Source organism: Neovison vison, chromosome 9, assembly GCF_020171115.1.
Source record: "Neovison vison isolate M4711 chromosome 9, ASM_NN_V1, whole genome shotgun sequence".
Lineage (NCBI taxonomy): Eukaryota > Metazoa > Chordata > Mammalia > Carnivora > Mustelidae > Neogale > Neogale vison.
Window position 1 is genome coordinate 12,231,509 of NC_058099.1, and position 128,314 is coordinate 12,359,822.

The 128,314-nt window shown below is 46.5% G+C and overlaps 3 protein-coding genes and 1 pseudogene across 4 annotated transcripts in view; 2 read left to right on the forward strand and 2 right to left on the reverse strand.

Moving 5' to 3' along the window:
- The window catches only part of PTGS1 (prostaglandin-endoperoxide synthase 1), a 20,689-nt gene extending 9,118 nt beyond the window's left edge, over positions 1–11,571 (reverse strand). Inside the window, exons 1-7 of the mRNA XM_044264971.1 lie at positions 11,429–11,571; positions 11,244–11,336; positions 4,779–4,895; positions 4,264–4,404; positions 3,922–4,065; positions 934–1,115; positions 739–822 (exon numbers count right to left, since the gene is read on the reverse strand). Coding sequence (XP_044120906.1) covers positions 739–822; positions 934–1,115; positions 3,922–4,065; positions 4,264–4,404; positions 4,779–4,895; positions 11,244–11,336; positions 11,429–11,435 — 768 coding nt within the window. The 5' untranslated portion in view covers positions 11,436–11,571. The remainder of the gene's footprint in view (positions 1–738; positions 823–933; positions 1,116–3,921; positions 4,066–4,263; positions 4,405–4,778; positions 4,896–11,243; positions 11,337–11,428) is intronic.
- A 35,163-nt stretch (positions 11,572–46,734) lies between these two features.
- MRRF (mitochondrial ribosome recycling factor) lies at positions 46,735–101,366 on the reverse strand. Its single transcript, XM_044264972.1, has 7 exons — positions 101,143–101,366; positions 95,903–96,114; positions 87,726–87,881; positions 84,550–84,668; positions 78,666–78,757; positions 58,124–58,283; positions 46,735–49,105 (listed from the first exon to the last, which is right to left on the reverse strand). Exons 1-7 carry the CDS (start codon positions 101,334–101,336, stop codon positions 49,028–49,030), a joined length of 1,011 nt encoding a protein of 336 aa, XP_044120907.1. The 5' UTR covers positions 101,337–101,366; the 3' UTR covers positions 46,735–49,027.
- On the forward strand, positions 97,690–97,881 carry LOC122917839 (annotated as a pseudogene).
- RBM18 (RNA binding motif protein 18) lies at positions 101,278–121,664 on the forward strand. 2 transcript variants are annotated; one of them, XM_044264973.1, is made up of 6 exons: positions 101,278–101,366; positions 104,282–104,410; positions 111,237–111,363; positions 114,496–114,582; positions 116,219–116,304; positions 119,621–121,664. In XM_044264973.1, exons 2-6 carry the CDS (start codon positions 104,298–104,300, stop codon positions 119,778–119,780), a joined length of 573 nt encoding a protein of 190 aa, XP_044120908.1. In that variant the 5' UTR covers positions 101,278–101,366; positions 104,282–104,297; the 3' UTR covers positions 119,781–121,664. The 2 variants fall into 2 exon arrangements, with proteins under 2 accessions (XP_044120908.1, XP_044120909.1); XM_044264974.1 differs by having other exon boundaries at positions 101,286–101,366; positions 104,292–104,410.
- The last annotated feature ends 6,650 nt before the right edge of the window (positions 121,665–128,314 follow it).

Here is a 128,314-nt window from a genome sequence, read left to right on the forward strand (position 1 = left end):
GGAAAATTGTCAAGTGTGCTCAGAACAACCTGGGCACGTGAATCTAGTTTTCAGCTGTAACTTTATGAAATCCAGACACAAATCGGGTATCTCCGATGAAGAGTCGGAAACTTTTTCAACTGAAATGTGCTGTGACTATAAAATATAGGTCAGATTTTGAAGATCTAGCATGGAAAAAAAAGTGAGATTATTGTATTAATGATTCCTGTATTGATTCCACATTGAAATGATCATCTTCTGGCTACACATGGGGTTAAATAAAATATATTACTGAAATCAATTTCACCTGTTTCTTTTCACCTTTTTTAATGTGGTCACCAGAGAAATTTTAATGACCTATGTTGTTCCCGTTGTGTTTCTAGTGCTAGCGCAGACAGAAGCTGGCACCCTGGTGTTTGGGTGAGGCTCCTGATGGGCCTGAAGGTCAGGGCCCATTAACTGTCATAGTCACTGCTCAGACACCTGCGCCAGGCGCATCATAGCATCCAAATGATATGGTGGGAAAATTCAGTGCATATCTGCAGAGCGCAAATGTCCCTCTCCTACCAAGGCCCAAATCCACCTCCCAGGATAACATGAGAGGTCGTGTCTTCTCCTGTCTGGCACCTTCTCCCAGGGTTCACACCTCCAGCTCCTGCAACTGGCCCCCCTAGGCCACCACTCAGGGCCCCCAACAGCCCCTGCCAGGGAAGACCACAGGAGGCCTCCCCCACCACCCGTCCACAAGCCCAGTGCTACCTGGTACTTGAGTTTTCCATCCTTAAAGAGCCGCAGCTGATACTGACGTTCAAGGTTGTCCCCATAAATGTGGCCAAGATCTACCTGAGGAGAGAAAGAGAGTCCGCTCAGATCACCAGGTGCTCCCTCAGCGGCAATGACCTGCACATGCTAAGTTAGGTCCAGAGAGGTCCTGAGCCCCTCCTAGGTACTCACCCCATGGCCCAAGGCCTTGGTGAAGCCAGGACCCATCTTGCCAGAAGTTTTGAAGAACTGATGGGTGAAGTGTTGTGCAAAGAAGGCGAACATGAGGTTGGTGCCTTGGGGGTCAGGTATGAACTTCCTCCTGAGCAGGAAGCGACGGCCCAGGAGCTGGGCATCTGGCAACTCCTTCTTCCCTGGTTGGGGAGGTGGGAAGGGGCAGTAGCTGCCTCCTGCCTCAATCTCCCCACCCCAGGGCCTTCTGGGCTTTCCGGATCAAACCGGTCTACACAGGAATCCCAGAACAGCCTTCCCTCCTACCGGATGGCCCCTTGCACCTTCTCTACCAAAAGACCCTAGAAGTATTTACAGGTGGAACAGCATGATATTAGGAATTGGCTTCAAAATACTCCATAAAAAGTAAGAGGGGTAGATGAAATAAGATAGGCAAATTATGGGTATCTGTTGAAGAGAGGGAAACATCTCAACTTCCGTGCATGTTTGCAACTTTGAAAAAGTTAACCAAAAAGAAAGGAGAAAGAAAAGTAAGTAAACCAAGAAGGAAGGAATGAACGGAGGAAGGGAGGGAGGGAGGAAGGAACAAACTTGGACTCCCTGGCCCTTGAGCAAGGTAGCCTATGTTTGAAACCGGGTAGCCACCTGCTGACTGTGTGAACATGGAGAATTCATTTCATGTCTCTGAGCTTCGAAGTCTTCATCTGTAAAATAGGGCAAATGATACCTATTTTATGTAGTATTTTGAGGAGTGCATGAGATAGTGTGAACATGACTGAGAACTGATGAGATCGGGTCTTATAAATCAAAGATCAGCGAACTTCCAAACTTTTTCTGTAAAAAGCCAGAGAGTCAATATTTTAGGCTTTGCCAGCATATGATCTCTGTCCCCTTCTACCCTGCTTTGCTGTTTTAGCAGGAAAACAGTCCTAGATGAGACCTAAACAAATGAGTGTACTAAGTTCTAATAAAACTTTATTCATGAAACGGAGTGGACTGGACTTGGGCTGCAGGCTGGAGTTTGCCAGCCTATTTTAAAAGATGCCAGTCTTTCTGTCTGGGGTAGAAACAACAGGTCATCTTGAAGGAGGTGTTTGTCATCATGAGGATAAGTATTAAGAGCCTTCCTTGAGGGGCGCCTGGGTGGTTCAGTGGGTTAAAGCCTCTGCCTTTGGCTCAGGTCATGATCTCATGGTCCTGGAATCAAGTCCTGCATCCGGCTCTCTGCTCAGCAGGGAGCCTGCTTCCTCCTCTCTCTCTCTCTCTCTCTCTCTCTCTGCCTGCCTCTGCCTATTTGTGATCTCTGTCTGTCAAATAAATAAATAATATCTTTAAAAAAAAAAAAAAAGAGCCTTCCTTGGGGCGTCTGGCTGGCTCATTCAGTTAAGCATCTGCCTTTGGCTCAGGTCATGATCTTGAGGTCCTGGGATCGAGCCCCATGTCGGGCTCCCTGCTCAGTAGGGAGTCTGCTTCTCCCTCTCTCTCTACCCTTCCCCCACCACTTATGCTCACTGTCATTCACACTTTCTCTCTCAAATAAGTAAATAAAATTCTCTTTTTTTTAGATTTTATTTATTTATTATTTTTATTTATTATTATTATATTATATATTATATAGATAATATTATTTATTTATTTTTAGATTTTATTTATTTATTTATTTATTTATTGACAGAGAGGCACAGTAAGAGAGGGAACACAATCAGAGGAAGTGGGAGAGGGAGAAGCAGGCTTCCCGCTGAATAGGGAGCCCAGTGCAGGGTTCACTTCCAGGAGGCTGGGATCATGACCTGAGCCAAAGGCAGTCGTTTAATGACTGAGCCACTTAGGCACCACAATAAATAAAATCTTTTTAAAAAACAACAAATAAAGGCTTCCTTCCTTAATTATGGCAATGTCAGATGAGTCAGTACCCAATGGTCACAAGGAAAGGAATAATTGAATTTATGTGTTTTGGTAAAGACATCCTTTCATAATACCTCAAGTGAGGCCCAATGTTGAAGGTTCAAGATCAAAAGAACCTGTCTGGATTGAGATGGCTGACTGCTTTCCTCTGGCAGGCAAGGAGATCAAGCATCCAGAGGAAACTCACCAGAGGGTAAGTTGGAGGGAGTGGTCTGCATCATATAATCTGGAATCATCACTCAGATTGACAGTGAGCAAGGACTGGTTCCTGCAAAGTACGGCAGAGTCCAGAAACTCTGCAAGACCCAGCTATCTGGTAGGTATAGCCGGTAAACATACGAGTGCAAACCACCAGAAGAGTGCCTCGGAGACCCGAGGAAGGACTTCAGTACATATGCCAGGTTCTGCACCAGCAAAAATGCGCAACCACAGGGCTGCAGGGGACAGGTGTTCAACAGCAACACCATGTGGCAGGAAGCGATGGCAGTGGCGGACCAATGCCTCTCTTGTCCCCTCTATACTTGAAGCAGATTTCATGCCTCTGAACTGAGTTAAACCCCTAGGTTTTGGGGCGATCAAGATGGTGTAGGAAGAAGGACTTAATAGGAAGGAGTCCTGATAATGAGACCAAGTGGGCTCTTAGGCAACTAAAGGAAAAACCTCTGACTTTGTGTAAGCTACACTGGTGAAGCAGGGCAAGATATTTACATCAGTAAAGAACCACACAGGGCGTTAGCACCCAACAATTGGCACATTATTCCTTCCTTCCTCACCCCCATTCTGGCAGGATCCCACTGATTCAGGAGACAAGTTTCAAGCAAAGAAGCACCCTGGAAATACAGAAGCAGTAGTCTGACTGTGCTCTGACTTTCTAGATGACATCAGCAAGAGTCTCCACCACCCTTTCCTGTCCTCATTCCCCAGCCCTGTCCTTGTCTGTGGTTCTGGATAAGTCATATGTCTTGCCTTGGTCCACCCATCTGGGAAATGGGTCAATAATTGGTCTTCCACCCGTCTTTTTCCCAAAAAGAACAGAGCTCTCCCGTGACCCCTAGACCCAGCCTCTAACCCCATCTCCATTACCTTTGGTCCCCATGGGCGTGGGGCAGTCTTGGGGCACAGAGGGCAGTACACGCGTGTAATAGCTCACATTGGAGAAGGACTCCCAGCTGATGTAGTCATGCGCTATGTTGTAGGTGGGGGGGCTGGGGATAAGGTTGGAACGCGCTGCAGAGGGCGAAAACAGTGGTGACAAGGGGATTCCTATCTCCACTTCTCCCCTCCCTCCCTGCCTCGTCTTGAGTTAGGCTTGTTGAATTTGGCATCATAGTCTCCCCACCCACTGTCCTTACTGAACGCTAAGAATTCCAAGTGCTGGCAGGACTTCCTGCTCCCCAGATCAGGGGGGCTCTGCTCTCCACCCACCTGTGAGTACCAGGCGCATGAGTGTATCACGGATGAAGGTGGCATTGATGAACTCCCAGAACCAGCGCCCATGTGTCAGCAGGAAGTGGAGGAAAGAGGGGCTGGGTCGCAGCAAATTCCGGAGCCAGGTCCACAGCTCGGCTGCAGGGGCAGTGGGAACCACTCAGGCGGGGCCTCCTGGCAGGACCAGCAGGAGCCGGGGTGGAAGACAAGAACTGGAGACGAGGCCAGGATGGAAGCGGGCAGAACATACAGGGCAGGGCAAAGATGGAAGCTCGGGGGAAATGACACAGCAGAGCCAGAAGCAGATGTGAGGGCAGAGCCAGGACACGAGGTGGGCCGGGAAGGAGAGCTCTGCTGTGGCTGGGTCAGGGGGAGGGTCAGAAGTCAAAGTCAGGCAAGTAAGGAGGACCGAGCGTAGGACGGAGGTGAGGGCAGAAATAGGGGGGTCTCCAGATAAGCCCAGGGGAGCAAGGGGGGCCAGGACAAGAGTGGAGGCAGAAGGCCCGGCTCACGGATGGTGCAGTTGGGGCCAGAATAGCCCGTGCGGGTGCAGTCACACTGGTAGCGGTCAAGGCCGAAGCGGACGCAGATCCCCTGGTGCTGGCATGGGTAGTAACAACAGGGGTTCACTGCAGGGGAGAAGCAGAGATCAGAAACCACGCTAGAGCTACCCCCAAGCCCCGTCCTGCCCCTGATGGGGAAGAGTGGGGCCACAAGTCACAGCTCTGTCCTAACTCACTCAGGGGCCCTCTCTGGACTTCAGGGTTCACCTCTCTGTTCCAGTTATGCACAGGAGGCTCCGGCCCTACCCTGTTTGGGCCCTGCTCTAGTCTCCAGAGGGAAGTTTGGGCCCCCAGGGGAGGTCTCCCCTCCTCCTTGCCACCATCAGAGTTGGGCAGGGGAAGAGTCCATACCCCAACCGTGACACCAGAGGTTAGCAAACAGCTAACAAGATGCTGCAGCCACAGGCTTCTAGAGCGCTCACTTCCGGTCATGTCAGAGCCCAGCACCAAGGGCAGGGTTTGTGGAGTTCAGAAAAGAGATAAGGAAGGCTGAGTTCTCTCACACCAGCCCCTAAGCTCAAGGTACCTGGACACTAGGAGGACGGAATCGCCCACCTTTCCTCTATTTTTGCAGAAGTGAGGGAAGAGCAGGAATCTTTATGCCCACTTCTAGATACGGAAACTGAGGCCAGACAAGCAGAACCCCACACAGGTCACCCAGCAAGTCACACTAGACCAATTGCCCTTCACTTCCTTTCCACCGCCCCCTGACTGGACACTCCAGAGCAAGGAAAGACGTTTCCCAGATCCCCACAGACAGAGTATGGGTTTGAGGGGAGTCCCAGATGCCTCAGCCCCTGTTCCTGATAAGCCCAGCCTTGGCCCATGTCAGAGTGGATTCTGGGCTCTAGGATCTGGAGGAAGGTCAGGGACCAAGGAAACAGGAGAGCTAGGGTTGGAAAAATCTCCTGAGGAGGTGTGTGGAGTTCTGGCATCAGCCCTCCTGCCTCCTGGAGAAATCCAGGAGGATTTCTCCAGGAGCCCCGCTGGAATCAGGAAGGGGGAAACACCCAAGAGAAGGGCTGGGCTTTTAGGGCCCTCTTGGTGTCTAAACAGGTCCTGCTGACCACAGTCCCTTTGCTCAAACCTTCCCTGCTTGAGTGATTCTTCAACAGCGGAGTTAGAGACTTCTCAGAGCTCATTTGGTGTTCATTACAGCTCAGTGAGGGAAACTGAGGCATGGGGAGAGGTGAAGGCTTGACCAAGGACACAGAGCAGAGAAGGTTCTCCTGCAGACCCAGGTCCCCTGGATCCTGGCAGGACCTCATTCCCTGGCCTCACACAGAAAACACCAGACTCCCTTGAGCAAACACATTCCCTCATCTAAACTCAGAACCAATATTACAGGGAACTCCTAGTCTTTGTACAACTGATTACCGGGGACCAAAGGGTAGCAACAGGCAGCAGAAGGGTGCTGTGATAGAGGGCATGACCCCAGGCAGAGACTGAGAGCCACACCCCACGCCCCCCACCCCATACACCCAGGAGTGCCAGAGAGTAAGAAGAGAATCACACAAATCATGCAAATAGTTTTGCTTAAGCCCCGGCCACTCCCCAGGGCCCCACAATGGCATCTCTGTGGAGCCGTGTAGGGTTGCAGGAGGAAAGGGCCGACGGGAAGAGGGCTGGACAGAAGGGCCTTATCAAGCTGACACAGGCAGACCCAGCAGACAGGACTCGGCCTCCCCTCCCACAGCCACAGGTCCAGAAACGCCAAGGGAAGGGGAGTGGATAATCGCCCCAGCTGGCTCGGGGCTCTGGAACTCTCCTCACTGACTCCTCCTGCCCTGGACGCTCTGCCCACCTGCTTACTTCACCTGCCCAGGAGGCCCTAGAGTCCCCTGCTGCCTGGCTCCCAACCCTGGCACAGGAAGCACTCTGTCACAGACGGATCCGTCCTACCACTAAGCAGGCACGAGGCTAAAAGCCCAGCCCTTCTCTTGGGTGTTTCCCCCTTCCTGATTCCAGCGGGGCTCTGCAAAGGTCCTCAAGAGGTGTGGCCCATTCCCGAGCTTCAAAGCCATAAGATCTTCCATCCGTCGCCCAGACCACTGCTCTTCCCTAACAAACCCCTCCTGGGCCATCTGACCCTCCCAGTGAGCTCGCACCTTGCTCAGGCCTTGGCTCCTCCAGAAAACCTCCCCTGAATGTCCTTTGCCCCGTTCCATGCTCCCAATCACCACCAGGAGGCCCCGGGAGAGGGGGCCATACCTCCCCCAGTTCCTCCTCCCTCACCTTCCCGGCCCTGGTGGCTGGCTCTGAGGGCCTAGCCTGGAGCCTTCCCGCTTCCTGCCCTAGAACTCTGCCCGGGGCTCCTGCCCACAGGCCTCTCTGGCCATGAGAGGCTGTGTCAGACGGAGGCTCCTCCCTCCCTGACCTGCTGTCCGGCTTTCCCTCCCTCCTCCTCCATGATCTTTCCATAAACACCAGCTGCCCGGAGCTGGAAATACTCTCCCCAGTGAGGACAACGGCTGCCACCGGGGTCCAGGGTGTCCAGGTGGGCAGAGAGGAACCCGAGCGCCTCTCGCCCGGGGTGAGCCTGACCACCCTGGACCCTCACAGTTGCCCAGGAAATCCGGGGCTCTAGCAAGCCCTCCACAGCCGTTCATCCGCACTGCCTCCCCCCGCCCCCCCCACCCCCCACTCTTCATCTGCCCAGTGCTCCCAGGAGGATGGAGGAGACTCCCTGTGGCACGGAGGAGGAATGTGAGGTTCACTCACAAGAGACCAGCCCCAAGCCCCACAGCTTTGACGTTGCAGAACCAAGGCCTGGACTCCCTTCTCGTTCCCTCTCTTCTTGGCCCGGAGGTTCTCAGGCCCGGATCTGGGGAAAGGATGAGGTTTGCCATCCCCCGCCGCAATGAGAGCTCTGGAACTCCTCACACAGAAAAGCGTCCCTTCGTGTGTGCTTTTCATGTGTGCTTTCATGCCAGCTCCGCGGTGGGCTCCGCGGGCGCCCTGTGTAATAAACGATCCAGAAAGAGAACGGGGGAGACACAGGCTCCAAATCCACCGAGGTCCCAGCACAGGGCCAGGGGCCAAGCGGATGCTGGGGAAATGGATCAAGAGAGCGGCTGCCCTTTACTGGTTGTATGTCTTTGGGCAAGTCCCTTCCATTCCCTGGGCCCCATTTTGCCTAAGTATCCCAGAAAGGAGAGGGAGCAGGCAGGCTCTAAGATGCCTCCTTTCCTGCCTCCCCTTCTTCTCTACTCTGGGTCAAGCATACCAGTCTCCAGATATCTCCATTATTGGCATCACCATGCGTCCCCCACCCTGCTCTCACTGAATCCTCAAGGCACCCCACAGGCAGAGTTAGCTGACCACTCATCCTGCCCATATTCCCACAGATGAGGACAATCTAGTACTGCCTGGTTCCAGAACTTTCTGAGGATTCAAGCAAGGAAACGCCCCCCCCCCCGCCCGCCGCCCAGGAGTTAGGGCTCTGGGCACTGTGGGGGAACACTATGTCCTTCAGGATGCAGAGGCCCTGGGTAGCAAGAGGCTCAGCTAAAATTCCCTAAGAATAATATTTAGAGAAGCTCAGGCACTTGGCAGCCAAAGAGAGGGGAAAAAAAAAAAAAAAAGAAGACCCTGACTAGTCAGGCCTGCGCCCCAGCCCCTACACCCAACTGGGTCGGCAGGGAGAGGCCAGCCGCCCCCACACCAGGCCCCAAGAGCTGGGCTCACAGCTGGAAGAGGCGGCGGGAGAGGAAGCCCTGTCCGGGCCCTCAGACCCAGCTGGGGCTGCAGATACGAGGGCAGCGGGCTGCCGGGAGGCCTGGAACAGCCCAGGGTCCGCCACCGTGTGCCGGGGCTAACTCCCTCATGTCCCTCTTGCTGGCACAGAGCTCTGATTGCCAGGTCGTGCCATCTCCTTAGCCCAGGAGAGAACACTAAGCCAAGTCCAGGTGCTGGGTGAACTTGAGCATTGAGACGTCCCTGGCACGGCCCTGCCCTCCCAGCCAGACTCAATCTCCTCCCCCCATGAGAAGCAGAAGCGATGTCTTCCCCTGCCTCCTGCCCCCAGGGGAGTCTGCAGCCCTCATCCCCCGGGGGGTCAGCCTCGGCTGTACCTCTGAGGGCATGCACAGGCTCTGGCTTTCCGGGCAGAGGCCCAGGCCTCACGGACCTCAGTTCCCTCATGGACTGGCAGGACAAGTAGAGGCCCTGCACCCAGTTCACCACCGCTCTTCCCCTGGCCCTTGCAGCAGCCCTCCCCAAAGGCTGCCTGGCCTCTGGTCTCAGCCCCAAGTCACCTGTCCGACCCACTTACCCTTGGGCCCGAGTCCTGACTCCTCACCCACATTCAAAGGCCCTCACCAGCCAGCACCTGCCTCTTGTCCTACTGCTCACTATGCTCCCGTCTGCCTCCCCAGGTCCCAGCTTTATCTAGGCTTTAGCTCTGCCATTGCTTCCATCGGAAAGCCCTTACGGAGTCTCAGAGTAAAGCCTCATGGTAAAGTCCCTCTTGCCGCCACTCACCACCTCCTTCAGGGTCCAGGGTAGATATCAGCACATCCAGGAAGCCCCCCTGGGTTCCTCACATGGGATAGGGACCTGCTCTCTCCGCCGAGCCTCACACACCCCTGTGTGTCCCTCAGTCATGGCCCTGACCCCCTCGGAGGACAGTCTGTTGGCGTTTCAGACTCCCCAGGAGATGGTGGGCCCCTCCCAGCTCCCTGCCTCCAGCTCCAGCCAAAATCTTAAATCAAGCCCTTGGGAATGTTGTGGAGTGAAAAGAATAATTCCATTTAAACATTTATGATATAAAGATAAGTCAAAAAGACAAAAACAAAACGGCACAGACCTTGCTGGGCTTGCTGGGCATTTGACGACACAGAGGAAGACAGGTGGGCCAGGCCTTTGTACCCTAGGGGGTGGGGGGAGTGGGCGAGGTTGGGGGGCTGGATGGGGCCCCCGAGGAAGTGGTACGCCAATCTAGGGGCTGACAAGTCCAGCCACTGGGGCAACCTGATCAGCCCCTGGCTCTGCTGCTGGGGGTCTCAAATACCTGGGCTCTCTCCCCTCTGGGCCTCAGCTCTCCCTTCTGTAGAATGGGTCGGACACATCTCCCTGGCAGGACTGCTTGAACCACCACAAAGTGGAGGTCCATAACTGGGCTTTGTAAACTGAAAAGTGCGGCCACAGGAGCCCTCTTTGTCTTCTTCCCACTTACTGGGCCTTTGCTCCTACCCAAACTCTGGAGCACCCTCCACCCTCTTCCCCAAATGCTACCCACTCCGACGCTTTCCTCTAGGAAACCTGGTCTGATCCACCGTCCACGCAGACCTCTTTCTCCTCTCCTCTCCTCTGAGCCCCAAATCCCTACCGCATCAGGAGAGAAAGCTCAGACCCCTCTTTCCACCCCCACCCCTGTCCTCTCTTGCCCCCATTTCACAGATAGGAATGGAGACGCAGAGGGGGACGGCTCATACAGCTAGGTGGTGGAGGAAGCTGCGTCCAGGCCTTACACACCTGCATGCGTGCACACACACACATACACACACCAGCCGTAAGCTGGGGTAGGGAGGCTGGCTGAGATGGAGCTGAATTCCCTCACCAGGAACCTGGTACATGCATGGTGGGGGGCAGGAGAGGTGGACTTTTACAGAATCTGACTTTCCCCATCATCTTCTGGGTGATGAAACCAGGGTCCACCCAGGGAAGTGGCACAGGGGAGTTGGGGGGGGGGCACTCTGTGGAAAGACCTTGCAAAGTGCCTAGAGTAAGACAGATTCAAGTTCAAACCCTTAGCCCACCATCTGCTGTAGGAGCTAGAGAAAATAATGGCGCCTCCCTGAGCCTAAATGACCTGTCCTAGGGGGACCTCATAGCAGAGGATTTAAACCTCAGGGAAGCAACCAGATCTGTAAATGTATTTCCACCTCCATTCTTTGCCAGAAGGGCTGGTGTACCCAGGACCCTCACCAAGAGAGGTCTTCTCCTTTGGGGCTGAGAATCTCCATGGAGCCCCAGAAAGTTAGAGGCTGGAGAGAAAGAACTTGCCAGCGGGCTTTCCCCCTGGTACCTGCTGCTTCCTGGGAAAGAGGCCCTCCGACCCCGCAGAAAACAGCCAGGTAGTTGGGGCGGGGGTTGGACAGCTAGGGGCCCAGAACAGGTGAGGGGGCTGAAGAGGGGCTGTCCCTTCTCAGCCGGGCAAGAGATCCCAGTCTGCCCTTTCCCCTCAAAAAACTCCTGTAGCGCCCTAGCCAAAGCCACACACCAGGGCGGCGGGGTGGGGGGTCGTATTCGGAGAGCCCCTCTCCTACCGGCAGCCTCAGCGCCCTCCCCCATCCCAGGCACCGAGAGCAGAAAAGGGAAGCTGCGCCGGCCCCAGGGGAGAACAGGGGGAGGGGCCAGGCAAAGGCGCAGGACAGGGGGCTTCCCCCGGGGGGCCAGGAGAGATCCGCCTACCCGGCGTCTGGGGGTCCACGGGCAGGACCTGGGGCGGCGGCAGCAGCAGGAGCAGCAGCAGGAGCAGCGGGAACCGGAGCAGGCGACTCCTCCCTGCAGAGTGAGAGAGGTTAGGGCTGAGCCTTGCATTCGAAGCTCCACCAGGAAGCAAAGAGGATTCCCGGGGGCCTCAGGGTCCGACTCACCGCTCATAGTTTGAGGAGGCTGATGCGTGTGGGATGCGGACGGCCGGCTCCTGGGGTGCGTCTCTGCCCGGGAGCTCTGGCCCGTCCCGCCCCCCTCCCCATTCCCTGGCTCCACCTCTCCAGCCAGCTGTCACCTCCGCGCCCGACGCCGCCCACTTCCTCCGCTCCCGCCCTAGCCACAATATTTTATTAATTATTCTGATTGCAACTAAAGCGGTTTTTCACCCGAGATCCTTGAGGCACTTGAGCCTTTGAAGCCCCGTGATGCCAGAATTGTGTCCATTTCGGTAGATAGGAAACTGAGGCCCAGAGATTACGTGCAAGGCTGAGGTCACCCAAGGCTTCAAGGCAGAACCCAGAGTATCTCAGGCTGGAAGCGCTGAAAAGAACCACACGCCTTGGCCCCCAGAGAGGAAAGGGGGCTCGACAAGGAGCAGTCCAGGCTGGCCTGATAATTGTTTCTGGATGGGAAACCTGCTACCCCAGGACAGATCTAGGGGCTCTGCCCTCGGAGGCCACATGTCTGCCTGAACCTCTGCTACCAGAAATGAAGAGCCCAAGCTCCAAGTCCAGGAGACCTGAGCTCAAATCCAGACTCACAGCGTACCAGCTGTGTCACCTGGGACCTGGTGTTTACCCTTTCTGGTCTTCAGTATTCTCATCTGAGAAATGGGGATAATCATAAGGAGCATCCCGGAGGACTGACGTCAGAAGCAGTGAGATCATGCATACAAGTCTACTGATGCGATGGTGGCTTGCTGGGAGGCACTGTTTCCATAGATCTCCCAACTCTGATTTCACGGCTGCCACTCTAGCTGGACTCCCATCTACCTGCTGAGTTTCCGGAACACCAGCATCCGGTTCCTCAATTTTATAGCTGGGGCAACAGATCTAGCAGGGGGGAGGAATGGGCTCCAGGTCACCCAGAGTCTCCTGGCCCACGAATTTTCTCCCTTGGTCTCCCCAGCATACTGAACGGTCCTGTGGTCTCCACTTCTGAGTCCTTGTGCCAGTTCCCAGGGTGGGAGGGTGAGAACCACAGGTGCAAGGTGGGAACCATGCCAGGTGGGAAAGGTGAGATGTGCTGGAAAGCCCCTCCTATGTCCCCACCCGAGGTGTTCCCATGCTCCACTGGGACAAAAGCCAGCTGCCCCAGGGAGACAGAGCAAGCCAGGGCAGACCTGGGGAGGGAGTGGGGCAGAGAGAGGGCCTAGGGCCCTGGGGTGCTGGTACAGGCTTAAGCTCCCCCCCCCACACACACACACACCATCCCCACTCACAGATTCAGGGCCCCCTGGTGAGGAGCCGTAAGTCATGGAGATGATCAGCACAAGGGATGGGGTCTGGGTAGAGATTCAGCGGTCCAGGTACCAAAGAAAAGAGGGCTTTCTGGTGCTGAAGGAGAGAAGAGCTTGAATGAGACCCATTTCTGCTACCAGGTCCTCCCTCCCTTAAGGCTCTGGGCCCAGCAAGTTCCCTGCCTGGTCCTTCTGCTGACTCCTTATTCCCAAGCCAACCTCTAGACTCAAAGGGGAAAGCGCCTGGGTGGCTCTGGCCTTGGGAGAAAGAGGCTGGGAGTGTGGAGACCCAAATTCAAGGCTCCGTTCTTCCAGGGACCAACCTGAGACAAGTCTCTGCCCCTCTCTGGGTGTCCGTTTCCCCGTGTGAACAACACACAGGTCAAATCAGATGGCCTCTGAGAACAGGTCTGGCGTGGAGTGACTGGGCCCTCACTGTGGTCAGACTCTGTGTCTGGGGCTGGAGGTATCGAGATGGATGCAATGAAGGGGAGGACAGAGGTGAGACGGTGGGCAGTCCCCCAGGGACAGGGTCCCGCTGACACGTGGGGGAGGGGGAAGTGAGAGCTATGGTGGCTGAAGAGGAGTCAGGGCTTGATGACTGAATGGCACCTGAAGGAAAGAGAGGTCCTGGGTGGGGGCACCTAGCTTTCTGACTTGGTGCTGGCAGTCACCCCCAGGGAAGGAATCAGGGAGGGGGGCAGGTTGGGGGTGATGGTGTTCAAATTTGGACTTGTTCTGTTCAGCCCAGCTGGGCGATGAGCTCCAGCATACAACTGGATACAGAAGAGAGAGGTCCAGGCTGCCCCAAGCCCGGGAAGGCCAACACACAGTGTCCCCTCTCTTTGCCCCTCTAGTCCAAAGCCTGTGGCCTCAACATCAGGGGAGTTTTCCTAATACTCAGGATGGTGCTCTTGCCCTGCTTGGGTAAGGCCCAACTCCAGTGTCCCCCCTGGCACGCCACCTCCTCTTTCTGTCCTTCCAGGAAACTCCTGTGCCTTCTCTGCCCACAGCAAGCTTTGCACGCAGCATGCTGGACCATTTGAGCCGCAGAAGGCCTGGTCACTGTCATGTCTCCGGGACCACGCACAGGCTCTGGCCTACCGAAGGTGTCCGCAAATGTTGTTTGATTGAATAAAATATTCAAGTGACCAACTGAATGAAAAAATAAAGACCTTCTAGAAGTGGGGGAGGGTCCAAGGCCAGGTGACCGCCAACCCATCCATTGGCGGTGACCGCCACCAGAAGAGGAAGGGCCCTGCCTCAAGGTTCCCTGTCTTCCCCAGCGGGGCCCATTTGGCCAGCACCCCCAACACTCACCGGGCCGGCTCCACCCACGAGCCTCTCCCAGCTGCAGCAGCACCCTCTTCCCTGTCCCCCACTGGCAATATGGGTCGGGGTTTCTCCCTCTCTGCCTACCCCTACCTCTGGCTCCTGGCAACCATCCCATAGGCCCTAGAAAGGACTTAGATTTTTCAACGCCCCTGGAGAAGTCTCTCCCCTGCAGGATCCCACCCACTATTTGGAAATCCAGAGCTGACTCTTACCTGAATCACCCAGGGACCCAGCCCCGCCCCGCCCCGCCCCACCTCTGGAGGCAGCTTTCCAGACCCGCAGGAGAAGTTCTAGAATCAAGCCAACAGCTTTCCAAATCCCACCTCCCCCACACCCATCGAAACTCCTGACCAGCTCTAAGCTCTCAACCTGGAGCAGCTGATGACCCCTCTTGGGTCTCAGTGTCCCCATCTATAAAATGGGGTTAATAATTCTCTTCTTGCAAGAGTTCCTGCGAGAAGGAAGTAAGGCAGTCTGTGCGAGGGTGCCCCACCTCCTGTAGGAGCTCAATGGAAGTGATTTACCCACTCCCCCTCCCTTTCCCCACCGGAGCTGGAGGGTTTCATTCAAACTCCTTCTCTTCCTTTGTACCTAATTTACCAGTGCCAAGCCAGGGCTGGGCACTGGCAGTAGTAATAAAAACAGCTGGTATTTCTCGAGTACCTACGGCGCGGCAGGCGGCGAGCTGTGTACCTTGGCTGCACTGTCACATGTCATTTCCTCGACAGCCTTATAGAGGATTATCACCTCCCTTTTACAGACAAGAAACGGAGGCCCAGAAAGCCAAAATGACTTGCCTGAGGTTGCCTAACTAGTAAAGGTTCGGTGTCAAGGGTCCTGTCCCTGTGTTCCAGGAGAGCAGGTACACCGAAGCCGCCCAGAGTCAGCTGGTGTGTGGAGTTAGCGAAGGGGAAGCAGAAATGCACTGCCGGTGGGGGGTCTGTTTACCTCCCTCCCTCACGGAAGCCTTCACAACAGCTCCAAGAGAAAGGTATCATTATCTCCATTGCAAAAGAGGAAACTGAGGCTCAGGGACTTCCCTAGATCTTATGGTGAGGGGGAGGAGGAGACAGAGGAGGAGGGGGAGGAAGGAATTGTAACTGTGTAGCAGACATTATGCTGGGGGGTTTGGGCACACGGTCTCCTTTCAAACTTGTAACAGCTCCATGAGATAAGTGTTCTCCTTGTCCCCACTTTTGTAAACGGGGACAGATAATTTGCAAAAGGCCGCAGGCTAGGAAGTGGTTGAGTTGGGCTTGGACCTCTGGTCTGCTCGATGTTGACATCCGCAAGCTTCACTCCCCGCTACACTCCATCCTGGCTTCTCTGGGATCCTAAGCCCTGAATCTCTAAAACAAACACCCAAATCCTGGCGGAGGCAGGCCAAGAAGACAGATAAACAAGCAGGAGGTGGGTGAGTGGAGAGTCCCCGAGCTCATCTGGGGAGTTTCCACTGCAAGGTCCCCTGTCCTACTGGCCTCAACAGTAAGCAGCTGACGCCATCTGACCTCCGATCGGCACAGGATGGCTGAGCGGTCACACCACTGGCATCCAACCCAGCCCACCCCCTCCAACAACGTAATCTGCAGAGCATCAGACACCAGCTCCTGGGATGGGGGCCCACTGCCTGGGACTAAGGAGGAGCGGGAGGAACCAAGGTGGGGAAAGAATCACTGTCTTGCTAAGAGTCATCAGTGCCTCTGGAAGTTGCTGGGGCTGTGAAATGTCAGCCTCCCCGTCCTTCTCCTCCTCCACCACAGCCGAAGGAAGAGGAGCCGTTTGCATAGGCCTCCTTGGGTGTGTGAAATACTGTCCTAACTCTGCCCAGAAAATTCAGTAGCTCCCATGGCCCCCAGACCTTAGCCCAGCCTTCAAATCTCATCGTTCCCTGAGCAGCAGGTGCCATAGGGAGAGACCTGATAGGGAGATCCAGAAGATTCGGTTTCTAGTAACACAACCCCCTGAACTCACTGTGTGACCTTTGGCAAGTCACTCACCCTCTTGGGCCTCAGTTTCCTTCCTAGTTAAATAAGTCTGTTGAATTAGATGTGCTGGGGATCGGGGGCAAAACTTTTGGAGTCAGACAGAAATAGATTTGGAGCCCAGCTTCATTATTCTTGCTGTGTGATGGGGAGCCCGGCCTGGGTTTTCTCTGAGACTCTTTCCTCAACTGAAAATAAGAACTAAAATAGCATCAATTTCCTGGGGCCACTGTGAGGATAAGACCACTTAGCAAAATTCCAGGCACTCATGACCAGGCACTTGGTCAATGATCACTCTTGGTGGAATTCTTATAATTAGTCATTGCATAACTAATCCTGTTTTATCAGCCTGGTCCCAGATGCAAAAAACAAACAAACAAAAAACCCGAAACCAAAACCAAAACAAAACAAAACAAAAAGCCCTATTCTGGATTGTTCTGGACACAAAAAAGGACATAATGGGGAATGGTGGCAGTCAAGTGCTCTCCTCGTGCACCAGCAATGCATGTGGCCACATATGACAACATCCCAAACATGGAAGCTGGAGAGGAAAAGGAGAAGGTTCTTCCCGCAGGTTCTTCCCACAGGCTCTTCTGATCATTCTGCTCTGCTCCATCAACCCTCAGAATGGGTTGTGTCCTCAGGCCAGGTTCCAGGCAGGAATGTGGTAGAAAGGAGAGACGCACTCCCCCAACCCTCCCCCAGAACCTTCCACCCCTCTCACCAGAACTCTATCACATGACCTCACTTGGCTGCGAAGGAGAATGAGAAATGGGAGTTCTTGGATTAGGCAGGAACGACAGGGTATTGGAAATGGAGATTGGTCCAGTGAACCTCCAGCACCTGCCAGATGTGGAGGGGTCTCTTTCCAGCGTGGGCTGTGGTTTCTGAAGTATGGCTTCTTCGGGAGAATCCCAGAAGAAGTATATGCTGCTGAATCCAAAGATGAGCAGACTCTTTTGTCCCCAGGATAGGGTCTGAGAATTACAGGTCTACAGCAGGTCAGAGCCAGGAGCTGCCCCCTAAGACAAGGTTCAACGCACCCACCCCCCTCCGGTGACAGACTCGGAGACTCAGAGCAAAGCAGGGACTTGCCCAAACAGGTTAGGTATCTGTCCTCTTGTAAAACGACCAGCCTTGGAACGAGTCACACACAACAGTTGCGCCCAGTTGCAAGGACATCTCATCCTTTGAAAACTGGTACTCAGTAGACTGAAGATTTTAGTGGGTGAGAATATGCACTTCCAAACAAGCCTTCAGTTCTCAGGCAAGAGCCTTAAAAGTGCATTTTCTTGAGCCTTTCAGCTAGAACTGGACTGACTCATCGCTGGCATGGAATGTGTGCTCCTGCTTTTGCACCTCGTTAATAACTTACCGTCACTGAGCTGTGCATGGTTTAGGAAAATATTTTCACTTGCATCATCATCTCTTTTGATTCACACAGCAGTCTTTTGATGTCGGTGTTTTTTAGCCCTGAATAAGTCAGGGTTATTTCCATTACAAATGACAGAAATCCGATTGCAACTAATTTTGGCAAAAGAAGGGGGAGAGTTGGCTCCCAAACTAAAAATCTGGGGACAGGTATGGCTACATCCAGGTGTCGGGTTCTCTCTGCCTCTCTCGGTTCTGTCTGTCTGTCTGTCTCTCTCTCTGTCTCCCTGTTTCTCATCATGTTTTCCCCCCTTGTGGGCTTCAGCCTCAGGCAGATGCTCCCCAAGCCCTCAGGCTGCTCCAGACTTACACAATCCTAGTTCTCCAATCTCACATGAGAAGACAATGAGCTTTTGGGACTTCATCAAGATCCAAAGCTTCTGAACAGCAAAGGAAACAGTCAACAAAATGAAGAGGCAACCCACAGAATGGGAGAAGATATTCACAAATGACACTACAGACGAAGGGCTAATATCCAAGATCTATAAAGAACTCCTCAAACTCAACACACACAAAACAGATAATCATGTCAAAAAATGGGCAGAAGACATGAACAGACACTTCTCCAAAGAAGACACACAAATGGCTATCAGACACATGAAAAAATGTTCATCATCACTAGCCATCAGGGAGATTCAAATCAAAACCACCAGGCAGAATGTCCAACATCAACAAGATAGGAAACAACAACTGTTGGAGAGGATATGGAGAAAGGGGAATCCTCTAACACTGTTGGTGGGAATGCAAGTTGGTAAAACCACTTTGGAAAACAGTGTGGAGATTCCTTTAGAAATTAAAAATAGAGCTTCCCTATGACCCTGCAATTGCACTATTGGGTATTTGCCCCAAAGATACAGATGTAGTGAAAAGAAGGGCCATCTGTACCTACCCCAATGTTCATAACAGCAATGGCCACAGTCACCAAACTGTGGAAAGAATCGAGATGTCCTTCAATGGATGGATGGATAAAGAAGATATGGTCCATACATACAACAGAGTATTATGCCTCCATCAGAAAGGATGAATACCCAACTTTTGTATCAACATGGACAGGACTGGAAGAGATTATGCTAAGTCAAATAAATCAAGCAGAGAGATTCAATTATCATATGGTTTCACTTACTTGTGGAGCATAAGGAATAATACGGAGGATATTGGGAGATGGAGAAGATAAGGGAGCTGGGGGAAATTGGAGGGGGAGATGAACCATGAGAGACTGTGGACTCTGAGAAAGAAACTGAGGGTTTTGGAGGGGAAGGGGGTGTGGGGTTGGGTGAGCCTGGTGGTGGGTATTATGGAGGGCATGTACTGCATGGAGCACTGGATGTGATGCATAAACAATGAATTCTGTAACACTGGAAAGGAAAAAGAAAAAAAGACACTGCCTCCTTCTCAGACACTTCTGATTGTTCTGGCTCAGCTCAGATGCCCATCCCTAAGCCACATGGTGTGACCAGGAAGATGGAATATCCTGATTCAGACTGGCCGGTCCTAGACCGTGTACCCACGTGAACTGAGAATGGGAGAGAGGTGGTTCCCAAAAGAAAACCAGGGGCTGCTATCAAAAGAAGAGGGAAGGAAGGCAGGGTAGGCAGAAACAACAGCTCTCTGCTTCTCCATTTGACAGCCAAGGAAGCCAAGGCTCAGAGAGGTGAGTGGCTTCTGCCTGAAGCCTCAGGACGGTAGGGAGTAAAGGTAGGAAGTCAGACTTCCTTACCTTTGGCTTGAGTCTGGATGGAGAAAAGAGGAAAGAGCTACGTAGGGGAGGGTACTCCTGCCTGTTGGAGCCCAGCAGATATCAAAGCCTCCCCAAGAGGGAGGAAGAAGGGTTCTGAGGAATGCTGGTATCGAAAGCTGTTTCTCCTCTATCCTTCCTGGTATTTGCTTGAGCAGGAAAGAATGTTCACTTAACAATTTCAAGGCGTGCCAGACACCGCTGGGCACTTGACATCATTTCTCCGACCATATTTTTTTGGAAGTAGAACCCGAGGCTCAGAGAGGTAAAGCAACTTAAACAAGTCACACCATGTTGCAATGGCAGAGCTGGGAGTCAGTCCAGGTCTGGAATGACTCCAAAGCCTGGGCTCTTTTCCTTAATGCTTTCTCAAGGTGGGGGGACTGTTAATTTTTTGTGTAGGATTGCCCCTCACAGGGCAAGATGTTTAGCTGGCTAATATTAAGCTCGGTAAGGGCAACAACCTAAAATTACCCGTTGCATTTCAACTCTCTCCCCTCCCGGAGGCTACCTCTGGCTCTGGGGAGGAATCACCAAACCATGAGGACCAAGTCTGATTCCTTTTTGTGGACCCCGGGGGGCCGACACAGAGGAAATATTTAATAAATGTTTGATGGATGAATGAATGAATGAATGAATCACTCTGTAGTCAAACAGGACTACGTATGAATCCCAGCTCTACCACTTACTAGCTATATGGCACTGAGCAAGTTACTTAACCCCTCTGTGCCTCAGTTTCCCCCTCTGCAAAATGGAGACAATATTAGTACCCTCCTCACAGCATTGTTGTGAAGATTAAATGAGTCAATGCTTATAAAATGCGTGGCACATTGCCTGATGCTTAATAAGAACTGTATTGGTTTTTTTTAAACCAATGAGCCAAAAAATAATAATAAATGAATGACTATATTTAATATATACACACGCACACAATCAGGAGTTTACAGTTTACAAACACTGTGAGTTTTTCTCCTCAGACTGCCTCCATTACCCTGCAAGGGAACGTTACCCACACTTTACAGGAAACCCAGGCTCAGAGAGATGAGGTGACCTGGCTATGGTCTTCTGGTTGTCCAACTGCAGCTCCAGAATTTCAGGCTCTGGCTTCTTTGGATCTTGGGTCCCCTACAAATGCCCATTTGTAAGCCAAGAATGAAGGAGCCAAGGAGGGAGCTGCAGGGACCCCAACTTCTCAGAACACCTTGAAAGAGAAGGGTTGTCCTGACCCCACAGCCACCAAGGACCACTCTCCCCTCCAGCCAACCCAAGGCTCTCTCACCATGCTGCCCAGTGCTGTGTGTGTGTGTGTGTGTGTGTGTGTGTGTGTGAGACCCACAGGTTTGGGAGGAAAGAGGCTCAGCCATGCGGCCAGAACCACAGGACCACGTGAAAGAACTGGGTGGTGAGTGAGAACTGGTCAGCTGCCTACCCCACAGCGGGAGAGAAAGAGCAGCTCTGCAGGAGCCCGGAGTCCCCAGGCCTGCTCCCCTCCCCCGCCCCCCCTCAGGACAGCAACCGGCTCTCTCTCCTCCGGGCATCTCGCAGCCAGAGCACAGAGGGGTCCCCGCTGCTCTGTGATTTTTCAGCTCCACACCACCCATCCTACAAATAATCACGAGACGGCATCTGGGCCAACTTCCAGGCTTGGCTCTCACAGAACTCTCAGCCAGGGAGGTGAGCCTTGGAAGAAGAGAAGAGAAAGGGTGAGGAAGGAGTCTCCTTGCAAGGCCACCCCCCACCCAGATCCTTCAGAGGATCCCAATTCCTAAATTCTGAAGGTCCACAGACCAGCGCCTGATCCTGCTTCCTAGCCGAGGCTACAGATGCCATGACCAGCCTTTGACAAACATGGCGTCCCTGGGAGCCCACTCCTTCGGCGTCTCCCCTCCTCACCCTCCCAGTACACCCCCATCCCGCTCTAGCTCCTCAGGCTTTCTTGCCTCTTTTGCTGCACATCCATGCATTCTAGATGGTCTCTTGCTCCCTTGGCATAAAGGAAAAAATGCAGACTTTAGAGACATACCCACTAGGTCTCCATCACATTAGCTGTGTGACCCTGGCCATGTTGCTTAATTCTGTGGGTCACAATTTCTACACTACAAAAAGAGGGATCATGTGATGATTTAAAAGTCTGATGGATATGAAAATACTCAGCACATGGCGGGTGTTCAATAAATGCTATATTTCCTTTTCTTGAGGGCTGCCACCGAAGAGTGGGGTTAAGAGACTAACAGGATAAACCTTCTGGCCTCTGCTTTCCCCCTTCATTCTCCTTTTTAAAAATCTTGCCAGGGGTTCACACACAGAGAACCACTTCTCTTTCTACAGGGCATACACGCGCATGTACACACACACACACACACAGGAATATTATTCAGCCATAAAAAAGAAAGAATTCCTACCGTTTGCGACAACAAACTTGATGACTTATGCTACCTGAAGTAAGTCAGACAGAGAAAGACAAATACTGTCTAATCTCACTTACATGTAGAATCGAAAAAAGCCAAACTCACTGGGGCACCTGGGTGGCTCAGGTCATACTCTCAGGGTCATGAGATCAATCCCTGTGTCAGGGTCTGTGCTGAGCAGGGAGCCTGTTTCTACCCTTCTCCCCTCTAAAAAAAAAAAAAGGAAAAAAAAACCTCAAACCAAAAAACCAAACTCACAGGGACAGAAAGCAGACTAGTAGTTGTCAGAGGCTGGCAAGTGGGGAAAACGGATGACAAAGTGTACAAACTTCCATTTAAAGATAAGTTAGTTCTGAGGATCTGATGTACACTGTGGTAACAACGGTTAGTAACGCTGTGTTGTACACTTGAAAGTTGTTAAGAGAGTAGATCTTACATGTTCTCAACACACAGATATAGGAAGTAGGTGAGGTAATGGATGTGTTAACTAACATTCTTGTGGTAAACATTTCACAATGCACAATCTATCAAATCATCATGTTGTACACCTTAAACTTACCAATGTTATATGTCAAATACATTTCAATCAAGCTGGAAAAAAATTCCATGGGATATTGATTCTCAACAGGAGATGCCCTCACTAGGGAGGCAATTAAGAATCACCTCTAGGTGTTTTTTCAAATCACACACACACACACACACACACACACACACACACACACAAATGCACACACACATATGTACACATTCTGAGATTTTGGTATTCCATTCTCCTGATGGCAAGCTGTAAATCGAAGCCTTAGTGAACCTCCACACCAGAGGAAGTGCAGAGAGGAAAGAGTCTGGGAAACACTGAAATAGAACATTTATATGCCAAACCATCTCAGGCTCACAGATCTGCTTAGATCTCAGCCTGGCATATCTCCCCTCACCAGGTCTCTCCTTGGTATCTCACTTCATTTCCTTCCCTGGCAATATAATTTAGATTATGCTGGATCTGGGTTCCTCTTCACTCCTGTTTGCTTGGTCTTTTAACTTTCTTATCCACACCAATCCAACCTAACTGAACTCAACTCAACCCACCACAACTCTCCTAAATTCAACTCAAGTCAACCCAACTCAACTTACTTCCACTTACCCCACCAAATCCAGTTCAATAAAACTCAACTCCACTCAACACAACCCAACTCAGCTTAAGTCTAAGTTCGATTCAAGGCAAACTAGTTCAGCTCTGCTCCACTCAACCAAACCCAAACCCAACCTCCATTCAATCCAATCAAACTGCATTTTATTCACCCCACCCACTCCTACATGATACAACACAACTCTACTCCACCCGAACCAAACCAACCACGCTCAACCCAACCAAACATAATTCAACTCAACCAAACCCATGCCGCCCAGCTCAGTTTTTCTCCCTTTGTATCTCCTTCTTTCCAACACTTAATATCTGCATTCCAACCCTGACTCACTACCAGATTTCCTATCTGTCCCTAAATAGTCAGACCCAGAGTTAATGCCGCCTTAAAAGAAAGATGGGGACATTTTGCTTTGGACTTTCCACCTTCTTGCTCTTCTCCCAACCCTAACTGCATCCTCTTGCCTGTAATAACCTTCAGTCATCTCTGATTCCCCACCATTTATCCCTACCCTTTAGTGAAGCCCTGGGGCCATGAAGCCTCAGACGCCCCTAGCCTGAGCCACTAGCATCTCTGCACACATTACCCCCAAGGACATGTTGTCTGGAGAACATTTAGATCGGGGGTGGGGGGCCAGAGGGTTCCAGTCCTGGAGGAAATCTGAAGGTCAGAAGAGTGACCACCAGACCGGGGCACAGTGTAGGCAACAGCAGGATCTTGCTTGACCCCCAGGAAGCAGAACGCTCTGTTGCTGTCTTTCCTGCTCACCCTCCTGAACCTCTTTCTAATCCTTTATGGCGGCCCTGTTCCTGTCTTTATCTCTCAGTCTTGGTCTCTGTATCTCTGTATCTCTGTTTCTCTCTCTCTCTCTCTCTCTCTGTGTCCTCCCCGTTATCTCTGCCTCTGTCCGCGGATGGCCTTATCTCTCCATCTCTGTCTGGAACATGCTCTTCCTCTTTCAATATCTCTCTTACCGCTAACTCCCTCTTCTTGACTCTGTCCCGCTCCATCTCTGTCTCTATTTCTGGGGCAATCAACTTCAGGTTCCGTGCCTCGGCTGGGGAGCTCTTTCTCCTGAACACAGCTGCCTCCATCCCTTCATCCCCTCCACCTGTTCTCTATCAAGGGAGAAGCCGTCATCCCAGGCCATCTGCGGGCCACTCAAGCTGCTTCCCCACCCAGGAAATCACAATTGTGCCCGTAGAGCGGGAAAGGAGTTCAGGCCAGTCATCTTGTCTTATGGATGAGGAAACTGAGCCCCAGACACCACAAGGGGCTTGCCAAAGCTCATTTAGAGTTAATGGATCAAGAACAAGACACTGTCGACTACAGACCTAAGACTCTGAAGCCAGAGGAGAAAGGTCTGGGTACCAGCCTGGCTGGGAGGTAGATGGAAGGAAGTGACACCTGTCCCCAGAAGCCACCTGCATGAACAAGGAAATTAACTGCCTTCCAAACCATCTCAGAGCAGCACTTCCCTGTCTGTCTGTCTGTATGTCTTTCTGTCTGTCTCATAGCAACACGTATTCTTCGGGGGAGGAGGAGGGCTGGGCAGGGATGGTGGGTAGGGAAGAAAGGAGACAAGAAGCATTCTGGGTGCCCTTCTGGTAAAGTTCGTTCACATTGACCCTGATCCTTCCTGACAATTCTGAAAGCATTAGCAGGAGGCCCTCAAAGGCCAAGGGAAGAGGAGGGAGCCAGGGTTTGACCTCCTGCAACAGAACGTTCTACAGTGAGGAACAGGGTTTTAGTCAGACTACAGCCCCAGTCCAGCCTCTGAGCCCTTGACTGCAGGCTCCCTGCCCAGCCAGGCACACCCCCAAGACTGTCTGGGTCTTCATGAAGGTGAACCTTCAGGCCCAGCCACACGCCAGGACTGCATTCCTCCCCAGCCCCACCCGGCCCTGGCCTCCTGGCCGCTTGGGGCTTCAGCAGAAACCAGACCTCCCTGGTGGGTCTGGGCCAGGCCTGAAAAAGGGCCCTTATCCAAAAGGAGGCCCCCACAAGCTCCTCCAAAGCCCGTGACTCTGCACATCTCACTGCCCTGGGCCTGCCTCAGCAGCACCGAGTTCCTGGGCTGGCGCCGGCCCGGGCTTCCTCAGAACCCCAGAAGAGCTGAAAATAGAAAAGGAGAAGAGAAGGGCTGTGGTCAGTGTGGTGGGCAGAAGAGAACTTGGGGAGGGGAGGGGAACTGGTTCCGAGGCTGCGGATAGACGCCACCAAGACCAGCCCTGGCCTGACCTCCGGCACCCTCCCATCCCTTCTCTAAGCCCTGGCCTGCCTGCCTCTCTGTCGAAGGGGCCTCTGATCTTGGGCCCAAACCTCCGTTGAACAGATCAGAGGACTGTGGCCCAGAGAGGGAAGGAGGTTGCCCAAGGACAGGTAGCAGGAGAGGGAGCCAGGATCCCGGGCTCCTGGGATCCTGTGATGATTTAAAGGCCCGGCTCCTTCTCCAGCAGGTGTTCGGGGCGCGGTTCTTTCTGGGCCCCGAGCCTGCCCCATCCACCCACAAGGCCAAATTCAAGTAGTTTCCTCACCGCATGAACTGTCCCAAACCCGGGAGCGCCCTGTTCCTCAGAACACATAATGAGGCTTGATTCCCAGCTCCCTGCAGAGGCTTTGGGAAGGCCAGGCCCTCCCCGTTCTTCCTGCCGCTTTTCTGCTGACCTCCGCCTTGGCTGGCTTTTCCTTCCCCTTTCCCCAGCCCCTCTCTCCCCACTGATACCATGGGCCCAGTAGAGCCTGGGGTAAGGGGGGAGCCCTAATTCCACCCTCTCTCAGCCCTGCTGGGACCTCCAGACAGGTCCCTGTCCCTGCAGCAGACCCGGCAGAGCTGGAGCCCTCTCCCTGCCCCTTCCCCCCACCACCTCCAGGCAGCCTTCATTCTTAGAAGGTCCTTGGACACACGAAACCGGAATCTGCTTCCCTGACTTCTCTGCTGCTGCTTCTAAGACCTTCCTCTGCCCGATGTTCCCCCAGAGGCCGGCAAGCTACACGCCTTTCCTGACCCCGCGGTCCCTTCGGTGAGTTTCTCTGACTCCGCCCCACATATCCCCTCCCCTGGCTGACCCTATCTGTATCCTTTCCCAGGAGTAAATAATAACTATGAGCGAAAGAGTTTCGAGTGAGTTTTGTGAGTCTTTTAGCAGATGATTGAACCTGAGGGGAGTCTGAAGCTCCCACCCACTCTCAGTGAGTGTCCAAGGTGAGGGCGTCTCAGGCACAGACTGGGCTCCCCGGCCTTGCACTTGGCCCCGTGTCATTGAAATGCCTCCCACAGTCGTGCATCTAAACCCCATGACAACTGTCCAAAGCAGGTGTTCTTGCTGTCAGTCTTGGTTCACAGATAGGGAAACTGTTAACTCACCTGACTTAAGGGGCACGGAGGGTACATGAAGAAGGTGATTTTGAAAGCAGGCAGCCAGGCCCACTGAGGTCTATGCCTGACACCACTGTGCTGTCCCATCCAACTCAGGGAGGCCGAGGGGGACACATGAGAGTTTGTAGGAGAGAGTTCCCAGAGGGATTCCTTGGTAAAAAAGCTAAACTTTGACCTGGGGCCAGTGGGAAACCATTGGTGGTTTCAAGCAGAGGGTGACAGGAGTAGCTGCGGGTTTTGCCGAGATCCCTCGGGCGGGGGGGGGGCAGCATGAGAACAAGTGGGGAGAAGACCAAATCTGGCTACTGCAGCAGGTCAAGCACAGGGAGTGCGTTGGGGGACAAGGGTGGTGAGACCCAAGCCTTGGTCTTGGTGATGGAGAGCAATGGACACCTGAAAGGCAGACTTGACAGTATTTGGGACAGACTGGATTTGGGGAATAAGGGAGCGGGAGGAGCCAGGGGTAACACCAAGCACTAGACAATTAGGGTGCTAAGTCCTTGAGATGGGGTAAGACAGAGGAAGAATGGATTTGGGGTGGGCTGTACCACCATTAGTAGTCCTAGAGTCCTGAAGGACAGGGCTGCCCCCACCCCAGGGCACAGGGCCCTTTGTCTGGACCAGGACAGTCGCAGAGCTTCAGAGTAGGGAAGCGGTACATCACCTACCTCAGCATTGCCACCAGGTGGCAGCATAGGCCACCTTTTCCCAGGAAGGACCCTGAAGGAGGAAGAATGGAGCATCTTCAGGCAGCAGATGCAGACACATGGGGAGACCTGCACATGGGCAAAGGGCCTCCTCAGGGGCCTGTAAATGTGAGTTCTTGCAAGTGCAGCATGCAGAGACCGCTCCCCACCCCCACCAGACCCCTCACCTCGGCATTCAAGGCCCTCCTCTCCCTGCCTCTTCACTCCTCCACCCTTCCACTCTTCCAGCCCAGGCTGGACTTGACCTTGGGAATGCACCTCTCCTCCCCTCCTGATTCAAACCTTCCTCATCCCTAATGTCAGGCTCCTTGTCACCTCCTCTGAGAGGGCTCCTCCAAAGCCCCTGGGGCACTGCCCTGCATTTCAGCCAGCACGCACCTGCTGTGGCTGGGTCCTTCCAACAGGTTAGCAGCATTTCCTCTTGCTCTGAAGGTCTCATGTTCTACGTATGCTCATGCCCATCTCTCTCCCTGCTCCTGAGCACCCCCGGGTGGGGACCACGCCTATTCCCCCGTAGTAGAGTATGTCCAGCCTCATGCAGCTGGGAGCTGGCAGACTAGTCTCTGCCCCACCAGACGTCCCCAAGCCACATTAGCAAATAGTTTATCTTTCTTGGGTCTTTGCTTGCCTCCCCCAGGACCCCCATATACGGGGGGGCTGCTGTTATCTGACCAGAACTCGGTATAGAATCAGGACTAACTACATCATTTGTGGGGTCCAATGCAAAATGAAAGTGTGTAGCCTCTTTTCAAAAATTACTTAAAATTGAAAGACAGTGATAGTAGACCAATCACACACCCATGGAGGCACTCCTGACATTTATGGCCTACACAAGGGGTCTGAAACCTGACCAGCCCACAGCCAAATGTGGGGTTTTGTCTGCCAAGAACATAGTCACTTTTTTCTTCATTCAAGGGCACTGTCTTCTGGTCAAGCTGGGTCCGGCAAGGCTGCATCTGCACAAAAGGGAGTGATTTTTCCTTAAGTCACACAAAGTTAAGGTCTTGGCCAGTGGCAGCCCTGCCCATATTCGCTGAGACCTCTTGATCCTGGCACATGAGCTACCTTCCTGGACTTTTGGTTGAATGAAGAAAGGGGACCACAAGTTGTAGACCCTGGGATACAGCAGTGAACAAGACCAAGACCAAGACATTGAAGAGCAGGGTTTAGGGCAAGCTAGTACACAACTGTGGCCCATTACTGTTCCATAGACAAGTAAATGAATGACCAAGTGAGCGCTTAAGACTAGACATCTAAGTCATGGAGTTGTGGAATTACAAAGCTAAGAGAGATTGAGAAATCCTCAAGTCTGGGGTATTCAAACCATGTTCTCCAAAGCTATAGGAATCTGCAAAGGTGTGTTGGAGACATGGAAAGACTAGGCACTCAGGGATCCCGTCCCCTTCCTGCCCTTTGACCTTTTTATCTGTCTCAAATTCTGGGCTTCCCATATAAACTTTTTCTTTCTTTCTTTCTTTTGCTTTCTTATTTTATTTTATTATTCTTTTTTTATTTTTCATTATGTTTAGTTAGCTAACCTATAGTACAGGGTAGGTTTTTGTTGTATAACCTTTTGTTTAAAGAAGTTTGCTGGCTCAGGAAGGACAAGAGACTTGCCCAAAGTTCTGAGGCAGAGCCTGGGGAGAGGATCAAAGAGGCGAGGTCAGAGGTCAGCATGAGCGCCCAGATGAGAGCCTGACGCTATAAAATCCAGAGATGTGGAATCAGTGTGGAGGATCCCAGACAAACCAGAGGGAGGAGATCAGGGATGGTAAATCTCAGCTCTGAGATGAGAATCAAGGTCAAGTTCTAAGTTCAAAGGCCAAAGGTGGGGGCTCGTTCTTGCTTTATTCATTCAGTCAGTATTTACTGAGCACCTACTATGTGCCAGCACAGTTCTAGACCCTGGGATACAGCAGTGAACAAGACCAAGTCCCTGCCTTCACACGGCTCTCATTCTGGGAGGCAGGGGTCTATGTGCAGGAAATAAACATTATTACAAGAAAACAAATGAGGCCACCAGCTAGAGATAAGTGATACAAAGAAAACTGAACAGAGTAGGAGGGAGACACTGCCAGTAGGTGGGCTAGCTCCTATAGAGTGGGTCAGGGAGGGCCTCCCTGAGGAGGTAACATTTGAGCTGCACTCTGAATGAGTTGGGGCTGCCAGTGTCCCAGCTTGTGGGGGGGGGTGCGGAGCTGCCTGCCCCCGAGAGCCTGCAGATCCACACGGTGAAGTTGGGCAGGCTGGGCAGGAAGTCTGGCCCCCTGTAACCGTATCCCCAGGAAGGAGGAAGCCAGGAAGGCGCTTTCAGCAGTTGCATTCATCAGGGCCAGCGGCAGTAACCCCCGGGCAGCACCAGAGCCTCCTCAGGGCCCCTAACCACCTTTAGCCGCCTGGGGAGGAGACAGCCAGGGAGGGAGGGCAGCCTAGAGTGGGCCCTGGATTCTCTTCCAGACAATAAATGCTTCCAGGTTCCTGGGGAGCATTCCTTGGGTCACAGCCGCATCTGATGTCAATTACCCCCGGTGTAGGGTTCCAGGGCTGAGCGGGGGCAGGGGTAGAGGGAAGGCCGCTTCTCCGTAATCAGAATCTCCTGGCCCAGCGGTGAAGGCACCCTGGGACAGGTCCCCCCAGATTTAAGGATTCAGGGAGGGGGTTCTCCCTGGAAAGAGAGGTCAAGCTGTGGTGGAGAGCCTCTGCTTCATAGCCATTTTGCTGTGTGACCTGGTGCAAGTCACTTAACCTCTCTGGGCTCCCGTGGAAATTCCACCTTTTCCTTCCCAGCGAGGCAAGAGTACTGTCCAAGTCTGGAGGGCAAAGCTCAGTGCTGTGGGCTGGGCTGGGGTGGGCTGGAATGGGGTGGGGTTGCTAAACCCTTACTTTTTCCTGCGTTGATTAGATCTTAACCCTCCAGCAAATACGTCCCCACCCAAGATTATGGTGCCAGAGTTGCTGGGATTAACAGATAAAACAGACCAAGGGCATGCTACCCCCACCTCCAACCTTCCCCAACTTGCTTGGGCAAAGCACTGTACCTCTGGGCCTCGGTTAACTCATGCCCCCTTCCAGAGGGGATGTGAGGGTCAGATGAGTAAGGAGCCTAAAGCCGGTTTGGAAAAGATACACACCAGTCCACGGTGTTCACTGGGTCACATTTGCGATCAATAACAACCACAAAAATGGCCATACTTCTACGCACCCGGAGAAAGACTCTGGATTTGTAACATCTACTTGATGCGGGTTTTTGTGATTGATGACCTTGAGCAAGACGTGCCCTTCCAGCCCTCAGTTTCCCCACCCACACTGGCGCCTGCAAAGCTCCACCCTGAAAAAGGTTTCCCTCTGGCTCCCGGCCCAAGCAGCCCCATTTGCACAAGGGGGTGTCACCCAAGCTACAGGGGTGAGTTTTCCCCTATTGGGTAAAGCATTCCCCCTGCAGTCTGAGTTCCACTAATGTACCTTTTCTTCTCCGGGGACTGCAGCACAAGGCTGGGTTTTTCGCGTGACCAGCGAGCGGGAGGGGGCGGGGCCGGAGGTAGGCTTCCAGCGGCGGGTGTTCATTTACCAGGAGGGAAAGCAGGCTCGGGAGGCGGCGAGCCGGGATTCGAACCCGGGCCCGCGGGCCGCAGGGGCGGGGCGCGTACCTCCTTCCCGGGCTGCGGGCCCGGAGCGGATGCCGGGGTCAGCGGAGCGCGGGGCCGCCGGCCGGCCGGCCGCTCCGCGGGCGCTGCTTTCTCCTTTTATGTCCGTGCGGGGGCCGGGAACTCCCTGCCCGGGGCCGCGGGCCGCGAACAATGCGCCGCTTCCTGCCGCCCGGCCCGGCCGCGGCCCCGCTCCCGCCCCCGCCCTGCGGCCGCCGGGAAATGGGCCGGAGCCCGGGCCGACTGCACTGGGACACGGGGTCGCGCCCCGGGAGACTGCAGGGCCCGGCGAGGGCCGCGGGCGGGGGCGGAGGGGAGCCGCGCTGGCCCCGGGCCGCAGCCGGGCGCGTCCGTCAACGACACGTGCGCCCAGCGCGCGCTCGCCGGGGGTGGCCGGCCCATCACTCCGTCTCGGCCACCCGGCTGCGCTCCGCGCCCAGGTCGCGGCTCCATCCTGCACACGCCCGGCACCGGGCTGCGCTCCGGGCGCACCGGGGTCCCCTTGTCGATTCAACTGAACATCTCCAGCGCGCCCGGCTCTGGGCGAGGCCCTGGGGACTCTGTGGTGGACAAGGGTCAGCAAAGCCCCGGGCCTCGTGAAGCTAACGTTCTAGTGAGAGGGGAAAACACCCCAAATTCCTGAATCACACAGTATATTTAAAAGTGATCCTTTTTTCAACAAAAATGAAGGGAAATGAGGTCTGTTTTAAGTAGGGTGGTTATGGATATTTTAACTGAGGTGACATTTGAACAAAGACCCACAGGACACGTATCCCAAATATATACCTCTCAGAGAGGATATGCAACACCCCCCCCCAAGCAGATGCACTGCACAAACGTATACACTGTGTACATCAGCGTGCCCACACATGTGTGAGTACCCACCAGTCCACAGGCAGTGCATTGTACATGTACGGTACACATAGCCACTACCTGCCTGTCACCCCTGTGCATGCCCAGATGTGCACGTTGATGACCATGCCTGCATCTCCCATACCCACCATCACCCCCATTTCCATATAGTCTTCAAGTACAGAGCTCTGTGTCAGGCTCACAGATGCCATACCTCAAGTATAGGGTTTTTCTAATTTCATAAAACACTCGCCCATATGGTAACACCATAATACATGTATTTTCATGTCTTGTGTCCATTATGTAACGTAAGTCACATATGCATATACCCAAGAACATGTATCAGAAAAATGGGTGCCTACACTCTACACACACAAGCATACCTACACGGGCCTCTCTTGCTCATACAAACATACCGTATATACATTTCCCACGTATTCCCTGTACCTATTTTATACATCCTGTTTACACGGCCACATGCCAGTAATCGTAATAATGTTTACAGAGCACTCACTATGCGCAGCACGGTCATAGGTGCTGAAGTTGGAGTATTTCATTCAATCCTTAAGGCAACTCTATGTGACAGGTACTACCTGTTTAGCCTAGCCATTCAAAACTCACACAGGATCAGGATGCCCTGGGTTTGAGTCCTGGCTACCCCACTATGTCACCTCCGAGTGCCTCGGTTTCCCCATCTGTAAGGTGGAGGCAACAGTCATCCTTCAAAGGTTATTGCGAAAAGCCAGTAAGAAAATAACGCAGGAGAACCGTATAGCACAATACCAGGCACACAGCAAGTGTTCAATAAAAGTTACCCAGCACTGTCTGTAACCATTTTGGAGAGGAGAAAAATGAGGCTCAGAGAAGTTAAATGACTTGCCTGGGGTCACACAGTGTGTAATTGGAGGAGACAAACATCAAGCACAGGTCTATGGGACCACACAGTTCAGGCCCATGAAATATTCTCCTGCTGGTGCTTCCATATTACACGGCAGAGACACCACACACACATGCACACACACACACACACACACGCACATGCACACACACAGAGCCCATGCCATGCAGACTCCATATGCTTGTATCACATAGATCCCATGGTATAGATATGAATTCATTCAACATTTATATGATCAATTTCCATCCACAAAGCCAGGCACCCATCTAGGTATCTAGGTGCTGGGGACAGAGCAGGCGGCAAGGCAGGCTTGATCCCTGCTCTCATGGCCCTCATAGACCGGCACACATGACTGTGAACACACACACCTACCATCTGCATCCGTACAATGTGTCCACAAGCAGATACCCTGCACCCAGAGCCGAAGGTATGACTTACTCGCACACCTAATTGCTGAACCAGCTGCCCATAATCCACGGAACACAGGTCTTACACCATTTACACATGTTCAGTATATCTATACCACGTGTACACATAGACCTCCTATGTATGTGTCATTCACAAGTGGCCAGGGTATACACTGCCCATAACCTATGTCTACATATTACACATAATCAGCCTGTGTCACTCGTGTACCTGTTTCCCTTTCTGCCCCACGTGGGCAGCTTGGGAGGCCCAGGTCAGCCCCTCTGGGCCGGTCTGGGTGGGGGGCACAGTGGAGGTCGGAAAGACAGGGCCTGGACCCCCATCGCAGGGGAGAGAAGGTGGCCCATGGCTTCATGGCTGGCGGCCAGGAAATTATAGTCGACACCAAACCAAAGCGGCCCCTTGGCGGACCAGGTAATCAGGCCTCTCCCGGATTCAGCCTGACAGCTTAAATGTTCTAATTCCGCTGCCAGGGGCCCAGCTCCCAAACTCCGGCCATGGCCCAAGCCTCGGCCCTCCATCGTAATTGGACCCACGTTTTCATTACTTTGAGATTAGACAGGTCCCCTCCGGCCGGGCTGGCCGCAGCTGCACGGGATCCATCCCCCAGCACGACTGCATTTACCTGATTATGGAGTTTATTTTATAGCAATTGCTCTGGAGTGCTGGAGGCCCCCCTTCGCTCCGCCCCCTGCTCCCCAGACCCCAGAGGCCTCTACCAACCCAGGACAAGGAGTGTCTGCCTAATGTCCTGAAGCCACCTCCTTTCGGCCCTGCAATCCTGGAAGTACCCTCCTCTGGGCTCCCCTGCAAGGACTAGTTCCCTTTTCCAAAAAATCACTTAAGGAATTTGAAGAAAGAGGGAGGGAAGAGTGTTCTAAGACTTTTCTCCCAGGGTGCAAAATGGAAGCGTGATCTTCCTTGTTTCATGTATTCATTCAACAAACATGGGTCCAGGGGAGCCTGGGTGGCTTAGTCATTAAGGGTCTGCCTTTGGCTCAGGTCATGATCCCAGGGTGCTGGGATGAAGCCCAGCATCTGGCTCCCTGTCCAGCCGGGAGCCTGCTTCTCCCTCACCCACTCCCCCTGCTTGTGTTCTCTCTTGCTGTCAAATTAATTAATTAATTAATTAAATCTTTTTAAAAAGGAAAGAAAAACAAAACATGTGTCCAATTCCTGAGCTAGTGGCCAAGGCTAAAGGCCAAGGTGAAGACGTTACTTCATTCGACACTGACTGTGTGCCGGAAAGGAATGTGGCTGTGACCGCTGCTTTCCCAGGCATCACAGTCTAGCCGGGAAGCCCGGCAGCTTTCCTAGTGTTCGGCTGATGCTCAGGGGAGGCCAGGAGACCTATAGGAGGACACAGAGTTAAGAAACGGGGCTGGGTTAGGGCGCCTGGCATGCCTCTCTTGATCTCAGGGTCATGAGTTCGAGCCCCAGGCTGGGTGAAGAGATTTACTAAAAAATAAATAAACTTTAAAAGGTGGGAGTTGGGGTGGGGATGGTTGCGGTGTGCGCCGGGCTGGCTCAGTCAGGAGAGCGTGTGACTCTTGATCTCGGGGCGTGAGTTCATGCCACATGTCGGGTGTAAAGATTACTTAAATAAATAAACTTTAAAAAAGGCGAGGTGGGGGTTGGGGATGGAGGCATTTGAAGCAGAAAACAGTGCAAGTGCAACGCTCTGGAGAGAGTGTGAGCCTGGTGTGTGTGAGGAACTGGAAAAAAAGATAATGAAGTTCAAGTTTCGGGGGTGCAGGGCAGAGGGAAGACGGGGGTGGGGGAACAGAGGTCGCCAGGGCCCCAATCATAAAGGGCCCTCCTTAAAATTGCTGGCACTTCTCCCCGAGGCTCCAGGAGCCGTGGGGTGGGGGGGGACCACGCTGGAGGGACCCCCTGCATAGCACATGGGAATATTTTAAGTAGTTGCACAGTTCTGAATGCCTCATGCATAGTAACTCAGCTTACCCACATCAGCCCCACGAGGGAGGCAAACACCCCAGGCCCGCGATCCCTTCCTCACAATGCTGAAATCCCCAAAGCTTCAATGACCAAAAGGTTTTTACACGGATTTGGGGCCAAACTGGGTGGTGCCCAAGTGACTTGAACCAAGCAGAAGTTATTTTTGTTCATTTCCAGGCCTGGTTTGGGAAATGGGAAATTGGAAAATATTCATGTTTTGTTGGGAAAAAAATATGAATTTGATTATAAGAAATGCCCCAGACCCCACCGGGTGGTGGTACAGTGTATAGGTTATGTTCTCTACTAGACTATTCTCGGGGAAGTTCAGAAACCCTCTGACTTCACACCTGAATAAGGGACTCCGGGCTTATACTAGAACCCCCATTTCACAGAGGAGAAAACCATACAGAGTGGAAGTGATTTGCTGAAGATCACACAGCAAGGTGGGGTCAGTCTGATTTCAGTCTGACATCCCATCTTTTGGTTCTTTATGCTCTGAAATGGGGGTCTGAGCCTGACCCCGGGGACAAAGTGTCCTGCGCGACAGAGGGAGAGCAGACATTGATGAAAATGTGAACGAGTCGTTGCGGTGGGGGGCGGGGCGGTCTATGGCCTCTGACCTCCCTCTGTGCCTGTGAGCAATGTTAGTTCCCTTCCACAGGTGGTGGTGCCAGCATCAGAAAAGGGAGCCATCTTGGCCAAAGTCCTGTGGCAAGAGAGTCACAGAGGAGGGAACGGGGCTTGGGGCTACAGTCCCCAGAAACCTGGCCTTCCCACTGTCCTGAGGACAGTCAAGAAGGAAGCTCGAGCTGCACCTGGTGCTGCTGAAGAATGGGATCCCAGCAAAACATAGGTCCAGATCAAGAGCAGTAGCCCCAGGCTGCCCGGCAGTAGAGACCTGGTACCCTGGTATTACCCTGTCTGACAGCCCCCATCCCATCTCCAACTCCAGCAGGACTGCCTCAGCCACACCTCTGTCCCCTCTGCCTATTCTCGGAGTCTGTGCCCAGCCCCCTCTAGGAAGCCTTCCCTGATCACTCTGAGCCAAGCTTCATGATATTTGAACCCTCTGACCATGCCTTCTTCACTCTCCTTCACTAACCAAGTATTTTAGCCTCACTTGCCCAGAGATGAATAAGGAACCACCTGAAGGAGATGAGGTTTGGGACGCACAGACCCCTGTCCTGGCAGATCCTCAGGTGTAACGTCCCCATCCTGGGCCTCTCCTCCCACCCCACCTGGACGTGCACAGCCGTCAGCCCTGGCCTCCTGACCACACACAGCTTACTCCCCACATCACACTCCAGCCTCGTGCCTGGTATTGAGCCCAGGTCTGGACTCTAAATGTCCCCGAGAACATCTGGAGGACAGACCCAGATGGCAGGCTGGAGGCCACCTCCGGGGAGAAGCTGCAGGAATCAAAAAGACCAGCCGTAGAAAAGGTGACTCGGCAGAGCACAGTCCCCAGTGCCCCCTCAGGGGGTGTCCCAAGGGAGCACAGGGTCAAGGTTGGGAGAGTTCATGTTCATGGATGGCACCTGGGCAGCAGGGAGCCAAGGAAGCTGGAAGAGGCTCGTTGCGGGGGTGGGGAGGGGGGGTGTGTGTGGCGGGGGAGTTGCTCCTCATCCCTGGGGAGAACTAGTGAGAACTGCTATCCCTCTCCTCTCCGCAGGAATGTGGTGGAAAGGATTTCATCACCAGACACATAAGGGATTAGGAGCTTTCCGAGACCCAATTTTCAGAACACCCCGCCTCTCCACCCAAAAAAAAACAGCGTAAGAAATCAAGAAAGTAGTGAAGGACCGCTGCCTGGCCTCCAAACTTGCCCACCTGCCTTTTGAGTTTTGCGGGCTGTAGCCAAGCCTACAACGAGGACTATGAAGGCAATAATAATAAGAACCATTGCATCCGTTGGGGCAGAGCTACCGTTCAGCCGGAATGCTCTGCTGAGGCCCTACGGTCATTAAACCCCGTGAACTGTGTCCCCACCAGTTGCTAAGGAGCCTTTCTGTCCCCAAGCATCCTGAGCACACCCCTAGGGGCCCACCTGCCTGGGTTATAACGCCACATCCCATTCTCTGCCCAGAAGGCCTGCCTGACTCTGAGCATCCCTGCGTCTAGTTCACCTGCAGGAACATCATCCTGAGGGGAGATGCCCTGCCCCCTGGGGCGGCACCCCCTCTGCCAGGGCCCTGTTCCCAAAGCCTGAGCAATCAAGGCCTGCTCCCTCCCTGGGCTGGTGCAAGTGCCCGCCTCCTCCGGGCGCCTCTCCGGCTGCAAACCCAGCTCATTTGCATGTGGATCGTGCCTGCCACCATGGGTGCTGGGGTCAATTGAAACTCAAGAAAAGAGAAGAAATTTATGCAAAACTGTTGATTGCATTTGTATGTAATGAAATCATCCAATATTCATCTGACTATAGAATCTAATCTGAGAAGAGAACTGAAGGACATGAGTGTCACTGCAAAACCGTAATGAGCCACTGTAGTGATTAAAAAAGCTCTTGAGCCTTCTGAAAATCCAGGCAGAAATAGCGTCTAATCAACTCTGAATATAGGAGGCGAGATTGGGCTGGCGCGCTGCGCACGGCCCGCCGCGGCGCTGGGGGTGCGAGGTAAAGCCTGGCGGCCACGGTCTGTGGGTGCCAATCGCCAGGCCACAATCAGCCGAGTCCTCCGTGCACAAAGCAGTCGCCGCCTCTTGCCACGCAGAAGGAGCCCAATCACGGCGCTTGTGAAGAGCGGCTTCGGGCTTTCACCCACCGCTGAAGCCTGGCCAGAGGCCCCGTATGGGTTCCTCGCTCCTGCCCTGGAAGGCAGGGAGGGTTTGGGTCTCTGGGATTGTCACACCTGGACACCCCTAGCGCCCCACCGGCCCGAGTCGGGGAGAGGGTCTGTGTTTCTTGGGAGCCCTGGCTCATTACCAAAATGTCACCTCCTCCATGCAGCATTCCCTGACTGCTCCCAAGACACTGGCAACTCCCACCAAACTGCTTAACACACGATGCTCCACCCCTCACCCCTGCTTTGTTTTCCTTCATAGCACTTAGCTCTGCCTGGCATTGTTATTCCTCCATCTGTTTAAAACCATCTGCCTCTTCTAGTAGACTGTGAGCTCTGTGAGGGCAAGGACTTTACTGGAGTTTGTTCGCCACTGTGGAATGTGGAGAACTGGGCTTGACACTCAGTAGATGCTCCTGAATGGTGAACGAGTAAGTCAGTTCAGTGGGCAGCCAAACATGTGTACTCAGTCTCTCCACAAATACTTGTTGCCTACACAGTGCGTGACGAGTAAGGCAGTCCCTGCCCTCTGGTGCTCCCAGTCGGGGCAGAAGGCACACACTGAAGACGTTTACCTATAACCAAATGGGACCCCGGGGGTGCTGGTTCCGTCCAGTGGCTGGAGGAACAGCAGATGGAGGGTATGAACCCAAGCTGGGGGAGGGCAGGGAAGGTTTCCAGGAAGCAGGGAAATGAGGTGGCAATCTTAAGGATGGACAGGGATCTTAAGGATGGACAGGAGCGATCCAGGCAGGGCTGGGTCTGGAGTGCCCCCCGCAGAGGGAATGGCATGTGCAGTCCTCGGAGTGGCCAGCATCTGCGGGGACCCGAAGGAGGTCAGAGCCAGAGCCGGCTGGAGCCAGAGCAAGGGAGAGCCTGGTGGGAGATGGGGCTGGAAATACGGTCCAAGTCACACCTCGCAATTAAGAGCCTGCTGGGGTTTTTCCTGGAGATGACCCGGAGCCTGTGGCAGGGAGCAGCATGACTTGCATTTTGTCACCGTATGGAGAACCGGTCAGGGGGCAGCTCTGAGGGAACACACCTGGGCGAGGGACTGTTCACATACCCTGGCGATGCAGGATCCCGGGGGGCCTCTGAGCAAGGCCAGGTCATGCCAAAAGCTGTTTTAAGATGACGAATCTGACAAAACATGGAGCTGAGGAAGGGACCCCCGGTGGGAGGAAAATTCATTATCATTCATTCATTCATTCATGCAAGCATTCATTCATTCAGCCTTCCAGCCCTTCCCCATGTGCTAATCTACAGTTTCCAAACTGCTCTGGGTTTGCCTACCAGGTGACAGATTATTAAAACGGTTCTAAAGCTGGAGTCAGTAGCTTCTGAGAATCAGAGGGCTTCTGTGCCTCATAAGGCTGCTTTTTTTGGCCTGGACTTCCTGACATCAAAAAGGCCTTGTGAGTCATTGGCCTTCTTTAGGTCTTAACTCCTCATCAGTACAAAGAGAGAGCCTCTAGAGATGATCTCTTGGTTCCCTCCCTGTTCCCCAAAGTCTGCAACTCTAGGTCCCCTGAAGGCACTCCAAGAGGACAAAGTCCAGTGGAATGAAAGTCCCGAGGTGAGGTCCGCCCTGCTATATGGGAGCCAGGGGAGCTCCAGGCCCAGCCCTGCCACTCACTTGTTCTGCTGTGAATGAATGTGCTCGTCCCTCTCTGCGCCTTTGTCTCTGCCCAGCTGCTGCCTCCTTCCTGGGGGTGGAGGGAGGCAGGGTTTAGACTGGCACACAAGGCTCCTTCTGGGCTGCTGCCCACACTAGACCCCCCCTGTACAATGGAATTCCAGGAAACTACTTTTCAAAAACAAACAAACGGGGGGGGGGAGGGAGGAAGTTGCATAGGGAGAGCTATGCATCCCCACTGCCCACACCAGAGACACACACCCCCACCTCACAGGTCAAGCTGGAGTCCCAGTTCCAACACTCAGGGCCATCCTGTGACCTCCAGCAAGTCATTTAGACTCTCTGAGTCCTCATCAGTAACACAGGGGGTCTGAGAATCAAGTTAGACACTGTAGCTCGGGGCAGAGCACGGACTAAATGCTCAGGAGGTGGGGCTGGGGTTAGGGTTGGGCCACGCCTGCCTGGATGGCAGGGCAAGACTCATCCATCTTCCTCCTTTGGCCTCTGCTACAGCTGGGATTCACTGGGGGTCAGCGGAATTCAGGGATTCTTTTAACAGGTGGATTTGGTGGGAGGAGCCAAACACCTCGGCCTCACTAGAGAGGGGAGAGATGGGACACCCCCCCCACCCCAGCTTTAGGCTTTGTAGCAATGGTGCCCCCCAACACTAGCTGGGATAGGGGATTTCCTGGTCATAGCAAATAAGACCTCCCAAACATTTTTGAGTAGAAGCTACCACCCCCTAATCCCCATTCTAGAAGGAATGCTTTGACTTTCAGGAACCCACTCCTCTCTCCCCAAAATTGATTATGGATATTGGATCTAAGAAGTCATCAGAGCATTTGTGGTTTGCCTCCTCAGGTGGTAGATGGGAGAGCTAAGTCCAGTCTCACAGACATCCCTGGGCACTGCCTCTGTGCTGGTCCTATACTGGAAGTCCCTGTCCCCCAGGGCTCCTATTCAATGGGGAAGACAGTCCATGAACATCACCAAAGGCAACACAAGAGGGAAAGCGCTTTGAGCCCTGAGAGATTGAGACCAGGGAAAAGGGAGACCACCTCTGACTGATAAGTAGATTCCTGGAAGGCTTCCTGTAGGAAGTGGCATTGAGCTGGGTCTGAAGGATAGCTGAGATGTGTCTCTTTCTTTCTCTGGAGGAAAAAAAAATTGAAACAAAAATGAGAAAACAAAGGAATAACCACTTCTATTTCCACAACCCCAAGTTAACACTTGGCCAAGTTTTCATTTTGATCCACATACATGAAATGACTTTCCGGTAACTTTAAGTTCTTTCCCTTGTCCCCAGTGGCAATTTCCATTATGAATTTGGTAAATATCCCTTCACAACTCTGCCTCTAAAAAAATTAATTTATAGTGCAAAATAGGGTCAGGAATAATTTTTTTTTAATTACTTTGTGTCATTCCAGTTTACGTACGGGGTGTCACACTGTCTCTGCGACTCTGCTTGCTTTTTCCACTGCCCGTGATGTTTCGGGGGCTCTCTGGTTCAAACACATGGCTGGGGCTCACCACGGCATCCCACGGATGCACCGTGCTTATGTACTCCTGGACTCGGTCGGGTTTCCACGGATCGAGGTCATCCAGGGAGGCATTTCAGGTAGAGGAAGCAGCGGCAGCAAAGGCTCAGGGATGGGAAAAGTGGGGGGCGCATCTGGGGGGTTGGCAGGAATCCAGGGTGGAGGGAGCAGCAGACGTGTGTGGGGGTGCTGAGGGAGGCCTCAAGCCCCAGGCCAGGAATCCACTGCTGGCATGCTGGCCATCTGGGAGTGTGGGGACAGACCCCCCCCTTAGAACCGCCCTCCACAATAATTCCACTTATCCACCCTCCAAGTCCTCCCTAGGGAGGCCTCTGTTACTCTTTCCATTAATTGTCTCATTAATGACCCACTGAAGTCAAGTACCCATTGTTCTCTGGGCCTGGGGCAGCCTCCCCGGCTTTCTACCCTGGGGGATTTGTAAACGTCTTTCCTTCCCCGCTTTCCTTTGGCAGGCGTCCTTATCTGGTCCCTGCAGCCCTGGGCCAGGCTGCTGCTGCCCCTTCCTCCACCCACACCCTGCCCACGGGGCCCCGCCGCGGCCCCCCTCGCCTCCCTCCGTCTCCGTTCTAGGTACGGCTCTTCCCGGTTTTCTGTTCTCTTTCTTTTCTCTTTTCTTCCTTTCTTCTTCTCTCTCCCTTAACTGTGTTTCTCTCCCTGGATTTCTGCTGCTTTCTCTCTTTGCGTGTATTTATCTCCCTCTGTGTCTCTATCTCAGTGTCTCTCTCTGGGGGTCTTGGAAAATCTCTTCAGGATGATCGCCTCATTCTTAACCCTCTGTTTCTTTCCATCTTTGTCTCCGTCTCCATCTGTCACTACCTGCTGACTGTGTTGTGTGTCTCTCTTTGTCTCTCTGATTCTGCCTCTTTCTCCCTCCCTCTGGCCTTTGTGCATCTCTCTGTCTCTGTCTGTCTGTCTGTCTCCTGTCTGTCTCTCTCCTCTCTCCAACTCCTCTCTCCCTAGCCGTCCGTCCTCCCGTGGGTCTCTGAACCTTCCTGATTGACTATTGTCCTGTTTCCAACCCCACTGCCTGCTCACCCACTGGGTCCCTGACACCCACACTGGTTGGAGTTTCCCTCTGCTGCCTTGTTCCCTGGTTACAGCTCCGGCTTCCCTTGGGTGATGGTGTCAGGACAGCGGCGCTAGGAGTAGGCGTGACATCCCGTAGCTAGCAGACTTCGGGATTCATGCATCTGCTCGGTTAAAAACAAAACAAAGCCAAAAGAAAAGAAAAACCCCAAAAAACAAAAACCCCCACAAAACCCGAGGTGACCAATAGAGCGTGTTTATCTTTCTAAATGGGAATTTTTTTTTTCTAGAATCACCAACTTCTTCTCATTCTGTAATATAAAGAACACTTGAACACCAGCAGTGAAAGTACCAAGAGCAAGATCTAACAGTAACAGAATAGTCCGTTAAGTGAAATCAATATAAGTTTATGAAAACATTTGCAACACTATGTGTATTTCACTTATGCTGCCCCAAATGCGTGACTATGTTGTCAGGGACCCGTCCAGTCAGAAACCACTGCTCTCGTGCAAGCCCCTCACTGGACCCATGGGGAAAGGGAGTGACTTTTGCTTTGGGTAGAAAAGGCAAAGCTGGGACAGGACCCTTAGCTCTTGGCCAGTTGGCCACTCCCTCATCCCATGGGGCCCCTCTGGTCTCTTCAATGACAGAACTTCCGGAGGCTGCCTGGCTGGGGGTGGGGGGGGGCAGACACCAGACCCCTGCATTCTGTGCCTTCCTCGGGTCCTATGTGTCTCTGAACAATTTAACCCCTTGCTGTGCTTCACTTTCCTCATTTGTAAAATGAGCAAAAATAATAACTAGCTTCCTAGTTATTATAGAACAACTAGCCTCACGCACAGGAAAGGTCCAGGACTGTTCGCCACGATTAGTATTATTATCACAAAGTGGAGGGGGGTAATTTGGGCCAAGGCTAGAGCCTGGGAGAGGAGGCACAAGTACCCCCCCATCCCAGGGTGGAGGGGGCTGGTCAGGCTGAGAGCCGAATGTCATGGGGAATACCGGCCTGGGACCCCGGCAAGGCTGTTCCGGCAGGGCCGAGGGTGGAACGGCACCCTGCCTCTTCAGGACCCCCCCCCCCCACCTAGCTTGTTCAGGCACCCAAGCCCAGGAGCCGGCACTCCAGTCACGCACACGGGCACTCCCAGAGGGAGCAAAGGCGAAGCTTCAGGTGGCATTCATGGCTGCGGAGGCGAGCAAGGGGGACCCTGGACAGGAGAGGAGCAGGGTGGACGCCAGTGACCATGGACACCATGGGAGGCAGCCTTCAGATGCCCAGAAATCCTGGAGGCTGACTCAGCGGATGAGGTTGGAGGTCTGAGCAAACAGGTGAGAGTAATTAGGGAAACTTTGGGTTATTGATGTAAATTGACTTCATTTGTATTCAAGGCCAGGCAGGCCCGGTACAATTGGACAAACATTTCCTTAACAGCTGCTCCGAGCCAAGCACTGTGCTGGGCAGGGGATGCACAGAGGAGAAGAGCAGGGAATGTTCTTTCCAGGGATTCACACGAGGCTGTCTTGTGCTGGTGGTGGTCTGCCTCTGAGGAAGGCCAGACACAGGGTGAGGCCAGCCTAAAACATTTGACGCTTATGTTCCCCGGCGCGTACCACTCCAGGATGTGCCCGGAAAGGAGAGCGCTTCAAAGGTAGAACTGACGGGACCTGGTGACCTCCTGGATGAGAGGTGAGGGACAGGGAGGTGCAGGTAGCTCCCAGTGTCTTGGCTAGGCACCCGGCTGGACAGCAAAGGCATTCCTGAGAGGCAGCGTGGGACAGCCAGCGGGCCTGGCGGGGACATGTTTTCCGGAGGGGGCAGGCTGAGTTTGGGGCGCTTGAGGCATACGCAGGTCAATGGGCGCACACACGTTTAGGGGTCAGGAGAAACATCAAGACAGAGAAATGAATGACTGTAAGGATTAGGACCAGAAGGAGCTGTGAAGGCTAGAAAAATTTTGCCTCTTGGGCGGGGCAGTGATCTAAGGGAGCGCCGAGCAGGCAAATAGCCTGAGACGAGACATGGAGGGGGAAGAAAGCGGCACAAAAATTCAGAGAAGGTAATAACAGCATTGAGCTTAAGCACTAGTTGCCTTAGGGTAGATGTGAGAGGCGAACCACAACTGAAGAGCTATGGAGGCTTAGATGGCAGAAGTTACCGCACGCCAGGTGAAGTCTGTACACAATTCGGCGTCAACTGGGAGCCATTGAGGGGTGTGGAGCAGGAGAGTGGTGTGACCAAGGCTATGTCTGAGCTTGAGCTAACCTGACAGCACGTGACGAATTAAAACAAAGACCAGAACAGAGAAATAGGAGAGACAGGGATCGCCGCTTCTTTGTTCCTTCAAAGCAGTTCACTTGAGTGAAGAAGAGTAACTGTAGGCTTCTACTTAACATTTCAGGATTATCAGTCCATGCGAACGAGTTTGGTCACCTCCTAAAAGAAACGGAGTTTCATACAAACATGCAATGGAACACTATTCAGTCTCAAAAAGGAAAGACATTCTGACACCTGCTACGATGTGGATGAACCTGGAGGAAGCTGTGCCAAGTGAAAGAAGCCAGACACAAACACTAAGAGAGTTCTGGAGGCCTCCTCCTTGCCCGATGTGAATGTACGTGCTCCTGCTGAACTGCGTGCTTACAAATGGTTAAGGCGGCAAAGGTTACGGGTATTTTGTCACAATTAAAGATAGAGGTCATTTTCTAAAGAAGCTTCCAAATGGATTACAGAACAAAACCCAGCTCTAAAACAGAAACCACGCCTAGAACAGTCATTTAGAAACCTACAGGTAGGGGCGTCTGGGTGGCTCAGTGGGTTAAAGCCTCTGCCTTTAGCTCAGGTCATGATCTCGGGGTTCTGGGATCAGCCCTGCATCGGGCTCTCTGCTCAGCAGGGAGCCTGCTTCCTCCTCTCTCTCTGCCTGCCTTTCTGCCTGCTTGTGATCTCTATCTGTCAAATAAATAAATAAAATCTTTAAAAAAAAAAAAAGAAAAGAAAAAAGAAACCTACAGGTAAAGGAATGGGAAAGCTACACCAAGCAAATGTAAACAAGAAGCAAGTGGGGGCTGGGTGCTTGATAGAGGACAGACTCCAACTCAGACTGCAAGCATCGAGTGAGATGAAGACAACTCGCAGGAAGGCATCCAGCAGAAATTACAGAAAGTGCAAGAAGAAATATGAATGCTAGTACTAGGAGACTGAAACACACCAAAAGGCCGAAAAATAATACAGAAAACCTAATGGAATCTATAAACTACATTTCCTGTGTACATATCACCACACAGAGACGATACCCTTTAGTGCACATCATGGAAACTGACCACGTATTAGAGCAAAAGAAACCAGAAAGCTTTGCTCAATGCATTCAAGAGGATAGAGGATGTAGGAGCACTTTGAAAACAGAAAGGGACCAAGCCAGTATCAGTTATTCGTGCCATCGACGCTATTTCTGTCGTTATTGTCATTATCTGCTGGTTCTCTTTCAAGTTCTAGGGGAGTCTGCCCAGCAGGTGGGAGGTGGAAATATGCAAATATAAACCTTCCCGTCATCCCTTCTGTGTTTACGGTGTGCCACCTCCCATGCAGCTTTCAAAACACACCTTTATTAGAAATAGTTATTTGTTTTATGAGAGGGGGCTTTCTGCTTCTATAGCCTTCGGGGCCTGGAGCAGAGCATTTTGAGTAAGCTTTCTTGAAGACTTACCAACTGAAGTGCACCGAGTAAGGACCGACTTCAAAGTCAGATCTGAGTTTCAAACTGACAAGCTGAATGCCCATTCTGAACCTTGGTTTTCTCGTATGTAAACAGATAGGAGCAGTAGTGACACCAGCTGACACTGTTCAGACGTTTAACTGTAGTAACTCATGTGAAGGGTCAGGCAGGGGACCTGCTCTACGGTAGGCATGCAGTAAAGGTTAATCTGAGGTTGAGAAAAAGTAGGCAAAACTCACCAAAACAGATGAACTTAGAATAGAGGTTCTTTTTTCTCAAAAAGAAAATCATCTTTAAATGAAAACATCCTCCAATGCACGTAAAATGATTTTTTCAAGATTCATTTATGTATTTGAGGGGGGTGGGCCAGGAGGCAAAGGAAGAGAGAGAAAGAGGCCCAAGCAGATTCAATCCTGGAGCCCCACATAGGGTTCAATCCCATGACTCCGAGATCAAGACCTAAGCCAAAACCAAGAGTCAGACACCCAAACTGACAGTACCACCCAGGCACCCATAAAATGATTTTTTAAAATATCATGGGGGTGGCGCACCTGGGTGGCTTAGTCATTGTCTGCCTTTGGCTCAGATCATGAGCTGGCTGGGGGTCCTGGGATCGAGCCCCACATTGGGGTCCCTGCTTCGGTGGAAACCCTGCTTCTCCCTCTGCCACTCTCCCTGCTTGTGTTCCCTCTCTCACTGTGTCTCTCGCTGTCAAATAAATAAATAAAATCTTTAAAATATAAATCATAGGGGTAGCAGTGAAGTAAGTTAAGGTACATCCATAGTATGGAATAGCACACTGCCATGAAAAAGGGGTGAGTTGTATCTCCAGGTTCACATATGAGTAGGTGGCCATCATGTGCTGTTGCGTTTTAAAAAAAAAAAAAGCAAGCAAGCTTCACAATACGAACAGAATTGTTTCGTCCTCTGCTTTTTAAAAATTATGTAAGTATACAGGTCTGGAGGGATACACATCTAATCATTGAAGGGAGCAGATTGGGAAGTTGGTCTAACTTTTTATATTTCAGTTTCTTTTGTAACTTCTAAAACACACACACACACACAAGCATGTAAGAAAGTAAAAAAAACCCAACAAGACAAAAGTTTTTGAAGTCTCTTTGGCCTGTTTGTTTCATGGGACTTGGAAAGCTGGTGAGCTGAATGGAGGAGGAGGTTAATCCTTCTGGCGAGGGTAGGAATTTCCATCCGCAGCTTTTCCTTGTGAAAGAAAGAGGTTCAAGGAAGGAGAAAGGGAGAAGGCATTGCTCCAGCATTGCTCACTACTCAGCAGACCTGAGCAGGTAGTCTCATCCTGGTCCCGGCCACCACCGCAGCCCGACACAGAAGAACAGAGAAACTCTTTGATAAATGTCAACTGAAATACAGCAATCAGCTGAAAGCCATTTGCTGAGCTGTCTGACTGCCCTGGGCTCGAGGTTTTCCTTTATTCATTTATCATGATATACAGCTTTGGCCAACATACACACAGGAGAGAAATTGTTGACATGTGGGACCCAAGTACAGAAAATCTTTCATTTTCCAACCCCTCCCCAACCCCGTCTGTTCACCAAATAAGTTTTTGTTTATTTAAAGACTACAGAGGATTTGGCTGTTAAGAACCAAATGCCTTTGGAGTGGAGTTACAACATAATTTATCATTTCCTCTGTTTATTAAAAAATCCTGCATCTTTGAGAAGCACATTTGCTGTGAGTGGGGGATTTCGGCCATGCCCCCGCCATGTGGCTTACCCCAAAACAGCTCCTTGATTGCTGCGTCTATCCCTGTCCTTCCCCGACCTGACTTCTGATCGTGCGATGGCTACTCAGGGCTGGTGAATGGGGCTGGACTGAGGACAGGTAAGCGGGGCAGGAGACTAGGTTAGCTTCTTTCATTTTTGACCTGATTCTGACCTTGAACCCCAACCGGCTGTGTACACTGTGCTCTACCAGGACAAGAAGAGGGCGAAGGGCAGACTTCCCACAAGGGACAGGATCTAAGAGGAGTCAGACAGCAAGGAAAAGTCAGATGCGGCTTCGAAGGAGAGCAGCCAGGCCCCAAGCTGCCCAAGTCGTTCCACTCCAAAGGCAGACATCTGGCAAGACGGGAATGAACTTCCTATCTTCCACCCGAGACACTGTGTCTAACGACTTAGTCCAGCGTGCTATGCACCCCTCCAAGACAGGGGTCACGTCTTACCCAGTTTTGCGTGCCCAGCACGGAGCACGCACGGTACCTGAAACACAGTTGGTGCTCACTGAATGTTCATGAAGGCTGCAGGATGCCGTGGGCAGAACACAAGCTTCAGATCAGGCATCAGCCTGAATCCCAGCTCAGCCACTCACTAGCTATGTAACCCTGGGCAAGAAATTTAACCTCTCTTGAGCTCCCCTGTCTCTGCAAAATGAGTCTGACAATGAATAATGAAACCCTCTATCACTTACAGGCTTGTTACTTTGGGGGTTATCTAATATTGTCAAGTCTCAGTTTTCCTACTTATAAAATGAAGATAATACATTATCTCGCAGGTTTACCAAGATCAAAGGTGATGCCTAGAACTGTCCCTAGCTCTGTGTTATGAATGAGAGAATGAAAAGAGAAGAGAAGAGCAGAGAAGAGAAAAAAGAAAAGAATATTACTAGAAAGAAAAAACCCTTACTTTACCCAGTACCCAAAGATAAGCCACAACAAAGCACTTCTCTGTCAACAACAGGCAGGCCCTGCGGGAAACCTATCTCATTACCAAGTAAATGTTGAGGACAAAGGCAAGAGTAGAAAATGTGAGTGATGGTGTTATGACTGGAAAGAAAGGAAAAGCAGGCCGTATTTGTTGAGCAGCTACTTTGTACAATTCATTTACAACACATCTGAATGCCTACTCTGGTCTAAGCATTATGCCAAGTTCTGAGGAAAATAAAGATATACAGACTAATTATCACAAAGACTAGTGAACGTTCAGATAAAAGCAGTGGGCAGTGCTGACAGCCAATAATGGGAATCCCAGGCTGGGGGGAAAGGGAAGACTTTCCAGAGGAGGTGATACCCAAGCTGGTCCTTGACCAGGACCGGCCAGGTAGGCCGGCAGAGGCACAACGGCCTGCGCAGAGAAAAGAGCGCGTGCGAGGATGACTCAGAGGCACAAGTATTGTTCCGGCGGCTTCACATATGGGTCCTCAGAGACCGTGAATCTGGACTATCCATTCCTTTGTGGTGATTATTCTTTCCAATTGATTTTGATTTTATTTTTTGGTAAAAACAGGCCTTTAGCAAAGGGATACAGTCACAGGCGAAGGCCCACATCAGCCCAGAGTTCAAAGCCGGGGATGGGGCCCAACTAACTGAAAAGGAGGCTCCCGAGATGAGAAACAGACGGTGGTGAGCCCGCGGATAGTCCCAGTCGCTTGGCAATGTCACCATCAGGGCAAATGCCCTAAGCAGAGGCCACCCGTCACAGCTGGTACTCTCTGAGGGCCTCCCAAGGCAGAGGGCCAGAGCAGAACGGGGTGGACAGGGAACAGGAGGAAGAGCGTGCCCGAGAGTGTCTAGTGTGTCGCACTAGAAGGCTGAGCCTCACAGAGACTGATAACTGCATGATGACAGCCTTCCGTGTGGACAGAGAAGAAAGGGGCCAATCTGCCACCCATGGGATCCACCAGGAACTGGGCTCCGGAGTACTGCTGCCCCGGGGGGTCTCTCATCCAAGGAGTTCTTTGGTCTTCACTGCCAGATGCCGGTCCAGCTCTGCAACGGTGTCGTCGGCCATTTGGCTGATCTGCAGGAACACAGAATGAGACAGCCCGGTAACTGGGGCTGGGCAAGGGGAGGGGGACAAACATCCCAAAACTATGTAAAAGTTACCTGGGAAATATTGATGGTGACAAAATCTCACATTATTTCATCCCAGCCAGGCACTGTGCTAAGAACTTTATATACACACTCTTACTAATTCCCAACAGCAGCCCCGTGAGATAGATACTATTATTATCCCCATTTCATAGATGAGGAAACTGAGGCAGTTAGAGCACTTGTCAGGATACACAGTTGAAAGTAGCAATGATGAAATTTAATCCCTAGTAGTCTGATTCCACAGCCCAAAATTCTTAACTATTATTATAGAATACAGAGAAGTCAGCCTTGTTGGTCACCTAATGACCCTCTAGAATTTCCTACACCTTAGACACTCTGCTGTGTAAAGCCCTCATACTAACTGGTAAGACTATCAAGATCCTAGTAGTTAAGAGGGGGAAAAAAAAGTCTTGAAAAAACAAGAAATACATCTGGTTAACAAACATGGAAAATTCAACAGACACTGAAGAAACACCAATTAAAACAAGATATAATTCAGTTACCATAGTTAATGAAGTTTGATGTTGTAGTTTTTAATGACAACATTCCATGCCAGAAAGCTATGGTAAAATGAATAAGCTCGTATAGCAATGATAGAATTAGAATTGATGCAAATGTCCATACCATTTATTAATCCCCCAAATCTCTCAACTGGGAAATTACCACTTGAACGAAATCTGAAAAAAATTTCTAAAGTTCCATATGCAAAGATATTTATCTAGGCTTTATTTTTTTAAAAAAAGATTTATTTTAGAGAGTGAGTGGGGAAGGTTCAGAGGGAGAGAGTTTCAGGCAGACTCCACATTGAGCATGGAGCCTGATCTCACGACTGAGATCACGCCCCAAGCCAAAACCAGTCATAAATGGGGCCAAAACCAAAAGTCAGTGCTTAAATGACTGTGCCATCCAGGTGCCCCTACCTAGGCTTTATTTTGAATAATGAAAAATCAGAAAATCTAAAGTGATAGGACAGGGAAGTAGTAGAATATATATGCCCCAAAGGGTATAAATATGAGTAACATTCCAGTACATATTTCTGAAATGTTTGAATGTTTATAGCAAGTATAGATTGCTTCTGTAATCAGAATAAAAGAAATAATGTTTCAAGATATTCTTTATAATATCATGGGAAAATGCTCGTTATATTTTTTTAAAAATATTTTATTTATTTGCCAGACAGAGATCACAAGTAGGCAGAGAGGCAGGCAGAGAGAGAGAAGAGGAAGCAGGCTCCCCGCTGAGGAGAGCCCGATGCAAGGCTTGATCCCAGGACCCTGGGATCATGACCTGAGCCGAAGGCAGAGGCTTTAACCCACTGAGCCACACAGGTGCCCCTCATGTTACCTTTAAAGAAAAAGCAGGATAAAAATTGTGCATATACATAGTAGAAATGATATCAGATATGTAAAAAAATGCATATCTCTTAAAAATGGAAGGAAATGTGAAAATATTAATAGTGTTTATCTTTTAGGGATGGGAATATAGGTAATATATTATTCATGTCCCCATCTGTCATATCTTGCAAAAGACCTAGTGTATAGCAAGTGCTCAAGAAATATTTATTAAATAAATAATTATTAAAGTTCTCTGTGCTTTTCTATACTTCCCAAATTTTCAAAAATAAACATGCACTAAAAGTGAGGAACAAAATACAATACAACTTAATAAGTGTTGCTGCTTCCCTCCTATGTCTAAAAGAGACCAAAGACAGGAAGCCTTGAAGTATGGTGCCCAGGATCCGTGTCCTCAGCAGCACAGGGGCTGCCTGACATCTTGATTTGCAGACCACAGGCCTTGGCCAAGAACTAGGAACTAAATGCACTGCAAAGGGTAAACAAAAAAGGATCTGGAGCAATTGGTCCCAGGCATGGAGACAACCAGGCTCTCGCCATTGCAATAGCTGCACATTTTGCAGCAGGTGGAAGGCATGGCTTTGGGGACTGCTGGGCATGCTGGAAGAGCGGCTGGGCTCCAAATGGCTGCTTGGTCCCTCCTCACTGGGCCACAGGCTCTGAAGATGCTGCCATCCCCATGGAGAGCAGCTGCCTTGCACGGCAGGTGCATGACGCCCAGCAGTGCTCACTCCAGCAAGCCTGCTCCGGACCAAGGGTGCGAGGGCAGTGTGGAGACAGGAATGGGGACTTGGGGGAGGAAGAGTACCTAGGCTAACAGTGTGATAATGTGGGTGCTGGGTTAAACTCTTGGTGGGTCAACAGTGTGTAAGCTCCTGAATCTCAGTTTCCTCATCTATCAAATGGGGATGCTGGTCCCTTCGTCAGAGAGTAGTTGTGAGGACTGAATGTGTTCATGCCTATGCAAGCAGAGTTTAACCTTGGTATTTGCTATGCAAATGCTGCTGGTGCTACTCTGATTTTATTATTACTTCCTGACTTCAAATTAATCAATTAATGAAAATATTTACTAACTTTCTACCAAATTATAGGCACAGAGTGCCATTGGGGACAGTCTGTCAGCAAGTTTATCTTCTCCATCTTTATCAGACTTCTTAAATAATGATGATGAACATGGGGTGCCAGGTGGCTCAGTTGGTTGAGCATCCGACTCTTGATTTTGGCTCAGGTCATGACCTCAAGGTCATGAGATCAAGCCTTGACTCAGGCTCTGCACTCAGCAGCGGGTCTGCTGAAGGTTCTCTCTCCCTCTGCCCCTCCCCCTGCTCGTACATGCACTCTCTCCCTCTAAAAGAAAAATAAAAAATCTTAAAAAAAAAATAAAATGACGAGAAACATCAAACAAAAAACAACGAGAACAGCACCACCAACAGCTCCCTCTTACCGAGTATTATTAGGTGCCGGGCACTAGGCTAAAAACTTTATACACATTATTGCATATAACCCTCAAAACCTACGAAATGCTGTGACTACGTCCCTTTAAAAAACTGTGAATATTTGACTATTTTACCTGGCAGCTGCACAGTCATGCATGGCATATGCAAAGGGGTTTTGTCCAAATCCAACAACCCCACATAACCTGCCTTAGCAGGTGAGACGGGCATTATCCCCATTTTACAGAGGAATAAACCAAGGTGTAAATGTTAAGTAATCTGCCCAAGGTCATGTTAGAAAGTCAGTGGTGTGACTGAGCCAGGAACTCACACACCCCGACTGCCAGTTTGGTGCCATTGCTCCCTGTGAGGAGTCCCCAGCACCTGGCCTCGTCCTTCCTCACCCCAGGCAAGCTGTGTGAGGGTCATTCCAATGGCCAATCCCAGCCCATATTCAAAGTCAAAGGGAGGGTAAAGGAATGGGACAAACGGGGTGGACAATGACCGAGGACCGGCAACCACAGCAGCCACTTGAAAGTATATGTGTCATCTGGTCCTTGCACCAAACCTGGGAGATGCACACCCCTCCTCCCACCTTACAGATGAGGGGACAGAAGCTCAAAAAGGTGAAGCCATTTGCTCATCTTTGCAGCCAAGAGGTCAAAGACCTGAGATTTGAACCAGTCAGGCCTGCCTGACTCCACAGAAAGGGGCCTTTCCATTTTCTTCTGCCTCATAAAGACCATATCGTCACCATCTTCGTCGTCATCATCATCATCATCATCACATTCACTCTTTTCTCGCTCAGGGACGTGAAAGGGGGAGGCACAGTGCATGGAAGGGGCAGGCGGGCAGCAAGTCGGCCTCCCTGAGGCCTGGCTCAGAACACCCACTGCCTCACCCAGCCCAGCCTCCCCGCCTGCTTGCCTGACCGCCAGGAGCCCTTCCCTCCGTCAGCCGCTAGCACCCAGCCCCACTGCAGAGCAGCACCGTTTCTCAGAAGAAGGCAGCAGAGAAAGGATCTTGGCCAGATCTACTGGTGTTTCTGCCAAGCGCTTTAATGCTCAGCAGGCCCATTTATAGTAAACTGAAGCAAAGGTGAAACAGCAGGCCGGCAGATGTCAGAATCCCAAGTGGGCAGGCCCTGGTGCTTCCTCAGCAGAGCTGGTCTGGGCTGCAGGATGGGAAGTTGGGGGTGCTTGTGTGGGGGGGTGTCGGACGTGACTCTAGGGATAGAATCTATAACTCAATGCCTTCCTTTTTATACACCAAAGAAGAAACATTTTTAGAATAGAGTTTTTAAAAAATCTGACCTCAAAACAATTTGGGAACATTTTTTAAAAAATCCTACAAAGAATAATATCGGAATTGTTCATAATCCCATTGCCTCAAATGACCACCATTAACATCCTCAAGTAGAGAAGCTGTCAATCTTTTTTTTTTTTTAAGATTTTATTTTTAAGTCATCTCTACAATCAACATGGGGCTTGAACTCACAACCCCAAGATCAAGAGCCATGTGCTCTACTGACTGAGCCAGCCAGGCACTCCTAAAGCTGCCAATCCTTTTATGATGAAAATTTTTATCACAAAAATGGAGTCATAGTATAATATTGTTGTGCGACCTATCTTAAAAAAATTAATTCCAAAAGAAATTTACCATGTCCGCAAAATATTTTTTTAAAGAATTTACTTATTTATTTGAGAGAGAGAGAACAAGTGAGCCTGAGTGGGGAGCAGAGGGAGAGGGAGAAGCAGACTCCCTGCTGAGCAGGGAGCCAGACATGGGGCTCAATCAGGAGCCCCAGATCATAACCTGAGCCAAAGGCAGATGCTTAACCAACTGAGTCACCCAGGTGCCCCTGCAAAAAAATTTTTTTAAAGATTTGAGAGAGAGAGAGCATGGAGGGAAGTACAGAGGGAGAGGGAGAGAGTCTCAAGCAGACTCCACATCTAGTGCAGAGCTCAACATGGGGCTTGGTCTCATAACCCTCAGATCACAACCTGAACCAAAACCAAGAATCAGACGCTTAACTGTGCGACCCAGGCAGCCCAGCAAAATATTTTTAAAACTGCCTCTATATGGATATAAAACAGTTTATTTTCCCACTGTCAGAAATTTATACAGTTTTTAATTTTCTGCTATTATATATAATACATCAACAGATACCTCTGTAGGTAAGATTTCTTGACAATTTATTTTGGATAACTTCTTAAGCCTCTAGTCAGAAATACATGGATTTTGGTATATACTGCTATATTATCCTTTAGAAAGGCTGTATAGATTTATATAAAAACTAACTTAATCTTTTCTGTGGTGTGTAGAAGTAAAAGCAATACTTCTAAGGTCAGCAGCACTTCAAGCTCACATTAAAAATTCTGGGTTCAAATGTTATAGATAAGAAAAGATAAAAAATTTTAAAAATACACATATTCTAAAAACCTTTGTAAGTGATTTAGGCAGTACATACCAAGAGTCTTAAGAATATGCACTCCCCTTGTGCAATAATTCCACAGTTGGGACTCTATCCTAGGGAAATGATCTCAACAAAGATTTATGTATAAAAATATTCATTGCAACCTTATTTATAACAAAGAAGTTTAAACAAACTAGATGTCCAACAAGAGGCTTATGAAAGTGAGTTATGGCATAACCACAAGACGGACTATTTTGCAACCATCAGAAATGACTGTTTATAGACAGTTTTTTAAGACACAAGAAAATGCTAATGGTTTTTAATGCTAAACAGAAAATAAAAAGCCAAGTACAAAACCATATGCACACTACATATTCAGCCATGTTAAAAACTATGTAGTTAAAAAAAAAAAGAAGGAAAGCAGAAATACTGCAAAATGTTAAAAATACTGCAAAATGCAGTTGCTTCTGCAATGTGGGTTTATGGTGTGAATTTTCCCCCATTTTTTTAAAACAGTCTTCTGAACTCTCTACATTTTCTACAGGAAGTATACATTACTCGGATAATCAGGAACAAAGTAAACAAATAAAATTTTAAAAATCTGATAAAACAACAATCAGCCCCCTGCCTTGCTTATTTAAAAAACAGAAACAAAAACCACATACTCAAAACTCCAGCTTAGTGTCTCCTGTCAGGGAAAAAGAACAAAATAAAGTGTGCACAAGGCTGTCTCCTGAAGATTTTCTCACTCCACTTTTAATATATGACAGTAAAGGCAGTTATTAACAGTGATGGTAAGAACTCATCTTGAAATAATAATGTCTTGGATAATAAAGATTACTGCCCTGGGTACGTTATGTGCATACACTGTGATCTCTTGTAATGTTACACGTCCTCACAGAGATGGCATGTAGGTCTGCACTAGAATGTTAACAGTGGTCATCTCTGGGTGATGAAATTGCAATTACTTCCTTCTGAATCAAAACAAATTTACACTAACATGTACAGCATAGTATCAGAAAAAACTAATAAAGTTATTTTCCTTTTGAAAAATAACAACAATCAACAGAAATAAGCACCGAGGAAACAAATCTAACCCGAGGAGGAAGGTGAAACGCGAGGTGCTCATGTGAAGGCTTCTGGCCATGTCTTGGTCACGCGGGTCTGACCAAGAGTACTGCTCATCTGATCATTCTTCCCTTTCCAGGGAACGTGGGCTCTGGCCCCTGAGGCAGAGGCACAGTCTTGTTGAGTGAGGAGTGCCTGGCACTTTCCCAAGGTCCACGGGCTTACCGCAAAGAAGCACAGGAAATGTCAAGTGTTGACAGCAGAAATGGAGTCCCTGGGGACGGACCAGGAGCTGGCCCAGCTAGGGCCAAGGACAGACTGCTACACAGCCTGACTGGTGCTCAGAGAAGACCAGCCTAATCTAGGAACCTCTTCTAGCTGGTGCAAGGCAAGAGGAGGGCACAAGGAAGGCAAGAAGGGAGCTCCGAGGGTCCAGCTGCCAGACACTCTAATGGTGCTTCGAGCACGTCCTTACCCTTTGCGGTAAGAATTACAAATCCCTTTCTACAGAACAGACTGCAAGGAGTCAAGTAATGTCCTCAAGGTCACAGGATATCAAGTACAGAACAACCCTGATCTAACTCTGGTACCATCACAGGGATACACCATAAAGCTTCTAGATCCTTAATTACCATCTGTGTCTGCTTTTGCAAATTTATCTGGGGAGCTTTTAGAAAGTACACACTCCTGGGGAGACCTACTGAAGATGAGCAGAGGCAGGAGCAGAGCCCAGGCATCCATCTAAAATTTCTTGCTAGGTGATTGCTAGGGCTGGTCTACAACTGGCATTCTAACTGCTGGTCCAGGAGAAGGGGAGCAGTTAGTCCATTGATGGCCTCCTCCAGATGTCCCTCTAACAGCGCTCATGCTCCCTGCCTCCTTTCTCCCCAGCCTGCCCACACTCACACTCACTCTTCCGAAAATAATGCTTTTGTGGTGAATGTAGAGGCTTTGCGCAAAGCCCTTCGTATTATGCTAAACATTATTCTATCTCCTAAATACTGGTAAATTCATCTTTCTACCTTAATTCCACCAGTACCACTCAGGTTCAGGCCACCATTTCCTGGATGGATTTCCACAACAGCCTCCCTGGCCTCCTTGCCTCCCCTCTTGATCCTTACAATCTGTCTTCTACCCAGCCACCATAGTCAGCTTTCATAAACACAGATGGGAACTCCCCACTGTCTGGAAAAAAAAATCTTTCCAGGGACTTACTGAATCAGGATCACCTAGGGAACATTTAAAAATGCAGATCTGCAGGGCCCCAATCTGGGCGCGGGGTCCCAGAAACCTGTATTTTTATAAGCTCCTTAAGTTATCGTAATGCTGTGGTAGATTCAATCATTGTTCAACAAATCTTCATGCCCTCCCCTAGACCTCCACAAACTTAGATATTTCTCTGTCCTGGTGCTACTGGGCTTAGCACCTGTGATGTACCAAGAGGGGCTTCAAATGTACTTGAATGGCTGGGCTTAAGTTCTTAGCATCTGCTGTTGAAAAGGTGTCCTGTGGGGGATGCCTGGGTAGCTCACTCAGTTAAGCCACCGGACTTCGGTTTGGGTCATGATCCTAGAGTCCTGGGATCGAGTCCTGCATTGGGCTCTTTGTTCAGCGGAGAGCCTGCTTCTCCCTCTGTTTACTGCTACCCCTGCTTGTGCTCCCTCTCTCTCTCTCTCTCTGACAAATAAATAAAACCTAAAAAAAAATAAATAAATAAGAAAAAAAGAAAAAGAGAAAAGAGAAAACAAGATACAATAAGATGTCCTGGGAAGCTTACTGACTCCAGAAGATTGACTCCAGAAGATAAAGGAGACTTGAACCCAATCCAACATCTGGAGCCAGGAGCCAAGCCCACTGAGCCCATCCTCGGACAGCAACTCCCCAGGTGACCCACAGAAAGGAGACCAAGAAATAAAGCCTGGTCCTGTACATCCCGAGCTGTGAGACAGTCCATCATGCAGCGCTGGCGTGCTCACAGACAACTGGCAGAGCTGCACAGCCAGTGTGGGAGAATCTGGACAGGCTGGAGGTCCAGCTGCTCAGCCAGGTCTCCAAGCCCCGCTCTGACCAACCCATCTGGCTGCTGTGTTGTCCACTCCCAAGCCTCAGCCATCTTCATACGGCAATCGCCCACTCGCAGGATGTTCTTTTACACAGCGCACCTCTGCACGTGTTATTCAACCTGTCCCCAGGCTCTACTTGACTGCAGTCTGTTTGAGTGCCACCTCTCAGCGCAGTAAGAACACTGCTAAGTCCTCACTTGCCAGCACCCAGACAAGCCACCACACATGCACACAAGAGCGTCAGCGTCCGGCTCTGAAGTCAGTCTGCCTGCTCTGGGATCCATTTCTAGCGGACCCGCATGTGGCCTGGAGCAAGTTATTTAGCTGCTCCGAACCTCAGTTTCCTCAGGACCTCTTTCACAACTGCGTAGCAACAAGAATAAATGAAATGATCGATAGTGTTCAGCATGGAGCCTGGAACCCAGGGAAGAGCCAACAGCGTCTTCTCTTCCTCCACATTCCCAGGGCTAAGTCTAGAACAGAGACTCAGCCAATCCTCATCATGTCAAGGAACGCATCAGGGGTATTCTGTTTTGGTCTTCCTCTCTTCACACATGACCAGGTAGTTCCCTGGGTCAGACCCACAAGTACTACATCTGCTGGCAACAGTACCTGTTTCTCTATGAGCCTAATGGTGTCCTCTGAGACCTTGTCCTTGGATTTCTTCAGCTTATTCATTGCATTGGTACGAACTTTCCGCAAGGAATCCTTGGCCTTGTTGGTGTTCTGCTTGGCCAGTTTCACCAGCATTTCCCTGTGCTCCCTGGTTACTCTGAGTAAAAAAACAAAACACAAAAACATTCAACAAAATCATCCCACACGTTAGCTGCTAGCTGAGAATTTAGTATCACTCTGTCTGCTAGCTCTTCTCTTCGTCGTGATGATCTTTACGTTCCTGAAGCATGCCCGGGGTGTGCTCGGGACCCGGTGAAGTTCCTGGAGAGCCAGGGGAGGCCAGCCAGTAAGAGGACTGCTGAAAACTGGAGCCAGCGCTTACCGCACGTGTGACTGACTTGTCTCTTCAGAGTCCCCATCTGTAAGATGGAGATGGTGTGAAGGTGTTAAGACAGGGTGCACGTATAAACTGTTTAGCGCTGACCCTGGCCCATGCGAACGGCTCAACAAAAGGAAGCAATTCTACCCCCTTCTCTCCCACTAGAGATGCAGAGCAAATGAGCGCCACAGAAGTTGCACCATACAATCTCGAAGTCACCTGAAACAAGTCAAGTTGCAATCTTCAGAATCTTACTAATGATTATAGCAATTTACTTATGAATCACTTGAAAAATGACCAAGATGCAACACGAGTCCCAACATGTGAGAACCACCGCACCAGTTAATTTCCGCCAAGAAGCCGTAAGAGGGTCTGGCACGTGTGAGTGCTTCCTGGATGTCAGCTCCTTCCACTGTTCCCTTCCTCTTCGTCTCACCACCACGAGCACGAGGAGGGCCTCCTACAAGCCCCTGCCACAAGCACTTCCTAAGCTGGTCCTTATGGCTACCAGACTACCAGGCACTTATAATTATTCTTATTTTACCTTCCCTCATCACAACCCAGCAAAGTGATCCCACGAGTTTGTTCAGTCTTTGTTTCTTCGTCCTCTGCACAGTGAGGACGACTCACCGACCATAGCGGGGGCGGGCACGAGGGTACTACGGTGAACACTGACCGAGGGAGCTCAGCCAGGGAGAGGGGCAAGCAAAGAGGCACTTAAAATGGGCGCGCGGGATGTGGCGTGGGGAGGGAAGTCACAGGAACACTAAGGCAGCTCCACTGACTCAACAGCAACCGTCCCAGCTCAGGCACGCACCAAAGTGAGGGAAGAGGCTCCTGAAGAAATAATCCCCAAATGCGGGAGCCTTTGGGTCTGCTCACTAGTGTTCTGGGTCTTAGCTTCCCCAGTAGGAAGGCATTTTCCCCCTCCCCTCTCGAGTTTGGTGTGGTACCATGACTTACATTGGTCAATGTGAGTAGAAATGAAGGGGGTCACCTCGGAGCAGGAGCATTAGAAGCCAGTGTGGCCTCCAGCACATTTGTTCCTGTTCGCTGCAGTACAAGTGGGGATGGAGCTCCCATCAGCGTGGGTCCCAGAGTGACCACGACCGACAGTGTCCATCATGCAGCCGTGGCCAGAAGCAGAGGGCTGTGCCAAGCCACGGAGACTGGGGGGTTGCCTGTTACTGTAGCATAACCCATCCGGTCCTGACTAACACACACACTAGGATCTGAAGAATAAGGGCAGGCTGCCTGTGCTGGCACGCCAAGGGGGGCTTCCAAGAGGAAGAAAGGGCATGTACAAAGGCTCGAAGCCGCAAAGAGACCATGCTTCACCTGAGGAATTATTAGAGCACAGATAATAAGAGTGACAGGAAAAGAGGCTGGAAAGCCATACCATGGAGGGTCTTGCAAGGTCTTGGGCGGCATTTTACAGATGAAGAAAACAAAGCCCAAGAAGTTTGGGCCAAACCCAGGTTGACCTGTCTCAAGCGCCAACAGTCTTAGAAAAATTCCTCTGTCCCCCCGGTCCTGAAAAGGACCTCCCTGGCATATGGTTCCTGACCCTCAAATCAGCGTGGTTCTTGCTTGGTAAGGATGAACCCACATTCTGGGTATATGTTCCAAGTGAAGCAGTGACAAGCAGGTGTTAAAAAGATTTAGTGGCATCTACCTGTTATTTTTCCCCCCGACAGGATGAGGAAAAAAATTAAAGAATTTTGAGAAAAGATGAGCACTGAAGACAAAGCGGCCGCTGCATTATGAATCAATCCTTCTGGATTCAGCTATTTGAAGGTATTCTCGAAATAGAAATGATCCTGATTACTGCCATTATTAAGCCTGTCTCTGCAGGTGAGTACTGTAAGTGCTGCACCTCACAGCCCCTCGCAACAACTCTTCCAGCTAGATCCCCATCCCCCCATCTGCCAAGGCGGAAACTGAGGCGCTCAGATGTTGAGCAACTTGCGTAAGGGCCTGAGTGACAGGACCGGGATTCAAATCCAGATCTCTGGACTGTGTGCTTTCGCCTCCTCCGTGCTGCCCACCCCTTGTAATCTATTTCAAATAAATTATGCACTGCTGCCATCACTTCTGCTTCCAGGCAGAAAGCTTTTCAAAGTCAGTAATATGAATCTTGGGACTGAAAAGGGCAAAACCACCATGTCAGGAGTTTAGGGATTTGGATCAGATCTTGTTACTTTTATGGTTTTTAATTCATTGAACAAAAATCATGCTGACATGTTTAGGTCTCTTTTTAGTTCTGCCAAAGCATATGTCAGTATAAGGAAGGAATAGGAAAATTAAAACTTGATCCACTGATTCAAAAAACTTAATCCCGCTGAAATACTAGGAGGAGCAGAAAATAAATGAATTTAAGTCAGTAAGAAACTTCTTAAACTTCTCTAAAGAGAGCTATTTCAATCTTTTATTTCATATATAATTTGAAATAGGTATCCCACTGTTTGGACAACCTTTAATAAAATAAAAAATTTTATCTAAGGAACTTAATTTTCACTATGTTGTTATATTTACATTTTACATGAAGAAAAAAACATATTTTTTAAAAAATATATACACTGGGACTCAAAGACATCTTAGGAGTAAAAGGCTATATAAAGAGAAAACAAAATCATAATATATGTAATTTGGCTTTAACACAACGTATTATTTTGTATCTTTTAATATTAATGTGACATTAATATATTATTAACACCTGTTTCTACACATCACAGCATCCAATTGTCACTGACAAAAGCATTTCGGCTTCAGGATGCAAGTACAGGGCGATAATCTTAAGGAAATGGAAAGCTGAATGCAGGGGCGGGGGCGGGCACAGGGAGAGCTGAGGGGACGGGAATATGTGTGCTGGTTCGGGGTGTTGGGCTGAAAGGTATCTCAAAAACAAGTTCAGAAGCAGCTGGGCTGATGGGAAGGCACTGGTTTGAAGCCAGCCAGACCTGTTGCATTCCCATGTCTATCACCCAGAAGCTGAGTATCCTCGGGCAAGCTCCTTAATCTGAGCGTCAGATGCCTCATCTCTAAAACGAAGACAATAAAAACATCTCACAGGGTGATGGGGAGAAGCAGACACAACACATACATAAAGACAGCAGCACAGAATAGCCCTGAATAAATGATAACGATTATGAATGTTTTAATCAAATACACCTAATTACTTCCTCATGAAACAATGAGGGCACATCTGTTTTAGAAAAGAAACATACTACATTATGGAAATATCTTAATTCCTTTCCAAACCCGTGATTAATACATCTGATCATCTCCATCTCGCATGCATAGGGTTCGCTGAGTACGCGCTAGTTTGTTCTTGGGCTTCTGCTCTCGGCCCGCTGGTTCTGAGCACCCGCTCTGCACTTGGCATGCGTTCACTCATCAAGCGCTGGCTGAGGCCCGAGGTCCATGCCAGATCCCGGGCCAGGCGGAGGAGCTCAGAGAGAAGGCGGGCCTGGTCCGACTTCCCCGGAGGCTCAGCCCAGTGGTGGAGACAAACCCGTCAGCCACTACTGAGAAAGGCATTGGTGCTGCTAGGGCAGAGGGCTGGGCCTTCTGCAGGAGGAGCAAGCAGAAAAGTACAACTCATTCTGTCTCTAGATTTGGAAAATGCCTTAGAAGCATTTTGGTCTGCTGCAGAAGAGAGGACAGGGCCTTCCAGGCAGAGGCACGGAGGGAGATACAGTGGCAGGAGGGCAGGAGGCTGTGAAGGTCAAATTTGTTCTGCAGGCTTGGAGTTTTCAAATTCTTCTTTCACCACAAATCTCTGGCTTTAAAGAAAACCAAGGCAGAGGCTCCATTTATAAATGTATTAAAACAAATGGAAAGAGAGCTCTTCCAGTTAATGAGGGAAAGGGCCCTCGGGGAGAGGTGGTGCTCTATCCAAGGCTCACAAAGTTTAGGCCCCCGACTCCCCTCTACTTCTGGGCCTACCATTAGGGGCTGAGGGACCTCAAGCAAGTTATTTAAAGTCTCTGGACTTTGGTCTACTCATCTGGAAACAGAAATTAAAATAAAACAAACACGCATAAAAAAACGCTAGCATCTATCTTTCAGAGTTCTAGCGAGGATTCCGTGAGAGAACACATAGAACATCCACACTACAAAAGCCTGGTAGAGAACAGACAGACACTCAGAGGACATCAGCTGCCTTTGCTGCTGCTGTTGACGTGTCAGTGCTCACTGAGGCATCTTCAAATAACGAAGAGTTTGTGCTTGGAAGTTTTTATCAATAGAGAAATGAGAGCGCAAATAATCGATGCTTCAGCAAGATGACTTTTTGAGATCCTATTAGTAATTTAACAACCCGTGTACATTTTATAATCCAAATGCTCCCAGCATGTAGCCCTGAAATTTTCTCTTTTCGGTACTAATTCATTCATTTAGTTTATAGTTTCAGTCAACAGCTGTTTACTGGGCACATACTGTGTGCCAGCCCCGATGCCAGACATGAGGGATGTAGCAGTGAACACATGAGTTTACTGTCTGGCAAGGAAAGCAGGCATTAAACACATGCACAACTGATCAATAAGTTACGGTTCTAATAAACACAATAAATAACATACAGAGTTCTATGAAAATAATTAGCAGGGGAGGGGAGTCTGATTGAGGTCCCCTGTGGGGCTCCAGAAACAAAATGGGGGACATTTAAACTAAGTGATATTTATTTATTTATTTTAAAAGATTTTATTTATTTTACAGACCGAGATCACAAGTAGGCAGAGAGGTGGGCAGAGAGAGAGGAGGAGGCACGCTCCCTGCTGAGCAGAGAGCCCAACACAGGGCTCGATCCCAGGACCCCCAGGACCCTGGGATTATGACCTGAGCCAAAGGCAGAGGCCTTAACCCACTGAGCCACCCAGGCACCCCAAACTAAGTGATATTTAAATTAAGATGTGTAAGAGTGGCAGGGCTCCTGGGTGGCTCAACTGGCTAAGTGACTGCTCTTGGCTCAGGTCACAATCCCAGAGTCCTGGAATCGAGCCCTTCCTTAGGCTCCCTGCTCAGTGATGAGCCTGCTTCTGCCTCTCCTTCTGCCCCTCCCTCTGCTTATGCTCTCTCGCTCTCGGTCTCTCTCTGTCAAATAAATAAATAAATAAATAGAGAGGTAAATCTTAAAAAGGAAGAAGGCATACATTTAAAAAAAAAAAAGGCCGTGTAAGAGAGGAGGGGCTGGGGGATCTCATTTCCACCCGTGGGAATGGTCTGTATAAAGTAAAGGCATCCCGGGCGCCTGGGTGTCTCAGTGGGTTAAAGCCTCTGCCTTCGGCTCAGGTCATGATCTCAGGGCCCTGGGATCGAGTCCCACATCAGGCTCTCTGCTCAGCAGGGAGCCTGCTTCCTCTCTCTCCCTCTGTCTGCCCCTCTGCCTACTTGTGATCTCTGTCTGTCAAATGAATAAACAAAAATTTTAAAAATAAAATAAAGTAAAGGCATCCTTCCAGGTCAGAAGATGGGTTCTGCTCTCTGAGGGACTGGAAAAGGCAGTGAGGGTAAGGACAGAAAGAGGAGAAATACTGTCCGGAGCGAGCAGGCTGCTGAGCTGGCATGCACAACAGTACGCACACAAGCCCTTGCACGACACACCGCGGCTTCGTCGGTCCACTGACGAGTGAAGAGACCCACGGGTGGTACACACACACACAGGGCAGCTGCATTCAGCCTGGAAAGGGAAGGAAATCTGACACATGCGATAGCGTCAATGAATCCTGAAAACATTATGCTAAGTGAGATAACCCACACTCAAAAGGACAAATACGGCACGATTCTACTTTCTGCGAGGCACCTACAACAGTCAAATTCACAGAGATGGAAAGTAGAATAGCAATCTCCAGGGGCTCACTGGGAGGTTAAAGGAATGGGGAGTTACTGTTCAATGGGTACAGACTTTTAGTTTTGCAAAATGAAAACGGGTTCTGGAGATGGTTGTACAACAATGCAAATGTACTTAATACCACGAACTATACATTTTTAAATAATGGTAAATTTTTTATGTGTATCTTACCATGATAAAAAAGTTGAAGAGTCCTAGCAGATTGTTCCTAAGAGTAATTCACGGTCCTGTGAGTCTGGGGGAGGCCCAGGAAACATGACCAGATATGTATTTTGTGCAGACGGCGATGTACAAGCGAGATCTAAGCTCCTGGCAAAAGTCTACCCAAGGGCTCCTCAGCAGGCAGATGGGAAGCTGCGGAGCCGCCCTGTAAAAGCTTCTTGGCTGGATGATGAAGACAGCAGCCTTTTCCGCTAGGGTCAGAGAGCGTCCCAGCATAAGGCAGGGGTTGCGGCTGAGCTGGCAGGGTCACACTCTGTTTGTACATATCCAGCAGGCAGGTCTTCCAGTAACATCCTGGATGGGAGCCTTCCTGCAAAATTCCTTGAGCATGTTCTCATGAACAATAAGCAGAGGACATGCCCCGATGGTAACTCACACAGCAGAGAATCCCCCGGACTGCACTGATACTTCCTATTGTTTCACTGAGAATGGGACACGTGTATAAAGCTATTCACCAGGTGTATATCAGAGGAAGCCCTGCTCAGCGTGGGCAGTTACAGTAAAACCCAGTTACGATAAGTAAGACACTCGACTTCAAAAGGATCATTGGTTACTTAGAGGGAACTTTAAAAGGTGGAAAAAACATGCTTCAAAGTCAAGAAGACTTCAGTTGGAATCCCCCTTTGCTCCTTCCCAGCTTCAGAACCGTAAGCATCCTGTTCAACTTCTCTAAACTGGTTCTTCATGTAGAAAGTGGCAGGAAGAATGATCCTAAGAGGGCAGAAGCCACTATTAAGCAAAAGGATGGTAGCAGGGCCTTGGCACACTGCCTCGTGTGCGCTCTAGAAGCTCACTACTGGCGGGCTGCGTTCTTACTCTTCCCACACTCTCTGGGGCTCGTGGATACTAACAGGAAGTGAACGGCAAGGGAGAAAACCATCAAAAAGATTTAGTGCCTTGAGCTTGGGCTGCTGAGTGGATGGTGAGCAGAGAGGGAAAGAGTGGGAACAGAGGCGAGAGGGCACTGGGGGCAGCGGGAGGCACGCGTTCTCCTCCAGCAGCTGAAGGGGGACAGGCTGGGGGAGAAGAAAGCTGCACTTCCAGGGAATGTCCCATCAAAATACATCTCTGACAGCTCCACGAAGACAGACCTTGCCACCTCCGCACCGGCTTCTGGGAGACCTCCCCCCAGCAGGAGCATCAGCCTGCAATCAGCAGCCAACACATGCCCGGCTTCATTGTTCGCTGGTGGGCGCTGCCCGCTGCTGGGGGGCCCCTGGCCCCGAAGGAAATGTTTTTGTTTGTGTAGCTCAGCCAGACTTCCTATGCTTCTAGGTATACGATTTCCCCCTCCCCTCTTTCCTCACCCCCACCCCCCAGCTCACCAGCCTGCTGTCCATACACTAATGTCTCATAAAGACCTCAGGTGTCCTTTTTGCCCGAAGGAAATCATATCTGCACTTCGGAGGGACATCTACCACCCGCAGCCACTTTAGTTCTCTTTGGGGACACAACCTGCCACCCGCTTGCAGATGATTGTTCTGTAAGCATAATCTTAAAGACTTGGCTAAGCCAGACAGACGGTGCTGAACCACAGCCCAGCAGGATGCAGAGATAAGGAAGGCTGAGGTCAGGGCTCACATCTCCACATTCTTAGCAGAGTGACCGTGATTAACTCAGCTGATTTCTTCCCTGTCACTCGAGTGGGACAGAAACCCAAGTCCAAAGAAGAGTGCAGGTAACTCTTCCTTCAGCTCTCACATACAGCAAAAAGAACATAGGTTTGGTGGTGAAGGCAGACTTGGTTTCCAATCCCGGCTCTGCCCCCTACCAGCTGGGTGATGGGCACAAGTAACCTGTCCTCTCTGAATTAAAAAGACATCTGGCGAAGCACTTAGAAGAACAGTCCCTGAAGCCAGTCCACTGGGATTTGAGGCTCAGATCTCTCATGTCTTAGCTGTGTGGCCCTGGACAGGTAATTTTACCTCTTTGCCTCAGTTTTTCCATCTGCCAAACGTGTATAATACCATTAACTTAATGGGACTGTTGTGAGGATCAACATTAATACATATGTGGCACACAGTAATGCCCTCAATAAACATGATCTGTTGTTATTTCCTCAACTGTCAAATGGAGGGGGAGTAATAAAAATGTTCCACTTCTTCCACAGTGAGTGTTGGGAGCAAATGAGCAGACGGTTAAAAAACTCGGCCTACGTACATATTAACTATGTAAAAGCTGTCAATGCTATCAGTAATAAAAACACTGACGATGTCTCCTACGGGTGGAGAGCACAGCAGAGGGGGAGCCAAGCCCTGGCTCTGAGAAAGACTGCCTGCTTTTCCACTTACTAACGTGTGACACGGGGCACAAAGAATCCCATTCCCCTAGGACTCCATCTCTTCAGCTGTAAAAGAGGGCTGTTAGGAATATACGGGAGAGCACCAACAGCGCGTGGAATAGCAGGAGCACACAGGAAGTGCTCGTCTTTGTTCATTCCATAAACGCTGACGGCATTTTGGCATTCTCACTACACACAAGGCCGTGTTCCAGGCCCGGGAACACAACCATGAATGAAACCGATGGAACAACTCATATACATGTTCAACGGAGAGAGGGAAACAAGTAAATAAAACGAACTGTGAGTGACGTAAAGAAAATAAACACCACCATGAGATATGGGAGAATCTTATTATTGTCGCTTAACTAAGGGCCCATTCGCGTTTGCCTGGACATCTGACTCGGATGGCAGGGGCTCCCCTTCAGTAATAATGATACCTAATTTTTGCAGAGCTCTTTTCTCCGTGCCAGCCCTGAGCTGACACAGTCTCCAGGCATTAACTCCATGAATCCTCACAACACTCCGGACATAGTGACACTATTACCTTGCTTTCACAGATAAGAAAAAGGAGGCTCAGACAGATCAAGTAATCTGCTCAAGGCCACACGACAAGTTCCTCGGAGACCTGGATCTGAGCCCTGAGCAGCTGACTCCTGCATTCCAGACCTCCCTTGTTGGTGCTGACAAACAGAAGCAGCTTTTCTTACTAGTGGAGGTGATAAGAATAGCACGGCTCTTACATTAAGGCCTGCTTAGATATATAGTTCATTACTATTTCTCCAGCTCCCCTACAAGTTCAAGTGTAATGGGGAGAAAGGAGAAAGGGAATCTAGAGAGGTCTGCCACAGAAAAGTGATCTGACCTGTTGCCATCAGCTGCCACATTCTGTAGAGAGGCGCAGGACACAAAGTAGAGAGGACAGCAGTGGGGCAGGGAGGACAGAGGAGCAGGGCGGAGAGGAGCCTGTTCTCTGGGGTGCAGCTTTTGCACAGGTGTTGGTGGCACTTTGTCCTCTGTCCATTTTCCACTCTTGATTCCTGATCGCACTTTCTTACGCGTTTCAACCAGAACCTATGTGCTGGGAGGGAGCCCCCGTTTCACACACATGGATCCTAAAGTAGCAGGAGGCACGCCTGAAAAGCTGCAGGCTGGGTGGGAAGCCACACCAGGCACCCTAACAGTGCACGGAGGCCCTCGAGGGCCTGGAAGGCAGGAAGAAACAAGGGACTGGAACCCAGCCAGCAGAATGAGTCGCCCCAAGCAAGCGGGTGGCAAGCAGGCGGGGAGAAGGAAAGGCCTGGAAAAGTAGCGGCAGTGGCTCAAATGCAGTACGCGGCTGTCCCAGCTCGAATGAGGTCCTTCGGCCTTCTTCTCTGACTTTTTCCCCCCTTTCAGGTCTGCTGAGGGTCTGCTCATGTGTAGGCTGTGTTAGAAAAGGGTGTTTCCTGAAATGCACACGTCAGACACACTACTTGGGTATAAGGTCCACAAGGCCCTACAGCAGCTAGTTGAGGAGGCCATAGAGCTGGAAGACGGGCTCCAGGTGGGCAGCCCCATGAGCAATGTGAGAGTGTGACAAGAACCTGGGTTCTAGAAGCAGACATATTTGATCTGAATAATGACCCCTCTCTTTACTAATCTGTGACCTTGAACAAATTAAACTTTCTGATGCCCCAGTTTCCTTATCTGTATTACACCCATCTCAAAACGGTATTCACTGCACCTGGGCACAAGGTGTATGAGATCACCATGAAGAGATGTACACAAGGCATGGAAAAAAAGAAAAAAGGCAGCTATTTAATCCTGTTTATGTAAACTTAAAAAAATATATATATATATATTATATATATATTATATATATACTTACAGGTTTGTACACGCATCTTTTACAATTTGGAAGGATATACATCAAACTTATCAAATTACTTCATGGAAAATTATTTCGGGAATAGTAAAAACTTTTTATTTTTCTGTAGGATTTGAGTTTTTGCAATAAATGCATACCATTTTTACAATTAAGAGGTGAAGAATTATGTATCTAAAAGTTTAGTTCCAGCATATATAAAGACCTCTTACAACTCAACAAAAGGACAAATAAACTCAATTAAAAAATGGGTAGAGGTGCCTGGGTGGCTCAGTGGGTTAATAAAGCCTCTGCCTTCGGCTCAGGTCATGATCTCAGGGTCCTCCGATCAAGCCCCGAGTTGGGCTCTCTGCTCAGCAGGGAGCTGCTTCCCTTCCTCTCTCTGCCTGCCTCTCTGCCTACTTGTGATCTCTGTCAAATGAATAAATAAAATCTTTAAAAAAAAAATAGGTAAAGAACTTCAATAGCCATTGTTCTGAAGATATACAAATGCCAAACAAACCCATGAAAAGACGCTCAGGCTCAGCAGTCATGAGGGAAATACAAAGCAAAATCATGACGAGCTACCACGTCACACTCACTGCGGTGAGGGCAGCAACAATGACCTAGATAATGAGAAGTGTCGGCAAGGGGAGGCAGAAATTAGAGCCCTCATACATTCCTGGTGGGCACAGAAGATATGCAGCCTCCATGGAAAAGCTTGGCAGATCCTCAAAAAGCTAAAAAAAAAAAAAAAGAGCTGTCATATGACCCAGCAACTCCGTTCTTATGGATACACCCAAGAGAATGGCAAGTATATTGACACAGAAGTGTGTGCAATGACCTTCACATGGCAGCATGATTCCTAACAGCCAAAAAGCGGAAACAACTTAAATGTTCATCAACTTACGAATGGATAAATAAAATGTGGTCTATGCCCCTACAATGGAATATTAGTTGGCAATAAAAAGAACAAAGCGCTTACAGATGCTAGAACATGGATGAACGTGAAAGCATTATGCTAACGGAAAAAAGCCAATCACCAAAGACCGAGTAATGTGTGATTCCATCTCTACGAAATGCTCTGATCAGGGAAACCCACAGAGACAGAAAGCAGATTAGTGGCTGCCTGCAGCAATCCCAAGTGGGGCAGGGTGTTTAGAGGATAAAGCTGTGAGCGACTGCTGGCGGGTGCAGAGTTTCTTTTGGGGGTGATGAAAAATGTCCTAAAACTGATTGTGGTGATGATGGCACAACTCTGAACTTACCAAAAACCACTGAATTGGACAGTTGAAGTGGGTGAATTATATCTCAATAAAGCTGTTTAAGAAGGTCCTATGCCTCTCTGGTTCTTGTTATTTAACGGTGCTCATCATGGACAGAGAGTGTTAAGGACAGGAGGCACACCTGGTTCCACACCTGGGGACCCACAGGGCTGATACTGCTCCCTGCAACAGTTCACCATCCCCGCGCAGGGAAGGTCACACGAATGCTCTGCGACAACAGCTACTTTGACAGCGACCACTTAAAACCTACCATTCACTCTCATTGACTGACTTTCTTTCCTCTCGTCACGGGTGTCAGGCCTGTGTCACAGTCCAAAGGCTCTCCCTCCACTCCTGCTCCGCCTCCCCTTTATCCATCTCAGGAGTTTCTCCCAATTAATCTGCCCCAAAGTAAATGTGGTTATTATCCCATTCTACAGATGAGGACACTGAGACACAAAGAACTGAAATAACTAGTGTAAGGTCACATAACTCTCTTTATTGGTTTCCCCGTCACGGTTTTTCTGATGGTAACCTTGGCTCCCCCCCACTTTCCATGCTGCTTCTCCCTAGGGGCACTGCAGCTTCCTGCCCCTGGTTAACTCAACCTGGGACCATCCTTCTCACCTTACCCAGCTTGCTCTCCCCTGGAAAAACCTGGTCATTATTCCTGAGAAGCCATTTGTCAGGATATGTTAGGGCAAAAGCACTTGGGAAAGGGAATTCGGGCTAGGTGAACTGTAACACAGGCTTTTTACTGAAATCTGGTGAAACACCCGGGTCTGAGCCCAAGTAGAATTCTCTCCCATGCTGTCACCTTAGAACAAAGTCTGGGGGAAGGAGCCTTGCCTGGGCACAAGGTGTATCATCCTGGACGATCCCCAGAGGAAAAGTGGGAGCTGATGAGGGCACATCTGACTACTGGGAGGCCTTGCCAAGCAGCTCAGTGGGCTGAGGGTGTTGAGAAGAGCCGAGGCCCCTCTGCTCACCAGAAACACAAAGCAAAGCTCACACCACAGCCAGGGGTGGTCCTCAGATTTTCTTATTTGGGATATACCTACAGATGAGGTATATTCACCTTAATTCATAATTCACCATAATTCATTCAAAGAAACTACTGAATCCTCATTAACAATCAAACTATAGTACTCCTGAGCAACTGAAATTCCAAGATAATTACAACATCATGACTCAACTCCTCCCACCCCTAAAAATGGGGGAGAAGATAGACAAAAAATGCACATGAGGTTGGGGAGGGAGTTAGGAAGAGAGAGAGAGTTAAGGACTAAAAGAGCAATCACTAAACAGAAGTAACATGTCATTGGTTTTACCTCCAAATAATCAGAAAAAGAATGTTTCCAAGAACTCTTTTAGCAGGAGAATTGGATAATGTCAAATAGTATCAGATAAAGGAATTAAAATCGATTAGGTACCTATGACATGCTAAGCCCCACACTAAGAGCACCATGTTATGATATCCCATTCTCCTCACAATCATAGAAATGATTCACATTTTATAGATAAGGAAGCTGAGGCTTCTAATAATTAAGCCGTGGGCACATTCCCCAGACTGCAAGGCACTGGCCGTACATGACAGAGGGGCTCCTTTAATGGACAATCTGCTCAGGAATGCCCCTTCAGTCAGGATGACCCTCTTAGGGGTGCACTGCAGGGGGTCTCCTCCCACCCAATCCCCCTCTTCCTTTCTTCACTGGTGGCAGACCTGCACTCTGTCCCTTTCATGGGCATTTCCTCCCATAAACCTCTTACACATCCGATTCTGTCCCGGCATCTGATTCTCATAGGACCCAAGCTGACATACCCAGAGTGACAGAACAGGGATTTGAACCCCAAAGCCCCTGTGCTTTCCTTTATACCTAGAGATTAAGCGGTAGATAAATCAGGTCGCTAAAACCAGTGATCATTCTCAGACCTTCTCTCCCTGGACTCACGAGCCATGTTGAGCATAGCCAATGATTTTCTTCACTTTAAAATGCTTTGCTGGGTTTCCCAGACCCATGCCCTCCTAGTTCTCTGGCCACTTAGTCTCAGTCTCCTTTGCTGGCTCCTCCTCACTTCCCTGACCCAAAAACCTTGGAGTGGAGCATCAGGGCCACAGCCACCAAACCCCCTCTCTTCATGATCTACATTACCCTATAAAATAATCTCACCTAATTTCACAGCCTCTCCTATAGGTTCACCTCTCCCAGATTTCTCTGGCCCATGCCTGTCCTCTGAACTCTAAACTCATAGATCAAACAGCCCACTTGACCTTTCCACTTAGGTATCTTACAGTATCTCAAAATAAACATGTACAAAACGTGTTCTTCGCTCACACCCAACTTGCCCTTCCACAGTCCGCCCTGTCAGTGAGTAGCACTTCCATCCTTCCAGGTACTCAGACCAAAAACCTTGGCGGCATCTTTGAGTCCTTTCTAAATTCACAACCAACCCGCCAGCAAAACCTGGCAGCTTTTTCTGTAAAACGCATCCGGAATTCAACGAGTTCTCACCAGCTCCACCATGACTAAGCTAACCAGGCCATCATCATGCCTGCGTGAAGCTCCTCACTGGACCCTGTTTTCACCCTTTCCGTCCTACAGGAGAATTCTCAAAAGAGCAACCGGTATGAGCCTTTCAAAACCTAACTCACATCACGTCACTCCCTAGCTCAAAACCCTCCAGTAACTTCCCATTTCATTCCAAGCAAAAACTAAAATCCTTATAAGGGTCTATAAAACTATGGTGGTGGATTTTATGTGTCAATTTAATTAGGCCACAGGGTGCCCAGATATTTGGTCACACATTATTCTAGAAGTTTCTATAAGGGTGTTTTGGGATGAATTTAACATTTAAATCAATATACTGAGTAGAGCAGCTGGTATCTGAGCAGCCCGGAGGGGTCACTTGGGTGCACTGCCGATGGCTGTCTGGCCCTGAAATGTCCACTTCGCTAAGAAATGCTAAGGTTCCCCCTGTTTCCTTGTTTCCCAATTACAGTCCCCCTAGGCTTACCGCTTGCTACTCCCAGCAGAACCAGAAGCAAACCTTAAAGAGCCTTATGACACTGTTAGTAAAAGAGAAAAACTGTCAACAACCAACACATTCAACTGTGAACTAGTTAATGCTGTGTATAAAATGCAACCGCTATGCATCCTTTAAAGAGTGTGGAGGAATTCTCATCAGAGAGTAATGACACATTGTTAAGTTAAAAAACAAATGCAGAACAGTATATGTAATTTAATCCCTTATCATTACAAGAAAAATGGAGGAGACAGAGACACGTGTTTGAATCTGCATAGAAAAAAATCTAGAAAATCAAGGTGCTGAGAATGGTTCCCCATGGAGAGCAGGATGGAGGTATTTTAATTTTTTCTTTAATTCTACTTAAAATAAAATCAGTGCGGACATTGATGAAAAATAACGACAGAGGGGGACAATCAAGGAGGAATGCAACCGCAGCAGGGAATGAGTCAATCACACGTACTTTTATTTCTTCAGTGAATTCATGATTCCTTAGGTTTCTTGAAAGGCAGACATGAGGTCAGCGCTCTCCAACAAGCAGCCTCATTCTACCCTGTGTGGTTTTCTCACTGAAAGTTGGTAAAATGATGAGCCATGGAGTGTGTGTGTGTGTGTGTGTGTGTGCGCGCGCGCACTTGTTTGGGGGCATAATAAAGATGTGAATGAGGTTGGGGAGGAAATATGGCCTGATGGAAAGGATCTCCTGCTCAAAATTTTTCAGGGTCCCCACTCACTTCACTCAGTGAAGGCAAAGAGTAATATTCCAGAGAGACCTGCCATCAGGAGACCAGAATGGGGAAAAAGGCAGTAAAAAAAGACCTGAGTTCTAAACCTACTTCTGCAACTTAGTAGCTTTATGACAACAGGTGTTTCACTTCCGTGAATGGGCACAAGTCAAACAGGCATAAAAACAGTCTCCTGACCTCATGGGAGTGTTGTGAGAATTCAGGGACAAACTATAAGGTATTCAGCACAGCACCCCCATGCACTACCCCTGCACAGCAGGTGGTCAGTAAACAGTACCCCAAATGTGATTACATAAATAGGAAAGAAAAAGTAGAAGGAACGATTTCACTGAATCTGAAACATTAACAGGAATGATCAGAGAATCCATCCAGTAGGCTGACTTCTCTAAATGAAAGAACACTGGCCAGAGGAGAAAACAAGTCTGTACACACTGCCCGTGGATACAGATAGAAGCCTTGGCTCAGTGGTACTGTACCAAGGACAGCTGTGAGGAGAACCTACGCACAGCCAATGGGGCCGGATTCCCAGAGGCCGTGAAGGAGGGCTCCAAGTCTGACCTGTTGTTGATTTAGGATTTGTCTTCCCCCTATTTCCCAAAAGGATCAGAGGCAGATTCTAGTAAAAATCACATTCTCAGCAGATTCATTTAAATAAGAATGTAAGAATCAGAGGACTATAATGAAAACGAGGTCCTAGCCATCATCTGCTGCAACTGCAAATAAAACTTAGCTCTGGGCAGCCAGAGCGAAGCCAGAAAACTTGCAGACCGATCATTAGGCAAAGGAAGAATCAAGATCAATCAGGAAAGGCAAATTCTCCTAGGAACTAAACTTGAAATTTTATAATCAGAATCCAATCCTAAGAACACATGCTTCTGGTTCCCTCACACCTCCCAACCTCCTAACAGAAGCTTCAGCATATTATTTTCCTCCTCACAGCTTTGTCAATTACCAGCTCTCTGACCCGAAACCAATGCCCCATTTCTCTGGATCTCAGCTTCCTCATCCTTAAAATGAACAGTGCTCTTCCCTGTTTATGAAAGGGAACGGAGGAACCTTTGCTAGCATTCACTGGGTGCCAGCTAAGCATCAAAATCTTTGTGTACACTCTCAGTGAAATCTCCCAATAACCACAGAAGGCAAGTCCTGTGAATATTCTACCGATGACCTCCCTGAGACTCAGAGAGGTGGGGACAGCTGCCATTGGCATGCAACTAAAAAGTACGACAGGATGAACCCAACTGCAGGCGTCTGCTGTACCAAGGTAGAAATTTAGCCACAGTACTTTCCCACTTTCCCCGTCTATGTCAAACACCCACCAGGTCCTGGGATGTAGTCGGTATTCAACATATTAGTTCCCTTCCTCACATCCCAGTCCTCCTTTGTCCTAAACTACAATGACATGTATCTAGAAAATTAAGTTTACTAAAATGATATCGGTATCTTATATTTACATAGTTTCTTTCCTCTAAAGAGATTATACGACTTAATCTATTTTCTCTACTAATCCCACCAAATCTCTACCTATCATTATGCATTATTTCACTTATTTTGCAAGTAAGGAACTAGAAGGCAACAGGCTGCTAGGGTGACGTGCCCACGGTCATGTGGAAGTCACTGCCAAAACCAAATAAAAACCTTGGTCCTCTTTATGTCTAAATCAACCTTTATCCTCTCATATGACACAGCCTCCATAATGAAGAACAGATCATTCATTTTTTATCTGGAAAACGACCAAACGTATAATTCAGTAAGGGGCCTCATGACCTTACCACCTTGTCAGAGGGAAGTAAGTATATAAAAAATGAGGTTTGCAGGAGCAGACGGTTTCAGTCCGTCAACTTTCTCTTAGATTACTCCCGTTAACCAACATAAAATAATGTAAAATACAATGTAACAGATCCCCAAGTCTCTGGAAATTTAAGTAAAACTCACTGATCTTTCAAACTTGCATACAATGCACAAAGGCAATCGTTAGGTCCTGCACGCTGCAGAGGGGCACTTTATGTTCACTGGATCCCCGAAGGGAGAATACGATACACAACTGGGCCACTCTCAGAAGAATCCAAGTCAGCAGTGAGCATTTAGCAGCATAAATTCATAGCATCCACAGAATTTTAAAGTTCCGGAGGGACTCCCTGAGAGCAGTCTCTTCATCCTTGTATGTAAGGAAACTGAGGCTCAAAGAGGTTAAGTGGTTTTCCTGCAATTTCACAGACAAAAGAACAAGAACTAAAAAAAACAAATCTGCTGACTACTACTCATTCCACTTGCAAGTCTTACATCTGATGTCCATGAACACACTTAGCGCTTTCCAGAATTACCCATCCAGAAAGACACCGCAAGATCAAGAGCATATACTCGAGCAACAGAAAGACTAAGGATTCAAATCGTGCCTGCCACTTAGAGGCCACGTGATCTCGGGCAGGTCCCTGAATTTCTTTACATGTCAGTGTTTTCACCTGTAAACGGTGGGTAATAGTAAATGCCACAGACAAGCTGCAGACGGCATAAAGAAGGCGACAGCCTGTAAGCTCCGTAAAGACAAACATCAGGTTCATATATCCCCAGCCCTTGGCACAGAGCCTGACACATGATGCATCTGTAAAAATTTACTGAGCAAATTAATGAACTAATCAAGCCAACAGGTACTGGACTTGACCCCAGGGTCTACCTGGTTCTTGAACACTAGGTTCCATTGAGTGATTTCAAAGCAGAGTGTTAAATCTGACTTACAGAATACTCAAAACACAATGGAATAAGAGCCATTTTCTGGTCATATAGCAGGAAAAGCTCAGTGGATTTTCAGTGTTGGGACCGATTACTGTTGCAATCATGAGGCTTTAGAATCAACCAGACCTGGGCTGAGGTCTCAGCTTTAGTGTAAGCTGAGTGACTTCAAAGGATGCTACTTTACCTCTCTGAGGCTAAATTTCCATACCTGCAATAAATGGGGATTGTGTGAGAAGTAAGGTAACACATGTAAAGAAATACAGAATGATGTGCAGCATTAAAACCAAAAAAAACAAAAAAAACAACTCTTACTCTATTTCCCTTCTAGTTAGTTAGAGGCTTCATTCATTCATTTCACTTAGGTCTCAGCTCAAATATCACTTCCTTTCAGGGCACCTGGGTGACTCAGTCAGCTAAGCGTCCGACTCTTGATCTCAGCTCAGGTCAAGAGATCAAGCCCCATTTCAGGCTTCGGGCTCCACACTCAGCATGGAGCCTGCCTGAGATTCTGTCTGTCTCCTTCTCCCTTTCCCCTATGCCCCCCCTCCTCCACTCATGGAAGCTCTCTCTCTCTCACTCCCTAAAATAAGTAAGTCTTTTAAAAAAAAAAGTCACTTCCTTTCTGAACTTTCCTATCTACAATAACCCCCCCCATTCCCTATCCCCTTACATCTCTTATTTCTTTTTCATAGTCCTTATCATCACAGGACATTACACCATGTATTTATTTATCTTTCTGTTTACTGTGCCTATTCAACCAGAAGGTAAGCCCAGGAGGACAGCAGCTTTTTGTTTATTTTGTTTACTGCTATATCTCAGTCACCAGGGAAGTGCTGGCATTTAGATAGTGCTTAACAAATATGCGCTGAATACTAAATGAATTAATTCGATGCTGATTTGGGATCTGCTGTCTGGGAGGCACTGTGCAGGAAGAGGGACTTAAAGATAATTGGCGACAACGGCAGGAGAAACTACTTTGGTCGGTTGTGGAATTTTCCCAGGTTTGGAATCTGTGGAGATCCTTACCTCACCTGGGCCATCCCCGTTGACTCCTGACTGTTCTTGTGTCTACTCTGACCCCCCACAAAAAGTCAACATCGGATCAGATCAGATCAGATCGCTCTGCTTAAACTCCTCCAGTGGGGATGCCTGGGTGGCTCAGTTGGTTAAGCAGCTGCCTTCGGCTCAGGTCATGATCCCAGCGTCCTGGGATCGAGTGCTATGTTGGGCTCCTTGCTCGGCGGGGAGCCTGCTTCTTCCTCTGCCTCTGCCTGCCATTCTGTCTGCCTGTGCTCGCTCTCTCTCCCTCTCTCCCTCTCTCTCTGATAAATAAATAAAATCTTTAAAAAAAAAAAAAATTAAATAAATAAATAAAATAAACTCCTCCAGTGGCTTCCTATTTCAATTAGAGTAAAGCCCACACTCCTTACCACAGCCTGAAAAGCCTTTCCTACCACTCTCTCTCCTGGCCTCCCTGAGTTTCAGACACACTGGTTTTCTTATTCTCAAACATGCCAAGGTCTTGTTACTTCTTTTCTTTTTTAATTTAAAAATAAACATACATTTTTATTCACTTAAAACTCTAAGTTCTATTTACATAATTAACAACATTCTGTTCTAATGCTTGTATTTTTCAGCAAGCAAGGACTAATGTAAAAAATAACACTGCAAGGAGTGTGAGTTGGAGATCGCAAGTGTTGAGGTCTATTCTGATTTGGGGCCTTTGTGCTGGCCGTTCACTCGGCCTGAAAAGCTCTTCCCCTAGGCTGGCCCTTGCTCACCATTCCGTTCAGCAAAAATCTTACCTCTGAGGAGAGTCTTCCCAGGCCATAGTTGTCCCTCCACCGTCACCCTCATCAAGCTGCTCGACTGGGTCCCAGTGCCTTTTCTTTCCTCACAGAATTTCATTACCTGGGATGACTCGGCTATTTATGTGTTCTACCTTCTACCAGAACGCATGCCCCGTACAAACAAGGACTTTGCAGGTTGACTGCTGCATTTCCAGCCGCCAGTACATAGCAGGCACTCAATCAGTATTCCCTCAATCTGTACACTGGATCTCAAAAGACATCAGAGTTCGCCAGAATGAAAGTACAGGTAAGGCACACTACTGACCTACCAGTATCTTGACATGTGGGTTTCCTTCCAAGGACAACTGCCCCATTCCATCAAAATAAGTGAATTTTAACCAAACTTACTTGGGAATGGGTACCCGAATTAGCGTCCCTTCCACTTCTGGGTTCAGATTCATTCCACTTTCTCTTATAGCCTTGATAGCTGCAGCTGTACACTGAAAACCAGATCAAAAGGTAAACAGAATTAGTAAATAATTATTACCAGATGCAAGCCCTCTGTCGATAACTGGCAACCCATCTTGGCAGAACATGGAAACATTTAGTTCTGTTACCAGTAAGATCAGGAAGTTACATTGGTGTAGAGTGCTTTGATCAAGCTGAATAGCAAACTATGTCCACTCCTGGTACCAGTGTACTGCGGGAGGGAAGAAAAGCAAAGAGAAGGAAAAAATAAAAAGAAAACAGCTCTGCTTCTTTGAAAAGATTTCAATGGTTTGAGGCAACACAGATCAAAACCACAATAAATCCTCAAGGGAGGGGGGCTGGTCTGTGCAAAGATTGGTGTAAAGACAGATGAAAGATTTTATACATTAAAAATTCCAGTTGACATTTTACACTCAAAATATACCAGTGCCGATTTGGAATGAGTAAATAAATTTAACTCATTCGCATCTACACTCACACCAACCCCACTTGTGTCTTGGAATGAGCAATGGGTCTCTGCTGGGATGTGCTCTCAGGAAGGCAGTATGGGGTTCAGAGTCAGAAAGATCCCAGTTCAGATCCTAGCTCCGGTAACCATGTGACCTGGCCCAACAATCCTGACCTCTTTGAGCCTCCATGTTGTAATCTGAGACCACAAGGTACCTAGATCTCCCAGAGCATTAAATGAGATAACATGAACAACGCAACCTACTCTGTGCCTAGCACACAGTGACACCCAGGCAAGGAGACTTATCATATAAATTTATTATATAAAAGTAGGAATGCACAAATCCTCAGACAAGGCTGAGTTGTTATCACTCAGCTGATGCACTGCTGTCCTGCCTGACATCCTTCGGGGTCTTCTCTGACACAGTCTTGCTCTCTACTGGGCTAGGTGGCACAAAGGTACATTGATTTTCCAAGGTGTGGGTCACTTCACCTCAACAATATAACCACACCTGCTATGAAATCCTAAAGGATAAAATAAAGTGCGGAAGAAAGTTACTTTCATTGGCCTGACAACGTGGAATTCATGAAAAAAAGGCCTCTGACATTTTCAAAGAATTTCAGGTTTGACAAAGCCGATCTACTTCACTTGGATTCACTGGGCCAATTCTTGGCCTTGAGTTCTTCCCTAGACTTTGTGGTCTAATGAATGGGATTTACTGTACACCTATTCTACTTTTCTAGGTTTTGTTTTGATTTTTGATCGAGTGCCTATAAAGCTTATCCCTTTCATCTTAACATGACCTCAATTCTACAGGGACATAAAGGTGCTACCCAAAGATCAAAAAGATAAACCGGAAGTCCACATGTAGATGAATCATCCCTCAGGGAGGCTGTACACAGAATGTGACAGTGTGACTACTGCTTAAAATAGTAAATTCTTAAAATGGTACCTCTAACCACAGACTACTGGAGCTTGAAGGGATCTCTGACATAATCAAGTACAGTCCCTTCTGTAGGTACACAGGGACCCTTCACACATATGCCGTCTTCCCTGAGAGCCAAGAGCAAGGGCGTGAGGACTTTGCCCCCATAATTCCCTTACTGGCAGAGGTTAGGAGGAGATCTGGGCACCTCAACTCTCCATCCAATGACATTACCTTGAATTTTCTTTCAGATCTATCAGCACATTGTATTCAATAATTGAGGCACAGGGAACTGGATTTTTTTAAAAATAGCCAAAAATCGGGGTGCCTGGCTGGTTCAGTTGGTGGAGCATGCGACTCTCATCTCAGTGTTATAAATTCGAGCCCCACACTAGGTACAGAGATTACGTGAAAATAAAATCTAATTAAGTAAGTAAGTAGCCAAAAATAATTTAGAATTGGTCTGGTGTATAAAGAGAATGGTCAAGGTAAATAAAAGAGCTGGAGAAAGAAATGAAATTTTCCTCCATTTCTAAAGTTAGCAATAAAGGGAGAATCTCTACTTTGAAGTGTCCTGGTCTCAAGTCTCTGACTCCCCCTCTTCTGAAGCTTCTCGTTCAATGACCAAGAACTCAGCTGTCACATCCCACTGCCACCAACTGCCTTTGGCAATCTGGTCCCCAATCTTCCCATACAAACTTCCCCCACAGGTTTAGGAACACCCACTGCTGCTTCCAAGCTGGGCAGGAGCTATGCCTCAATTATGTACACCTTCCCAGTATCATTATAGAGCCAGATACGTGGTAAGCCCTCAGTAAAATCATGTTGAATAAGGAGATTAATGAACTGGCTTAGATCTGTTAGAAAAACCAGCTCCTTACTTTTACTTCATGTATATAATCCCTTCCAAAACTTTATACTTTACTTGTTCTGTCCTTTCATATATAGAAAAATTGTGAATCAAGAGGTTTCATTTGCAAAAAAAAAAATCTATTAAAAGAGATAGTTCTTCTAAAATATTCTAAGTATGTAAACTTTCATTTGACATGGTAAGATACAGAAACTCGGGAATCACAGTTATTTTTCCAACATGACTTCTTAACTACTCACAATTCAGACAAAAAGGCACATATTTCTACTGCACTTCCATCTCAGCCTGAACCAAAGGATGCTGACCGTACCCCAGGGAACTGGGCTTTTCTCAAACAACAATACTGACCAACTGTTTGTAGCTGCTTAGAGTACCGTGTAGAGAAAGCTCATCGATCCCATCTAGGGTCAGTCAAGAAAGAGTACCATGATCAATTAGCAATGTCTGCTATTGCTATCCTGAAGTTAATCTAGGTTAAAGGATGAAAGATGATAAAACTTTCCTAGACAGGTGAACAAGAACTTCGACAATGTGGGTTCCAGTCAACTTTGCTAGGGCCATTTTCATTACCAGCCTTCCATTCTCTTTGTATCCCATTGAGTCCCTCCCACATAAGGTCTATGAAGGCAGGGACCCGGGCTGTCTTAATCACTGAATTCCCAACACTTCAAACAGAACCTAGGAACTCACAGAAACTCAATAAATATTTGCTGAATGACTGTAGGAATGGTGAAAGGAACACAGGCTTTAGTGTCAAACAGACCGGTTTCTAAATCCTGGCTCCATCCTAACAGTGTGAACCTGGGGAAGATATTTAACTTCTCTGGGCCTCATCTATAAGATGGAATAAATAACACCTCATCTTAGCGAAGACCTATGTCGATCACTGAACAAAACACGAGAAAGTAATGCCTGGCAACATAGTAGACACTTAATACACATTAGCCTTCTTCCTTTCACAAGCGCAAGAGTGGAGCCTGTGGAATTTTTTCTTTTTTTTCATTTGCCTTGTTCAAATCAAGCTGTGGTTTTGACTCCCTTCTTTCCTTTCCCATCATTAACTCTAGCTGCAGGCAAGTTTATGGAAGGCAGCAACTGTGTGTATCATTTATCAAGCAGGACACATGTTAAACAAATGCAACACAGTTTTCTGTCCTCAATGCATCTGAAAAGATTATGCATGTAAATCTGCACCGTGTCACTACGGCACGACACAGAAATGCTAAGGTCTGGAAAGAAAGCCAACCGCATGTGAAACAGAGAGGAATTACATAAACACAAAGGGGATTAGCTCAGCATTTTGAAGCTATGAACCTGGGTACTCTATGGACAGTTTCTAAACTGGAGGAAGGAAATGTTTAGTTAGAGCTATTTGTTTAATATATACACCAGATGAGATAAAGGAATTCAAAAGACAATGTAACTCACACTTCCTCACTCTGTCCTTGTAAAAAACCTCTCTACTGAGATTATGAAGGTTTTTATTCTTTTTTCAAAACTCACAGAATTTCAACTTAGAGAAATAGCAAAGATGCTTTGGTTGAAAAAGGAAGATATACTCCACCTTCCTAAGAAAAAATTAAGTCGTTAATACCTCCTCCTGCCTCATAAGATGCTCTGGTGGCCAATCAGGTGCTTCTTCTGTGAATGCCATTTGCTATTTAATAACAGAAGTGGCTGGCTCTGAAAAGCAATCTGCATGATGAGGTCTTCAAGCTGCGTAATTAGGAGGCTATTCCCTAAATTGGCCCGCAGTGCCTATGGGATCAGATGAACAAGGCAGAAGGCCTCAGCCATTCAGAGGGAGCCAGAAAGGGAAAGAGTTGATAATTCTCTTTTCGTCCATTTCTCTGCTTCTCTGTAACACTAAGAAAGAGTGGCCTCCTTCCGTCAATCTAATGACAAGTATTCACGCACTTGAAGAGAAGTGACTGAGTGCTTCCATGTGCCAGGCACTGTGATAGGTGCCGGACACAACAAACAAGTTAGATAGGATTCCTACATCCCAAGCTTACAATCTAGTGGAAGTGAGATGGAAAATGAAGAGGTAAATAAATGCCTAACTGTTAATGATGAGTGCAATGAAGAAAAAGAACTCGGCCATGTAAGCGAGGTCAGCGTGGACAAACAGGTTAGATTGAGCACATTAGGGAAGGTTTCCCTGAGAAAGTACCATTTAAGGTGTGATCCACAATTAGTAGCAATTAGCCACACAAGAGTGTTCCAAGCAAAGGGAATAGCATATGCAAAGGCCCTGAGCATACAAAGGGTGTGGTGTGTTTGAGGAACTGAAAGGCCAATGTGTCTAAAGCAGTGTACAGGGATGACTGTGGCATGAGACTACAGAGATTAGAGACAGGCAGGGTCCCCATCATAATGCAAAGCCTTCTAGGGCACAATAAATTTTTTCTTAAAAATTACATGAAGCCCCTGATAAATTTAAAGCACAGGAATGACATAATCTAATATATACTTTTGAAAGTTCACTCTGGTTGCAGTATGGAAAACGGAATGGGGGAGTGGTAACAGCCCCCACCCAAGTGTGCCTGGAACATAAGCTACAGTAGCCTTCTGATTTGAAACAGTTTGTTCATAGCAAGGGCTTTCCCTTACTCATACCTTTAACCCAGTTTGTCAAATCCAACAGCTTCCACTTTGGTCTCTGGAACAGGACTACTAAAAGAGACCATGGGAAGAGGAGGGGACCTCAGATTCCTTTACCTCTTATTAACAGATTAGAAAATGGAGGTCAGTTGGAGGGAGAGGTGGGACTGGGCTCCAGGTTCTCCAGAACTCCCAGTCCAGGTCAATTCCTACTGGACGAACAAGGACAAGCCCATTTATCTTCCTCAACTAAACGTCAAATCATAGCCTCAAGGTTGCAATGATCTACTGCAACCCATCCTCAACCTTGGAAGCTCTGCAATTCTACAATGACCAGTCCAATTTGAAAGGAATATGAATTCCAGAAGGTCTGCTCCAAATGGTAATGTGAAGGTCACAAACTGGAGGCCCATAAGCCAAATCTGGCCCATGAATATGTTCTGTCTCATAGTCTTGGAAAAAAAAAAAAAAAAAGTGAATCAGTTATCAATATTTAACAAAGATCTCGTGTAAAATTTGAGTTACTGGCTTCTTCTAGAAATAAAAACCTTAATATCTGGTAACACTGATGGCCTGGTCTACATTTCTGCCTGGTCACCATCAGCATGAGCCGGGCAGAGGCTGCTCCCTTCAGACAGGGCACAGGCATTCTCACTTACCCCAGCCCCTCCCATTTGGCTAAGTGCCAATCACTGTATGGCCACTACTGTCTTTCTTTGATGGAGCCTGTTTCAGTATTCAGATTACTTGCCTCGCCTTTTAGTGTTTGAATTGAACAGAAAAGGAATTTAGAAACAGGAAGAGAGCTTTTCCTTAAATCCTTAAATTTCCTTTTTTATGCTTTCTCTCTTGTTTCATCCCAAGCTGGAGGGAATACTTCCTCCTAACTTGACCCACCATCCTCTACTCCAAAAGATACCTTGAAGAAGAACGCTTTTTGGCAAAACCACCTCACCTCTGGGAAGCTGGCCATATTCACCAAAATCAGTTGTGGAGACTTCATGGAGATCTGGCCAATCTGGTTTAAAGCAAGCTTCCCATCAGCAGTTACCACAGTGATATGATCAAGGGATCCTAGAAGAAAAGTCACAGGGTTTTAGAATTCAGGACTTCAATTAAAAGCCCCATATCTAAGTCCCCACCTAATTCAAATTCAACAAATATTCTGGGGTCCCTTATCAAAGTGGCAATACTGTTCAAGGGGCTTTTGTAGGAGCAGCAGTGTCACATGATGGAAAGAGCTCGGAAATGTTGACAGAATGAGGACTTCCTTACCAACCACCAGGGTAGCCAACCATGAATGGTTCATTCCAAGACACAAAGACAAAGGTGGGGAGAGGTCCTTTTTGACAAACTGGGTTGTCCCAGCAAGCTGTTGCTACAGTAATGCACTAGTTTACTATGGCCCAAAGATGCGATTTGAAATATTCAACCAGATTCAATGTCATTGCAAGATAGGAGGTTGTTGATACCACTGACCTCAACCTGGAAGAGTCCACTATGTATAATGGTAAAAGTCTCCATGATTCTGAAGACCAGTGATCAGGGTTCAAATACCAACTCTGCCATCTCCTGATTATCTGACACTGGGCAGATCCCTCAACCTTTCGGCACCTGTTTCCTGAACTCTAAACGGGGCATAAAAATTGTACTTCTCTCATAGTGTTTTTAATGAGGGTTCAGTGAAGAGTTTCTGAGAAGCACTTGTAACTATGTCCTGGCATATACAAATACCCAATAAATGTTAAATTATTTCTTGACTTTCTCGTAAGTATTAACCAAACCAACCTACTTTCAATTTCTTTAATACAGTCTGCTCTTTCTTGCCTCAGGACTCTGAGAATACATCTTTCTTTCTATTGAGAATGTCCTTCTCTATTCAGATAACTTGGGCTCCTTCTTTAACACTCAGCTGTAACAGCATCCAATCTCAGAAATCTTAACTGACCAATTACAAATCAGGAACTTATGAGCTCCCAAGGACCCTATGCACTCTTCTATAATAATCAGTATTTGCTGAACACTTCCTATAAGCAAGACATTGTGCTGAATGCTTTCCATAATTTCTTTGCTTTGGTTATCACAGTAACACTATGAATCATACCACTATTTTTTGGGATGAGAAAACTGAGGACCAAACAGTAACTTGCTCAAGATCACAACAGCTCTTAATAACGGAGCCTCGTCTAGCTAACTCTACATGGTCTTCACCATTCTACTTTGCTATATGGTTTTGTCCATGTTGGTTTACTTGTCTCTCCCTTCACACTAGGCTCTAGGTTCTTGGAAAGTGGGAACAATATCTTTTCTTTCTCTGTCTACAGCACTGATTAATCAGCACGGTATAAGTGCTCAATAATGTTCTTATGAGTACATGAGTGTGTAAATGGACAAATGAATGGAAAAGTGCGAGAACAAGCATGTAGATAAATCTGTATCTAGACAACTATTAAAAGCAATCAACTACCTTGGAGATAGAAATCGCTGGTAGACGGATGGAGGTGTGAAGGAAAAGTGCCTGCTGGCTCAGATAGTAATGAAAGAGGATATGGAAGAATCTGGCACGGAAAAGACTGGCTAAGTTCAGTTTCACCCAGTCTCTTCACAGCCCCAAGTTCTACAGAGAACGTTACACAAACATAACCCTGAAGAGAAGGAGGCAAAGAGGAAATACCAACGGGAGGCCTTTTGAAAACGGATCTTAACTCAGCCTTCCTGATTTGCCATAAGATCCTTTGCCACAGAACTTGCAACATGGGCTTTTCAGTATGCAATTGTGGTGGTTCCCATTCCCTAAATCCATATCGACATAATGCATCAAATCCTTTTCCCTCAATCTGTCCCCAGCGAGAATCTCCCTCAGCCTCACTCCTGCCACTCATTTTCTCAGAGGTTAACATTTAACAAATTACACTCCCAACCTCTTTCCAGGCCCATCATCTTTTTAAGTTCAACAAGAGTGGAGCTTGCTGGCTAATTTTAAGTATCACATTTCTCCCTGAGCTCCTCTCAAACTGCTCTCTGGTTTCGGCTGCAGAATGTTAACAGGCCAGAAAGCACAGGGGAGACAAAGCACTTTATCAGCTTCATACCTAAAATAATAAGCAAGTTTAAAATAAACAGTTGGGAGAGATTGAATGGCACGCTCTACTGTCAGCAAAGGCAGAAATGCCCCAGTCCAAAGGTTGACAAATGACGGAATGGTCTTCTGATTTCACATAGGATCTCGTCTCCCTGAACTCCGTGTGTTTCTGCTAGTGTTTACAAATGGAGCTGTATATTTTTCACTTGGTTTTCTTAAGAACAAGTTCACGAAATATTTTCTAGTTTCCTTAAGAACAATCCCAAGCAAGGTGTGAGTAGCAGCAGCCCAAGCTCCCAGAGACACCTTCAGAGGGGGTCTCAGGCTTGACTCTAGGATGATGACAATTTCCAAAAGGCCAATTTAACAGCAATTGGATTTTTCCTGCCTGCCTGCACCATTAGCTGACAACTCACTTCTTCCATCACATCTGCAAACAGTTCTCCTAGACAGTTCTGACATTTCCCACTTAGAAAAGCCACTTTCAGGAAGTTATTAACCCGAACGGAATCTTCCTGGTCAAGCTCAGGGGTACAGAAATGCCTCAGATGGATAGGTTTGCAGCCACTTGGTTCCCAGTAAGGGATAAGAAGGGCCAAATAGGACACATTACAAAAATCGACAATCGATGTCAGCTACTTTGAGATTACATACCTAGAAGTGCTTAGATAGTATAATCCTAATAAAACCCTCATTTTTTGAGAATGCAATTCCGTGACAGCAAAGACAATGCCTATTTTTTGTTCACCACTGTGTACCAGCACAATACTTAGTTCACAGCAGACAAATATTTGCTGAATGGATGAATAAAGTAGTGTTAACTATGAGCCAGGCTCTGTGTTCCAACCATTCTGTATGTTACCTCATTTATTTTAATACCCACCCCAAAGCTATAAAGCGGGAATTAGATGAGGAAACTCAGGACCAGAAAAGTAAAGTAACTGCCCATGGTCACCAGTAAGAAACAAGACTAGCACTGAAACTCAGCTCTGCCAAAGCCATGATCTTTATACTATGTCCCTCTGCAAAACACTGGTTCAGCCACTAACCTGGTGAGGTCCTTATATTGACAGTCTTATTGAAATTGTCTTTGAGTGCTTCCATCACGGACTTCATTTCTTCATCCACCTCTTCCAAGCTGATTATATCCTCAACCAAGGCAGCGTTAAGATTCACTCTGGTTTGGAATTGTCCTTTCCCTTTGGCTAGGAAGTCAACAATTAGTGAATAAAAGAACAGCAGAATAAACAGAGACAATAAACAATTAGAGAAGAAGTGTCACTAAGTGCAGAGAAAAATGCCAAGTGTTAAAAAATTGTACATTATCAATGCCCTAGAAAAAAAGAGCCTACACTGATTGCCCACTACATACCCAGCACTGTGCTAATCACTTTCTGAGATACTGGTGAAGGTACAAGCTTTAAATGAAACACCTCAAGTGAAAATCCTGGCTGTGATGCATACCAGTTTTATGACTTTGGGCAAGTTACTCTACTTTCCTGAGTATCAGGTTCCTTGCCTGTAAAACAGGAGTAATACCTATATTGCTAGGTTGCTATGATACAAATTCAGCAATTCAAATACCTAAAAGAGCACTATCCATATAGAAGGCACTCCATAAACGAATTCCTTATTTTTTAGAAAAATAAACAGAAGATGAGGAAGGTACAGTGACTTGCCTAATTCCAAAAGGTCATGAAATAGTAAAGCCAAGATTTGGTCCCAGATCTGCCTATTTTAAACCCATGAACTTCCCATTAGATTGTCTCTGAAAAATCTAATTGGAGACACAGAAAATACATTAATTCATTTTAAAATTAATACTAAGACAGGATATGCAAAGTATCTGACAGCTGGGAGAGACAAAACGAACAACAGTAGTTAACAAACATTAGACACCGCCAGTGGTAATAATAATGGCTTATAGTTCAGAAAATCAACAGCAGTGGGGGCTGAATAAAATTCAATTTTATGCCTAAGCCACCACGGTGATTTTTCATATATGTTCTATATATACAGGTCACTTCCATGAGTAGAACAAATATTCCTGCCTTTCTTCAGGGAAGGTGAGTAAAGGGAAAAAAGAATAAAAATATTAAGTAATACTAGCCTATACTTGTTAACTACTCAACAAACATTTATTGAGATTCATTCATAACAAATTTTATTGAACATCTACAGTGGGCTAAATCCTGTGATATTTGTACAGCACATTATAATCTGCAATGTGATTTAAAGTACATTCTTCTATTAAAGAGTAAGAGCAGATCCCAGAGTTAGGAAGAACAGAGATTATTATTGTCCCCCTTGTACAGGGAGATGAGATGAGAAATCTACAACATAAATCATTTAAATATTTCCCCCAAGTACCAACCAGCAAACAGCAGCAGAGTGATTTTTAAAAGACATGTTACTTGCTTGTGTTACCATGCTTGAAACCTTATTGCTCTTAAGTTAACAGAATAATGGCTTAGAATTTTCAGAACTGATGAAAGATGAGAATCTTCAGTTTCAGAAATACAGGTTCCAAAGAGGATAATAAAATTCATACCTAGACATTTCTGTGAGTGCAGAAAACCAAGGACAAAGAGATCCTGAAAACAGCCAAGATAAAAGACAAGTGATCCATAAAGGATCAAAATTCAGAATAACAGCATACTTTCAAAGAACAACAATAGGAGCTAGAAACAATGGAAACGGTATCTGCAACTTCAGACTTTTTTTAAACTAGGAATGCACGTTAAAAATTTTAAGTTAAGGGGTGCCTGGGTGGCTCAGCAGGTTAAGCCGCTGCCTTTGGCTCAGGTCATGATCCCAGGGTCCTGGGATCGAGTCCCACATCGGGCTCCTTGCTCAGCGGGGAGCCTGCTTCTCTCTCTGCCTCTCCCTGCCACTCTGCCTGCTTGTGCGCACTCTCTCTCTCGATCTCTCTCTCTCTCTCTCTCTGACAAATAAGAAAATAAAATGTTTGAAAAAAAAATTTTTTAAGTTAAAAATTTTAAGTTATGCCTATCAATATTAGGAATGGATAACATGAGTGAAACAGTATACAGCCATGAGAAAGATCTACAACTACACAGAAGAAAATGATTCTCACAAACATAATGCTGAGCAAAGATGCCAGAATACAGAGTGTGTAGTACAAAAGCCAGATACAAGAATTTACGGTACAAGAGACAAAACTAATCTGTACCGTTAGAAGTCAGAATGATAGTTACCCTCCAGAGGTAGAAGGCAGGAATTTACTAAAGGGAGCATAAAGGGGACTTTTGACATGCTAGAAATGTTCTAGTTCTTGATCTGGGCACTGATTACACAGGTGTTGTGTTTTCAGTTTGTGAAAATTATCAAGCTGTTTCCTATGACAGCTATACTTTTCTATGGGCGCTTTTTAATTTCTATAAAAACTTAAAAACAGAAATTAAGGGTAACTATTAAAACAATAAGAAAGAAGATGCACAACTTCTAACTCAGCAGAAATGAAAAAAGAGAAATAAAGAAATTTGATTAATTTGATAGAAAACAGGGGAAAAAAGAAATGAAGAAAACTATGATAAAGTACAAAATAAAATGATAGATAGACAAATATTCAGTAATCACAATAAATATAAACAGACCAAGAATATCACTTAAAAGTTAGAGATTCTCAGTAAGCGGTTTTACAAAAACATGAGATTATAGAAAGTTTAATACATGGGAATGGAAAAATGATAACCCTGTAAAATACTAAACAAAAGAAGGCTGGTACAATGATATTAACACCTAAAAATAGATTTTAAGACAAAATGCATTATTAGAAAAATGAAGACCATCTCATAATGACAGTAAAAACAATTCACCAGAAAGATATTACAATTCTGAGCTTAAATATACCCCCATAACATAGCCTCAAAATTAATGGAATGAAAAGGAGAAACTGAAGAATCTACAATCATACAAGGACATCCAAAATACCTTTCTTCATAACTGATAAATTGAGCAAATAGAAAAAAGTAAATGGAAAATATGATGAACAAAATTAGCCAACTCAATCTAATTGTTATATATACAATCCTATACCCAGCAATAAAAGAATACACATTCTTCTTAAGCACACATGAACTTTATACAAAAAGACCATGTTCTAGACCATAAAGCAAATCTCAATAAAAATCAAAGAATCTATATCATATAGGACACATTCTCTGATCACAGTGGGATTAAACTAACTCTCCAAAAAGCATATGTTTGAAAAATTTTAAACACTTCCAAATAACTCATGGACTACAGAAATGCCTAATGAAAATTTAAAATATTTAGAAAAAGACAATAAAAATAATATATACCTAAAACTCCTAGGAGGCACCTGAAGTTGTATTTAGATAGAAGTTTATAGCTGTAGATGCTTATAAGAAAAGAACAAAGGTTGAAAATTAATGGACTGTCCAGTTCAAAGGATAGAAAAAGAAGGACATGGAAGAAAATAAACAATAAAGAACAGAAATCAATAAAACTAAGAAAAGAGAGATCACCAAAATTAAAAGCTCTTCTTTATAAGACTTATGAAACAAACAAACTTAAAAGGAAAGTAGACAAATCAATATTAAGAAAGAAAAGAAGGAGACAGTTATCAAAACATTAGAGATTTTAAAAATCTTAAGTGACTGTTATGGACAACTTTATGCCAAAAACTCTGAAAACTTAAAATAATGAAAAATTTCCTAAAAATATAGAATTTACTAAAACTAACTCAAGAAAAAAAGAAAATCTAAGCAGCATCATAATCATTAAAGAAACTGAATCTTTGATTTAAAATCTGTCTACAAAAAAATAAATAAATAAAAATAAAGTCTATATACATGTAAGACCAGGTCCAGATGATTTCACAGGCCCATTCTACCAATCATGTAAAGAACCAGTTAATCCTAACCTTATCAGACCATCCACTGAGAGAGACACAGAGACAGAGATGACATACTCCCCAACTCACATTATGAGACTAATACAGTCTTTTTTTTTTTATTTAATTTTTTTCCCAATTTATTTATTTTCAGAAAAACAGTATTCATTATTTTTTCAACACACCCAGTGCTCCATGCAAGCTGTGCCCTCTATAATACCCACCACCTGGAGACTAATACAGTCTTGATACCAAAACCAGACAAGGATAATGCAAGAAAGTTATGCCCATCGATATCAGAGAGTTAATTAAGGCTAATTTCAATTAAAAGTATAGACTCAAAAGCCCTAAATTAATATTAGCAAACCAAATTCAACAATGTACATATAGATTACGTATCAAGCAATGTACATACAAATTATGTATCAAAAGCAAGCAGTATGTATCATACCAAAAAAGCAAAAGTGGTTTAACATCAGAAAAAGCTACTGATATTGAGTCACCTCATTAACATATTAAAAAATAAAAAAAAATAGATGATCAACTCAATAAATGCAGTAAAAGCATTTGATAAAAACTTAATACTCATTCATAAAAGATTCTTAACAAGACAGGGACAGAAGATATTTTCTTGTAAAAGAAACTACTGAGAAAATAAGCAAACGTAATTCTTTTATATATATATATATACATTTTTTTAATTAACATACAATGTATTATTAGCCCCAGGGGTACAAATCTGTGAATCGCCAGGTTTACAGACTTCACAGCACTCACCATAGCACATACCCTCCCCAATGTCCATAACCCAATCACCCTCGCCCTACCCCCCCACCCCCCACCCCCCGCCAGCAACCCTCAGTTTGTTTTGTGAGATTAAGAGTCTCTTATGGAACAAACGTAATTCTTGATGTTAACATATGAGAAGTGCTCCTGATAGAGTCAGAAATATAATAAGGATGCCTACCTACTATCATCAGTTATGTTTATTCAAATTATATTCGAGTTCTTAAGTTAATGCAGTTGGGGAGGGAGAAAGGGAAGGAGAGAAAGAAAAGGTATATGGATTAGAAAGGGAAAAACAAAGTTATCATTATTTACAGATATTATAATTACATAAAAAATCCAAAAGAATATAAAATAGATCTAATAAAAAAATATTTCAAAGGTAGGGAAATTTTTCTTAAACAGCAAAAAAAGGGGTGCCTGGGTGGCTCAGTGGGTTAAAGCCTCTGCCTTCAGCTCAGGTCGTGATCTCAGGGTCCTGGGATTGAGCCCACATTGGGCTCTCTGCTCTGTGGGAAGACAGCTTCTGCCTCTCTCTCTGCCTGCCTCTCTGCCTGCTTGTGATCTCTAACTGTCAAATAAATAAATAAAATCTAAAAAAAAATTGTTAAAAAAATAAAATAGAATAGAAAAAAAAAAGCACTATCCCTAAAGGAAAAAAATGACAAATTGGACATGAAAATTGAAAACTTTTGTTCATCAAAAAACACCATTAAAAGAGTGAAAAGGCAAGCCTACCAGCAATACGTATGCATGACAGAAGTCTTACCTTTAGAATATATTAGAACTCCTACAAATCCATTTTTTTAATGGGCAAAAGACTGGAAAGAGGATAAACAAAGAGCCAATAAACATAAAAGTGCTCACATCATTATCCATCAAGAAGCTACAAATTAAAACCACAATGGGATATAACTGCACACCCATCAGAATGGCTAGAAATATAAAGACTGACTATATGCCAAGTGTTCATGAGTATGTGGAGCAAAGAGAAAGCTACAGCATTTCTGGTAGGAGTGTACGCTGGCCCGACCATTTTGGAGAACTGTATGTATAGAAACCGAATACAGGGATCCTCGAAGACTCAGACTCCAAAAAGGTGTGCATACGGGCACCAAAATCCACGTACGACATGTTCACAGTAGCATTTATTTTAGTTGAAAACTGGAAGCAACCCAAATGCCCATCAACTACAGAAAGCATACATAAGTTGTGATATAAGCATTCACTGGGATACTGTAAAGAAAGAAAAATGCACAAACAACTACCACATGCAACAGCAGGGACAAATCTCAGATTGTTACCAAAGGAAGGCAGACACACAAGAAGTCATACTGAGTTCAAAAAGGGTGAATCTAATCTACAATGCTAAAGTCAATAAAACGTTACCCTTTTCAAGGGTGACAACTGAAAGGGGCATGCAGGAAGCTTCCAGAGTATGAGTGATGTTCTATATCTTGATGTGGGTGATGGTTACAAGGCTATGTTCACTTGATGAGAATTCTCCGAACTGTAACCACTTGCAAGCTAAGCACGTACTTTCCTGCATATATAACTCAAAAAATTACTTTAAAAATATACACGTGACCAAAATGATGATACCCCAGAAATATACCTGATAAAAGAAATGTGTAAAATCTCTATGGAGAAAAACTCACAATATGATTATAAATTTCATATATAAGAGCAAAAGGCCAGAAAGAAGAAAATGAAAAAGTGTGTGCATATGGTGAAGGGAAAATTTTGTACTACCAGATTCAAGATATTATGACAGTGATTCAAGAATTTAGGAAGGAATTTAGTGTAGGGAGAGAGAATTCAACAAAATTAAGTGCTCAGAAATAAAATACATAAAAGAAACCTGACATGCTACACAGAAGGAAAAAAAGGGTTAATCAGTACCTGATATTGACACAACTTAACTACCCATTATAGAAGAGAAACTTAAAACTAGATTCCCAACCTCACAATATATTCAGCAATAAATTCCATTTGGATTAAAAACCCATGAAAAGTAAAAAAATTTTTTAAATATTTAGAAGAAAATATAGAAGAATAGCTTTAGGACCTTGGATAGGTAAAGATTTATTAAATAAGACAAAAAAGTACAAGTGATACAGAAAAGGACTAAAAAATATGACCATATAGAAACTTATGCTCAAAAAAAGATACCATTAAGTAAACAACAGACAGCTGTGACACATATAATCAACAAAGGACTCTCATTGCTAACACAAAAAGAATCCAATAAACCTAAAAGAAAATGTCAAGCCACTGACTTTTGATTTAAAGAGGCAATCAAAAAAGATAAGAACTGAATATAGCCAATTAAAGTTGAAAAGATGATGTTTATGCGTTGTCGCTAATGCATGGGATACTGTGTGCACCTGAAGCCCCCCCGTTTCCAGTTCTGCTGTGAACTACATGTGACCAGGGACAAGCAACTTACAAAGGCATCTCTGCTTCCTCAATTTGTAAACGGGGAGATCTGTACTTCACCAGATTAACTACAAAAATTTCTTCACTGGATAATTCTAATTCTTTTACTGGATAAAGATCAACTTATTAAACACGAGAATTTAAAAAAAAAATTGGCACAACATACAGATTAAAAGTTGTTGCCACTATCACTGTTAATAGAATGTAAGTCTTCTAAGTATTAATGTTCTTTCAGCAACTTGTTCATTTTCCTACTAGTAGAAAAGGGAAGGTCCATAAGAAATGATAAAAGGAAAGCCAGCAGAAAAAATACCGAGCAGCGTATTTCCAGCCCCATCCTTGGGAATGGACGCCCTGACCCACCAATACAAAAAAGCAGGTGTGCCTGACAATTTTCTGTCACTCCATTCATTCAACATCTTTTGATCCATACTATGCGTCGGGCCCTGTTAGGTACTAAACAAGATACAGACCCTATCCTCATAAAGTCTGGCATAGAAGACATATAACAAATAATAATTAATCTTACAATTAATTGATTAATTTAAGGGCTGTGTTAAGGCCATCAGAGGTAAAATAACCGTGTGTATGAGTGCACGTAACAAGGGACCTGACCCAGTCTGAGAGGTCAGAGAGGGCTTCCATGAGGAAACGCCATTTAAGCTGAGACCTGCGGTATATCAAAGTCTCATTCTTGGATGACACAAACCATTAAGATCATCCATCTAAATCCACGGCTCTAGTATCTCCTCACCCAACAAACTTCTGGTTTTAATTTTACTTCCAACATAGGTCTTGCTATAAGGAGAAAACATGTTGATCTCTGCCACAAATAGTCTGATTCGCTTGGCACTTACATCTCTAATTCTAAAACTAAAAGAAGGAAATCAGACACTTTCTAAGCAATGGTAACATAGGAGGCAGCATGGTAATGACCGAACAGACCTTCAGTTCTACCACTGTCTCTGTCACTGTGATAATCTTTTAAGCTGATCCATTGAACTGAGACACCATCTCCTCATTCTTCCACAAGGGGAGAAATCCAGTACCCGACATCCTTTCCAGCTATGACAGTTCAAGGGCTAAATGTAAGAAAGCGGTGAGGAGGTCATATATCTCTACCTTTGGCTTTCTTGGTAGCAAAATAACGGATTGGTGCAGCCGGGGGGGCCATGGATTGCCCACGGTCATTTTGTCTTCCACTCGCTGTCTTCAGTGTCCCTTCTGAAACAGGTCTGGTCCAGGCTGCAAGGGAGTTACAAAAGACAGGGTGGACCAAGCGGAAGCACCTTAAACCCAAGGCCATGACTGAAGACGATCCTTGTGAACATTCACTAAAAAGAGTAAGACAAAAAAGAGATCTAAGTAAAACAGACTGTATTACAACTTCAGAAAGTAATCTGTACCAATTATCAAGCAACCCCTACAAACTGAGCTATGTGCTAGGCAATTTACATATATTATCTCCTCCCAACAGCCATCCCAAGGAAATATGATGAGCCCCATATTACAGGATGAAGAGATTGAGGCTCACAGAGATTTAAGTAACTTGCCCACAGTCTGTAAGACTCCAAATCACCAGACTCTTTCTACTGTACCAAATGCCTCTTAAAGTACAGAGGAAACAAATGTGCAACAGATGAAATCTTTAATGATGCTAATTAAACCCTTACAAGAGAAAAGGCAAAAAATCTTGATAAAGTTATACTATAAAGACACAGGGCAGAGCACTGAAAGATGACTTTAAATTTAAAAAAATCATTTCAACAGGCATAAAATGACTGGAAAATTCACACGACAGCATTTAATTAAAATTTTCTTTGGTTCCTTATGCACTGATTACCAATTAGAATGCACTTTACTTTAATGTGAGTCTGAAGCACAGTTGAGGTTTGAGGTCTCCCATGTTACAGAATTGGAGTTCTGGAAAATGCCACCCTCCTCTGTGTTAACACAAGTTACACATTATACATCTAAGGTCTGACCATGAAAAGATGCTAGCGTCTATCTAATGTACAGCTAGCGTCTGCCAGGGATCTGGCTATCACTCAGTTAAAACCAAGAATAGTTCCCATCAAATACCTGGGAGCTACTATCTTTGAAAATCCATCCCACACCTCATTAAAACACAACAACAACAAAGAAAATCCTATCCTAAATGTTGATGCTGTAGAACTAAATTAGAGCATGTGCTCTGTGGCCAGAAAGACCTGGAATCCAATCCCAGCTCCATCATTGACTAAATGCCCCTAACTCTGCACCTCGATTTCCTCAACTGTAAAGAGGGGATAATTATAGTTATTTCTCTTTTTTTTTAAAGACTTTATTTATTTATTTGACAGATAGAGATCACAAGTAGACAGAGAGGCAGGCAGAGAGAGGAGGAAGCAGGCTCTCCACTGAGCAGAGAGCCTGATGTGGGGCTCGATCCCAGGACCCTGGGACCATGATCCGAGCTGAAGGCAGAGGCTTTAACCCACTGAGCGACCCAGGTGCCCAATTAAAGTTATTTCTTAGGGTAGAGAAGAATAAATGAGTTTATGCAGGTAAAATAATCGGCACAGTGGGGCGCCTGGATGGCTCAGTCTTTAAGCGGCTGCCTTTGGCTCCAGGTCATGGTCCCAGGATCCTGGCTTCAAGCCCCACACTGAGGACCCCGCTCAGCAGGAAGCCTGCTTCTCCCACTCCCCCTGCTTGTGTGCCCTCTCTCCCTGTGTCCCTCTGTGAAAATAAATAAAATCTTTTTTTAAAAAAATTGGCACAGTGCTCAGCAGACAGCAAGAGCCCCCAAAAGGGTATCCATTGATAACTATCACCATTCCTTTCAAAAAGACTTTCACACAAGGGTCAGACACAATAAAGAAATCTTGCATGTCCTTATACAAGATAGTCTAGTCAGTCAGATCTGGAGCTTTGCGCAGTGGCAGTATCGTAGCCAATGAGGTTTATCCGAGGCGCGATTATTGCTAATTGGATGTACATTTCAACTTTGGGCAGTTCACTTCACCCACCTGGCCACCACTTTCCTCATCTGCAAAATGAGAAAAATAATCCTGATCTTAAAATGAAATAGTAAGTGTATGGAAAACAGCTAGCACAGTGCAGGAATACGGTACCTGCTTAATGAATGCTAACTATCATTATCATTATTTCTTAAAAGAAAAGCAAATGAGCAGAGCAAAGGCAAATAATTTCTCCTGATGGAATTTTTTTCTCCTGATGGAATTTTTAATAGCAAGGGATACTAGAGATCAGTGATTAGTATATGAAGTTAGTAAAAACAAATCTGGATTAAAAAATAAATAAGTATCTTTTCCTCTTCTTTCATTATTATCAATAGCTGCTATTAACTGAAGTCAGACCCAGACTGCTTGCTTTACCTGTACATATTTCACTCAATCCTCCCAATAAAGCCACACACAAAAAAAAGTGTAATGATCTCCATTTTACAGATGTAGAAACTGAGGTTCAGAGAGACTGTCACTATCCAAGGACATGGAAATAATAGCTCTGCCCTATTTTGGCAAAACTGTTCACAAAACTTGGCTCTGAGTGAGGTTTCTATATCTAGATTTTTCTAATATAGCCAATGCCTAACCCACACTTATATCCAAATATGGCTGTATAATAATGTGGTTTTTTTATTTTTCATTTTTTTTTAATCTACAGGGTCTCAATTTGGCTGCTCCATTTAAGACAGGTTTCCTGGTGTTCCTGTTGCAGGTCATAATACCAATCCACAAAGCAACAGGAAATCAAAATGGGTTCGAAATAAACAACCTTTGACAGAAAATGCAGCACCCAAAAGCAGACCCAGTACATGTGAACCGGAAGACAACTCTATAAATAAACCACATTGCTGAAATGTTTTAGGCGTAGATTTTAATTGCACAGAAGTCAGGAAATTTCAAAGTGGAAGTTCAATAAAGGCAGTCCCTTGGGCCCTTTACCTTAAGGACATGCATATTAACAGTTCGGCACAGAAGAATTAAAGTCGAGGAAAGGAACTGTCACAGGAGCCGCATCCAACAAAATTAACCCATACTCAGAAAAAAAATCTGTCAGGAAGAACCTGGGCTTTGGACACAGTGTTGAACTGGAATCCGGCATTTATTAACTCTGTGACTTTGGGTCGATCATTTTGCCTCTCTGAGGTAGTCTGCACCCCATTTTTACCATGCTGATATTAACGAGCCTTTAAAGAGATAATTATAACAATAATAATAAAACAATTGCCAACACTTACAGACTTACAAGTATGTGCCAGAAACAATTCCAAGTGCTACACTGCATACATTAACTCATTTGAACCTCATGATACCACTATGAAATAAGTACTGTCAGTATACCCATTCTACGGATGAAGAAATAAAGGCACAGATAAATCATTTGCCCAGGATTAGATTTCAGGCAATTTAGCTTAAATCTGTGCTCTTAACCACTGTACTATACTATTAACGTACATGAAACACTCAGAGCAATTACTAACATTATTATTGAAACAGTTGAAGTAATTTTTAAAACTAGTTGAAGCACATACTATTTTTCCAAAGTTAGGGTGCTCAAAACGACTTTTTCTCTTTTCCATAGGTATATTTTAATTTTAAAAAGAACTAGATGAGGGATACAAAGCCCACTGTCCATTGTCCCAGCAACCTCTCCAAATTTGGCTGTATATTAGCTTACAATACACACATTTTTAATATTCTCACATGTATTATCTGATAACTATTTGTGATTACCACCCACATTTTACACATAAGCACACTGATTTTTCATTTCCTAGAATGTTCCTTCTGCTTCAAGGTCTTCAAACATACTGCTGAAGCTGAATCTTCTTGGAATGATCTTCCCCCACCTCTTTAATGAACTACCTCCCACTTTTCTTTCAGATTTCAGCTTAAGCATCACTTTCTCAGAGGATGCCTTCTCTGGCCATATCCTCCAATCCAACTAGATCAAATGTCCTGTAGCCCATTTTTGTTAACACCCTACACTTCTTCATAGCACTTAAACAAAAATTAGCTGACATTTGCATAGTTATCTGATCATCGCCTAATTCCCTCCACAAGATTATAACCATCACAAGGACTGATCCACGGTTGTCTTGTTCACTGCCATACCTCTAGGACCCAGCACAGTCCCTAAACACAGAAGACACTGAATACAAGTGATGAATACATGAATAAAAGTCTAGAAAGAGTAAGTCCTTGCCCAAGGTCACAATTATGGTTCAAGATTTGGAATCTAAGCCTCAGACTGAAGGTCCTGGGATCTGCTTCCCCATGGTGCTTCAATGATCTCTTGGTTTGCCAGATTTTCCACACATAGAGAGTATGTTCTCTAAATTCAGGGCCATGTAAAGGTGTTTATAGCAACTGACTATATAGTATCTGACTATTCACAGTATCACAACTGTAGAATAGAATCATGTTCCTGACATAGCCAAAGGAGGGTAAGACACTTTAACAGGTAGAGAAAGAGCTTTTGCCTAAGAGCTACAAGGTATGAATCCCAATATTTCTATTTCCTCTCTCCTGCCAACCATATTCTATAGATTCATAACCACCTGTACTCAAAAAGCATTTGTGCCAGCCCTACGACCAACATATGACTTCTGTCAAATCATTTCTCCCACCTAGGTTGTGTTTCCTCAAAAATGAAAGGTCGGACCAGATTCTGGGTAGTGCAAAAGGCACCTAAGTTAGAGAAGACCTGGAAAAGAGTCTTGGTTCTAACACTTCCTCGATATGTAACTTGCATTAGATCGAACTCTCTGGACCTCAAATTCATCTGTAAAAATCTAGATGACAATACTACTTGTCAGGGTTACCAGGACGGTAGAATTAGATAAGGGCTGCAGAAACATTTTGTAACTGGAGAACAGATACTGAAATGGTTAACTGCTCGCCGAGAGAAGACACAGAGTAATGGTTAAAAGTTGAGGCTTTGTAATTTAAGCTCCGTCACATACTAGCCGCACGTCCCTGGTAGTTATTTCCCTGAGCTGCCATTTCTTCATCATGGGGCGGGGGAGGGGGTGGAATAATACCTACTACCCTGGGAAGATTAAATGTTCCTGCCAAATAGTGGGACAGTAAGTAGTGGCTACTATTGAGTGAGCTCCCTCCTCCTCCGCCACCCTTGAAGTCCCTAGCAAATGGGCCAAGCCCCGCCCCCACCCCATGAAACTCTCTGGAAAGCGACAGGTCCCGCCCCCAATCTTAAAGGTCAAGCCGGACTCCAATGGAACCGGTCGGGGGATAGCGATCAGACTCCCTAAAGTCCCCAGAAATCTTTGAGTAGAAGTCTCTGGCACCCGGACCCAGCGCGCGCCTCGAGGCTGTGCAGAGGCCACTCACCAGCTATCGCCCAGATTACTAGGAAAAGACCTATGCGACCCCGGTGACGGCAGCGGCGCGGGCGCCATGACGTCACGGGGCGGCGCGGCGGCGCAGGCGTAGCGCGTCACCGACGGCCTGGCAGCGGGCGGCGGTGAGGCGGACGCGTTTGGAGGGCCGTCGGGCCGCGGAGTCGGGATCTGCTTTTGGGGCATGAGCCGAGGGGACGACGCCGAGGCCACGAGGTGAGTCCGGCCGCGATGCGCCCCTGCACCCCAGCGTCGGCCCCGCGAGGGCCTCGCAGAGGAGACTGCCCTAGCAAGAAGGCTTCTCAGGCCCCGCCCCGGATTGTCCCGCCGCTAGCCCGGAAATAACAATCGGAGAAATGACCCATCGGGTCTGGGAATTCGCGGCCAGGAATCGGGAAGCCGGGATTCCAGGCTTGACCCTGCCGTTACCGTTAGCTTTAGGAACGAGTGGCTTTGGTTCTCTGGACTTCAGTTTCCCCGTGTGATTTTTCCTGCCTTCCAGGTTGTTGCAGGTCAGCTGCGAAAATAGATAACAGCGTTTTGTGAGCTCTGCTAATAGAGGGGGTTGTCGCCATTGCAAACCCAAAAGATTTTGATAGTCGCATGCCATTTTGATCTCATTATACTTTACCGTTCCTCAAAAGGCCCTGTGCTGAGCTGTCACAGATACTGTCTCATTTAAGCTTCTTAACGACCCACGAGTTAGAGATAATCGTACCCATTCTAGAAAGGAAGAAGAAACGGAGGCTTCAAGTGGAGCCTCATTCATTCATTCAGTAAATATTGAGCACCAGCCGGGAGCCAGGCAGTATACTAAGTGTTGGGGATAGAACTATGATCAGGATAGGCAGGGCCCTGCCATGTAGAAGCTTACATTCTAGTGAGGGAAATAGAAAATGGAATAGGAAATAATATTGAATTGGCATTACATGTAAAGGAAAGGTGGCTTTGATACAAACTAACAAGGAGCTCAACCCTTAGGGAATGCTTTTCTGAGAAGACATTTATTAAGCCATGCAATTACTGGATACAAAAGCCAGAATTTGAATATAGATCTTTTGGCCCCATATTCTGTACTCTTGCCACTAAAACGTGGTACCTTCCGGTGATATTAGGTAATTGTTGGTATTGCTGTTTTCAGACATAAGAAAATCAGGAGGTTCTATCATTGAAGCCTCATCTCAAATGTCATGTTCTGTAGAGAGGCCTTCCCTCTCCACTAATCCTGAAGTAGTCCAACCCCTATCTCGCTGTCAAATTACCTTGCTTAATTGTGTTTGCAGCTGTCAGTAATTACATCTTGCTGATTTATTTTCGTTTTCTTTTGTCCCACCCCTCTTCCAAATACAAGCATCCCTAGTGGGGACCTTATCTGTTCACTGCTTTGTCTCCAGTGTCCAGACAATGCCTAGAAATAGGAGCACATTTTTTTTGTTTGTTTATTAAATGAATAAGTGATGTGTAGGAAAATTGGAGGAAAGGAAAGCAGGGAGAAGACAAAGTGTTTCTCCTCCTCTGTTTCCACTCCTGAGATTCTGTTTCTGTGTGTTTCACCTTTTCTCTCAGGAGGTAAGAGCGAGATCTATAGCTTATTCGTTTCTCTATTCAGCACATAGCCCTGGGCTTAGAAATTAGCAGTTGCTTATCAGTGCATTGCTGAACAGATTGACCATGGGAGTGAAAGAGAAAGAAAAATACCCTCACATGTGGGGCTAGAAAACTTGCTCAAGGAACAGTTACTTAGGGCCCACCGTGTGCCAGACTGATTCATAGGCTCTGCTGAGGTGAATAAGAGATAATGACGTGTTCAGTATATGTCACCTGTTGTTTTTAGGACACAGTTCCTGCAGCACTGACCTCTGAGGCACATCTGCTTACATGACACATGGTTCGTATGTGTATTCTAGTTCTGAAGTCTGGCACAACCTGCCGTCTTCCCAGCTCTTTTTTCTTTCTCTACCACATTATACAATTTGTTAAAGCTTTATTTTACATCTGTCATCTCAGTTTTAGCCCTCTCAGCAACTTTAAGTTACAAGCAGGGTAAGGTTTAGTATGTAGAGATGAGGAAACAAACTTAGAGAGAAGTGACTTCCAGTGGAAATGCCAAAATTTGAAACCAGGTCTTCTTGACCCCCAGGTTTTTTTCCCTTGCCCCTACCATCATAACCCTCATCCTCCCTTTTTGGTTGAGATGAGTCATTTCAGGATGAAAGACTAGTAATAATTTAAACTAACTTTAATTGAAAGCTTCTTGGGTGTGATGCATCATTCTTAACGCTTTGGGTGTGTTAAACTCAGTAAATCCACACAACTTTTATTAGGTGTTGTTCCATTTCAGAGATGTGGAAGCAGGTAGAGACTGGCAGAGTAACTTGAGCAAGGTCACACAGCTAGTAAATGGAGTCAACTGGAATGACGAAGGAGGAGTTAGTTTCTTCTTCTGAGTCTCTCCCGTAATATTAAACGTGATGCTAGTGAACATTTATTGATTGCTTGCTGCTGTTAGATGCAGTGTTTAATGATTTTTCATGCACTCTCATCTTCACAGCAGCCCTATAAGATAAGAACTATCCTCGCCATTCCTCGTATGTATGAGGAAATGGAGGCCTAGAATGTTCAGGTTATTCACCAAGTCACACAACCCGCTTTCAAACCGAGTTCTAACTCCAATATCTACAGCTTTAAATTTCCTAGATGGCCTCTTCCATGAGGAAGACATGTCTGCTGCTCTTTCCCACCCATCTCCTTCTGTGCCATTAACACTCTTCTTTCTGTGGATTTCCAAGACTTATTTTGGGGTAATGGTTTTTAAACTGGAGTATCATGTAGTAATAGAAAAGAGCCTTTGGCCTCCTGCCCAGTCTGCCTCTGGCTTCAGAAGAGGAAAACTAGTTTCTGCACACAGAACTCCGCCCCTTTCACCTTAAATGGAAGCTTTTGCACTCTGGCTGCCAGAGGAGCTGTCCCAAGGGAACTGGTGCTGGGGCTCTGGTTGTGGAATGACTGGGGCCTTTGAAGAACTGGCCAGAGCTTGCCCTCCTTGAATAAATGTTTGTTGAATTGAATTTGAAGCCTCATGTTCACACAGTGTTGCTCCTCTCCTGCCTGAATGTTCACATTTCCTTTAGTTTTTCATAGAGATTGATGGAAGCAGAAACCAAAACTCTTCCCCTGGAGAACGCATCCATCCTTTCAGAGGGTTCCCTGCAGGAAGGGCACCGGTTATGGATTGGCAACCTGGACCCCAAGATCACAGAGTAAGTCTGAGTCATCTTAAATCATTACCTACCACACTGAGATGTTTGCACTGATAACGTTCAGAAGAATTTTCAAGAGATTCAGGATATATTTTGGCCCTTTTGTGTATGTTTTAATTATCTTTGAAGGGTATGTGCTTTTGTTATTAACCTGTTATGCTCACATTTTTCTCACATTTTAACTCTTCTGCAAGAACATAGGCTTGGGAATGGTTTAAAACATATACTTCTTTTTTTCTTTTGGCCAAAAATGTTTTCCCGTTTTCACCAGTTTGAATCCTTGTACCCGGTGACTATAGCACATTATTTTCTAGAATCAGCCCACGGCATACTCTTATTCCTCAAAATGAAGGAACAAGTGGGAGAAGTCTCTGTATCTTCACAAACAGGCAGAGGGTACCACTCGATTGTAATTCATGTGAAGCATCCGTGGAACCACAGAAGGTCAGAGCTGGAAGCCATCTTAGTATATGTGCTGCCGAAGCGAGCACTGGAAGGCATCTTAAAGATCACATCAGTCCCTTTGGTTTTCATTCAGTCATTAAATGATACGAGTACTTGTTGTGTGCCAAGTGCCCATCTGTGCCAAGTGCCATGCTAGGCAGTGGTCAGACGTTTTAAATCTGAGGAACCTTGTCTTAAAGTAACCAGAACCTGTTTTTAAAATAAAAACTCAGAGCTGCTCTGATTAAAGGATGGGGAGAGGTCCACCCAAAGCCTTTTGGCAACCGCTACCCTTCTGTGATGCTAAGTTAGTTATAGGACTCCATGGAGCACACTTGAAAACCTCTGATGTGATCCAGCTCTCTTATCCAGCAATAAAGGAAACTGGGTCCTAAGACATGGAAGTACCTTACCCAGGATAACAAAAGCAGTTAAATTGTCCTGACTCCCCACTCTTTGTACTCTGGCCATTGTAATGGAAAGCAGAGTGAATTAAGGGGGTTTTTCCTTCTCCCTATTGCTCAGTAGTTACAGGGCTGTGGTTGGTGGCAGGATGGTTAAGGAGTGAGTAGATCGGGCTCTGAGGGATCAGTGCTAAAGCAAACCTGGAGTATGCCATCAGTCCTAAAAGTTACTCCCTTTGGAATAATGTTAAAGGTAGGGTGAGGGGAAACAAGAGAATCCATTTACTTGACTCTAGGATGAGAAGAGGTATATAGAAGGTTGGGATTGGGAGAAGAAAGGGGATGTAGACTAATGGGTCAGGAACATAACAAAGTTTAGTTCTTTAATTCTGCTCAAGTTCAGATCAGCTAAATATAGGTAACTTTGGGTCCCTCTAGGAATTATGATGCCGTTTAAGGTATGTTGTTTCCATGTTATGTTACCTTGGTCACTGGGGCTCTGGAGTATGAACTGTGCATTTATTTTGGTTCTCTTTATGGTTCATGGCTTTGAGGATGAATGTGTGAATCAGCCAAGCCTCTCAGTCTTGTCTGTTGATGAGAGAAGCTGTTTCCATCATTTAAAACCCAAGCTGTGAAAGGATGCTCCCGAGATGTTTTCCATTCCCACCTCTGCTCGTCTGAATGGAAATCTGGGGCGTGGAAACACTGTCCATTGTTTTGGCTGCAGTTCACCATAATGAGGCTTGTTCTGATTGTGTCCCGTTGCTTGATAGGAAGGTTCAAATGGGCATCTGCCACCTCAGTTTATGTCATAAATGAATGTTTTCTTCAGTTAGAGCATTATCAGGAACATTGAAACAAAACTTTCCTACTGGTATCTCTCCCCTTTTTATGTCAAGGCAAAGGTGGGCATAACGTGCTGAACTGCAGATGAGGGCTTCGCAGGGTCTGCCCGTGGCTTCCCCACCTCTGTGTCATCTGCAATTTTGTTCACTGGTTTTCTTCTCTGGATTCCTTATGTTAAAACATTTTCTCTGCCAAACAAACTGATTTGTTAAATAGTAATAAATTTCTTTTTAAAGATACAGCTACCAGTCATAGCTATGGTTAGCATGAAATACTTATGCATGTTGATTTGTGTTTGTTATTTTGTGGTTGCAGTATTCACTGCCTCATGGCCGTGCTAGCTGCCAAGAACACCTTTACGACCAAATAGGTCTTAGAGGTTTAGCTTTATTATTATTCGTGGAGGTAGCAGATCCCAAACCCATGTTCTCTTTACCCTATTCTGATTCCTCCCAATTATATTACACTTCATATTTCTAACCTATAAAGTGAGAATGTTCAACTAATAATCTGCACATTTCTTCTAGCTCTGGTATTACATTAGTTCCTCTTATTTAAACTCATAACGTTGTGAGTCAAGTAGAAGAGATAATATTTTCCTTGTATTTATTTATTTATTTTTAAGTAGGCTCCATACCCATCATGGAGCTCAATGCAAGACTTGAACTCATGACCCTGAGATCAAGACTTGAGATTGAAAGTCAGACACACTTAAGCAACTGAGCCACCCAGGTGCCCCTTTCCCTGTTCTATGGGACAGGAAGAGTTAAGTAGGTTGACTTAGTATACTGAAAAGTAGTTAATGATGGGACTAACTCCTGTTACCTAATTTAGTGCTTTTTGCACAGATATTCTAATAGTCCACATAACAGAAAAATCATAACCTAAAGTATCCTATTCGAAATTTTAAAATGTAAGGACTTCTTTTAAATTGTTGTGGGACCCAGTCTAACCATAGGGTAAAAACAGTACCTCCATATACCGTTGCTAGTGCCTGCAACAGAGAAGCCAAAAAAGTTAATGTCCTTAGACATTGTCTGTTTTCCACACTGTGGTTTCCTCTGAAAGGATTAATGCTGGCTCTCTTTTTCAAACATTAAATGTGCTATATAGAAAGCCAAATTGGTAGCCACTGCACAGCTCATAAGGGGAAATGAAGAGCAAGGGGTACCTAGGTGGCTCAGTGGGTTAAGCCTCTGCCTTCAGCTCAGGTCATGATCTCAGGGTCCTGGGATCCAACCCAGCATTGGGCTCTCTGCTCAGCGGGGAGCCTGCTTCCTCCTCTCTCTCTGCCTGTCTCTCTGCCTACTTGTGATCTCTCTCTCTCTCTCTCTCTGTTAATTAAATAAATAAAAATCTTAAAAAAAAAAAAAGAAGAGCAAAGCCAGCAGAGATTCTTAAAGAAGGGACATTCTAAGTAGAGGGTATAAGTAGAAGTAAGAAAGAGTGGGTGAGCAGAATATCAGGAGGACCTTTTTGACTAAAGGAGAGGTTGAATACTAAGTGATAGTGAAAACAGTAATTGGGTAGATAGAATACTATCAGATTAAGACAGGGTCTTTAAAATTTACTCAGACAAGAAATTTGAATTTCTTGTGGAAGAGACTTGCTGTGGGTGTTTAACAGGATACTGACAGCATGAAAGTGCTGTTTTAGAGGGGAAATGAGACATGGGTATGTAGAGTAGGTTGGAGGAGCAAAGACTAACAACGAACATTAGCTGGAAGAGACTGCCAGAAACTAGGCCTATCATCTAGCTAGAGACAGTGAACTTGGAAGTCAGTCTACGAGACGGTGTAAGAGATGAAGAACATGATTGAAGAACAGAGAATTGAGGATGACCCTGATGTTTCTTGCCTGAGAAATGGAGAACCGTGTCGACACTGACCGGTGGAATAGCTGGAAAGGGCATTTGTTTGTGGAGGGAGGTGGTCAGTGTGGGTTACAGAAAGTAAATTTAAAGGCAGTGGAGAGCCGTCCAGGAGAAAATGTCCTTCTGAGGTCGAGTTTCAGAGATGAACTAGAGCATGTGCGTGGATGTGGGAGAACAGTGTGTTTTCCCCCAAAGAAGCCCTGGCTTTCTCAGCCTTTTCCTTGCTTTTCCATTATGATTCATGCTTCTCTTAATGCCTTGGTTTGCATGAATCAGCCTTTACTGTTTGCTACTTAAGTTTGAAACCCAGTAACACGATTTAATAACATACAGAACAGAGAACATAAAGACCTAGCAAATAATCATTTCTGTAAGTTTATAAAAAAATTTTTCGCTAAAATTATGCATTTAAAACAGTCCTAACTGTCATTTCATTGACTTCCCATTGCCTACCATCAAACTGAAATTCCCTCACTAAGGGACACCAGCATCCTTCACAACCTGTCCCCTGCCTGCCTTTCAGCCTCATTGCTGAACTGCCCTGCCCCCACTCTTTTCCAGGGGAGCAGACTCTTTTTCACCTTTATGTCTTTGTACCTGATATTCACTAATAACCATGCCCCCTGCACAATTGGGCCTTTCATCTGTGTGCTCATGTACATACCTCTGTGTGCAAAAATCGTAGTGTTTTGCAATTCTTTGATTGCATACATCTCTCCTCTAACCAGAATGTGAGGTCCTTGAAGGCAGGGTTCTAGTTGTTCAAGTGCCTAACACAGTTTTTGACAAGTAGTAGGTGTCTATTTTAACATCTGTGTAAATTAATTACTTCTGTGCCATTAGGCAGGAAGGCCATTTTCAAGACCCAATACGGAAAGGACTAAGTTGCAGAAATATGCTGGGACTGGTGTACTAGGTCCTGAAGCCGCAGGGCCCACGTTTCATTAAGTGAAGCAAGGCTCTGATGAGTAGTGAGCCCTCCCATACTTCAGCAACAGATGAAAGTGCTTGCAGATGTGAAAGCGAGATTCTTCAGGCTTTTTTCACTATCAGAGCTCGCAGTCCTCATCTCCAGGAAACAAAATAGTAAACATTTCATTCCTTTTGTTTCGGTGTTCCGATAATTTCAAGAAATTATCAAACAAGGAAAGAAATCCTGGAGAAGTTGAAAGACACAGACCTAAGCAGATGTTCCTGGAATCTTAAGGTCGCACTCTTCGGGCAGAATGTATTTGTTAGCTTTTCAAAGAATAATCTGTCGGCATTTTTTTTTTCTGAGTAAATTAAAATTCATTTCCTAGGAAATGCCGATCGCCTTACCTTCCTGCTATTAAGCAGAATGGAGCTGATAGATAGTAGCCCTTAGATTGTTTTTTAGAAAAATGGGTTTGACCCACCATTCATGGCAACTAACACATGGGCATAGTAAGTGGCAGATGTAGCTGTGAGTTGAAGACCCAGGGGAGGGGCGCCTGGCCAGCTTAGTCAGTAGAACGTGCAACTCTTGATGGCAGGGTCATGAGCTCGAGCCCTAAATTGGATGTAGAGATTAATTAATTAATTAATTAGGACATAGAGATTAATTAATTAGACACCCAGGGGAGACTCTTCCAGCCCATCTGTCTGTGCATTTGAGAGGTTCACCCTTACTGTATGCCTAACCAAAAATCAAGTAAAACCAGAAATTTGCACTTGAGGTATCTCTCTTTCCCCGAAGGATCACCTCCTACATCCTCACTAGCAGCTGAAGTCTCCTGATGGGAGTTGAGAATTTAAAATGTAGGAGGTTACAGTTGTTTTCCCTTTCAAAACCGGTCTAAAGACCAGATTAATGTCTACAGTATGCCTTGGGATCCTTGTATCCTGCCCCAGTGCAAGACCTGTATTATGTCTTCCTTGCTCCACTGTCAGGCACCTGATCCAGGATAATGGGCTTGCTTGTTGACGGGCATTTGTATGAGATTTAATATATATAGCTTATGATCCACTTCATATCTTTCTGCCTCCCAAAGGAGATTCTTACTCAAGAATAAAATCTTGATGAGTTTCTCCTAGAAAACAATGTGAATATAAATGTGGCTGTAACGACAGCTTTACTGACTCCCTGTGGGGTAGAATTCCCAGTAATAACAGATTTAGCATGTGGGCTGATACCTTTTTAGTATCACAGGGACAGCATTGTTTAGAGAAAGCCTTGACTCCATTTGAATAGTGTGGAGGATGCCAGGAGGAAGGCCAAAGGAAAAGGAAACGGGAGAGCTGTTGGTTTGTCTCACCCTTACATCAGATGACAGGAAGTCGGAATTGAGATTGGCCACGGCAACCTGTTAAGGCCACATCTGTTTGAATAACTTAAAAGCTCTATAGAAACCAAGTAAGTTTTAGAGAAAGGAATCCAAGAGAGGACGAGGGGCGGAATGGCAAATAAGAGCTAGGGGTGAACCTCCTGCCTGGAAAAAAATTCTTCCTGGGCCATCCCTATTTAATCGATCGTGCTCCAAAGTGTAAGCTATGTTAAAGCAACTGAAGTGGCTTAGTTACCCACAACTGGGTGATTTATAGGACTGGCCAGGTGCCCCTGCCCTCCAGGAGACCAGCCCTCGGCACATTGTGGTTCCGCATTGTCCCTAACTTTCGGTTACATCAGGGATCGAAACTCATAGGCACTTACAGAAAGGCCACTAGCTGTGGTTTGGTTTTTGGCAGAGCTTCTCACAAGTGCAATTCGGAGCTAATGATTAATTATGGAATGTATTACAGAAGTCCTCCAGAGTTGTTTTTCTGTTTGTGTGAGTGTGTATGTGTTTACTACTTTATGTATTTTTGAGATAGGGTAGGTTTTGGCATTTGGAGTGGGGGTATATGTTCCTGATGGAGTTGTAGTTATTCACAAATACTAGTTCATTGCCAAGAAATTTAAAAAAGAAAATAAATCAACACTGTTTTTTGAGCTTTTCTCCAAAAGAAAAGCAAATGGTGCTTGTGGGCCAGACAGCTGTTTGTTAGGTGTGGCTTTTTGTTTGGTATTTTTGTGCTGGACAGACGCATAGCATGACAGTTCGAGTTCCCATTCCAAAGAGAGGCAAACACGTCTGTTTGCCAAATAAACTAACGCAGCAGTTTGGAAAAAGGCAGGGGGCGAGGGTGTGAGATTTCCCCCCACCCAGGGTAAATTATCCCCTGCTTCTATCTCACGCTTGAGCCCAGGTGGCTGTCCCAGTGCCCAGAGTGCTCACAGGCTGTGCTTTCTCTGCAGATACCACCTCCTCAAGCTCCTCCAGAAGTTCGGTACAGTCAAGCAGTTCGACTTCCTCTTCCACAAGTCAGGTGCATTGGAGGGGCAGCCCCGCGGGTACTGTTTCGTGAACTTTGAAACGAAGCAGGTAATGGAACCTCTCCCCTTTCATGGGGTTTCTCATACTCCCCCACTTCTTGCTGCATCCCTCTCGACAGCTCAGAATAGCAGTGCCTTGCGGGCAAGAGCAGGGTCGGATTCCTCTCTGTGTGCCTTGCCGTGCATCCTGGAGGAGACCCTTGGTATACGAAGGAGTGAACAGCTTTCAAAATCTCCCCTCCCCAGGCTCCCGGTCTCAGGCGGCTGACCTACTTTTCTGACCAGATGCTTTGGGGTGCCCACATTAAGCACATGGACATCCTCCTCCCTGTTCTGGTTTGTTTGTTCCTTTAGTGGCAGGCCAACAAAGCCTCCTTTTCTTTCAATAGTTTTGCCCCGTGGTGCAGAAACCCTCCCTGTGTGTGGTGAGCCACCCACAAACTCTTTTATTTTGATTTCTTAAAAATGTACCCTTCTTCTCAGTGTCTCAGAACAACTGCATACGGATTGGAATATATAGGAAGGAGGAGAGCTTTCAGCTTCAACCATGCTATATATGTATATCTTCTTGCAGTAACATTATATTTATCCTCTGAGTGGACACGCCTTGATAAAGAAATTGAATTTGAATGTTATTAAGTACAGACATACTGTTTAATATCCACTATAACTTTATTAGTCATGTGGAAACACTTTGCCTAGTTATTGTTGCATTAATAATCTACTTGGATGTTTTTCTTGTTATAAAAGTAATATTTATTAGTTATAGATGAAAATACAGATCAGTGACTTCCCTTAATCAGCGCAATACCCAGAAATAATCACTGTTAATATTTAGTTATAAATCTTTCTTTCTATTCACATGTGCGCACACACATGCGACCTAGACCACAGAAGGAAGATTACACCACCTGTTTACCACTCAAAGTATAGTAAGAGTTTTCTGTCCTCTGGTACACATCCAGATAACTTTCTGTATCATGATACTGTATATCCGGATAACTTTGTGTATCGTGATACTGTGGTTTCACCAGCGTGACTACATATTTGTAAAACTTCACTGATAGAGCTTTAGTATATACATTTTGTTATATGTAACTTAGACCTCAATTTAAAAATGAATCAACATCGGACACCTGGGTGTCTCAGTTGGTTAAGCGACTGCGTTCGGCTCAGGTCATGATTCTGGAGTCCCAGGATCGAGTTTCATGGGATCGAGTCCCACATCAGGCTCCTTGCTTGGCAGGCAGTCTGCTTCTCCCACTGACCCTCCCTTCCTCTTCTCATGCTCGCACTCTCTCTCTTTCTCTCTCTCTCATTCTCTTCCTCTCAAATAAATAAAATCTTTTAAAAATTTTTTTAAAAATGAACCAACATTATTTTGATGACCGTGCAATAGTTCATCATAGGAATATATATAATAAGTTATTTGACTAGTCCCCGATTGTTAGCTATTTAAGTGGTCCCCAGTGGCTCACAAGTATAAACTGTTAGTGAATATCCGCATCCCTCTGATTATGTTCACACATACGTATATCCATGGAAATGGAGAGGCGTCAGCAAAGTCCTTGCAGACTTCTGGATACGACTGCCAGTTGCCTTCAAGCGATGATATGTCACGATGTTCTGAGACTGTATGAGAGTGTCATTTGTCTTTATCTACGCTGGGGATTCTTTCAGTTTCCTCTAACTTTTGCAAATGAGATTGGCACTGAGGGATACATTGCTGCTCTAAATGGGGGAACTAGAAGGATGCTGTGTGTGGTTAGCATTTTTAAATAGTTTATTCTTCACTAATGATAGAGTGTGATTTAGCAGACAGCTAAAGTCAGTGGTCATGCTGGGCTAGATGTTGGTTTTAAAACACTGGATTATAAGTCACAAAGCCTAGCTTCTGCTGCTTGCTCTTTCATTTATCAACTTGGGGCACATCTCTTAACCTCTTTCAACCTCAGTTTTCATTTAAAAATAGGGATTAAAAATACCTTCCTTACCTTCCAGGAAGTTGAGAGAATAGATAAGGGAATACAGGAAAGTACCATTGGCCTTTAATCATGCTGTTACATACATGAACTCTGAAGTGACATACAGAGATTGGACATTTTGGGGGGAAACATTTATCCCCTTGCTGGCATCTTATGACTGCTAATGCTGTAGAATCAATAGAGAGTACCACATAAATTCTAATCAACTAGATTAAACTTAAAAGAAGAGTAAAACATCTCTTATCTGTCTCTGTAACTGCTAAGCAAGGATGTCAGTGACTATCCAGTGGCTGACACCTAGTGAGTCTCAGATATTTGTTGAATGTCATGCTGGCGAGCTCCAGAGGGATGAGAGGCTCACCGGTAACACCAGACTCGGAAATCTGCCGCTGTCACACTGCGGTCTCAGATAGGTTCGTCTTGTACCTCTTCCTGTTCCTTCGGGGCTTCTTCACCCGCTGGTAAACGTGGGTTATGCTTGGCCGAATGCCTCTTGGATACAGATGGAGCTGAGAAGGTTTGGCAGGATGGAAAAGTACGACCGGGCTTCCTGGGAGTGTCCTAGAGTGATTCTTACCAGCTTCAGGAATTCCTTTCAACCTTGTTGCTCCTGTCTGTGATAGGGAAAGGGTCAGGGAACTTTTGGCTCCAAAAGCCAGGTGCGTAGATTGGCTCACACAAATACCTTGCTCACAGGCTCTTTGACTCACTCCTGCTTTTTCCGGCCTGGTTTCCTTCACTCCCATAATGTTTGAAGCCATTACTGTTTCTCGCTTTGGATCCAGAGTACAAGCCCTAGTCTGGGGTATAGTTCCAAGGTCCCTGAAGGGAAGTAAATTTGTTAGCACGGTGTATAGAAAGGTATCACCTAGTAAGAACAATCTGGTAACATTGCTTGATTGAGCGCTAGTCATATTACCCATATTTTATAGGTGAAGAAGTTAATATTCACAGAGATTAAGGGACCATTACACTGGCAATAAGCGACAGCCACCGTTTTTGTTTGACTGACTTTACAAAACTCATGCCCTTCCTGTTATTATGCCTTTTTTCTTTATTGTACACCCTTTGCGAGCTGTTTATCAAAGGCAGTCTGGTTAGGATTGCAGCCATCAAAGCTAGTGCGGCCCTGTGAGATACATACAGCTAATTAGGCATTTGAATTTTTGGCTAACATCCGTTCCTTTCCCGGACAGGAAGCAGAACAAGCCATCCAGTGTCTCAATGGCAAGCTGGCTCTGTCCAAGAAGCTGGTGGTGCGGTGGGCTCACGCGCAAGTGAAGGTAAGTCTGCTGGGCTGGAACGATAGCACTGAGCTCACCCGAACTGAGTTTTCCAGAAGATAGCTGTCCACTTTACCCATTTGCATCCCAGCCTCTTTACATCTGGAGCAGGCATACTTTGGTCTCCTACTTGTATTTACCATGTGTGTTGCCAGATTTTTCTTTTGAGAAACATCTCAGGAGGGATTAAGTTCCTTCATTGTTTCTCTCCACATACCCACGGATTCTGTTTTTGATTGATTTTTCCATGTGGCTGATGTGTATACTCAGACCTCTATCATGTTTTTGGTGGGGGATGTTCTTTGGAGGAGAAAAATGTATTTATTTTTAAAATTAGTTGCTTTCGGCATTATTAGACTCTCCCCAGCCTCTCAATTCTGTGGAGAGTTTGAATATGTTTATCCTAAATGCTTGAGAAATGGGGAGTTTGTCGGAGTGCTTAAAGCCCCGGCATCTCATTACTCCAGGGAGTTTGAGAGTTACTTGTGGTACTTTGCGGTCTGAATTGTCTCCAGAGCCCAAGAAGTGGCCAGTCACCTTGTTCATCTTACAGCTGGTCTCTTGGGAGACTGCACTGGAAAAGATAGGACCATTAAAAAAAAAAAAAAAAAAAGAATGGCATCTATTTCGCCTGGCCCAAAGGTGCAAAAGTCTGGGGACTCGAAGGATCCCAAGAATTGGTTCTCTTCCTTTATGATGGGGTCTTGACAGATCTGCCTATAAAGAGATTTGTGGCAATGACAATTAGAGCTTCAGTCTTTAGCTATAGGAGCATGAAGCATTTGCACTCGGGGTCCAAAGTGAAAAACAGCTCAGACAGTTTGGGGCCTTATATGAGGGTCTCAGGTCATCACGGAGCCTTCTCAATTTCTAGGACACATTGCCTTCAAAATAGAAACAACAGAGAATTACCAAGTGCTTTTTTACTCAAAAGAAAATCAAGTCTCATTTGCCAGACTGACTTTCGTTTTCTTATTCTATGTCTCATCAAAGAGACACGTAACACAAATCATCCTTGTTTCTGTCTTTCATTTGAGATCTTGATACCTTGTGGTTCTCTTGTCCTACAAGTCTTTTTGACCACAGGCTCCTGATTACTCTTTACTATTTAATTTACTTTTTATAAGAGGTATATAATTAAACTGCCCTTTTGCTATAAGATGTTTTCTCTATCAGTGGCTGAAAGCTATTAATGCTTTGCTTCTCTAGTCAGACCTGTTGAGAGTTGAATGTTATGCTCGGTACTTTGCAAAAGTCTAGCCAAATTTTTAAGTGTTTTGAATAAAGCAAAGTAAATATTGTAAGAGGTGATATGTGACAGTTAAAACAAGAGTGTAGGAGGGCAATCGTATTGTGTATTTATACCATCTGTGAATTTGAAAGACGAAGTTCTTTACCTCCCTCAATAAGGAAGACTAGTGGCTAGAGGGGAAGCTTCTTCTAAACTTTTTTTTCTAAACTTACAGCTTTTAGGCCAAAACCGTGTGGAGTATTGCATTAACTGTAAACGTAAAGCAGTCCTCAGATGGTCTAGAAATACGCCAGTGATATGCCGGTGGGGTTGGAGTTTCTAAACTTACGCACTACAGTCAAGGACTGGTTTTGCTCACCCAAGTGGTTTCCCTTTTTCTTTCAGAGATATGACCATAACAAGAATGATAAGATCCTTCCTATCAGTCTTGAGCCATCCTCAAGCACTGAGCCCACTCAGTCTAACCTAAGGTAAGATGGTGTACTACAGAAAGACACAAGTATTCAAGAGTATGAGCCACTTCTTCACTCCAAGCCTTTTTTCATACTTCAGTGATTCTTTAGACTCTGAATTCAGAATAGAATGTACTAACTTTTGACGTGTTGAGAGATGTATTCAGTTAATCTCCAGAAGGCGTACATACCCTCTCCTTGCATACCCCTAAGGTCACATACTTGCAGAATTCACGCATTCAGAAAAGGCTGGATGGACCTGCCACATAGCAGCCAGTGTGCTAGGCGCTGGAAACCAAGGTATGTCAGGCAGTCCTTACCCTAAAAAGAAGCCTTTTCATGAGGCCTGAAGTCTCATTGGCATTTGTCATTGTCCACTACTTCCTCTCCAGCTGTGAGTTCCTTTACCCGGAGTACCTTCAGTCTCTCTGCTGGCTTCTGTGACAGCAACAGTGTTGCTTCTAGTGTGCACACGTTGTCAGTTACTTCTTCGGAGTTAATTCAAACCAGAAGGAACGAAGGCCTGGGTGGAGAAAGGGGAAGTTAAGTGAATGGTTGAGCAGAAGTAGAGGGTTTTGGGGTTTTGTGTTTTTTTCCCCCTGCGTTGTAGCCTAGGGAGAAGTTTTAACAATAGCAACATCCAGGATTTATTGAAGTTACTCTAAATCAGGCGCTGTGCTAAACACTTCACATGCCATATGTCATTTAACTATAAAAATTCTGGTAAAAGTACTGTAATAGTCATGTTTTACCTCTAAGGAAGCTGGCGCTTAGCAAGGTAAACTGTCTTGACCAAGCTCGCACAGGTAGCAAATAGCAGATTCCAGATTCAAAGCCAGGCCTCCTGGACTACAAAAGTCAGTCTTTGACTTACTACTTCAAAGAAACTTCATGCTGCAAACACAGGGATACTGTCCTGAAGCCTATTCCAGGGGAGGGAAAGCAGATAGGTGAAGGAGCATCCATGTCCTGAAACCGTTAGAAATCAGCATGCAGTCACAAAGTCAAGAAAACGACGCTTATTTGGATGGAGGACCAGACAGCAAAAAACCTTTCTTGTGTATTTTCTGCATCAAACAAAACAGATTTGTGAGCATCTCATTAAGCTGCAGGGAAGGGTGACCCTGAAATGTTTTCAGGAGTGACAAAGTTAGCAAAGTAAAATTGATTTTATAGTTAGTAGTTTAATATCATTAATTTTTATAATACTAAAATATTGGACTTAATATTTGATAAAGTATTATGTATCGTATATTGTAAATAAACTTACTAAATTTAATGTTTATAGTAAATTTTAAATGTAATAGTTAATATCATTGATTTCTTAATTTTGTTCTCTTTTACTATTTTCTACTCCCAGAAATTTAAAAAAAAAAATATGATGACTTTGATAGATTCACTGGGAACCATATCACCTCCGTGATCACAGATTTTAGAAATCTGACTCCTGTTGGGAAGAGACCACTGCATTTATGCTTGGAGCTCTACACGTTACAGTGACGTGTCTTTAGTTTGCTTTTCAGTGTTTACACTTATATTAGTCCAGTGTTTTACATTTATTTTGTAATCCAGAGAACCTCAGTTTACATCTTTGTATTAGCATCTATACCTAAAGAGAGAAAGCTGTTTTTTTCATGACTCCTACAGAACAGCGGCTGGCAGTCCCGCTGACAAAGGAGGTGCTGGAATGCATCTTGGTACTACCTCGGTGTTCTTTCTAATTGTAATGTAGGCGGTTGGTTCTGCACTGGCCGTGTAAAGTTAGGAGTGTGTGCAGCAGGTGCCCACTTTCTGAGGATCTCTAAAAGGCCATTGTAACATTCCCTTCCAAGTTTCTCTCCCTGTCTGTGCACCACGACAGCATCGAGAATGGAAAGGGAACCATGGGTCATAGAATACCCACTTCCTGAGGGCTTTGCACTCTGGTCCCGGGATGGCAGTCGGAAGGGAATTCCTCCCAACTTGTGCAGTGTCTCCTCACCCCTTCTCTCTAATTCAGGTGCTCAGCTTCCAACCTGATGGAGAGGAAAGAGCAAGGGTTTTGGTGATAATGTACCAGGTTTGAATCCTGGCTGTGCTGTGCTGTCAGCTGTGTGAACCCGGGGCAAATGACTCCCTCTCTGCATGTGTTTCTTTATCTGTAAAGTGTGGATATTATCACAAGGACTAGAAACGATATAGGTGAAATTCTGGGCCCAGTGCCTGGTTCATTGTATGCACTCCATAAATTATTGCATCTAGAAACACCTATTTGTTAGTAAAAAAATATCTTGTAGGATCCAGGGTGTGTTTTCCATCATTATTCAGTGATTCAAAAAGTGGTGCATTGTAGTAGTTCATAGCCTTGAGTCTCAGCTCTCCCACTTACTGGCTGCGTAATATTGGGCAGGCTGACCTTCCTGTGCCTCGGTCTTTCATCTGCAAAATGAGGAGCGTGACCTTTCCTTATCGTGTTGTTTTCAATCCTACACGAATTATTTGTTTTTTTAATTGTGGCAAAAGACACATAAAATAGCATTTACCATCTTAATCCATTTTGGGTGGACACTTCAGTGGTACCAAATACGTCTGTAGTGTTGTACAACTGTTACCACCATCTTCCTCCATCATTCTTTTCATCTTGCAGAACTGACACTCTATGCCCATTAAATAATAATTTCCCATTCTCGCCTCTTCCAAGCCCCTGGAACCCCCGTTCCACTTCATGTCTATGATTTTGACTAGTCTAAGTACCTTAGACAAGTGGAATCATCCAGTATTTTGTCTTTTTGTGACTGGCTTGTTTCCCTTAGCATAATGCCCTCAAGGTTCATCCATGTTGTAGCATATGTCAGAATTCCCTTCCTCTGTAAAAGCCCAATAATTTTCCAGGATATGATACGATACCACATTTTGCTTATCCATTCATACATCAGTGAATACTTGGGTTCCTTCTACATTTTAACCATTGCGGCTAATGCTGCTGTGAACAGACGAGTGTACAACATCTCTTCCAGACCCCACTTTCAGTTTCTACGTGAATTACTTGAGTGCCCACTATCTGCCTACTACTAAGGTGTCAGACAGTGTTTGTGTCTGAAGATTAAATGTAGCCACATGCGAAGTACCTAACGGTGTCTGAGTTTTTTGTAAAAATTTAATAAATGGTTTAGGTTTGATCTCTTTCTTAAAAATGTTACTTGGGTGTGTGTTTTATGTGACATATTTGCATATTCATATTTGAGTTATCTTGTTGCTTCTGTGATATGCATAAAAGGCACAAGGAAGATAAGATGCACACCTATTTCCTGAGTGCACCCAGGCCCACTCTGATCCTCTGCTGTCCTTTTTCCAGTGTCACCGCAAAGATAAAAGCCATCGAAGCAAAGCTGAAAATGATGGCAGAAAATCCTGATGCAGAGTATCCAGCAGCACCTGTTTATTCCTACTTTAAGCCTCCGGATAAAAAAAGGACTACTCCTTATTCTAGAACAGCTTGGAAATCTCGAAGATGATGGTTATGAATTATTGTGGCAGCAAAAGCAAATTGGTCTCCACACCTGAAATCCTCTGCCTTTGTACTTTGTCGATGTGAATGGTACTACCCAACAGAGCACAATCACATGTTAACGTTTGGTAACATAACATTTTCGGATGTTCTCATGGATGTTTCTTCCCTGAAGTATGCATGGAATTGAGCATCATCCAGAATAAATAGAATTGTGTCCAAAATTGTGATTTGAACACGGGGATGCTCTGGTTGGCTGTTTTGTTTGGATTTGTAACTCCAGAAACATATAGTATGCCAGAGAGAAAGGCAAACATAAGAAATGTTTATTATTTAAATCAGGAAACTGACGTTATTAACGTCCGTCTTTCAGGAAAAAAAAAAAAAAAAGTGTTTTTCTATGCTCAAATGTCTTTACAACATAAAGAAAAAGTAAGAGGGAGGGAAATAAGAGATTTTGAATCATGTTGAGAACTATTGTTCCGGAATTTATTATGGAAATCCCTTCAACTGGACTAAAAAGAAAAAGTTCTTGGCAAAAGGGAGCTGATTCTTTGAGCATATGTTGTGGTGATCTGTTTAAGAATTATGGTTACTGTTTCAAAATCCCAGTTAGGAAAACATGGTGTATATCTTAACATTGTCTGCATCAACAAAACTGTAGATTCAAATTTAGCATTTTATACCACAACGGAAGTTCTCTTTGGAAATCCAGTCTTTATTCTATAGTGATCATTTTTTTAAAAATCTAAATAATCCTGACTTCTATAATACCAAATGTTGTTATTAACGTGGGACTTTTAAAATTGCACTTACTGCATGAGATTGTTTTTTACAGCATGAGAATGTTCTATTTGGAATTATCATGGTCAATCTAAATAGAAAAAGCAAAACTTCTTGGAAAACCTAATCGTTGCTATATTGATCTCTGTCAAGCATACTATTTATTAATAATTATGTAGGGGGGTGTGTCGAAGAAATTGAACTGTCTTGTGCAGCTTGAGGAGGGGACATGCGGTGGACACTCAAAGTCAGCGGAGCAGGCCTGGTCTGGTGCCACCATTGTAAAATGACCTCCTGTTTTCTGTAGTTCTTAAAGGCTTGAAAGACTGCATGACTTTCAAATGACTCGTCCTTCATAGAACACACTTCTGCCCAGATACGTTTTGCCAGTTGGAATATCTTAACTATAAGAACAGAGGAAGAACAATTAAATCCGCAGAAGGGGGAGCACGTTTCTGTCAGCAGTTTGGGTGATTTTGGTGCCTGGTTGACAGGCTGCCCCAGCCTTTGCTTCTTGACCAGGTCAATCATTCTGAGAGCGAGGCGCCTTTCTTAGTGATTACAGACACCTTACCGTGATCGCTGCTCGCAAGAGGAGGCTTTCACGTTAGGAATTCAAGTTTTCCTATGAGCATAAGTGAGTTGAAGACATTTGAACCAAATCTTGAGCATAGTAAGGACTCAGAATTCACAGAACCGGTTCAGAGAAGTTTTCATCCCCTTTCCCAAGGTAAATCTTTTTAGATATCTTTAGATATTAAATACTTTCTGCATTTATTAGCTCTGTTTATGATGCAAGTAACTCTCCTTCCATTTGAGGGATAGTTCAGGGAGATGGGAGCAATAATCTCCCATTTTTCTGGTGACTTCTTAAGAGTACAGAATTCACCATTTTATCCTTACGTCCTCAAAGGGTATGGTGGAATAGGACTTACTTAATGCAAAATAGTCTCTATTTTTAATAGGAACCTAGAAAATACTTAACTTTGAATTATCTAGAATTGTTTCCTTTAGAAACCAGAGCTATTTATTTGTATTTAAAGCAATGTTTATTATTTGTACGGATTCTTAATTCCTCTGTGTGAATAAATACAAGACAGTGTCTGTGCGGTTGTGTCTCCTGTCGTTTATTTTCTGGACTAAAGACTACAGTTCTCTGGCAGGCTCATTTCCCCTCAGGACTTAGGCCGGCGTGTCCAGGCGGGGTGCTTTTTCTAAGTGCCTTCTCTGTAGGAGGCTCTGGCTAGAGGCATCCTCAGACCGTTCCCTCCGTGCATCATGCCTTCCTACTTCTGTTGTCAGAGATGAGAAAGAGACTAGTCGTTCCACAGCAAACCCAACCATTTGAAAAGAAGCCATAAGTGGAAGTTCGTGAAAGTATCACACTATGTTTGGTCCTTCTTCCAGAGCAGAGGTTTCAAAGAATAAATGTATGTGTCGTAAGTATGCTGAAAGCAGCCTGGTGAAAGGTTTGTAAAATACCAGTGTTAACTTGGTTGATTGACTCACTGCTTGAAATTACAGGAGTGGGGGCGCCTGGGTGGCTCAGTTCATTAGGCATCTGGCTTCGACTGGTCATGATCTCAAGGTCCTGGGATGGAGGTCCGCTTCGGGCTCCCTGCTCAGTGGGGAGTCTGCTTCTCCCTCTCCCTCTCCCTTTGTCCCTCTCCCTGGCTCATGCTCTCTCTCTCTTTCCCTCTGCATTCTCTTACATAAATAAATAAAATCTTGAAATTACAAGAGTGAAGAATTGAGGGAAATATTCAGGAAGGAGATATGAGCTGTATCCGTAATCTCATCTGTTTTATCAGATGCAAAATGTAACCCTAAGTGGGCATTCTGTAACTGGCATCTTCCTGTTGGGTAAGAGGATCACATGAAAGGTTTTTCAAAGCATGTCAAGAATAAGAGTGGTTGAAAACCAAATATTCCAGAGCTCCATCCCCTGTCTATTAAGTTACATACAGTTGTTTCCTGAATCAGCAAATCTGTTATCTTTTTAATACTTGTATAAAAGGAACAAGATTAAGTCTTGCCTTATAAATTGAATGTTCAGTATTTCCTATGTGTAATCATTATGTTCCTAAAATCCAATTTGATGCTGGAGTGCCTGGCTGGCCCTGTCAGTTAAGCATCCAACGCTTGGTTTTGGCTCGAATCATGATCTCGGGCTTATGACCTCTCAGCGGGGAGTCTGCTTGATGTTCTCTCTCTCTCCCTCTGTCCTCCCCCTGCTCGCTCACTTGCTCTCTCAAATAAATCCTAAAATATTATTTGATACCGTCATACTTAGCCTTGATGTCTTTCTCTCCTGCTCCTGTCCTGTCAACTATACCTTCAAAATCCATCTTGAATCCAACCACTTAGCATGCCCAACACCACTGTTTTTTTTTTTGCTCAAGCCATTGTCATCTCTTGCATGGACTCCTGCAGTGCCTTCCTGCTGATCTCCCTTCCTCCCCTAGTGCCTCGTTAGGGTCCTTTTTCCACACAGTCAGCCAAAACGACCCTTTTAAAAATCTGAGCATGTCATGCCTGTCTGAGTGGCTTTGCATCACACCTAGAATAAAATGCAGAGACCTGCCAAGGGCCAGAATGGCCTGACCCTGACCACCTGTCTGTCCTTAGGGCCTACTGTTAACCGCCTTTGTTCACTGCTCCAGCCACACTGGCTTTGGTGCTTCTTGAATACAAGGGAGCCCCAACCCCAAGGCCTTTGCATCAGCTGTCCCATAGAGTTCACTGCCTCATCTGTTCACGTCTCCATTCAAACATCAATGATCAAGAGGCCACCTGACCTCCCTTTCTAAAGTCACAGCCCTGTCACTTCCCAATCCCTCCCTTCATTTTCTTAACAGCATTTATTGCTACCCAATTTTAGATATCAATTTATTTCATCTTATTTTTCTCATTAGAATGTAAGTTCCATGTGAGCAGGAACTTTCATCCACTGCTCTATGCCCAACATTTAAAACGATGTGTAGTATATGTAAGAGATGCTCAGTAAATACTTGGTGATGAAAAATCAAAAGTGTGGTACTTCAGAGATGAAGGGCCTTGAGAGGCTGACCCACATGGCCTCCCATGGGCCCAGATTGAGAAAAAAAAAAATTACCCCAGAGAGGAAAAGGGCCTTGGCTAGGATCACACAGTTAATGGGAGAGGACCAGGTAGAACCCAGTCCTACAAACACTAAAGTTTGGTATTTGTTACACAGGCAAGCTGGAGCGTCCCTTCACTCTATGTGGCCCACAAAGCTAAGAATGACTTGTGCACTTTTAAACATGGAAGAAAGAGAAGAACACCATGTTGTGCCCCAGGAAAAATACATGAATTTTGAATGTCAGTGTCTGTAACAATAAATGTTTCTTGGAACATAGCCACGTGCACTCATGTCTGTCTGTTTTCCCATGACAGTGATAGAACGTGCGGTGAGCACTGTCCGTTCCTCATCACATCTTTTGGGATGGAGAACTGGCTGTCCATGCCTAGTACCATTGCTGCACTGAAAAACAATGACGAGATGCCCTCCTTGTACACATGAGGAAACTAAGACCCAGAGAGCTTTGGCATCAGGTATGCCCTGAGCCAGACTCATAGCCCAGGTGAACAGGCTTGTCAGGACCCAGTTCAAGCAACAAACACTACTCCAACTGCCTTATGACAAATTTATTCGGCTCACGCAACCCAAAAGTCCAGGTGTTCAAACGCTAGGGTCAAGAATCGATCTCTTGGGGGCCTGGGTGGCTCAGTGGGTTAAGCCGCTGCCTTCGGCTCGGGTCATGATCTCAGGGTCCTGGGATCGAGTCCCACATCGGGCTCTCTGCTCAGCGGGGAGCCTGCTTCCTCCTCTCTCTCTCTCTCTGCCTCTGCCTGCCTCTCTGCCTACTTGTGATCTCTGTCAAATAAATAAATAAAATCTTAAAAAAAAAAAAAAGAATCGATCTCTTGATTGTGTTTTCATCTGAGTTGGTTCATTCTCAGGAAGCCTCTCCCTAGTCATGTCTGGAGAGAGACTGGGATCCCAGGTATAAAAAACAGATCTGTCAGAATTGATCCCAGGACATGGGACTGTGTATTCCTTTGGCATTTGGTCTTACTCGGCTGGGATTACTAATTATACAGAAAGGCATTTCATTTTTAGTATGGCCTGTGACATTTGTAAGCTAGAAGTAGAATTTAAAATTTAGCCTTAAAAAAAATCAAACAACTTAAGTTCTCCTCTTCTGAAAACAGGTCTCTCCCCATTGAGAAGCTTTCTGGTGGGTGATCTCATCCAAAGGAAAGTTGCTCATTCTTCAGACACGTGCTGACCATCTTCTGTGTGCCAGGTGTGACGAGTAAGACACGCGCCCTGCGCACTATCGCGTGCCATGATAAAGGCAAGATCTGGGAGCTGTAGAGGACAGAAGACGGGCACCTGACCAAGCTGGAAACACAGGGGAGGGCAGAGACCATTTCCCAGAGGAAGCAACACCTGAGATGGTGCTACAGGATGTTTAAACACCAGCCAGGCAAAAGGTTTAAGAAAAATGTTGGAGGAAGAAGAGCAAAGCCCATTCGAGGGAGAGCTCATCGAAAGCGGAGTTCAGACACTTCTGAACACCTAAACCCATAGGAGAAGCCAGGTATATGAGGCCTTCCACAGTCTGCTCCAAGTACATTCTCCTCTAACCAGACCCAACTGCTTGCACACCCCGATTACAGTGCAATCTGCCAGACCCCCCGTGTCCTTGTTCAAGATGTCCCTTCCACCTGAGAAGTCCCTCCCGCACATCCGCCCCATTTGTCAAACACACATCTTCCTACTCATCCTACCGGCCCCGAGGCACGCTCTTGTCTTTCCGTTTCTCAAATGCCTGACTCTGTTTTAGCTTACATCACCATACATTTTATAGGATTTTTTTGGTCATTTTAAAAATTATTCAAAATGTTTTTCTAAGTCAAAAATCATTCTCGTTGAAAATAAGAGTCTCAGGGACAACTTGCTTTCCCCTGAAAACAAATAGCAAATGAATCAACTCTCTTCTGTATAGGGAGTTAACCCTCGATGCTGTAAAAATCTCAACTCCGGTTGGCTTCCGCTGCCATCCCTCTACTGATGTCCCCGGCGCTCCGTTCTTGAGCTCTGGCCTATCTTCTGAACCACGGACCTAATATCCATCCAGTTCATTCCTGGGCCCCTCCACCTGCGCACTCCCCCGGAACATTGAACTCAAACTGAATTCCTTATTCCCCTTTGCCTTCCTCTATCACTCCTGTGTCCCTGCCTTGGGGAACAACGTCATAAGTGAAAAATCAGAAAACTACGAGTTCTCTTTTACATTTTCCACTCCCCTGCCCCTCACATCCTGTCTCCTAAATAACCAACTTTACATATTAGTTATATGTGATATTATATGGACTCCTATAAAACATATAATAAATGTATCCTATATATGAGTAGTATATATACTATGGTTCTACATTACATACAGCTTCAGTGTATAAATATTATTTGGGGACTGGGTGTGTTCTATATCTATATATAGTTATATATAATATATGATCACATATAACATAATGAAGTGACATGACAATTATGTCTTCATCATATTCCTTCTTTCCATCCTTCCTGTCCCTGCAAGCGCCTTCTCAGGTCTCACTTAAATCACTACAATATCTTCAGGGCTCAGTGAGGGACTCAACGCCTTCAAATCCATCCTGAAACCACTCCTTCAGTCATCTTTCCAAACCCCCACTTTGACCATGTCATCTTCATGCATAAAAGCCTTTGATGGCCCCTCCCAGTTTATATGTCCCCCGTTGAGGTTCTTTAGCTGGTCATACAAGGCTCATGTCAGCGTACCTTGTTCTTTCACCTTATTCACCCTCTGCTGGAAAAAAAAGGTTAATAGTGTGGCCAAGGGCAGAGTTCTGCAAGGAGGGGACATCGAGCCCTTTGAGGACTCACCACTTAATAAGCTCTCTCTGTGCCTTTGTGACCCCCCCACTGGGTGACCACCTGCTTGCTGGATGCCAGACCGGTGCCAAGCTTTCAACTTGGAGATGTATCTCGGGCTTCCATGCCCATCGCAGCTCCTGCGGGTCCTCTGTTCATGCCTAGTTTATGCTTGAGGAAACTGAGGCTCATAGAGTTTGCCACTTGCCTTAGTTCCCACAGCCAGTGTGTAGTAAAGTCAAGTAGAGCTCAGGATACCTGACTCCAGACCCAGCATCCCCAGCCTCCGTGCCACACCGCACCTGAAGGGACAGGATGGATGATGCTTTCTGGACGGTTAGGCTGGAAGAGGCACAGCTTTCCAGATGAACCCAAACTCCCCACCCAGCACTCAGCCCTCCGAGATCTGGCTCCTGCCCAGCCTCACCCAGCAAACCGTTCACTGGGCACCCACTCTCCATCCTGACCCTGCTCCCCTCAAGCCCGGCCTGAGTCACAGTCCCTCATTCTTTAGGACTTCACTCAAAGGTCAACCCCTCCAGGACGCCTTTCCCAACGTGCCTACCTATAAGCCAGGTGAAATACCCCTCCTTCTGTGCTCCCCGCTGTGAAACCCTTGTCATGTCAGACTGCAAATGCTGGCTGTCTTCTCTCCCCGTCGACTGCGCTTCTTGCGGGCAGGGACCAGGACGGTTCACTCTGTGTTTCCAGCACCCAGCCCAGCAAGGAGCAAGTGCTTTATTATCACCCGCTGACCTGAACACAGCGAACGTCAGAAGTGGAAGGGGACTCCGGGTGACTACGGCTGTCCACATTCGCAGTATACGTGCCGTCTAAAATGACCTTTCACACTGATTATCTCATTTACTCCTCTGAGACTGATACCATCCCCATAGGTGAGAAAACGGAGGTCCAGTTAAGTGACTTTTCCAACTTCGCCCAGCCAGGAAGTGGCTGGGCTGAGAATGACCTAGGGTCTATCTGACTCCAAGGCTAGTGCTCTTTTCATTACTTCCCCAGAGATCTGATCCAAATAACACACACAGTTAACTGATGAGGACACCGAGGCCAGGGAAGCAAATTTCTTGCCCAGGTCATACAGTCCATACCCCATTCTGTGGTCTTTCTTCTACTCAAACGGGAAATGCCCAGGAGGGTCACGGGGTGAGGACTGAGTCCTGAGCTGGGAAAGCGTGTACTGCCTGTGTCCCTTCCCATTGCTCATTTCCCATTTGCCAAACCTGAATGTTTAAATCTTCTATTTAGTATTTACTCTGAAATGGCTTTCATCTAACTTCCCCCCCTGGCTCACCAATTTAGCTGTCAGAGTAAATAAATGTGAAGCTGGGTCTCTAGCCTCCCCTGGGCTCACATTACCTTCCTAGAATTACACCCCAGTGGGCCGAAACTGCTGCTGGGGGTGAAGGGGGGGAGCTCTCGTGATTTATCCAGTTACTTTTGAAGCCTCTTTTTAAACCCAAACCTTGGACCTAGACTCAGGTGGAGAAGGATGGCAAAACTCACCTTGGAGGATGAGATGACCACATCCTGTTTAGTGACCAGGAGAAAGAATGAGGTAAGGACTAGATCACATCGTACCTTCAGGATGCTTATGACCTCATACATGCATGATGCTGATGACATACGACATACAGGCTCTGTATGACATTCTACACCTACAGTGTTTATACTATGCCGGAAACGGAGGCAACACTTCAAAAATACTAGTTTTTAATATGTGGTTCACTATCACTACACTCCTGAGAGATAAGTGTCCTCCCTCCATTTGTGGGTAGGGAAACTAAGGCCTAGAGAGC

Excerpts from the sequence above, each read along its gene's own strand:
- MRRF (XM_044264972.1), bottom strand. The coding sequence starts at position 101,336 with ATGCCCCAAAAGCAGATCCCGACTCCGCGGCCCGACGGCCCTCCAAAC. Across the intron at positions 96,115-101,142 it reads AGTAATCTGGGCGATAGCTG|TGAATGTTCACAAGGATCGT; the intron begins GTGAGTGGCCTC and ends TACTCTTTTTAG. Across the intron at positions 87,882-95,902 it reads TGCTACCAAGAAAGCCAAAG|CCAAAGGGAAAGGACAATTC; the intron begins GTAGAGATATAT and ends TTGACTTCCTAG.
- RBM18 (XM_044264973.1), top strand. The coding sequence starts at position 104,298 with ATGGAAGCAGAAACCAAAACTCTTCCCCTGGAGAACGCATCCATCCTT. Across the intron at positions 111,364-114,495 it reads TGAACTTTGAAACGAAGCAG|GAAGCAGAACAAGCCATCCA; the intron begins GTAATGGAACCT and ends TTTCCCGGACAG. Across the intron at positions 116,305-119,620 it reads CCCACTCAGTCTAACCTAAG|TGTCACCGCAAAGATAAAAG; the intron begins GTAAGATGGTGT and ends TCCTTTTTCCAG.